This window comes from Astyanax mexicanus, chromosome 16 (genome assembly GCF_023375975.1).
Source record: "Astyanax mexicanus isolate ESR-SI-001 chromosome 16, AstMex3_surface, whole genome shotgun sequence".
In the NCBI taxonomy this organism is placed as follows: domain Eukaryota; kingdom Metazoa; phylum Chordata; class Actinopteri; order Characiformes; family Acestrorhamphidae; genus Astyanax; species Astyanax mexicanus.
In genome coordinates, this window is record NC_064423.1 from 272,501 (window position 1) to 410,000 (window position 137,500).

At 40.2% G+C, this 137,500-nt stretch overlaps 3 protein-coding genes and 3 long non-coding RNA genes across 7 annotated transcripts; 3 read left to right on the forward strand and 3 right to left on the reverse strand.

The window, feature by feature from the left end:
• The first annotated feature begins 15,237 nt into the window (after nt 1–15,237).
• LOC125782165 (uncharacterized) lies at nt 15,238–16,360 on the forward strand. 2 transcript variants are annotated; one of them, XR_007424713.1, is made up of 5 exons: nt 15,238–15,248; nt 15,292–15,334; nt 15,719–15,761; nt 15,974–16,058; nt 16,102–16,360. It is a non-coding gene; the product is annotated as an uncharacterized LOC125782165 (long non-coding RNA). The 2 variants fall into 2 exon arrangements; XR_007424712.1 differs by lacking the exon at nt 15,238–15,248 and having other exon boundaries at nt 15,273–15,334.
• A 43,036-nt stretch (nt 16,361–59,396) lies between these two features.
• On the reverse strand, nt 59,397–74,188 carry e2f8 (E2F transcription factor 8). Its single transcript, XM_007237260.4, has 14 exons — nt 73,803–74,188; nt 72,404–72,494; nt 71,304–71,555; nt 70,503–70,659; nt 68,065–68,361; nt 67,788–67,943; nt 67,142–67,279; nt 65,459–65,671; nt 64,654–64,723; nt 63,909–64,374; nt 62,744–63,034; nt 62,418–62,532; nt 61,288–61,592; nt 59,397–60,280 (listed from the first exon to the last, which is right to left on the reverse strand). The coding sequence occupies exons 2-14, from the start codon at nt 72,485–72,487 to the stop codon at nt 60,128–60,130; spliced, it is 2,697 nt and encodes an 898-aa protein (XP_007237322.3). The 5' UTR covers nt 72,488–72,494; nt 73,803–74,188; the 3' UTR covers nt 59,397–60,127.
• Nucleotides 74,189–75,128: 940 nt separating this feature from the next.
• On the forward strand, nt 75,129–94,731 carry csrp3 (cysteine and glycine-rich protein 3 (cardiac LIM protein)). Its single transcript, XM_049465453.1, has 7 exons — nt 75,129–75,234; nt 75,499–75,605; nt 77,443–77,574; nt 82,538–82,706; nt 82,798–82,927; nt 92,815–92,908; nt 94,588–94,731. The coding sequence occupies exons 3-7, from the start codon at nt 77,463–77,465 to the stop codon at nt 94,656–94,658; spliced, it is 576 nt and encodes a 191-aa protein (XP_049321410.1). The 5' UTR covers nt 75,129–75,234; nt 75,499–75,605; nt 77,443–77,462; the 3' UTR covers nt 94,659–94,731.
• On the reverse strand, nt 86,000–91,072 carry LOC125782196 (uncharacterized). Its single transcript, XR_007424788.1, has 2 exons — nt 90,832–91,072; nt 86,000–86,510 (listed from the first exon to the last, which is right to left on the reverse strand). It is a non-coding gene; the product is annotated as an uncharacterized LOC125782196 (long non-coding RNA).
• Nucleotides 94,732–95,844: 1,113 nt separating the features above from the next.
• On the reverse strand, nt 95,845–115,443 carry zdhhc13 (zinc finger DHHC-type palmitoyltransferase 13). Its single transcript, XM_049465454.1, has 17 exons — nt 115,268–115,443; nt 113,234–113,445; nt 111,802–111,924; nt 110,570–110,647; nt 110,329–110,473; nt 108,200–108,264; nt 107,906–108,068; nt 107,620–107,745; nt 106,279–106,412; nt 105,790–105,892; nt 105,403–105,525; nt 103,681–103,743; nt 103,463–103,556; nt 101,391–101,474; nt 101,109–101,263; nt 98,178–98,275; nt 95,845–97,343 (listed from the first exon to the last, which is right to left on the reverse strand). The coding sequence occupies exons 1-17, from the start codon at nt 115,289–115,291 to the stop codon at nt 97,199–97,201; spliced, it is 1,935 nt and encodes a 644-aa protein (XP_049321411.1). The 5' UTR covers nt 115,292–115,443; the 3' UTR covers nt 95,845–97,198.
• Nucleotides 115,444–120,241: 4,798 nt separating this feature from the next.
• Nucleotides 120,242–121,057, forward strand: LOC125782290 (uncharacterized). The gene is made up of 2 exons (XR_007424910.1): nt 120,242–120,537; nt 120,642–121,057. It is a non-coding gene; the product is annotated as an uncharacterized LOC125782290 (long non-coding RNA).
• Nucleotides 121,058–137,500: the final 16,443 nt, after the last annotated feature.

The following is a 137,500-nucleotide window of genomic DNA, read 5'->3' on the forward strand; positions in this document are numbered from 1 at the left end:
TGGGTGGAGCTATAGTGCTGTAGGATAAATGGGTGGAGCTATAGTGCTGTAGGCTGAATGGGTGGAGCTATAGTGCTGTAGGCTGAATGGGTGGAGCTATAGTGCTGTAGGCTGAATGGGTGGAGCTATAGTGCTGTAGGCTGAATGGGTGGAGCTATAGTGCTGTAGGCTGAATGGGTGGAGCTATAGTGCTGTAGGCTGAATGGGTGGAGCTATAGTTGGGCCCAAATATTTTATTGTGAAAACATTTTTTAAACCACATTTATTTTCCAAAATAATGAAGATCTGGATGATCCGTTTAGAGAGGTGTTTTTGTGTGTAGTTTTACAAAGATACAATAAAATTCTCTCTGTAAAGAATCAAACAGATACCAAACATCAAACATCAACGTCTGAACCCGTCACCTGAACCTGTGCTCAGAGATCAATTCTGATACGTATCAGTTTTACTGAACTGTTCTTTTAAAGGCAGGTACTGGGAGCTGTTAATTAGTGCTAATTGGACAGAGGTTGATCTGTTCGTTTACAGTCAGACTGTGACCCTTCTATAACCTCACTTCACTGCAGCCTGAGCCCAGATCAGCATTTCAGCAACACTGTCAGAGTGCAGACACTCAGAGAGAGAGAGAGAGAGAGAGAGAAAGAGAGAGAGAGAGAGAGAGAGAGGGGGGAAACACACACCCCAACATCTGTCACAGCACAGTTACCCATAGCAACCACGCTGCCGGCAACAAACGTCTCCTCAGCAGGTAGTGAAACAGAGAGAGAAGGAGAGAGAGACTGGAAGAGAAAAGTAATTTTTACTGAAAAAGAGGGAACGAGAGGTAGAGAAAAAGAAAAAGAGAGAGAGAGTTGGGTGAGTGAGGCACAGCTTCAAAGGCAGGAATAAGAAATGAAAGAATAAAAGAGTTTCTTTTGTGCTGACGGTTCTTTCTCCCAAACTCAGTGACGGGAAACAGAGACACTGCTGTGTGTGTGTGTGTGTGTGTGTGTGTGTGTGTGTGTGTGTGTGTGTGTGTGTGTTTACCCAGCACAGATAAAATGCTCCTCACACACTATATAGAGGATTACCATGGGAGATGACTGAACACACACACGCTGTTTAAACCTGCCCAGTCTCATTCAGAACAGCTCACAGTGAAGGAGAATAGAAGCAGACAGCTGAACAGCTCACAGAAACTTATTACAATAAATGGTACAATGGGGAAAATATAATATAACGTGCATCCTCTTGTGTTGCAGAGTTTCACACTGTTTAACAATACATTTTCTGAAACACAAGATCAGCAATATAACCTTCTCTGTAAAGCACATGTTCATTTTATACAGTTTTTTGTGTGGTTGGTGGGCTTCTGCCATGTCTGCACTGATGCACTGATTAATTGTACTGGTTAAATAATTAGTTAAATAACACATTGTTGTGTTATGGCCTTGTGGCCAAAAAAAATCCTGTCTACCCTGTCTTCTTAAGGTAACCACGCCCCTTTCACATCAATATATTTTGACATCAGTAACTTTTCAACCTTTAAACTGTTTTATCTTCAAAAGAATTGAAGACACTTACTGTATGTTGAAAGAAAACGTGACTAAGCTGGAGAAATATGATTTCTGTGTAGTCTGATGTCTTATAAATATGATTAATAGTACAATTCAAAATTTCATTTTTAAGTAATTTTATGAAAGTTTTAAGGCACAGTATTCTGATAATGACTGTATAAAAAATGCTGCCTGATGGCTGTTCTACCAGAGTTTTGAGAATATTTGGATTCTGAATGTATAATTAAAATGATATGGTTCTGTTTCACTTAGAGAGGTCCAGTGGGCTAAGGTCTGCCACTATGATCAGGAGATCGCTGGTTCAAATCCCGTTCATGTAGCCCATCAGCTGCTGGAGCCCTGAGAGGGCACAATAGGCCTTGCTCTCTCTGGGTGGGTACAGTAGATGGTGTTACCTCCCCACATCAATCCAAATGGTGATGTTGATCAGCACAAGGCAGGGGTGATAGTGAAAAAAAATCCTGAGCCTGAACTTTTTTTTCCTGTTCCAACAGGGTGAGGAAGGGGGGGGGGGGGGTTGTTGGGGAGGGACAACAGACTGCATATGTGACGTAACATAGGCATAAATGTTGACACATTATTCAAACATTTAATAGTCTGTGTATAACCTTATTGTCAAGTGACACATTTTAGATAACGTTTTCATTTTCATATTTACATTTTCTCCACTCTTGTAAAAAAAAGTGCACTTTTATTTTTTTTTTTCTACTGAGAGCTCTTCTTAAGATGGTGTCCTTGTGTAAAATAATGTAACTTTATGTTTCATAGAGATTTTTATAAACGTCAGGACATGTGGTCTTACTGTGAACTACAAATGAACAGAAGTCACATTACAGCAGTGTTTCTCAACCCTGATCCTGCATATTCTACTGCATATTAACACTGTTCTGCATATTCTACTGCATATTAACACTGTTCTGCATATTCTTCTGCATATTAACACTGTTCTGCAGATATTCTTATGATTTTAGCCGATCTGATTCAGGAGTTTAGGGTTAAGCAGTTTATCAGAGCTGTGTGTGGATGAAACTGGTGAAACCGGTGAAACTGCTCACTTACAAGAAGCTGCAGTTCCTCATCCAACCACTAGTGGGAGCTGCAGCAGCACAAGCCCCCGCTGTCTTTACTCAGTCACAGCTACAGCCCAGCCACGGGCTACAGAGCTCAGCTCAGCCAGTCTGGAGCGTTTTTTTTTTACACGTTTTTTTTAAGTTCATCTGTGTAGGAAAAGGTTTTAAAAACGGATAATACAGCTCTCTACAGTTCACCTTTCAGCCAAAGCAGCTAACAGCAGCAGTTGTCACGGAGGCACTGCTCGGATTACATTATAAACAGGTCAGTTAGCGCGCTGCTAACCTCAGGATGTTTATAACTACGGAGTTTAGTGGACACACCACGGCTGCAAGGTTAGACTGTTGAAGGCTACTGAAGACTATTAAAGGCTATTGGAGGTTATTGAAAGGGTTATTGGAGCAGAAATCAGTAAAGGCTGGTTAGATAAGTGATTCACCTCCTCGTACTTTGCTGCGGTGAAACTGCGACTAGTGCTGTCACAGTGATGTTTATTTAACGTCATTAAAACTGATTTTGTCAGGTATTGTCTTATAAATATTTACACAGAACTTATATCTCTCCTAAAAAGCGTTTATTTTGGTCAGTAACATTCATGTTTATTTACTAGCAGCGTAAATTACCAGTGTTTGCTTTGGTGTGGATGTAATTAGGGGAATCTGTACCAGCCAGGTTTGCCAGGCACCTGTGTGGCATTAATGTGGCATTTGGCCCCGCCCAAGATCGGTATCGGCGATCGGCCCATCGTGGTGAAAGACGACCGGCGATCGGAATCGGCCCCAAAAACACTGATCGGTTCAGGAGGTGTAAAAAAGGAGGTGAATTTTGGCAGTGCATCTGCGATTCTTTTGCTCTCTGCCCGTTTCTTTCGTTTAGCACAACCACTTTCATAACTCCGCTTCATTTTCACTGTGACAGCTGTCACTCTAGGTGAAAATCAAGATCAGGTGAAAATCTAGGTGAAATGATTGTGGAATTGTGGAAAACACAATTTTAGTTCAGTGATCAGGGTTAAGAAACTGCTTTAAACTACAAACATAAAGTACTGTACTAAAATCTGACTATCCACTACATCTGGCTTCTAGCTAATTAGCTATATTCATTTTCTCCTGTAATCCTAAACTAATAACGACAGTGAAATATGTGAAATAGTGATTAGCTGATCAGGTACAGGGCAAGTTGAACATTACATATATAGTTTATTTATTTTCTAAAACCTTGACTCCCTATCAAGCTAACTCACTAACACAGCTGCAGTTTATTAATCACAGTGGGTTTAATCTGTGTGCTGATACAAGAAGTGTATTTTTAACCAGCTATCAGAAACATATCATCACAGTTTACGTGTTTAGCCTACCGTTATCTTTTTTTGAGAAAAATCTCCGTATATCCAGATCTGTTTTTAAATCAATCAAGCTGATTGGCTGTTTCTACTGAGAGGCGGGACTTAATACCTGAACCGGCTCTATTTATTTATTTATTTATTTTATTTATATATATATTTTTTTTTTATAGAGCCACGCTACGCCGGATTTCCGGCGCGGCGCCGGAACGCTATCACCCCTGACAAGGTGTCTGTGAGCTGATGTTTCAGAATCAAGTAGGCTGTGATGCTTCTTGGCAATGCTGCATCAGCACCTTTTCAGAAAAGGTATGTGCTAGTCTTCACCCTCCTGGTGTGTTGGGGCATTACTAGTGATAGGAGGAGTCCTAATGAGTGGGTTGGGTATTTGGCCTTGTGAATTGAGGAGAAAATTGAATAAAAATGTAATAAATTTATTTTCAAAAAATGTATAGTGGGATCCCTTACCAGTACAAACCTCCTCTCACACACACTGTTATTTCAGGCTTATTTCTCATTAGCGTTGACCTTAGAAATGCTACACAGGGTGAGCTGGCCCAGCTGTGTATCCGCCAGCTACGATAACACAGCCTCCATAAGCTACTAACCACCCCGCCGGGCAAATCACCAGCCCCAGCCAAATGACCACGCTCCAGCCAAATTACTGCCCACAGCCTGCCAAATTACTGCACTGCTGCCAAACAGCTAACAACCAGCCTGCCCGATCACACAGCCACGCCAAACCCCAACACACCAGCACACAAGCCACACACACACACACACACACACCAGCCTGACCTGCCATTCTTCAACGTTACAGATCATAAACATCAAGAGTTTAACCTCTAGACAGTTCTCACACACTGCCTCTGATTTCTAGAGGTAAATAGACTCTAATTTACAGAATCACTACAGATCTGAATCAGAAGGTCCCTATTTGATTTGATATTGATTTATTCAGAAATATTCAGTTACAGTTACAAGTTTTATTCGGATAGGAAAGAAATTTATATATATATATATAAAAATATATAAATTTATATATATACTAAAGCTGTAATTGTAGAAGTAACACTCCACCTACCATTATTAAACATATTACTGTTTTCATGAAAAATAACCTATGACATGTTTCATTATTATTTAACGTGTCCTTAACACAAAAACATACTTTCAGCTGTGATTTTCACACACTTTCACACAACTTTAGTGTCAGAAAAGACTGCTTAAGTTATTTTACAAAATGTTTAGATTTCTTTTCTTTTCTCGGAAAATGTCTCAGAATGTCGCTGCACTGAATTTAAAATGGAAAAGAAAACAGAAAAATGCAAACTTCTTCACTAGTTACTGTATTTTTCGGACTATAAGGTGCACTGTATTATAAGGCGTATTAAGCGACACTAGTGAGGATGTCTATATAAAAGTGAGCACGGGTGTCACCATGAAGCTGAGGGAAGCTTCTAAGTTAACAAAACTGTAATCCTTAAAAAAATTATTTCAAAGTCAAACAAGTGCTGGATGTTAATCTACACCAGAGAATGTAAAAAAGATGGAGGTCGTGTCTCCATTCACATTCATTTAATGAAAATGAAGCCAAAATCTTCCTCCATGTTGGCGATCCTGAAACCCGAGTCTGCGCAGTAGAGACCAGAGGAGGGAGAAAGACTGAAGAGAGACAGCCTACTCATTCAAATAACCCCGCCCCTGAGGGTTGGCTCGAGGTCACAGGCTGCAGAGCGGAGCGGAGCTGACGGTCTGTTATTGGTCCTGCCCATAACCAGCCCTTTTACAATAACCACACCTTCACCTAGAGCTGAATAACGTTTTAAAAAACGAATTCTGTGTGGATATAAAAATTTTACAATATAAGCAGAGGTTACACTAGCTGCTGCATTTAAATAAAGGAGGTAGAATTACAGTATATTAGAAAAAAAGGTGATTGATAGTTGTCTGTTTTGCCATTAAAACCTATGGGGATGGGTGGAGTTACACAGCTTTCTGAAACCGAACAGCAGGGGGCGCCCGACCTGTGGTGGCTTCACTTTTGAGAGATGATGCTCTGTCCAGCTATACACAGTCTATGATCTACACAGATTTCTCTCCTCTCCATTTATTTGGGTGAGTAAAGCACGTCTGTTTGTTAACAATGAGCTTAGATTTTCAATATGTTGTCTAAGGGTGAGTTTTCAGTGAAGTTTCTCCAGCACTAAGGCTGGGTGCAGCAGCATTCATTTAAGTTTAATTTAGTTTTAAACCCTGCACCAAATACCCATAAACAACAAATATTTCATTTTAGATCCAGAACTGAACTACTATTGTTGTAGAGAGATAAAACAAAACAGAGATCTGAGATCTGAAACTCATCTTCTTCTAATTAGGCCTCTCTTTGCCAGCCATACAGAACATCATCCACCCGCTGCTAATCCAGCCCCAGTGCATGCTGGGTGCTGACCCGGTGTGTGTACGCTGGGCTAGACTCCCGGGTAGCCTGATCCAGATTACAGCTGTAATTCTTGGTTTGCCCATCTCTGCCACTGATCTTTTAATCCAGCCGGACGCCTTCCAGACCAGCCAGCAGCACCAGCCCACACACACCCGCGCCATCCACACACACACACACACACACACACACACACACACAGTCTTCCCTGTTACTGTAATATTACACATCACTTCAGCTACACCAACAAATATAAAATATTCAACTAACCATTAAACGAGAATGCTTTATTTACATATGTAAATGTGAACAATGCATTTACACTACTACACTTATAGTACGAACACAAAATATAAATACTGCATATAAGCCCTTCAGTTCTACCCCTTAATGTAAACAAAGGTCAATTCTACAGCGAGAAGTTGAGATGAAAATCAGTGACAAAAAATGGGCCAAATATCTGACAGTGTATGCTTGCCTTTATGGATACAAATGTAATGGTGCGGTGCCACCAGATACTATAGAGAGATACTATAGATACTATAGATACTATAGATACTATAGAGACAGTATACTATACTATACTACACTATACAATATATACTATACTATATATACTATATGTACTATACTAAAGATAGATAATAAAGATACTATAGATACTATAGAGAGATACTATAGATACTATAGATACTACTGATATATACTATAGATACTAAAGTTAGACACTATAGAGACAGTAGCGAAATATTACGACTGCCAGACGGTCACAACAAAGAAGAAACTTCCTCCTCCTTCATAAAAGACACAATGAAGGGTAAGTTAAGTAAAGCACTAAGTAAACGAAACTGTAATTCTTTTAAAAAATCTTTTTAATTCAAACAAGTGCTGGATGTTAATCTTTACAGATTTATCTCCTGATAACTGTTTACTTTGGTGAGTAAAGTGCTTCCATTTATTCACTGTAAGCTTAGATTTACAGATTTCCACAAAGGCTGCAGCATTATTATTAGCGGCAGCGCTATGCCCGGTAACACTATGCCACCCAACAGCTTCACCTAGGGTTTTCCGGTAAGTCAGGGCAAAATTAGCTAGCAGTTTGTCCCACGTAGCTTGTTTTAACACGGTAAACACACAGTCTACAGTCTGATATACTCACCTCTGACCGACGAAAGAGCTAGCGCTTAGAAAAAACTATCGGTTAGTAAAAAATAGGGTACTACTAAATGTGAACACTTTATTTGCACGGTTAAATACGAATGCTTCAGTTAAACCACAGAAAGCAAGTCTATGAGAGATTACTGGACAGCAATAATGTTAATGTAACAGCATTAAAATCACTATCACAGACACACCTGTAGAACAAGTTTTAAACAGGAACACACCCAAACACACACCTCTGAACAGACATCTGTCTATATGTGCATTAACACTATAACACTTTTAGTCTGATCTCAACAGAAAGCTAATTAAACAGAGTCGGCACACTTAAATGAGGCACTCAAGGAAGGTTTGGGAATTTGACTGTGTGAGTGTGTGTGTGTGTGTGTGTGTGTGTGTGTGAGTGTGAGTGTGAGTGTGTGTGTGTGTGTGTGAGTGAGGGAGTGTGTGTGTGTGGGTGTGTGTGTGTGTGTGTGTGTGTGTGTGAGTGTGTGTGTGTGTGAGTGTTTAAAGATCTAAAAATAAATGAACAGTCACGATCTGCATAATCAGAAAAGTATTTAAATAGTGTTTAACACAATCAGTGTGACTGTTTAATAATGCAATACAATTAAAAGTACTAATTACAGTCATTTAAATATTCATTAAATATGCTAATATTACTGATAATGGTAATTACTGGCACACGCCAGCAAAACTGAGCGTTTCTGACAGCGTGAGTGTGTGTGTGTCCACACTCCCCTTCTCTAAAGACTGCTGGAGGACTGTGTGTGTGTGTGTATGTGTGTGTGTGTGTGTGTGTGTGTGTGTGTGTGTGTGTGTGTGGTACAATGATGGAATATCAAGTCAAAGTAGGTGGGCTCCAAACTTTGGCTTCCGGAATGTTCCACTAAGCTCTGGTGTGTTGGAGCAGATCTGCTCTGAGCTCCAGAGAAACAGACGGAATAACCCAAACCAACTTCAATCGGGTCATAATGATTTGGGCTGTTCTGACTGGACAGTTATTCTCTAGATTATATAGAATAATGAGATAAGGAGGTCGTGGTCTGAGTGCTCAGCATGTATAGTGTTCAGCAGTTCAGAGCTTCATGACTTTAGCTGTAAAACTCACTGAGGGGCTGCTGATCATGTGCTGATCAGTTTACAGTAAAAAGCAGTTTAATTACGTTAAAACAGAGAAGGGCTTAATATATAAACAATATTTGATTGGTTTGTGATATATACTGCAATATTTAAAAATACAGCAACGTACAACATATTTGATATTAAGTCAATAATCCAACATTAATAACATAAACTGTGTATTAATAATTGGAGGAGAAAAATGATCAGTACACCTTATAATCCATTGCTCCTTATGTATGAATTCTACCAGTCAGATTGTTAGAGAAGTTTGGTTCTCCATGAGTATTAGCATCAGCTGCTAACCGCACTAAGCGCTATCCCTTTCACAGTTCAGAGGTGAGTATTAACAGCTTGTAGCCTGCTGCTAACCCTGGCTAGCACTGCTGAAGCAGCATTAGCATTACCTACTAACCATGCTAAGCGCTAGCTCTTTCGCGGTTCACCCAAACTAACAGTTTTTAGGAGAGAAATCTGTGCAGATTAATTATCCAGTGTTCATTTGACTTTGAAAGAATATCATTTAAGAATTACAGTTTTGTTTAATTAGCTTAGCTTTACAGGTCCTGCTGAATTAGAAGGAAAAAATGGTGACACCCCGTTCCTTACTAGTGTTGCTTAATGCGCCTTATAATCCAGTGCGCCCTACAATGGAAAAAATACGGTACTTAGTGTTGTGACGTGCCTGTCCCCTGATTGGGTGTTAGGGGGTGGGGCTACAGACCTAATCAATATATGCACCTGAGTAGGTGTGCTGTAGAGGCCTTTCTTTTGTTCTGTTGTTTGCTGCAGGCAGCTCAGTTTTCTGGGCCTGCTTGCTTTGGTTCTGTTTGGCTTTATGCTTTAGTTGTTTTTTGTTGATACGTAGATTTTCTTTGGCCGCCTTTTTGTTTATAAATGTCTGGACATGAACCTTTTTTCTAATTTCTTCATTAAATGTATATTTTTTGCCATTTAAACACTGTGTGTCCTCCATTTATTCGTCCCGGCCTAGAGCCAGTCGTGACAGTGAAACATTGAACTCAGAAAAGACTCTACACCCATTTCAGTATGAACTACACAGTACCGGTGCAGCCCGGTCCAGAGTGTGTGTGTGTGTTCGTGTCTATATGTGTGTTTAAAAGGTTAACTATACACAAAAGCACGTCAGAATTTCCTTATAAGGCCCACAGACAGAGCTAAACACACACACACACACTTTATGAGGCTTAGGTTTGAGTCTCAGTCAAATTCAAGACATATATATCTCTCTCAACAGGAGTTACACAGCATGTGTGGCACACACACACACACACTCTCTCTCTCTTGCACACAGTGAGAGGTGCCCTAACACTGTTAGAAACAGTGACGTGTGTTTACTAAAACTCCAAACTTCCAAACACACACTAAATCTGTGTGTGCTAACAGGCATTGTGGATGACCTTGAGGGTTTTATGGTTCTGTAGATGAAGAAGACTGATTTCCATGAACTTATAAAAACTATCATGTTTATTATACCTGTAAGAAAACCTGTGGAAATGTTAAAATTATTTAAAGGAACAGTTCAGTCAAAAATTGGGTAATCATGGTTGATCTCTGACACCACATTTCATCAATCAGCCAATCCTGGTATTTCATTCATCTTTAGTTTACAATGGGAGATGGGGATGGAGGATGGAGGAATGTCAAATACCCACACACCTTGAGAAATAGGACATCATGTGCGTCTGCACTCACTATTAGACCTCACTCCAACTTGCCATGAGCACACTGACCAAGTGTTCAAACTCACTCACAAGATAACACCTCACAACTTGTACAGTTACCTTCCCTGCAGTAACACTTCATGATCTATTTACATACTGCTGTCCAATGAGTCTGTGTTTGTGTGTGTGTGTGTGTGTGTGTGTGTGTGTAATCAGAATGGCTCTTTGTTGTTTATGCTAATGTCTTTCATAAGTTTCAGATGTTTAGTGTGCATCATTTTTTTAGAATGTTTTTGGGGATGCAGCTGTAATGTGTGTGTGTGTGTGTGTGTGTGAAAGAGATGGTAAGTGCCACCCTCCAACATCTACATTTCCTGAGGTTAGCCACCTGCCCTCTGTCTACAGCTGAGCCCACCACACACGCACACACACACACACTTACATGCCTCCAGGGATGGGATTAGCGCCACATCACTGAAGAGAGAGATTGCCATACACTCACTCGCTTTTCCTTTCTCTCTCTCTGTCCCTCACACACACACACACACACACACACAAAGCGGCTAGTCACAGAGAACGAAAAATCGGACTTGTTTACATGACAAGAGGGAGAGAGAAAAAGAGAGAAAGGGAGAGAAAAAAGAGAGAGAGGAGGAGATTACATTACATTAGTGATGGTGATTGACAGCATATGGTTTGTTATGTATATGACATTATGTAAATGTGTTCAGTGGTCCGATGTGATGCGTGACCACTTTAACAAAGCTGGAGTCAGAGTCGTATGCAAATCACCACAGACTAACCTCAGTCTCAATCTGGAACCCTGTCCCGTATCAGAGATTACACACACCTACGCACCGTCCAGGAAACCCGCTTACCTCTTATAAAGGCCATTCAAACACACACACACACACACACACACACACACACACGCACACACGCACGCACGCACACACGCACACACGCACACACACACACCCGCACACACATTATTTATTCCAAAGCCTCGGCCTTATCTCAGCCTCTCCGGCATGGCCCGATGAGTCCCTGGAGATTTTACAGGCCCAGATTCAATCTGTCTGAGCAGAGCAGCCACTCACTGCTTTTTGTGTCCGACTGCACAGGAACAGAGCTGCTGCCCCGCCTGCGCAGCTGAGAGTCAGCGCTAGCTGCTGCCCCTAAAGCAGCAGAAACTACTGTATTTTTCGCACTTAAAATCCTTTAATTTTCCCAAATTAGCCGCTAACTGTGCTAAGTGCTAGCTATTTTGCCAATCAGAGGTGAGTATATCAGACCGTAGCCTGCACGTTTACCGTGTTAAATCGGTAACAAACTGCTAGGTAATATTGTCCTGGCTTACCAGAACACTCTGTGGGGCGGCATTTACACACTGATTAAGCTGCTAATGCTAATGCTAACGTTGCTGTGCTCAGCCTTATTTGAAAAACTGAAATCTAAGCTTAATGTAAATAATCCGAAATGCTTTACCCACCCAAAGAAACATTTTTCAGAAGAAAAATCTGTGTAGATTAACATCCAGCACTCGTTTGACTAAAGAATTTCAGTTTTGTTTACTTAACCAGCCCCCAGGGACGAGACCTGCTGAATTAGAAGCAAAACATGTCAACACTTCTGTTCCTTACTAATGCCGCATAAGGTGCCTTATGTATGTAAATAGACCAGAAAAGACGTTCATTGATAGTGTCCCTTATAATCTGGTGCGCCCTATAATGCGAAAAAAAATACAATAGCTGAAATCATATATAACAATAAACTTCAGATTTTAAACACAGGTAATGAGACATGGCCTGTTTAGGGTTTGTGAATAAGCTAATGTAACTTTTGAACTAATGTAGCTAATGAGCTAATATAGGTAATGAGCTAATATAGGTAATGAGCTAATATAGGTAATGAGCTAATGTAGCTAATTTGCTAATGTAGATAACAGTTACTGAATGCACCCATCTAAATCATCCACTTTCCTAAAACTGCAGTTAGCGTCTTATTCAGTTCAACCTTAGCTGGGGCTGTAGTTACATTCTGGCGGCTGAGGCTTTATTTAAACATGTAAATGGACGGGGCTAAACTGTGGTAGGCAGAATAGGCCTTTAGGCTCTCAAGTGTAGTCAACGTTTGCTTTTGGGTTTGTGTGTCACAAAGACTATAAGAATCCTATATATAAAATAAATAAAGCACATTCTTTATCTATTTATTTATTTTCTATTTTTTTTTCTAATAATTCATGGTCAAGGTACATTTGATCTATTTGCAAAACCTCTGCCCTCACACAGGACCTGCAGAACACATTATCCACAGGAAATCCCAAAGAGATTAAAGGAGATACTGAAATGTCAGATACAGTGATGTGGTGATAAAGGTTAAAGGATGGAGAGGAGATGGATGCTATGACCATTTCAGCTTCTCTGGACTGACCTTTAGTTTAGAGATAAATCTGCACCATTCATGAGCCTAAACACACAATAGCAGTGCAGACTCAGCTGATTCAATAAATCAATGTGCTAAGAGAGGATTAAAGGGGCCAAATCATACATTATTTTATTCTTTACACACATTTTACACCAACCTCCCCTTATCCCTAAGAGCTTAACACCTTTAAGCCTGATATATTAATATAAATACGTTTTTTTTGTTCTGTGTAGAACCTCCTTTATTAAGTGCGTTCTGCTAGAAAACATTGCTTAAAACTTTAAATCACATGAATTTAAAACAGGCTGTTTTTGTAGATCAGTGATCTTTATGGTGTGGTTTATTCAGAGTAACACTGAGGAGTAAAACTCATCTTTCCCATTGGCCCCTGGCAGCATCTGTTTGCATACTGGATGTGTCCTCCTGTCACTGACACTCATCATCAGTGAGTAGTCGTTCCCCGGCCCTGCCTTCTCTTAGGTATAGATGTATGTTTTATGTTATGACTGGGTGCCTGCTCTCAGTGTTGAAGAGCAAGTAAACCCTTTCTTTAATAATGAGAAGGAAATTTGTGTTGATTAGGTATCAGATACACTAACCACTCATGCACCAATACAGAATTATACAGAGTCAGAACCTGTTATTTATCTATGTTTTGGAAGTTAAAGCTCTTACATGATGTTTATTTTGACTGTTCACGCAATATTTTTAATGTGACCCAAATCTGACATCTGCCTGAGCAGTAAAAACTGCCCAGCCAAGAATGCTAGTTTGTGTACTTGGTTTTTAAGGCGTTTTTTCATTTGACACTGCAACACTGTCCTAGGCCATTTCATTAGAAACACTCTGCTGAGAGACTTTTATTATTACTATGTTGTCACTGATGCTCTCACTCACTGCTGATGTCCATTTCCCATCTACTCATACTCAACTCTCTCTGCTTGATGTAAAAGTTTCACAAATTCTGATCTGGATGTTCAGTTGCACTGCCAATAATCAGAATGTATTGGATTTCATATTGAAGTTGCCCAAATCAGAAATAAAAACGTCAGTGTTTTTTATCATTCAAAATGACACACGAACCACACATCGGTGTCCCATATCAAATCTGGGCCACTTTTTCTCCTGCGTAAAAGCAACATTTCTGTCTATTAAACTCAAACGTAAATAAATTAAACATACACCATTAGTTACTACAACATACATACCTATTCCACTTTTCTCAGTTTTAATTATAAGCGTTTGCATTTTTAAGTAAGATCAGCTCATTGGATTAACAGTGTGTATGTGGACCAAAACAGCCAAGAGGTGAATGAGAGAGAATATTCCAGGATATGAGCTCTTTACCAGATGGTGAGCATGACTGCAGATAAACCTTCCACTTATCATCACCTTTCACTCTGTTGTGGCATCTACACACACACACGCACACACACGCACACACGCACACACACACACACACACACACACACACACACACACAGACACACAGAAACACATTGCTGGCTCCGGGAGAGGGCATAAGTACTAAGGCCCTGAGGAGCGTTATAAAGGAGAAGCTAGAGTCACTTGATTTCATCTCATCTCTACCATTATTTCTTTTTCCCCCTCTCTCTCTCTCTGTCTGTTTGCCTCTCTTTCTATCTGTCTGGCTGGCTGATAGTGGGTGTAGGTGAATTATGGGAGTTGTAGTGAGGGTCTGATAGTGGGTGTAGGTGAATTATGGGAGTTGTAGTGAGGGTCTGATAGTGGGTGCAGGTGAATTATGGGAGTTGTAGTGAGGGTCTGATAGTGTGTGCAGGTGAATTATGGGAGTTGTAGTGAGGGTCTGATAGTGTGTGCAGGTGAATTATGGGAGTTGTAGTGAGGGTCTGATAGTGGGTGTAGGTGAATTATGGGAGTTGTAGTGAGGGTCTGATAGTGGGTGCAGGTGAATTATGGGAGGTGTAGTGAGGGCCTGAGAGTGGGTACAGGTGAATTATGGGAGTGGTAGTGAGGGTCTGATAGTGGGTGCAGGTGAATTATGGGAGTTGTAGTGAGGGTCTGATAGTGGGTGTAGGTGAATTATGGGAGTTGTAGTGAGGGTCTGATAGTGTGTGCAGGTGAATTATGGGAGTTGTAGTGAGGGTCTGATAGTGGGTGTAGGTGAATTATGGGAGTTGTAGTGAGGGTCTGATAGTGGGTGCAGGCGAATTATGGGAGTTGTAGTGAGGGTCTGATAGTGGGTGCAGGTGAATTATGGGAGGTGTAGTGAAGGCTGATAGTGGGTGCAGGTGAATTATGGGAGTTGTAGTGAGGGGCTGATAGTGGGTGCAGGTGAATTATGGGAGTTGTAGTGAAGGCTGATAGTGGGTGTAGGTGAATTATGGGAGTTGTAGTGAGGGGCTGATAGTGGGTGTAGGTGAATTATGGGAGTTATAGTGAGGGTCTGATAGTGGGTGCAGGTGAATTATGGGAGTTGTAGTGAGGGGCTGATAGTGGGTGTAGGTGAATTATGGGAGTTGTAGTGAGGGTCTGATAGTGGGTGCAGGTGAATTATGGGAGTTGTAGTAAGGGCTGATAGTGGGTGCAGGTGAATTATGGGAGTTGTAGTGAGGGTCTGATAGTGGGTGTAGGTGAATTATGGGAGTTGTAGTGAGGGTCTGATAGTGGGTGCAGTTGAATTATGGGAGTTGTAGTGAGGGTCTGATAGTGGGTGCAATTGAAATATGGGAGTTATAGTGAGGGGCTGATCGTGGGTGCAGGTGAATTATGGGAGTTGTAGTGAAGGCTGATAGTGGGTGTAGGTGAATTATGGGAGTTGTAGTGAGGGTCTGATAGTGGGTACAGGTGAATTATGGGAGTTGTAGTGAGGGCCGATAGTGGGTGCAGGTGAATTATGGGAGTTGTAGTGAGGGTCTGATAGTGTGTGCAGGTGAATTATGGGAGTTGTAGTGAGGGTCTGATAGTGGGTGCAGGTGAATTATGGGAGTTGTAGTGAGGGTCTGATAGTGTGTGCAGGTGAATTATGGGAGTTGTAGTGAGGGCTGATAGTGGGTGCAGGTGAATTATGGGAATTGTAGTGAGGGCTGATAGTGGGTGCAGGTGAATTATGGGAGTTGTAGTGAAGGCTGATAGTGGGTGTAGGTGAATTATGGGAGTTGTAGTGAGGGTCTGATAGTGGGTACAGGTGAATTATGGGAGTTGTAGTGAGGGCCGATAGTGGGTGCAGGTGAATTATGGGAGTTGTAGTGAGGGTCTGATAGTGGGTGCAGGTGAATTATGGGAGTTGTAGTGAGGGTCTGATAGTGTGTGCAGGTGAATTATGGGAGTTGTAGTGAGGGTCTGATAGTGGGTGCAGGTGAATTATGGGAGTTGTAGTGAGGGTCTGATAGTGTGTGCAGGTGAATTATGGGAGTTGTAGTGAGGGCTGATAGTGGGTGCAGGTGAACTATGGGAATTGTAGTGAGGGCTGATAGTGGGTGCAGGTGAATTATGGGAGTTGGAGTGAGGGCTGATAGTGTGTGCAGGTGAATTATGGGAGTTGTAGTGAGGGCTGATAGTGGGTGCAGGTGAATTATGGGAATTGTAGTGAGGGCTGATAGTGGGTGCAGGTGAATTATGGGAATTATGGGAATTATGAGCGCAGTGTGCAGTGCATTGAATAATTATATATGATTGGTTATAATATAATTATAAAACAAGATTGTTACCAATGTTCTATATAGTTTGTCTCACTTAGCAACAGTAACTATGGAGGAACACAATAGTGGGTAGGCATTGGGGAGGCGAACTGAACTGAGGTGAATGCATCTCATTCATATCAATAAAGATCTGCTGAGGTCCAAGCCGTGCCTTTACACAAACACACACACACACGCTCGCGCAAACGCTCATAAATGAATTCAGCATTAATAGACAGACGTGCTCTGGATGGGTGAGATGCTTTTTTTCTGAACACAGCGAGAACAGTGTGTGTGTGTGTGATGAGAAAGAGAATGACAGATGTGTAGGTGTGTGTGTGTCTGTGTGTGTAAGTGTGCAGCAGGAGCTTCTACACCTGCAGATAGGAAATGAGAATGACTGAAAATACCATCTATCACTCTCTATACCCTTTTCTCTCTCTCTCTCTCTCTCTCTCTCTCTCTTTTTCTATACTTTTTTACTACCTCTACTTTCACTTTTATTCTATCCCTCCGTGTTTTTATGTAGGTGTGCAGTTAAGTTAATGAATTAGTGGATATATTTCCAATACCTATTAGCCACATTAGCCATGTGTGTGTGTGTGTGTGTGTGTACTGATGTGGCGATATCTGGGTCATTAACTCCTTAATGTGAGACTCTTGAAGCATTAAAGTGTGTGTGTGTAACTTTAGCCAAGGACAACTAACACATTTAGTCAGCACACACACACACACACGCACACACGCACACACGCACACACGCACACACACACACACACCCTTGGGATGCTCCATGTTTCTGTAATTAAAGCCGCTCTGCTCCCTCATCACACAGCGCTGCTATAATAACAGCAGCAGAAACAGAACATGCTAAACATAAAACAATCACACACACACACACACATACACACACACACACACACACACATACACACACACACACATAATAAGACTCACATCATACATAGTCATCTAATCTCTTTAGTTTAATATCCTCCAAGGTACGGATGTGTGCTCATGTCTAATCAAAATGCAGTGCATAGCATCACACACACACACATACACACCCGCACACATTTACACACCCACACACACACATTTACACACAAACACACACAAACACACTCTTGCTCTAAGCAAAACAGAACACAGTGTTACATTTCTTCACAATCACTTGAAGAACACCACTTTAAAAGCAGATTGTCTGGAGGTGAGGTACTGCACATTTAATCACACCCCCCCCAAACACACACACACATTGCCTGAATATGTCTGGGAGTGTGTAAAGAGTGTGGAGTGTGTAGGGAGTGTGTAAAGTGTGTATAAAGAGTGTGTAAAGAGTGTGTAAAGAGTGTGTAGGAGTGTGTAGGGAGTGTGTAGGGAGTGTGTAAATAGTGTGTAAAGAGTGTCTAAGGAGTGTGTGTACAGTGGTATAAAAGTTTAGTTGGTGGCTGATGATGGAGGGCAGAATGAAACATTAAATATTCTTTTTCTTTAGCGTAATTATGTCTTTTATTTTCTATTTGCCATAATGCTGTGTATGTTTTTATTTAGCACACCCACTAATCTTATATTATAATCTATTTTCAGTACTGATGTGTGTTTACTGATCCCTCTCCATAAACAGCCTCTGCACAGATTACTCTCCCAGTTGCTGGAGTCGCATACGCTGCAGGATAATAGAGTTATACATATTTAATAAAGTCATTCTCAAATCATCTTTGCGTGTCACGTATGAAACGTTCATTAGTCCTAATGTGAGGGAAATAAGCGTGAGCGCAATACACAAAAATCTATTAAGCTGTTACAGCAGTTTAGAGTGTGTGTGTGTATGTGTGTGTGTGTGTGTGTGTGTGGTTGCGTTTGGAAAGCCAATCTATTAGAATACTTTTGGATTACACATATATTCCCCACACATTCAGTCTACATTAGCTTAGTCCTTTTAAGTTTTATGTAAATACTCAAGAGTATTAAGTGTTTTCTTGCTTCTACATATCTGGCGTTGGGGTTTGTTTTTTTCACAAAGGGCTAGGTTTTTGTTATATTTACTTTGGTTATATTTGTCTGATACTAAAGTTTTTGATAATCTGAAAAATGCAAGTATGACAAAAATGCAAAGCAAAAGAAATCTTTAAGGAAGGGGGAGGAGCACTGAACGTCTCTCCCAGGTCAGGATTTCTCTTCTCCTTTTAAAGAGTGTGCCCCTGGTGGCCAATCATGGTCCTGCAACTAAAAACTAAACACACAAACAGCACAGACGGCACACAAGAAAAAAGATACAACCAGGGGTCATAAGAGGACAAATATTTTTCACACCACTGTATACCTGCCGATGCCGATATACAGATCTGTAACACACTGAAAGACTATACACCACGGTATAGCTTTATAGCTTCTAAACTAATAAAAATAAATACAATTAGCTTTAATCAATTCATCTTAAAGTAGCATGGTCAGCGTCGGCCAACTGTAGTAGTGCATCCATGACCATTTCCAGCATACAATAAAAACATCAGCTTGTATCGGTTTGAAAAATATCGGCCAATTAACGATTATAAAAAGGAACATTTATCAGCCGATACTGATACTTTAAATCTGAATCTGATGTTAATTTGTAATAAATTATGTGCTAAACTCTGAGTTTGGGGGTGAGAGCAGCTGATGAGCTGATGCATGTTTATGGTGGTTATTTTATTGGGTGGTTCTGTTGGAACACATTCTCTCATCAAACGGTTAAAACCGTAAACACATTAGCGCCCACGCTCGCCGGCGGTCTGATCTCCTGTATGAAGTTGTGCTGCTGTGTGTGCTGAGCTTTCACTGAGGGTTCCCTCCATCATCAATCTCCAACACTACACCTGCTATCTGATTGGATGGTGCTCAGGCATGCCTCACAAAATGGGCCGCTCTGATTGGCTGAGGTGGCGTTCTTTGCTGGAAGACGGCGTGGACGCGGTGGCTGACCCCTTGGAACGACCGGTGTGATAAATGAGTTTGGAAATACAGAGCTCCCAGCCCCCACAGTGCCTGCAGCAGCAGCAGCAGCAGAAACAGCAGCAGTGTAAACGAATGGGGGGTGGAGGTGGGGGGCATTGTTGGTGGTGGGTGCGAGTGTGCTGCTTCTGCAGATGCCAGATCAAATTGGCTGAACAGAGGAGCAGCTCTGAGATAAAATCTAATCTAGGTAAAAATCTTTACCAGTAGAATAAACGCAGTTGATTCACACTGGTTTAGAGGTGCTACAAGCCTTATGATGATAAGTTATGAAAACACTAGATGTCACTAACATAGCTACAAAATAGAAGCTGAACAGAAGCAGTAGCTTCACAGATAAATATAATAAGAACATAACAAGACAAAAAACATATTTAGATAGGGCCTAAAGGAGGTCAATAATAATGGAAATAATGGGATAGAGGAGTGAAGGAGGGAAAGAAGGAAATGAGGTGAGAAGTAGTTCATTTGTTAGAGGTGTTAGGAGAGTAAGAGCTCTTTGAAGAGCTCAGTCTTCAGGAGTTTATTAAAGATAGTGAGAGATTCTCCTGATCTGGTAGTGGAAGGTAGTTAGTTAGAGGTGTTAGGAGAGTAAGTGCTCTTTGAAGAGCTCAGTCTTCAGGAGTTTATTAAAGATAGTGAGAGATTCTCCTGATCTGGTAGTGGAAGGTAGTTAGTTAGAGGTGTTAGGAGAGTAAGTGCTCTTTGAAGAGCTCTGTCTTCAGGAGTTTATTAAAGATAGTGAGAGATTCTCCTGATCTGGTAGTAGAAGGTAGTTAGTTAGAGGTGTTAGGAGAGTAAGTGCTCTTTGAAGAGCTCTGTCTTCAGGAGTTTATTAAAGATAGTGAGAGATTCTCCTGATCTGGTAGTAGAAGGTAGTTAGTTAGAGGTGTTAGGAGAGTAAGAGCTCTTTGAAGAGCTCTTTTTTTAGGAGTTTATTAAAGATGCGAGCATCAACTGGTAGCCAGTGGAGCTCTATGAGCAGTGGGGGGACGTGTGCCCATTTTGGTTGGTTGAAGACCAGACGTGCTGCTGCATTCTGGATCATTTGGAGTGGTTTTACTACGCAGGCCGGGAGGCCAGTTAGCAGGGCATTGCAGTAGTCGAGGTGTGAGATGACGACTGCTTCTAGCAGGAGTTGGGTGGCCTGTTGCATCAGAAACGGTGGAATTTTTCTGATGTTATAAAGCACGAAGCGGCAGGATCGAGCAACTGAGGCCACATGGTGCGTGAAGGAGAGCTGGTCATCAACCAGAACACCCAGGTTCCTAGCAACCTTTGTCGGGGAGAGAGAGAGAGAGTCGATGGTTATGGTGAAGTTGTGTTGGACAGACTGTTTTGCTGGTATAAACAGAAGTTCAGTCTTGGAAAGGTTTGGTTAAAGGTGGTGTTTCTTTATCCATGTGGATTAAAGGGTCATCATGCGGGAATGACAGACAGAGCTGGGTGTAATAAGCAAACTAGCTCCAATCAAACTACTGGTAGCTCTAATAAACAACAATAGAGTCCTAAAATCTAGTACAAGAAATACTGTTCAATTTAATAAATAATTAGTGGTCTAATATCTTCAGATATTATCCCAAACTACATGGATGTGATGTTAGCGTTAACTAGCTACTTTATTATAATAAAACAATAACAACACAACATAAGCATACCATTATAAAGGAAAGCAAAATAAGCAGAAATAATATAAAATAAAGGCGACTACCAGCTCAGCTTTCACAACAGAATACCGTAAACATGGCCCATAAACATTAACTCAAACACAACTACACCAGTGAAGTCTATATATACACACACACACACACACGAGAAACTGAAGCTACCTAAAAGTAGCATGTAGAACCATCATGAATCTTCAAGGATAGAGACTGAAAGAAGGTAGAGCTGCACACGCTAATGTTCATAACAGTGAATGGTAGATCTGGTCACATCAGGTCATGTGAATGAAGATGTTCAGTGACTGTCAGTTACTGTTAGCATCATTAGCATTACTCATTGTCCCTTTAAGAATCTACAAAGAACCAGGAGCACCTTGGAGGTAGGGGTGTGGCACGAGATCTCGCGAGATTAAAATGGACGATATTTCTCGTCAAGCTTAAACCTGTCTCGCGGGGCAAAAAAACAGTTTAGTGTGGAGTTTTTAAGAGGGATCTGGCAACCCAGTAGTGATAGCGATAGATTATGATGGCTGAGCAGTGAGAGCAGCTCTCAGCAGAAGAGGAAAATTCAGGTATTTGTATAGAAGATGCTTCTGCTACTTTTAAGTTGTAGGTCTGGCTGCATTTTGGCTCCAGTGGAAACAATAAACGCTAACAGAGTGACCAACAAGATACAAACCATATATAAATACTGTAAGTAAATCCTACACGTGACTGTTTCATAGAGAGCTGTACTAATCCCTTAACTCTGTACTGTATTTAAAAACATGTTCTGTCTCTGTTTCACTTCAAGCATAGTCTTAATATGACTGGTTATGGTTCTGCATAGCCAAGCCAGTTTTCATTTTTTACTTTTTTCTTTAAAATTTTATTTTTAAATCTCGTCTCGTCTCGTTCTCGTGAACCCAGTATCGTATCTCGTCTCGTCTCGTAATATTAGTGTCCTGTCAAACCCCTACTTGGAGGTGATGTCTGATGAGGTCACTTTCCAGTCATTTCTAAAGAATGGGAGAGTTGCTGCTGGAGCACCCGAGCATCAGAAATACAGATGATGCTGCACTGCTGCTGTAAGCCCACATGTGGTGTCTCAGCTTCTCTATTTTCTCTATCTAACACACACACACACACACACACACACACACACAGCAGTGGAAGAGTGGGTGGAAATCCCATTGACTCTTCTAATGCCTGAACCTCCACAGTAAAAGTGAGGTGCAGAGGGGGTCCTGCTGAACATCCACACACCTGAAGGTATCATCACAGTTCAACCTACTGCAATTCAGCTATAATCATAAAAACTAACAAATGGGCACCAGTTAGCATGATGCCATTCGCCTTCTATAGCCACAGTATGGAAACACACAGACCAGTCACGATGTGTCCCAACTGAGCGTGAAACTGGCTGGAGCTATTCAGTGAAGAGTTCAGACTCAAAATCTTTATTTCTTCTCTCTTTTCCTTTTTGTAAAACAGAAATAAACAAGGGAAAAATATTAGTTTCTAAACCTGAGCAAATATACACTGGTTCAGTCTAACATTACTGAGAGCTACTACAATATTTACTAATGTAACTAATCTCACATACATGTGCACACACAGCTCTATCTAAACCTTTTCAGAGAGCTAGTTACCTTCATGTAAACACACTAGCATAGATGCTAATACAGTTAGCTTAGCTTTCAAAAATTTTACAACTTGTTTGGTCTATCAAACTAACTAAAACAAGATATATTCAACTCAAAAAGACAATGTAACTAAAAAAACATCAAAATTAGCAACTTACAGGCATATGTGGGCCAAGAATTCACAGAGAGAAAACAATGACTGACTGCACTGATGAATGGTCAGTTAACATCTAAAACAACTAAGTTTCATTGAGGCTATGCTGTTACTAACTAAGCAACTAGGGAGCATTAAAACCGTGTAAACTGCCTCAAGTTTCTTATTTAAAGCTTTACCAGCACACATAACATTAACACCTCCTGCCTAATATTGCATATATTTAAGGTGTGGACCCCAGAATCTTTTGAATCCATGTGCAACAGATGCTTCATGCCTTTAAGCATCAGTTGAACAGGTGATGTGGTTCACTGTTCACTGTTTACCTGCAGTGAGAGAGGTTAGCTGTTATACCGTTGGTAGGAAAGTTCAGGTTCAGCTGAGAGAGTGAGGACAAAAGGATGAGGCTTCATTCCCAACAGGAGGATGAACAGACATCCTGAACATTTCAGAACAGAACGAGAGATTTGAGTAGCTTCCACATTTAGTTGTTTACATCAGACAGATATGCAAATATGCAAAGTGATAAGAATAATGGCTACTCACTCATTCAGTTCACACCTAGCCTGGTCTAGTGCACAGACACAGATTACAGACCATATCGTACACCCTGCGCAAGGCGTGTTTCAATGCTTGTTGCTATCTTACACCACACCAACAGTCTATTTTCATACATACCACCTGCGTTGTTTAAATAGCAGCAGAGTCTGTGAATATATCTACATTGAGAGTGGTCTAAAAATGTGGTGTGTTCAGGTAAATTCCTGGTGCATTTCTATCTTGGCAATAGAAAACACAGGTGCGCCACTGACTGAAAACATCCTAGACACATATCAACATTTAGATGTTCATTGCTATTTTGGCTTCAAATTTTGAACAAAGGTGCATGCCCAACATGCGTAGACCCCCGCTTGTTGCAAACACATGGACACAAAGCAAACTGTCATCTTACATTTCTTTTGAGCTCTTCAAGCCACACAAGGCTTACTGTTCTCATTCTAATGACAGAAAAGACACAGTGACATACCCTAAGAGCCAATTTATACTTCTGTGTGAAATATACGCCCTAGCCTACACATATACAGCGAGAGTGCGCTACACAGTGGACCATGTTTATACTTCTGCGTGCGTGTATCAGCGGCTCTGTGTCGCTGTGCAGTTTAACACTGCAAAGGTGTGAATATCTGTATTTTAAAGTTTTGACATGATGGAGTGTTCTCATGATGCTTTGAGGTTTGTTTTAGATTTGTATTTAGACAGAAATAAGGGTGGTTTAGTAGTAGGTTTGTTAAGTGTTGTCATGTTGTATTGTTAATACTGTAAGAGACTGTTTGATGAGGTTTGGTTGGCTGGATTTTTGTGGTAGATGGAATCAAAGCTGGGACTAAGCTTTAGGGGGCGTGTCAATTGGAGTCAGAACAGCCTGTTCTTTAGTAAAAGAGATGAGTGTTGATGGATTTAAATAACCTGTAACATTACCTGAGTTAATGTTTTGGCTGTTGCTTGTAACCTGAATGATTGGGAAATTAATTCTGTTCTTAAAATCTAAAGATAAATGATGATAATGGAGCTCTGGTATAATCAAGTGTATTACAGCACACTTCTGTCATCTATATTATTAATTAGATCTCTTCATTCTTTCAGTGTTTGAATGCAGGAAAAAGGGAGGGGTGTGATTCTACAGAATGTGAGTTTTGTCTGTGTCTGTGTGTATCTGTGTGTATACATGCATATGTGTGTGAGACATTCTGCTAAGGTGGAAAAGAGAGAGAGGAGATAGAGAAGGGTGCATCTAACCTGCTGTTTGTGGAGGGAGGTAAAGATACTATCATTATCTTATCTCTAACACACACACACACACACTAGTGAAGAGTAATGTAATTCTACTCACAAATCTCTCCTCCCTGTGTTTAGAGAGCAGCCATTCACAGGCAATAAATTAACATGACTTTACATGCAATTTACAGCCCCTCCCCCTCAGCCATAAACACAAGCACTCTGATTCTGTCTGAGCAGCTCCTGACCCCACCTGTCTATCCCTCTCTTTCTCTCAGTGTCTCTCTATCTGTCCACTCCCTCTATGTCTCTCTTTCTTTCTCTATATGTCTCTCTCTCTCTCATTATCTCTCTCTCTCTCTCTCTCTCTCTCTCTCTCTCTATGAATGTCTCAGGCAGAATGTCTCTCTTTCTCTCTCTCTCTGTTTCTCCCTGTCTTTCTGTCTCCCTCTCTCACTCTTTTCCCTATGTCTCTCTCTCTCTCTCTCTATGTCTCCCTCTCTCTCAATTGCTCACTGTCTCTCACTCTATGTCTCCATCTCTCCCTGTCTGTCTTGCTTTCTCTGTCTCTCTCTCTATCACTCTCTTTCACTTTCTTGCTCTCCATCATACACACACACACACACACACACACACACGGCTGAGCTGATGCCCTCTGTCACGATTAATAATTGATCAGTGGAGCAGGCAGGCTCTGATGTCTATCGATCCCCACCATTATCCCTTCGTTATGGTATTGATCTGGTCCTCACGGGTGATGGACTGCAGATGGGAGGGGCTTAGCACTGTCACTCAAAAACTAACAGAAAACAGAAAACACCATGTTCCTCTTCTGAAAGCTCAGCCTGCAACCCCCAGTACTGAGCTGAGGAGCAGTGGAAGTGTGTTCTCTGAAATGATGGAGCTCCATGCTTGAGGCGAGGTGAGGTGGTGATCATCCAACAAACTGACCTCACTAACCTGATCTCTTGTTGCTGAATGCAATTACATTCTCACAGCAATGTTTTAATACATCTAGTAGAAAGTCTTCCCAGTACAGTAGAGACAGTTACTCCAACAAAAGCAGGATATATTTAATGCCTGATTTTAGAATAAACAATAACTATAGAATCCCATTGGCCTCCTAGCTACAGTGTAGCAATAAATGCAGCATTAATGTCACTACATTTATAAAACAATGTTTTTATATATTACTGAAGCTAAATAAGAAACTTTTTTTTTTAATTCCAAGTATTTTCAGGTTTGAAGGAAACTAAAACACTGGAGTGACCGACTGAACATCCCACTGTTTTACAGTGTGTGTGTCTTTGTGTGTGTGTGTGTGTTTGTTGGTGTGTATCAGGTTCCTAGGCTTTCTCTCCCTCCTCCTCTCACTGTGGAGTGTGTCCTCCAGTGGGTCGTTACTAAAGGCTAAGATTACAGGAAGACCCTCCTGCTCACAAAACCACCACTCTGAGGAAACAGCAAGATCAGAACCGGACACTCCACTGAGACACGGAGGAGACATGGAGGAGACACGGAGGAGACATGGAGGAGACATGGAGGAGACACAGAGGAGACACAGAGGAGACGAGGAGGAGTCACTTCAGTTTTGCCCTGTTATTTAAATACAGCATAACATTTTAATATATACTAAATGTAAAATCCCCAAATCTGCTTTAATTATTAACCTCATTAATCTTATTCTTATCTTTCTGATTCTACTCCACACAGATAATATATATATATATATATATATATATATATATATATATATATATATATATATATATATATATATATATAACAGAACAGCGGGAGCAGCTTCACCACACAGCAGAGAAAGGATCACATGCCCTGCTGAATGAAGATCTGTAGATAATGAATAAATCAGAACTACATCCATTACAAAATGAAAGCATAAGATGTATCAGGTTCTGCAAATTGATTATACCATGGATGATTAAATAAATTAAATCCTATCAAACCTGAGATCACAGCAATTACAAATTCATTACTGAAGCAGCAGCTCCCAGCCTGGCACTGTTCTGCAGCAAGTTCCTCACAGCACCATTTAAGCATTATATTATATACAGAGAAGGGTTATTTACTGATCAGATCTTTGATGCATCAGGAGACATTTTTGTTATTTTCTCTCAGGTTTTATTTAGAGATTCCCGGTTAAATTTACCCGGTTATTTACAGTTAAAGTTCAACTCTGTCTAACAGACTATGCTTCTTGATTTTGCTTCACTCTCAGCATGCTCTGCAGTCACCATTATACTTTTTTGATGTGATATGTATGTGTGTGTGTTTTGTGTTTGTAGGTAAATGGGATTTAGTTGTGGTGATTCCTCTGATGCAGTGTTATTTACTCTCTTTGTGTTGTTGGGTTGCATGGTGGATAAGGGTCTCCTACAAGAGTTATTGTGTTATTATGGGAGAACCACTGCTTTTTGGGCAGTGTTCGATTGTCTCTCTTGTTTTTTTCGGTGGTATAGCTCACATTTTATAATGTTTTATAGATTCTCTGGTTTATAGTTTCAGGTGAAATTCAGAAAATATACAAAAATAAATTCAAACAAACTTAAAATAAATTAGTTAACAATTTTGAGAGTTGTTTTACCCTGTGGGGTAAAATGTGTTATCACTGATGAGAGTTACATAGAGTTTAATATACGACTCCATACGGTGTTGAATTAACTCTAACATTTTAACTCTTGTGGTAGAGTTATTAAAACACTATAGTAAGAGGGACATATAGATATGTTATCTAATGTGATACTTCATTGAGATCTACACTAAAGAAGAGACACATGAGATAATAGAGCTCTTTATCTCAGGAGACACGTTTCAGCAGCTTAAGACTTACTGTTAACTTGACTTCATGTTAAAAACTCCTTTCCCTTTCCATCTCATTGTTTTCTAGGCAAAACTACAGAGATTTTAAGGAGATCTCGTTTTTGATTTTTCATTTGTGGGGGTACCCACAAAAAAACCTTATAGCAGTCTTTTCCACTTTTAGCCGAGTGGAAGGAGGCTCAGAAGCTTGAAGACCAGAACCAACCGGTTTCGAGACAGCTTCTTCCCACAGGCGGCCAGGCTGTGGAACAGCCAGTAGAACAGTGTTTTGCCGAACCCACCCCACTGACTGACACCCATACAAACTCTGCACCCTGCACTTTACTTTACACTGCATCTATCAGACTTTCCCATATTATACAGCATTCTGCACCCTGGACTCCATACTCAACTCATTCCTTACCTGCACTTACTCTTAGTTATTCTGTCACCTACTGGACTATTTCCTCACTTCCACACACACTCTAGATATCTGCATATCTACATCTGTGCAATATTTGTTCTGTGCAATAGTTGTCTATAGTTTAAGTTATTATGTGTATAGTTATTGAGTATACTGTGTATATTGTTTACTCTGTAAAGGTATCTGTATATCTATTTTATATCATATTTAATTTTATTATTCTTATTGTAAATATTATTCTTTGCACATTGGTGGGAATCTGCACCCAAGTTTTTCACTCACATGTACACCTGTGCTCTGTGACCTGATGATAAAAATCTTAAATATAATCTTAATCTTTTCTTTATAGTGAGGGTGAAAAAAATCACCTGAAACTTTTAGTTTTGTAATGTTTTAATAATTGTTCAAGCTGTACATTCAGTTAATTATATAATAAAATAATTATGTACTTTCTATAATTAATTAAATAATTGTGCAAATACTCTGAAACAACGACTGTCTGAAGATGCAGTAATACCCTGAGCAGGATCAATAGTGCAGAAATGTGGATATTGATTAACTAGTGGTCGTGTTTGCTTAGGATCGCTATGGTGACCTGAAATAAATCTGCATTAGTGTCGTAACCGTGGAAACCAAAGTCACTAAGCAACAACCCAAAATACAGCAGCTGAATAAACGACGTAGTAAAAGGTATATTCTGATTGGCTCTTGTGGTAAATACATTAAAACATGTGCTCCTTTCATCAAATGTATCGATAACATTTCCCTCGTTTCATACGATCTTCTATTCACATGATGGGTCTACAACATTTACAAGATTCCTGTTCAAACCTGGTATCAGTCAGAGTGTGTTTGCCATTACTGTCAATGTGTTTTAGGTTGTGTCAATTAATTTAAAAAAATCTGATTAATCACAACAGAATTCTGAGATTAATCACAGTTAATCTTAATTTAGCTTTTTACAATAGGTATTAAAATGTATCACATCAAATCAAATTTATTTGTATAGCGCTTCTTACAACTAATGTTGTTAAAAAGCAGCTTTATAGAAACATGATCACAGGACAAAGAATCAGGCAAAACATTAAACGTAAAAAATACAGAATACAGAACCCCCAAAGAAAGAATCAGTGATAGAATAGCAAAATTAACCTTTTAGACGCTGCAGCCATTACAATAGATATCAATCATGTATTTTTTTATGTTTTGTTGTACATAACACTATTTGAGAGCTGTTTTCCATCAGAATAGACCATTAACCAGCCAATAAACAAGTTTATAAACCAAAGAAACAGTAACTTTGCCCCGCCCACTGCACTGAAAAAAATAGTAGTACTAAAGCAATTGAGACAAAGTTTACTAATTTATTGTGATCCTATGATCATATTTTTACTGTTTTTGATACAATAGATCATACTATCCTTTTAGAAAGATTAGAGAACATGGTCGGTGTAACCGGAACTGCATTATCATGGTTCAAATCATACTTAACCGATCGTTATCAGTTACTGAGGATAAATGATATGTCTTCCACAAACCAACGCTCTCCATCCAAAAACTGATAGAGACCAACCCCAAGCGACTTGCAGCTGTAATTACAGCAAAAGGTGGAGTTACGCCCCACTTTTCAGTTTTTTTATTTCTAAAAAAAGTTACAAATATCCAATAAATTTCGTTCCACTTCACGATTGTGTCCCACTTGTTGATTCTTCTCAAAAAAATTACAATTTCACATCTTTATGTTTGAAGTCTGAAATGCGGCAAAAGGTTAAAAAGTTCAAGGGGAACGAACTTTTGCAAGGCACTGTAAATCATCAGACTCAATGCTAAATCTGTCCGACTTCTCCATCCCACCTGGTTCAGCAGTTATTATAGATTCAGATCTAGCATTCGATAAACACATATCTAATGTTACTAGAAAAAGCTTTTCTACTCTACATAATATTGCCAAGCTAAGAAATGCCCTATTCCTGCATGACACAGAAAAATTAGTACATGCCTTCATTACCTCAAGGCTAGATTATTGTAATGTGCTACTGTCAGGATGTTCCTGCAGTAACTTAAATAAACTTCAGCTAGTTCAAAATGCTGCAGCCAGGGTCCTTACTAAAACTAGAAAATTTGACCATATTAGTCCAGTACTATCAGCACTGCACTGGCTTCCAGTCAAATTCCGCATAGACTATAAAATTCTCCTGTTAACGTATAAAGCCCTACACGGGCTCGCTCCTGAGTATTTACAAGACCTCGTCTCCTGTTATGAACCACCACGATTACTTAGATCTCAGGGTGCTGGTTTCTCAGTAGTTCCTAAAATTCAGAGGAGCTCTGCAGGAGGAAGAGCTTTCTCTTATAAAGCGCCTCAACTCTGGAATAATCTCCCCGAATATGTTCGGGACTCAGACACAGTCTCAATCTTTAAGTCTAGACTAAAGAGTTTAGTTTAGCCTTTGGTAATTAATGTTTTTCTCTTTAGATAGACCTTAGACTGTCCACCTGTCTTACCCGATACCGATGGATGTTGGACCCCCAGGCTCTCATGTCCTCTGTCCGGCCAGACTGATGGAAGTTCTGAAGTCAGCTCTTTTCCATCACCCACCACAGATCAGCTGCTCATCATCCATCTTACTCTCCACTACTGATTACATCCAAGCTTACATGTACTCTAACTGCTTCCATTAGTGGCACTGCTATACTCTCTCCTGTGTGGATGTATAAAGACTTTTTAAAATTAATTTAAAAGCCATTTGACCAGTGGTAGGATGCCCCCCCCCCCTCCCCTCCCGAGGTTTCTTCCTCCTCCTGCAGCTCTGAGGGAGTTTTTCACGTGGGGTTCTGTATTCTGTATTTTCTATGTTTTATGTTTTGCCTGATTCTTTTTCCTGTGATCATGTTTCTGTAAAGCTGCTTTGTGACATCAGTTGTAAAAAGCGCTATACAAATAAATTTGATTTAATTTGATTTGTTTAGGGATGGTTTATGGAATAAAAAGGTCAATATGAAATGTAAAACATTACATACAGGCTTCCACTTCAATTTAAATAAAAAAATATTGAATATTTAAGTTAATTACTTTTATTTTCTATATAGATTTTACAGTAGAATATCAGTCATCTTTTCTGCATTACAGACAGAATTCTTTTTTTTCCTCATCACTGAAGATAATTCTGGTCTGAAAAGGTTAAATAATATTTAAATTATTGGCGTCAACTGCTTAAACAACAATTGTATTAGTAACAAAAATATTCTGTAATTTAATTATGATTTTTAATCTTTTTGGTTTATAAATTCACACAGACAGAGTAGCGTCTCTTCTGCCCACTGGAGCATCTCTGCAGATGTCAATGATACCTATTAAGAGGGAGGCGGGGCCAGATTAACGAGGAAACAGTGGAGAGACAGTGAAGGGTGTGTGACGCTGGCAGGAGGTTACTGGGGATAATTGGTCCTTTGAGTGAGTGTGTGTGTGTGTGTGTGTGTGTGTGTGTGTGTGTGTGTGTGTGTGTGTGTGTGTGTGTGTGTGTGATCCCCCAGCTGTCTTCACTTCTATCACATTATTTATACTGCATTACTGAGTGGAGAACTGAGGGTATGCTGGGTGAATCTCACTCTGTTTCAGCTACAGCAGCAGCTTCAGCACTACACTACACTATATATATATACACCAGTGCTGAGCGGTGTGACCATATCACAGTATTTATTAAGGTTCTGACAGTTTTACAATATATCACAGTACTTTTATTATTTACTTATTTTTTATGCTTTGCATGACTGGGCTTTAATATAGGTTTGTGAGTTACTGTCCTGTTAGGAGTGCATATAAAAACACTAAGGCTTTAAATTAAGGCTTTGATTGGTATAGGTTTCACTTTGTCCCACAAAATTACACAATATATGAAGAAATCAGACTTTGTTAGCAGAAAAACAGCTGAAGAGTGTAAACAATAGACAATAAAAAGAGATACGCCAACAACTTTAAAACTTTAAATTATTTTAAATAGTTCCAAAATACTACAAATGTTTAAGGATTCAAAAGAGATATTTCTCAAAAACTCTATTGCACAAGTAAGACACAAGTTTAATATCAATTTACAATATGTCATTCTTGAAGCCAGCAGAGGCACAGACACAATTCCCTTCTTCCTCCAGTTAAAAGTAAATTTAGTTCAGTGTGCATTAAAATTATCCTTCAAATACAGTATTAATATATTTAAAAGGGTCTCTTTCTGAGTGGATATTTGTGGATATTTGCTGTTTGCTATTATTTTTCTATGTTATTTGGATAAAAACACTCATACACAATCACAAACACACCTTAAACCTGCTGAAAATGTGGAGATGCTTTTTACTCCAGTGCCAAAATGAGTGACAAATAAAGCAGAAAGTGAAAAAGAAAACAGCTCTGGAGATTTATGATCACCTGGACACAAATCAATGTTTATAATTGTCTATAGAATTAAGTGAAAAACAGCATGTGCCCTAAATTGAGCTAGTTTTACATTAACCTCTTAACTTATAAAGACATATCTTATCAACACTATATTACAGTCTCAGCTAAACTTTTTTTTAAATTCTTTTTCTATTTTACTCAGGTAAAAACACTCATACAGTCATGAGCAGCAGCAGGAGCTCCTCAGATAAAGTGCTGTTCTCATTTCTCTCCAGGCAGGATGGAGCGCGATGAGCGCTAGCCTCCACAGAGCTGAGCTTCCAGTGTGCTTGTTATGCTAGCGTGCCTAGCGTTAGCTATTGAGCTGTATCTGTAAATAATGCATACAGGTTTTAATTTCCCCTCCCACTCTACACTCCCACTCAGCACTAATATACACTAATGTAAATAACAAATAATAAAAAGGCTATACTCCGGCAATATGCATGGTGGTAACACATCTTAAATCTGCTGAAAATGTGGAGTTGTTTTTTATTCCAGTGTCAACATGAGTGAAAAATAAAGCAGAAAGTGGAAAAGAAAACAGCTCTGAAGATTTATGATCACCTGGACACAAATGATCGATGTTTAATCCTCTATAGAAGAGATCCATATCGGATTTTCACGTAATGGGAAAAACAGCATGTATCCATTTTCCATCTGGACTGAGCAGTGGCCCCAGTACAGCATCATCACTCACAAACAGACAACCTCCACCAGCTCCACATACTGCGGCTGCACCGATACACCGCCCGCCTGATATTTATCAGTACCTGAGGATGTTTGTTAGAGGCCGTTACAGGTGCATAAATTTGGTTACTTCAACAGAAAAATTACTTCAATATTTAATAGATTCTTCTTTTGCAGGAATAACATCCACTAAATGCTTTCTACACTGAGGAACCCTGATAGTTCCAGTAAGCCAGGGTGATATTAGCTAGCGTTTTGTCTCATGTAGCTTGTTTTAACAGCAGTGCTACACGGGGTTAACAGCAGGCTACATGTCGATAATACCTCTAAACGGCAAAAGAACTGATGCTTAGGAAGGTTAACTAATGCTAATACTGCTGGAGAACTAAACTGAAACTCCTGTATAACTCTGTACTTCAGCAGAGTGGATTTACTGATCCTTAATTCCTGACTGGTGAAAGTCATAAAGAAGGAGCACTGGATTATAAGGAGCTCTGATGATTTTAGGTCTGGTAGCCTTGATGTGTGAAAAATGCGGTATGTTAATTTCTAATTAAAAAGGCTTTTTAACTCTCAGACCTGTGTGTTTAAAGAGGAGGATCAGTTTAAAATGCTCTGCAGCGTTTGTTCTTGAACAGTGTGGTGATGAAGCATTCTCCTCACGTCCTCGCTCTTCATTTACAATTCCAGGCTGTTCAGCTTTATTACACTCTTATACAGCAGCTATAACGCCGCCGCGGCCGCGCCTCGCCTGCTCGTGACTCCTGGAGTGTAAAATTGAATTCTGATGGTTTTCTCTGGGCGGAGTGTCGGCGGGAGGCGGAGGAGAGGAGGATGAATGGACAGACTGAGAGGAAGAGCAGAAGAGGAGCGTCCCTGCTCTGTTCTGAGCACTGCTGATAAGAGATGCTGTGTCCTGCAGGACGGGGTGGATGAGGAGAGCATGGTGCAGGTCTGCAGCCTCAGCAGGGAGAAGGCCGTGCTGTTCATATGTTTATTTATATATTTAAACACGGGCATCAGAGGTGCATCATACTGTATTACACAATTATATCACAACTAAGTGACAAATAAAAAACTCTTTATTGTGATGATAGCTTTATTCTTGAAAGCAGTACATTTTGTCATGTGTTGTTTCTAGTTTATATTGTTTGCAATATTCATGCTAGATTTCTTTGTTACATTTTTTTTATTGTTAATTTTTTTGTTTATCATACTTTTATTATTTTATACATAATCAGAGTCTTGAACAGTTACTGTTTATGAAATAAATGATTGTATTATCATTTTAAGGTTATATCGTCCATGGCAGCAAACAAAGTGATTCTTTACTGCTACAGAAAAACGTATAAACAAAACTTCAGCAAAATCAGCATTTTAAATACTTGAATATTAATATTTATTTAAATCTGATTTGTAACTATGTTTTTTGTTTTTAACTTGTAAGGTGGTGGAGTTTCCTACCGGAAAAAAGTACATCTCAAAATAACCAATTACAGATATCAAATTACACTTGACTTAAACCTCAAAAATATCTACATTTAGTTCAGAGATGAAACATCTACTAGATGTAGATGTAAATGTATTTTTTGTCAACAACAAATTTCACCATTACATTTTAGACCTGCCGAAAATATAAGAAGTATGCCATTAAATATTCCATGTTTATCAAAAGAAGGACATTTTAATTTGAACAGACAAAATGCAGATATAAAAAATGTATGTTAGGTTTTAAAACAGCCTGAAAAAAGCAGCATGGCAGTGTGGAGGAATCAGGGCTTCGTTACAGTTCACACCGTCTAGACCTGTGAAATTATTCCGCTCAGGCTGGAGGTGATAATTGAAATCGTTCACAGTTCCCAGCGGCCGGCGGCGTTCCTCCCTCCCAGCTCCAGGAGAACGTCCTCACCCTGTTCTACCATTAAAGCTCCACTCAGGGGAACGCACTCCATCAGCACCCTGTCCTCCTAATGAATATGCGACATGATCACACAACAACGAGTCAGGAGAGTGATCAGTAGTGAATAATCAACTTCAAACCTGTGGAACCTCAACAAGAAAACAAGAAAACAACATTTAAAACCGAATAAACACAGAAAAACCTGCACCAGAAAAACAGCTTCTGCTCGACAATAACAACCCACTACTCATCACACTACTCATCACACTACTCATCACACTACTCATCACACTACTCATCACACTACTCATCACACTACTGTTCACACTACTGCACACACTGCTGCTCGCACTACTGATCGCACTACTGATCACACTACTGCACACACTACTGATCACACTACTGCACACACTACTGATCACACTACTCATCACACTACTGCACACACTACTGATCACACTACTGATCACACTGCTGATCACACTACTGCTGCTCATACTGCTGATCACACTGCTGATCACACTACTTATCACACTACTTATCACACTGATGCGCACACTGTAAACACTACCGCACACATGGCTGATTACAATACTGCACACTACTGATCACACTGTAAACACTACTGCTCACACTACTGCTCACACTACTGATCACACTACTGCACACACTACTGATCACTCTACTGATCACACTACTGCACACACTACTGATCACACTACTGATCACACTACTGGTCACACTACTGCACACACTACTGATCACTCTACTGCTCACTCTACTGCTCACTCTACTGCTCACACTACTGCACACACTACTGATCACTCTACTGCTCACACTACTGCTCACACTACTGCACACACTACTGATCACTCTACTGCACACACTACTGCACACACTACTCATCACGCTACTGCACACACTACTGATCACGCTACTGCACACACTACTGATCACACTACTGATCACACTACTGATCATACTGTTGATCACACTACTGCTCACACTACTGATCATACTGCTGATCACACTACTGCACACACTACTGCACACACTACTGCACACACTACTGATCACACTACTGATCACACTACTGATCATACTGTTGATCACACTACTGCTCACACTACTGATCATACTGCTGATCACACTACTGCTCACACTACTGCTCACACTACTGCACACACTGCTGCTCACACTACTGATCACACTACTGATCACACTACTGCACACACTGCTGCTCACACTACTGATCACACTACTGATCACACTACTGCACACACTACTGCACACACTACTGCACACACTACTCATCACACTACTGCACACACTACTGATCACACTACTGATCACGCTACTGCACACACTACTGATCACACTACTGCTGATCACACTGCTGATCACACTGCTGATCATACTGCTGATCATACTGCTGATCACACTACTGCACACACTGCTGATCACACTGCTGCTCACACTACTGATCACACTGTAAACACTACTGCACACACTACTGATCACACTACTGATCACACTACTGATCACACTACTGATCACACTGCTGCTCACACTACTGATCACACTACTGATCACACTGCTGATCACACTGCTGATCACACTGCTGATCACACTGCTGATCATACTGCTGATCACACTGCTGATCACACTACTGCTCACACTACTCATCACACTACTGCACACACTACTGATCACACTACTGATCACGCTACTGCACACACTACTGATCACACTACTGCTCACACTGCTGATCACACTGCTGATCACACTGCTGATCACACTGCTGATCACACTGCTGATCACACTGCTGATCATACTGCTGATCACACTACTGCACACACTGCTGATCACACTGCTGCTCATACTGCTGATCACACTACTTATCACACTGATGTGCACACTGTAAACACTACTGCACACATGGCTGATTACAATACTGCACACTACTGATCACACTGTAAACACTACTGCTCACACTACTGCTCACACTACTGATCACACTACTGCTCACACTACTGATCACGCTACTGCACACGCTACTGCACACACTACTGCACACACTACTGCACACACTACTGATCACACTACTGATCACACTACTGATCACACTACTGATCATACTGCTGATCACACTACTGCACACACTACTGCTCACACTGCTGATCACACTGCTGATCACACTGTAAACACTACTGCACACACTACTGCACACACTACTGCACACACTACTGATCACACTACTGATCACACTACTGATCACACTACTGATCACACTGCTGATCATACTGCTGATCACACTACTGCACACACTACTGATCACACTACTGATCACACTACTGATCACACTACTGATCACACTACTGCACACACTACTGATCACTCTACTGATCACACTACTGCACACACTACTGATCACACTACTGATCACACTACTGGTCACACTACTGCACACACTACTGATCACTCTACTGCTCACTCTACTGCTCACTCTACTGCTCACACTACTGCACACACTACTGATCACTCTACTGCTCACACTACTGCTCACACTACTGCACACACTACTGATCACTCTACTGCACACACTACTGCACACACTACTCATCACGCTACTGCACACACTACTGATCACGCTACTGCACACACTACTGATCATACTGCTGATCACACTACTGCACACACTACTGCACACACTACTGCACACACTACTGATCACACTACTGATCACACTACTGATCATACTGCTGATCACACTACTGCTCACACTACTGATCATACTGCTGATCACACTACTGCACACACTACTGCACACACTACTGCACACACTGCTGATCACTCTACTGCTCACACTACTGCTCACACTACTGCACACACTGCTGCTCACACTACTGATCACACTACTGATCACACTACTGCACACACTGCTGCTCACACTACTGATCACACTACTGATCACACTACTGCACACACTACTGCACACACTACTGCACACACTACTCATCACACTACTGCACACACTACTGATCACACTACTGATCACGCTACTGCACACACTACTGATCACACTACTGCTGATCACACTGCTGATCACACTGCTGATCATACTGCTGATCATACTGCTGATCACACTACTGCACACACTGCTGATCACACTGCTGCTCACACTACTGATCACACTGTAAACACTACTGCACACACTACTGATCACACTACTGATCACACTACTGATCACACTGCTGCTCACACTGCTGCTCACACTACTGATCACACTACTGATCACACTACTGATCACACTGCTGATCACACTGCTGATCACACTGCTGATCATACTGCTGATCACACTGCTGATCACACTACTGCTCACACTACTCATCACACTACTGCACACACTACTGATCACACTACTGATCACGCTACTGCACACACTACTGATCACACTACTGCTCACACTGCTGATCACACTGCTGATCACACTGCTGATCACACTGCTGATCACACTGCTGATCACACTGCTGATCATACTGCTGATCACACTACTGCACACACTGCTGATCACACTGCTGCTCATACTGCTGATCACACTGTAAACACTACTGCACACACTACTGATCACACTACTGATCACACTACTGATCACACTGCTGCTCACACTACTGATCACACTACTGATCACACTGCTGATCACACTGCTGATCACACTGCTGATCACACTACTTATCACACTGATGTGCACACTGTAAACACTACTGCACACATGGCTGATTACAATACTGCACACTACTGATCACACTGTAAACACTACTGCTCACACTACTGCTCACACTACTGATCACACTACTGCTCACACTACTGCACACGCTACTGCACACACTACTGCACACACTACTGCACACACTACTGATCACACTACTGATCACACTACTGATCATACTGCTGATCACACTACTGCACACACTACTGCTCACACTGCTGATCACACTGCTGATCACACTGTAAACACTACTGCACACACTACTGCACACACTACTGCACACACTACTGCACACACTACTGATCACACTACTGATCACACTACTGATCACACTACTGATCACACTACTGATCACACTGCTGATCACACTGCTGATCATACTGCTGATCACACTACTGCACACACTACTGATCACACTACTGATCACACTACTGATCACACTACTGATCATACTGCTGCTCACACTACTGATCGCACTACTGCACACACTGCTGATCACACTGTAAACACTACTGCACACACGGCTGATTACAATACTGATCACACTACTGCACACACTACTGCACACACTGCTGCTCACACTACTGCTCACACTGCTGCTCACACTGCTGATCACACTGCTGATCACACTACTGCACACACTACTGATCACACTGTAAACACTACTGCACACACTGCTGCTCACACTACTGCTCACACTACTGCTCACACTGCTGATCACACTGCTGATCACACTGCTGATCACACTGCTGATCACACTGCTGATCACACTGCTGATCACACTACTGATCACACTACTGATCCAACACGAATCAGAATGTTATTTATTTAATCCTTTTTGTATTGTTAGTCAAACTAACAGACTTCTCATCCAATAGAAGAGCTTGTTCAGCTGATTCTTCAGGAGGATTTGGGGCTCTAGAAAGAAAAATTATGGAGGATTTCAGCAGTTGTTTAGTGTCCACAAGGAGTGGGAGATATTTTTGCAATTACAGGTTTGGTGATACAAAAAAGCAACAAAAAAATATTGTATTAATATTAGTTTAAAGTTTCAAACAGTAAGTTTTTTTTAAGCAACAGTAATTTACCAACATGATATTTTATTTAAAAAAATAATGATAATGTGAAAAAAATATGTAACATAAAAATTGAATGTAGCAAAAAATAAATGAATCTCTAACAATATTAAAGTGAAGAATATTTAGTGCATGCCCTTAATACGCTTAAAGCGTCACAGTAAATAGTAGACTACTGTCATGACTGGCACTGAAGGCACTCCAACCTCTCCCACACTATCTCCCTCTACCTGCAATCTCCAGCACCACACACTGACCCTCACGATAACATGACACTGCACACAGCACCACCAGAAAGTCTTTCACCGGAATACTGGTTTCACCTGTTCATCCCAGTATAAACAGATCATCACCACAAACACAATGCGTTTATATCTTGCCTGTGTTTTGTTTCGTGTACGACCCTGTTTCCGGCCTGCCCTCTGATATATCCTGACCCTTGTACTGTTACTCGTTCATGGTATGTCTGCTCTCTCTTGCTGATGTTCACTGGTTTTGACCCTGCTTTACTGGTTTATCCCTACATACTGCCCCTTTTGACAATACACCTATTTTTTTGTATCTGTGTGTGTCTGAGTTTTGCCGAGCTATGACAACTACTGAAATCAGAATATTGCTGTTATCACCATATGGATTTTTTATCACAATATTACTGTCACAATATGTTGTGAATAATATGATATGGCACAGCCCTCAAACACATCTAACTTTCACTGCAAAGTGCTTTAAAGAACCATCAAGTAACCTGTGGGGAACCTTTAAAACCCCTAATATCTGAGTTAGTACGACCTTCACTCAAAAAGAGCATAAAAAGACCACAACATGAGGACACACACACACACACACACACACTCTCTCTCTCTCTCCACAGGACCAGGCTTTTACACACCTGCTCACACACACCCTCCCCGCCCCAGTCAGGACTGGACTACATCCTGACCACTGACCCCAGAACAGAACGACGACCCCAGAAAACAGGATCTGAGAGAACACAGTCCTGCTGCACCCAGCAACGTCCCGACCCAACCCGTCCTGAACCAGTGGGGTTACTTTACAGTGTGAGGGTAGAATGAGGTAGAGTGAGGGTAGAATGAGAGTAGAATGAGATAAAATGAGGGTAGAATGATGGTAAAATGAGATAGTATGAGGGTAGAATGACGTAGAATGAGGGTAAAGTGAGATAGAAAAAGAATGAGGGAAGAGTGAGGGTAGAGTGATGTAAAATGAGATAGAATGAGGGTAAAATGAGATAGAATGAGGGTAGAGTGAGGTTAGAGTGAGGTAGAATGACTGTAAAGTGAGGTAAAGTAAGGATAAAATAAGACATAATGAGGGTAGAGTGAGATAGAATGAGACAGAAAGAGGGTGAAGTGAAGTAGAATGAGATTTGTGTAATTGAAATATTTCTAAATGAATCAGAAATCAAAGTGAATCTGTGAATCTTCTGAATCAGTTCTGTGAATCAGTAGTAAAACGCAGCCCTACTAAAGATGCTGTTCTAGATTTCCACAGTCTTGTGGTTCCAAATTAGATCATCCATTTGTAGAGTCCTTAGGCAAGTAGGGTTTAATTTAAAAGCCAGTGGAGACCTACTGACATGCTGCAGAGATCACCATCCAACCAGGCCTGGCCACCTGTCCCTCCGTCTAACCCTGCACACCCCAGCAAGTGGGGGGCTGGCAGATGGCATTTGGGGGCTTGGAGATTCAGAGGCTGGTGGGACAATGTCTCTGGCTTCCCCCACTAAACCCACTACTCAATCAGCAACGCCTGACTGAACCCAACGCCTGAAAGACTGAGGCCAGGAGACGCTCAGAACTCAGTTCAGTGTTCAGCACCAGACTTACAGCCTAAACTCTGAAGGAATAGTGAGTCTAGAGGAGAACCTCCATAACAGTATAGGCAGAACGAATGAACGCTCTTCAACCTCTCCACATGTGTGAGGAAGATCCACAGAGAGGAACTGAGAGTCAAGAAGAGACCCTCTGAGACTACATTCACACGCGCTATTCAGTCACAGACAGCCTTTTCTTTGAAGCTCCTGCTCGTCTTATAGCAGTGTACTACAGCAGCATTAGGCCCTTTTATTAGAAACACAGAGCTGTTTCTAGTCCTTCCAACATCATTAAAAGCCCTGTTACCACATTATCCCTCCAATGGAACACTTATGCACAGCTGACATGCATTTTAATGTCTACACACATCCAGTTTTGTCTTTTTTCTTCTTCTTTACATAAAATTCCACAGATCAGATCAATATCAGATTTCAGTACCACATACTGAAGGCCCAAATCAACATTAAATATGTCAGATTCTGTGTGTTTTTTGTTGTTCACACAACCACAAAAATGACACATCTAAGTCAAATACGATATAAAATATAATAAAAGACCCTATTTGGGTCAATTTTACCTGAACTGAGCTTAACAATCCCTGCTGGAGTGAACTGGGTGTAACCAGGGTATCTCCAGGACTATGGTGATTCAGTAGCAGGACTGTGAGGTATCAGTGAAGAAGACTCTGGGCAATAAAGCCTTCACCACGTTGCTCTGAAAGCAGGAGTAAAACCTGATTGAGTATATAACTAGCTACTTTATGATCCACAGTCCACAGCAGTAACTACTTCAGACTGCATTTACTCTGAATACAATACAACAAGGAACCATTTAATATCAACTCACCAGAAATTCTAACACAAATGTGGAAGAAACCAACTCTTGAAATTGGGTGTGGCACAATAAAATTATTTAAAAAATAAAAGATACAATAAATTTCCTTTACATTTCAGTTTCAGCATCCTCCTTTAACCTTACATGCAGCTTTTATATTAAACACAGTGTGAACAAAATATGAAAATAAGATAAAAGAGTTTTTTTACAGAAGGAAATGTATATCTACTGAAATTATCTCTGCAGCTTCTATATACAAAAACGTACATTATCTCCATTGTCCCATTTTGAAAATCACATTTAAACAGTAATTCCTTTAACCAAAATAATTTGATTAACCCCCCAGCCCTAATCAACATTGATGATTATATTGACTAATTGTCGCAGCCATACTGCCTGTGTGGAACAGTAACATCCGGCTGCTCGACTCTCCTGGCTCAATTAAAGAGCCCATGCTGCCTACAAACATCACAGGTTTACTGAACATGGAGCTGTTAGTAATGAAAGAAGGTGGTCTGGTTCCAACAATCCTCTAGTCTTTACCATCATGGCCAGGTGTGTGTGTGTGTGTGTGTGTACTTCATTTGCTGGAACAAGTCCAATCCAAAGTGGCTCCACCCATCAGTATATATTTGGGTGAAGCTGAATTGACGTCTTACACTGACTGACTGTAAAGGATTTCAGTCTCAGTTCTTTTTTACTGTTCCATCAATAGACCTAAACTGGAACACATCAAAAGAACCAGTCACTAGCAAGAGTATTAAAATCAGCTAAATATTGATCCTGAGCAGAGGATGATCACAGAACAGACGTCCACTGCCACAGGAAGCACAATCTAATTGACCTTCTCCAGTGTCTTAAAAGGGAGGCAGGGTTTTTAAGCGCAGATGCTGAAGCCTTTATGTGCTGAAATCCAATATTCACTCATGATCTTTATGACCTCGGCCATATGTCCACAGAGGGACAGCACTGCGGGCCGGGACAACATCAGCAACATTACAGCAGAACAGTAGTACACTACACCACAAATCTTCCAGTGATAAATCACACTGATAGTGTTCTATTTTCACAGTCAACTAAAGGTGTTCACTAATAAACTTCTTACTGATCTCACTGATGTCTATGCATGTATTGGATATGTAACATTTCTATTTATAGATGCTCATTCTAACATTGTAACAAGCAACACATGATCAGAAAACATACAGTGTGGGAAAAAAATGTTTAGTCAGTCACTAATTGTGCAAGTCCTCCCACTTAAAAAGATGAGGGAGGCCTGTAATTGACATCATAGGTAGACCTCAACTATGAGAGAAAGAATTAGAAAAAACAAGCAAGATTTCTGGCTGTTACAGAGCTGTAACTTCTTCTTTAAGAAGTTTCTTCTCTGTCCTCCACTCATTACCTGTATTAATGGCACCTGTTTGACCTCGTTATCTGTATAAAAGACACCTGAACACAATCTCAAACAGTCACACTCCAAACTACACTATGGTGAAGACCAAAGAGCTGTGGAACAACACCACAAACAGAATTGTAGACCTGCACCAGGCTGGGAGACTGAATCTTCAATACGCAAGCAGCTCGGTGTGAAGAAATCTACTGTGGGAGCAGAAAATGGAAGACCTACAAGACCACTGCTAATCTCCCTCCATCAGGGGCTCCACACAAGATCTCAGCTCGAGGGGTCAAAATGATCACAAAATCCCAGAACCACATGGGGGGACCTAGTGAATGACCTGCAGAAAGCTGATACCAACGCTACAAAGGCTACTATCAGAAACACACTTCGCCGCCAGGGACTCAGATCTTGCAGTGACCTCCGGACGTGTCCCCCTGCTTAAGCCAGTACAGATCTGGGTGTGTCTGAAGTTTGCTAGAGAGCATTTGGATGTTCTGGAAGAGTATTGGAGGAGTGTCATATGATCAGATGAAACCAAAGTAGAACTGTTTGGTACAAACACAACTCATTGTGTTTGGAGGAGAGTGAATGCTGCTGAGTTGCATCCAAAGAACACCATCCCAACTGTGAAGTATGGGGGTGGCAACATCATGCTTTGAGGCTGTTTATCTGCAAAGGGACTATTACAACTCGTCTGTGTACATAAAAGAATGAATAGGGCTGTTTATTGTGAGATTTTGAGTGCAAACCTACTTCCATTAGCAAGTGCGTTAAAGATAAAACGTGGCTGGGTCTTTCAGCATGACGATGATCCCAAGCCACTGCCAGGACTGCAACCAAGCATTGGCTTTGTAAAAAGAATTTCAGGATCCTGGAGCGGCCTAGCCAGTTTCAAGATCTCAACCCCATAAAAAACCTTTGGAGGTAGTTGGGCCAAAATACCAGTAACGGTGTGTGCCAACCTTGTAAAGTCTTACAGAAAACATTCAACCTCTGTCACTGCCAACAAAGGATATATAACAAAGTATTGAGATGAACTTTTGTTATTGACCAAATACTTATTTTCCACCCTTATATGCAAATAAATTCTTAAAAAATGAGACAATGTGATTTTCTGATTTTTTTTTCTCATTTTGTCTCTTATAGTTGAGGTCTACCTATAATGTCAGTTACAGGCCTCTCTCATCTTTTTAGGTGGGAGCACAATTGGTGACTGACTAAATAATTTTTCCTCCACTGTAAGACACACATCCCTCACATTTTTATTCTGATTAAATACAGTTAAAATAAGTGTCCTGAATGAGCTTAATACAGCACCTCCAACAAGAGCATCCAGCTTTTATACAGCAGTAAAAACCTGTTAGCTCACAGAAAGCTCTGATTCTACACTCACACCAGAACATTCACACCAGTAAACCAGCATTCAACCAGCACAAATCCATATATACTCCCAGTAAAGAGAACCCACTAAAACCCAGCCAGACTAAAACATACAACTTGTTTCTGAAGCAATTCAATTAATCATTTTAGTGTGAATGTGAGCATATTTATTTATGGAGATCATGATTCGCTAAATAGCTAATTTTAGAGAATATAATATTTAATGTTGTAATATTATATTATAATAATATTAGAATTAATCATAACAGATTTGATGCAAAGATTATGCAGATGAAACTCAAAAATCAGAATAGAAAATAGAAAAATCAAAATACAGTTTATAGACTGAACACACACACACACACACACACACACACACACACACACGTGCACACACACACACTGCAAGGACCTTTAATGCAGTAATCTGATCACAGGGTAGTAGAGAGTATAAGATCAAACAACACACTCCTCATTAGTTAGCCTTTAGCTCTCTCTCTCACACACACACACACACACACACACACGAGACAGCCTGTTCAATTTAATGAGGGAAATATCTTTAAGGCGGATGTCTGGGACATCACAACCAAACCGTTTGATTTTAGAATTACTGTCACACTCTCTCTCTATCTCTATCTTTCTCTCTCTCTCCCCCTCACACACTCACACTTATACACACACTCTCTCTCTCTCTCTCTCTCTCTCTCTATCTTTCTCTCTCTCTCTCTCTCTCCCCCCCTCACACACTCACACTTATACACACACACTCTCTCTCTCTCTCTATCTATCTTTCTCTCTCTCTCTCCCTCACACACTCACATTTATACACTCTCTCTCTCTCTCTCTCTCTCTCTCTCTCTCTCTATCTTTCTCTCTCTCTCCCTCACACACTCACACTTATACACACACACTCTCTCTCTCTCTCTCTCCCTCACACTCTCTATCTCTATCTTTCTCTCTCTCTCTCTCTCTCTCTCTCTCTCTCACACACACACACACACACACACGAGACAGCCTGTTCAATTTAATGAGGGAAATATCTTTAAGGCGGATGTCTGGGACATCACAACCAAACCGTTTGATTTTAGAATTACTGTCACACTCTCTCTCTATCTCTATCTTTCTCTCTCTCTCCCCCTCACACACTCACACTTATACACACACTCTCTCTCTCTCTCTCTCTCTCTCTCTATCTTTCTCTCTCTCTCTCTCTCTCCCCCCCTCACACACTCACACTTATACACACACACTCTCTCTCTATCTCTATCTTTCTCTCTCTCTCCCCCTCACACACTCACACTTATACACACACACTCTCTCTCTCTCTCTCTATCTTTCTCTCTCTCTCTCTCTCTCTCCCCCTCACACACTCACATTTATACACACACACTCTCTCTCTCTCTCTCCCTCACACTCTCTATCTCTATCTTTCTCTCTCTCTCTCTCTCTCTCTCTCTCTCTCCCTCACACTCTCTATCTCTATCTTTCTCTCTCTCTCTCTCTCTCTCTCTCTCTCTCTCTCACACACACTCACACTTATACACACACACTCTCTCTCTCTCTCTCTCTCTCTATCTTTCTCTCTCTCTCTCCCTCACACACTCACACTTATACACACACTCTCTCTCTCTCTATCTCTATATTTCTCTCTCTCTCTCTCTCTCCCCCTCACACACTCACACTTATACACACACACTCTCTCTCTCTCTCTCTCTCCCTCACACACTCACACTTATACACTCTCTCTCTCTCAAACACTCTCGTTCACTGCTTTTCTTTTGCTCTGCTCTCCAGCTCGTCCCAAACCCCCTGGGTTGAGTTTCTATGTCAGGTGTTTGTGTGGTCAAACACTTTTTTGTCTACTACCCAACTGCATGTCTTTAATATTAATCTACAGTGTAGTAAATAATACAAATAAGAACATATATTAATGAGAATGTGTGTCCTACCTTTTGACTGGTACTGTATATATCAATATATTTCTGTCTCTTTCTCTCTATCTGTCTCTCTATCTACCTCTCTCTTTCTCAAACAAACACTCTCTCTCTCTCAGCCCTGATTAAACTGACCACTGAAAAGAGTGCACAGGGTTAGAGACCAGGCTGGAAATTAGAACAGCAGCTGCATTATCTGTTTCTCTATTAATATTCATCCTCCAGTGGAATCCCCAAGTGCTCAATTTAGCACACCTGAGCATATCAATAATTCAGCAGAGGGAAGCACGCATTAGGCGTCGCATCTGCAAGAGTGTCCACCAGGCCTGCTCTTCTCTCAGAGTGTCTTCAGGAATGATTCAGAACCCTGATTATAATTATCCAAAATAATTAAAATAATTAATAACATAGGCACTATTGGATAAAATAACATTTAGTGTGAGTATTCCTGATCTGAGGGGTAGTGGTGTCTCAGAGCACTGGGTTACTGAGGACCCTCACTGATCCCCTGGGAGCCACAGCAATGGCTGCTCACTGCACCAGGCATGAGTACACTGTGTGTTTACTCCTGTGTGTAATAATGATGGAGTGTGACATAGTTTCTGCATAGCAGCTGTTTTTTGTACTTTTTGCTTATAGAATTGAAAGGTGGCAAATGTTGTGTATCATCCTAAAGTCCTTATAGGCAAGACAGGTAGTTGTTTATTCGTGCGGGACAAGCCTCCTATCTGTTTAAATGGGGAAAAAACAAAATACTGGAAACAAATGTTGAATTACTATTTTAATAACATACTTTACATCACTGATAAAATCTGATGAAAATGGTATGAATAGGTTTTCCTGTTTAGCTCAATAAGGCACAAAAATATGAATTTTCTTCTTGTTATGTGCTTGCACAGATCTCCACACCAACACAATGACCATTCTCCACTTTCGGCATAACCAGCAAGCAGATTGGCTCTTTATGTAGAAGGGTGGGATTTTATCTGTAAAAAAACGCTAGGTTGATAGTTACGAGAACTTCCATTTATAGTTGAGTCACTGACTGGTTTCCTTAATATTAACGTATTTTAATTTTTTATATTTAAAATAAAACTCTTTTGGAAGTCCTGACTGTTCACCATGGACCACTCCACTGTGAGTAGCATGGGTCTAACTCTACAGAATATGTCCAATTCCTCCCATGACCCAGAAATCATACAGCTCCTCTAGGCCACTCCAGGGTGAAACAAGCCTTACATCAAAAGGCCAGCCCAGCAGACTGAGAGCACCTTCAGCATTAAATCAGAAAGAGTCTCAGAAAGAGAAAAGAGCAGAGCGGAGAGGAAAAAAAGGGCTTAAAGGAACAACCCAGCCAATTAGTTCTGCTCTCCAGAGCACAACGTACCCGCTACTCTGAGCAAAATCTGATCAGATTCAAACTGCCGAATTTATTTTGCCTCCATTGAGATCTGCAGAACAGCAGCTCATTCTCATTCTATCAGACAGGCCTGACTTACAGTTCTACTGTAAAAACATCTGTCGGTTTAGACATACAGAGCACACAGCAGTGCTGTTGTTTTTTCATATTTGCTCTGCAGCAAACAGTAAACAGTAAGGTGGATAGACTGCAGATGCAGAAGAGAATGATATAATGGGTATTTAGAAGATCAATAAGCTCTTTACAGTTGTGGTGCATGTGTTAAAGCTGAATATATTTATCTTACTTACAAAATAAAACCTACCACAACAAGATGATTATTGTGTTGATTTTATTAGCAGAACCAGCAAACAGGCCTTTTATTAAATGGAATAATGTGTTTTAAAAACACATCAGACATACATAACAAAAGTTCTGTAACATTACCTATTAATGTTATTACAGTTTTTTGGGTCTGATGTGTTTTTTGAGGTTCAGATGTCTCAATTAATTCAACACCACTCTATAAGAGAGTGTTTCAAACACACTCTGTATCATTCTGTTAAGTAAGACCTTATGGTTCTGATTCTAGGAGGAATCAAAGTGTATTTAGATTTTATATTGCACTATTGTTCTATATTGCATTATTGTCTTGTGTCTCTTGTCTCACATATGTCTATATCTGTGATCTTGTTTTATTGTACATGTAGTGTCTCTCATTATATTATTATTTATTACTGTACTTGCTGTAATTTTGGGAAGGAAAGTGACATACTTTCAATACTCTGTATGTCCTGTCACATCACTTTGTGGTGAGCTTTAAGTTCTACAGTAAAAAAAGTGCAACAGATTATAACAGATAATAAGCAGAATAGAAACACCTTTAAAGTTCTGCAACTGCTGTTTTTAAGTCCTGAAGGACCTGGAGACTATTCTATTTGCGTTTCAGCTCTCAGCACACCTGCACCAGTTAATTCCCTCTGACAGGCGGTGATTACTCTGCCCAGGTGTGTTTGCAGCCGAAACAGAAGCAGTAATATGCACTCTCTGCCACCCCTGAGGTTTAGGTGAGTTAATTCTGCAATAAAGAATGTAAATAAGCCTGTTTGAGCTGTGTGTGTGTATCTGTATTATAGGGGGTAAGTTCATTTACAGCAATAAAGCCCAAACTTGCCTCTGCTGTACTGCCAGGAATGACCCACGAATGATAGCCAGACCCCAACCCCTAAACCACCCAATCACCTGCATTCACACTTCACCACAGCACTGCACCTTACCACAGCACTGCACCTCACCACAGAACTGCACCTCACCACAGCACTGCACCTCACCACAGAACTGCACCTCACCACAGAACTGCACCTCACCACAGCACTGCACCTCACCACAGCACTGCACCTCACCACAGAACTGCACCTCACCACAGAACTGCACCTCACCACAGAACTGCACCTCACCACAGCACTGCACCTCACCACAGCACTGCACCTCACCACAGAACTGCACCTCACCACAGAACTGCACCTCACCACAGAACTGCACTTCACCACAGAACTGCACCTCACCACAGCACTGCACCTCGCCACAGCACTGCACCTCGCCACAGAACTGCACCTCGCCACAGAACTGCACCTCACCACAGAACTGCACCTCACCACAGCACTGCACCTCACCACAGCACTGCACCTCACCACAGAACTGCACCTCACCACAGCACTGCACCCGACCACAGCACTGCACCTCACCACAGCACTGCACCTCACCACAGCACTGCACCCGACCACAGCACTGCACCCGACCACAGCACTGCACCTCACCACAGCACTGCACCCGACCACAGCACTGCACCCGACCACAGCACTGCACCTCACCACAGCACTGCACCCGACCACAGCACTGCACCTCACCACAGAACTGCACCTCACCACAGCACTGCACCTCACCACAGCACTGCACCTCACCACAGCACTGCATCTCACCACAGAACTGCACCTCACCACAGAACTGCACCTCACCACAGCACTGCACCTCGCCACAGAACTGCACCTCGCCACAGAACTGCACCTCGCCACAGAACTGCACCTCACCACAGAACTGCACCTCACCACAGCACTGCACCCGACCACAGCACTGCACCCGACCACAGCACTGCACCTCACCACAGCACTGCACCCGACCACAGAACTGCATCTTACCACAGAACTGCACCTCACCACAGCACCTCACCACAGCACTGCATCTTACCACAGAACTGCACCTCACCACAGAACTGCACCTCACCACAGCACTGCATCTCACCACAGCACTGCACCCGACCACAGCACTGCACCTCACCACAGCACTGCACCCGACCACAGCACTGCACCTCACCACAGCACTGCATCTCACCACAGCACTGCACCCGACCACAGAACTGCACCCGACCACAGCACTGCACCCGACCACAGCACTGCATCTCACCACAGCACTGCATCTCACCACAGCACTGCACCCGACCACAGCACTGCACCCGACCACAGCACTGCATCTCACCACAGCACTGCACCCGACCACAGCACTGCACCTCACCACAGCACTGCACCCGACCACAGCACTGCACCCGACCACAGCACTGCACCCGACCACAGCACTGCACCCGACCACAGCACTGCATCTCACCACAGCACTGCACCCGACCACAGCACTGCATCTCACCACAGCACTGCATCTCACCACAGCACTGCACCCGACCACAGCACTGCACCCGACCACAGCACTGCATCTCACCACAGCACTGCACCCGACCACAGCACTGCACCTCACCACAGCACTGCACCTGACCACAGCACTGCACCCGACCACAGCACTGCACCTGACCACAACACAACTGCCAATAACTAGGTTAACAAAATAAATAATTTTCATTTACTGGATGATAAGTTATGTAAATATTGACAGGTCTATCTCAATACTTTTTATTGTGTTATCACTTTGCCTGGATGGTCTATTATAGATGCTTACACAGAGGCTTACTTAACATTCAACTGAATATATAGATAGATAGATAGAATATATAGAACCCTAACCCTACACCTAACCCTAACAATAAATAAAACCTTAAACCTTACCCAAAACTTATCCTAAACCTTAAACCCTTCAACCAAACCTTTAAATGTTAAGATCAGAGTTGGATGTAGAGTTATATTCAAAAGAGAATCATTTACTTTTAATTTGGCCTTTAGTTGCATTTAACAGACATTAAGTTGAGTGTTGGTTGAATGTTAGTTCAGGAAATACACAGTGGACCATCCAAGTACCCTGGTTTCTAGTTAGTTATTAGTTTCTATCTAGCTAGGCCAGACATATACATACATAAAACATGTCATGAACAATGTCTCATTTTATTTGTAGCTGTTTAATCTTTGATCAGAGTGTATATAGATCTGAGACTTTTAAGAAGATCAAGAGCTGACCATCGCTCTGAGTCAAGTCGACTCTTACCTTCTTTTGATCTTCCAAACCGTGGACCACCTGCTTCCTCTTCTGCTGCTGAGGTGCCGGTGCTTCTGCTCCTGACTCGGACATCTTCCCAAAAACCTTCCTGTAGCATCCACAGCCTGTCAGATACACAAATCCAAACCGAAGCAGCCTCTCAGTCTGTCCAGAGTTCCACAATTCCAACACTCCAATCCACCACAGTCAGGTCCCTCTGTTCCTGCCTGTCACTCGTCCATCAGAGCGGCCCGCTCAGCTCATCCCCGCGGCCCAGGCCATGTCCAGTCACTCATCCAGCAGGTGAGGTCTGAGGTCTCGCTGTGCTTCTGGTCTGAGGCTGAAGCCCAGAGTGTTTGGTTTGAGGTGGGCTTCGGGAGCAGGGGGAGGGTCCAGAGGGTCCACCGGTCCAGCTGTCCACATTTCATAGCTGCACTTTTTTTAGGAATCCAGCCTGGAGCTAGAGCCCATTATTCCACTGGGTGTTCTGAACTGGCCCAACAACATATTTCCACACATTAACAGCTCCAGGAGTCTCTGGGAATCCTCAGAATACGTCAGAACCAGAGCGTTATTCCAGGACTGATCCCTTTCTGACTGCAAACATAAAGCCAGCAGTTAGCTCACACTGCACCTCTACCTGTCTGCAGACCAGGGGTCAACTCCACCAGTCTGCAGACCAGGAGTCAACTCTACCGGTCTGCAGACCAGGGGTCAACTCTACCGGTCTGCAGACCAGGGGTCAACTCTACCGGTCTGCAGACCAGGGGTCAACTCTACCGGTCTGCAGACCAGGGGTCAACTCCACCAGTCTGCAGACCAGGGGTCACCTCAACCGGTCTGCAGACCAGGGGTCAACTCTACCGGTCTGCAGACCAGGGGTCAACTCTACCGGTCTGCAGACCAGGGGTCAACTCTACCGGTCTGCAGACCTGGGGTCAACATACTGTGATAGAAACATCAATTTTGGCCAATTGTTTGTGGCATTCATGTTGTTCATATCAATTATCGTACTGAAATTTTATTGACCGAAATTATACAAGAAATATATTATGATATAAATTTTGTCCATGTTGTTCAGCCCTAGTAACACTACCCAAACATTTTTGGTTTTATGCAGAACCAATTACAGAAGATTCATAAGATAATGCATGTGTGTGTGAGTGTGTTTTGCAGCAGGTTCAGGTGCATGTTAAAGAGAAAAGCAGGTTATTTGTTATTTGGCTATTTCTCTGTTCGACAACAAATAGTGTTGCAGTATTTATATAGTCACATTTGCAAACGTTCACTGCTCTGACTGGCTGCTGTTTATTAAACTGTAATCTATTTGAAACTCATAGGAGACAGAAACACTCTGTGCAACTTTCGTGTGAACGGGCACACTCTAAAAATGGACCTGCACAGGTAACCAGAAAAAAGCTTGGACCTACTAGACCACTCGGTTTTAGAATGAATAAATTTGGCATTGCAGGGATGGCTGCAGAAACTCGTTGATTTTATTCCTTAAAACAGTTAGTGCTCTCTACTGCTTTCATATTTAAAGCAAAAATCTTAAGGACTTCTGCTTATCAAAAGATAAGCGAGAAAGTTTAGACCCTTACACAAGATAGTAGCAAACACAATATTTAAAACAGCTGATTATGTAGATCAGATCTGTTACTGGCAGCAGCAGGTTCTGCCGGATGCTGCTTCACTCTTTAAGGTGGAACAGAGAATTTCAGCGAGAAGCAACTTATCTCTGCTGAGAGACAGAGAGAGAGAGAGAGAGAGAGAGAGCGGGATTGAGGGTCTTACCGGGCTGCTCGAGCTGCTCGGGCTGTCTAGGATGGTCCTGCATCCTCCGGTGCGGCTTTTTAATGTGTGTGCTTGTGTGTGTGTGTGTGTGTGTGTGTGTGTGTGTGTGTGTGTATGTGTGCGCACGGCTGTGCGCGCGTGCATGCGCTAAAGCTGCAACGGTTTTGCTGCGCAGGGAGTGTATCTGTGTGTGTGTGTGTGTGTGTGTGATAGAGTGCGCGCGCGCGTGTGTGTTTGGGTCGGTTCGGTTCACTCCCAGCTCCCCTCTCCTCCGCTGCATTACGTCATGGCCCCGCACCCGCCAGTGTCCGCGCCGACAGGAGTCTCTAAGACAACCGGATGGAACCCGGGCGCGTGGCGCCACCTAGCGGCGCGAAGTGTAAGTGACGCGTTTATAAGAGCAAAAGTGTAGAATCTACGTTCTATGGAGTTAAATCAGTGTCACCAGAGCCTGAAATAAAAAACATGATTCTTAAAAATAAAAGGTGTGTAATCTGGTGTTCTTGAAAAATGTACCTTCAAATATTTCGATATTAAAAATTCAGGTATTGAAATTTAAGTTTAGAACAGTTTTAAAATAATAGATAGCCATAATTTCAGCGAAATAAAAAAATTCAGGTCGAAAAAAATCAGGTTGTAAAAATTCAGGTCGAAAAATTCAAGGAAACATCCGGGGTACACAAAATGACCAATCAGGCGCAAATCTAATCGAGCTCACAGCTGACCAATCACAAAACAGCTCTGAAGCCTGTGGGAGCAGCGTCTTTTATCTCTGTGGAGAAGCCCCGTGGAAGCTGACAGGGGATCACAGCTGCTACAGTCATAAGTAACACTCTTCCTTATGTTTATAAAAACTAGTGTTTATTGTTGAATTGGTTGCTTGTTCATAAATGGAAGTGGCTCAGAGCAGGAAATTACGTTAGGTTAGGTGAGGTTAAGTTAGATAAGCTTAGCTTAGTTTAGTTTAGTTTAGGTTAGGTGAGGTGATGTGAGATTAGTTAGTCCAGCCCAGAGACTTAAAAAGATGGACGCCGTGTCGCCGTTCACATTTATTCAATAAAAATGAAGCATAAGCTGTGACCGAAATGGCTCCCTACTCCCTCATTACTGTTGCGCTATTTTGGAAGACACTATGTAGTTCACTAAGTAGTGGTAAAACAGGAGTGAATTCGGACACGCCCTCATCAACTGAGCTCTGAATTAAAGTTAGTGAAGCTCTGAGCTGATCATGAAGTCATTAATCTCTCGGACTGTTATATTTACACAGTTTAACAGATAATCCTCACATTATTGAACTACAAGAGGAAAACCTGAAATTAACAGCGTGCAGCGGCTCGCACTGTTGCCAGATTGGGTGGTTTCATGCCAAATCTCGAACTTTGTCGAGTTGTGTCTGAAATTCTCTGGAGGAAACGCGATTTGACGATGTGATTTGACGGGTGAACAAAACTACCACGTGTTAGGAGTTTGGAAATTGAACTCATCAGTGTTGTAGTTAGATATCTAACCTGGCAGAGACAGAGCTTTTAGTCCTGCTGATGGAAAATTGAAGCTGTGTTTATGTTCGTTATTATATATATAAGTACTGATTTCTTTCATTGCTTGCAAGATTATTTTTATGTACTGTATTTACATTTTTTATTTCGTGTGTCCAATGATACAAGGCACAAAACACATCATACAAACATTTTTGTAATTAGTGATATTTAAGATATTTAAGGTATTTTATTTAATATCATGTTAGAATAAACCCTGTAATGTTGTTGATATGATGAACACCAGCTGTTTGGGTGGTTTTATTTTGGCGGACTTGAAACATGTTTTACCCAGTGAATTGGTTGTATCTGAATCCCAGTGTAACAATCTGGCAACCTTAATGGCTCGCTGTCCGCTGCGTTTCTTCGGCGGTCTGTTGCTTAGTATCAAGACCTGCAATGCATTTTGGGACACATTTAGCTCGCTTAGTAAGCAGCAATGTTTACTATAAATCATGATGCATTATGGGAGTTTTTAGTGCCCTCAAAATCACAATCGAATCCCTCCTTATGATTTTGACACTCAAAGAAAAATGGCTGACATACTCATTTTTAGTGCCCTAACTAGTAAATAAGGAGCCATTTCGGTCACAACCAAAATCTTCCTCCATGTTGGCGATCCTGAAACCCGAGTCTGCGCAGTAGAGACCAGAGGAGGGAGAAAGACTGTGGAGAGACTGTGCCTCCACAGCTTCCAGCGAAGTTGAGCGAAGTTGAGCGCACTTTCGCGAGCTTTCGATCTGGCATACTTTCTGCGGCTTTGCTTTGCCTGTCTCGTATGCTCTACACAACTGCAGGTGGTGCTGTGACATTAATAAAGTATCTAATTAATAAAAAACTATCAACCATCGCGCTCTGCCTAGACAAGCTCGGGTATGTATCTCTCAATGAAGAATCATAAAGGTGACAGTACCGCTGCTCAGCGAGCCTCCCTTCGAAATGTTTGTTTTCTTGGCACGCCTTTGTTTTAACGACCAATCACAGGCGTTGTTGCGTTGTGTCTTTGGCCGTGGAGTTCGCCCAGCTTCCATATGCACGACACGGCTGTTCGTTTTCTCCGCAATTACATCACACTGTTCGCTGAAGCCACGCGATCGTCGTCTCTGCATGAAGTATGCGGAGGCCTTAAGTCACAGGCTGACGGTCTGTTATTGGTCCTGCCCATACAGTCATTGGTCCCAGAACATTTAAAAACAAGTTCTGTGGGGATATAAAAATTTAACAATATAAGCAGAGGTTAAAACTAACTGCTGCATTTAAATAATGGAGGTAGAATTACAGTATATTAGAAAAAAAGGTGATTGAAAGTTGTCTGTTTTGCCATTGAAACCTATGGGGGTGGGTGGGGTTACACAGCTTTCTGAAACCGAACAGCAGGGGGCGCCCGACCTGTGGTGGCTTCACTTTTGAGAGACCATGCTCTGTCCAGATATACACAGTCTATGGTTTAGCCTAGTTTAGGTTCGGTGAGGTAAGAGTATGGCTGCGTCCAGAAACTTTTGCTACTCCTCCTCTCCTACTCCCCCTTTCCTACTCCTCCTCTCCTACCCGGAAGAAGGTGGAGGAATCGAGGAGGAGGAGGAATGGAGGGAAGGAGCTGTAATTGGGGAAATGGGACAGCTGATCCTTTTTAGATAGGATGTTGACTACCGATGAGCCAATCACAACGCTCACTTTCAGCACATGACTGATACTGCGCAGCCAATCACAGCTTCTGGATAGAGCTCCGCATACAAAAATAAAAACGAGAGATCAATAAACACAATTCCAAATTCTAGAGATCATAACTATGACAAGCATATTAAGTTTCAAAGTACATCCTGATTTGCTATTGATGAAGGTTGCATATGTAAATATTTAATTATTATTATAGTGAAATGTGATTTCATTGAATGTAATAAAACAAAAAACCAATTAAAAAATAATAAATATAATAATAAATATTATATTTTCCACACATGGTGAAATGTGTGTATATGTACAACAACATGTTACATATAGGGTCATTAATATAGTTTCACTGAACATACAGCTTATCTAAACTATAAATTATATTACTGCTTGACTGGCTGTTTAATTAGATAAGGAATTAATATGCTTATGACGTATATTTGTTCGTTGCCTTCTTCATTCCCGCGTGCTCTGTGGGCGTGGATGCAGTGATGTCATTTGAAAATCCCTAAAAGTTTTCCGGAGTAGGATGCTCTGATGTACTCTCCGTTGGAAGCCTATTCGAGACGGATTTTAAGCAGCTTCTTTCGTCTCCTACGGTATTCAGACAGGCGGCAAGATGGCGTCACCGTTTCCGAGTCACGGAGGAGGATCGGTAGGAAAAAGGAGACACTTTTGGGGTTTCTGGAAGCAGCCTATATTATGTGGTAGGCCCCTGCGGTTAGGGGCGTGACCACTGTGACCCGGAAGGAGGAAGCACACAGAGATACACAGACACGGGGAGTAAATGAACTTATACCTTTATTTGGCTTTTAACGCTCTCCACCACACCCAAAAACAAACTTAAATCATACTGCAGCCCAGTGGGGCTGTAGAATCTGTAGAATTACTCAGTTTTTTCTTAAAGTTGAAAACATAAGTCCGCACGGCCTCAGCCCTCAGCCCCCCCCCCCCACCCCCGTGAAAGTCTCCTCAAATGAGGGCTGAGGCTGAGTATGTATGCCTGTCCCAGCTGGCGGCTCAATCAGTCCTCATGCGAGCCAGCTGAGACAGACATGGCTTTGCGCACTGGCGTGGGGCGGACCCACAACTCCCCCGCCTCCTCACGCCACAATTAGCTTAGCTTAGTTTATGTGAGGTTAGGTAGCTTTGAGCATTGAGACTGGATGACTGGAAAATAAACAGTGAGTAAATGAGCTATTTCATGGATATGTAGAGCATCCTGTTTTCTCATTAGTTTAGTATTTACTGACAAAACCAGTTTAGTTCTGTTTTAAACTAGTTAGTTAGATATCTTGTGTATGTAACTACCAAGGTTAGTGCATCATGCTATTGCCAGATTTCCCATTTTACCCGCTGGCGTTGACTCACTGTTATATTTAGAATTTAGAAATGTGTATATAAATATCTAAATTCCTGAACAGTCTGGCAGGTAATTCTGGTCAGTGCAGTTTAATCAGTTTAGATGTGTTTGGCCTAAAATAAAGTAGTAGTGATTGGATCTCTTCCTAACTGGTCCCTACCTTTCATAATACTTAATCACAAAACTAAATCAGTTCTGATTGGATGTCCTCCCTGCCAAACGTTTTCGTCTCGTTTTATTCGTTGACAAACATGTAAAAAATCTTAATTTCATCTTTTTTTATGCTGCTTTTATTTAGTTATTGTCTCGTTTTCGTCTTGAAAAAAAGGTTTGTTGATGAAAACTATGACGAAAATTATTCAGCAACGAAATTAACACTGCACAAGTAGCTCATCCACTTGCAGGTAGTGCAGCTCATCCAGGATGGCACATCAATGCGAGCTGTGGCAAGAAGGTTTGCTGTGTCTGTCAGCGTAGTGTCCAGAGACTGGAGGCGCTACCAGGAGACAGACCAGTACAGCAGGAGACGTGGAGGAGGCTGTAGAAGTGCAACAACCCAGCAGCAGGACTGCTACCTTCTCTTTTGTGCGAGGAGGAACAGGAGGAGCACTGCAAGAGCCCTGCAAAATCACCTCCAGCAGGCCACTAATGTGCACAAGTCTGGTATGAGGACCCGACGTCCACAGATGGGGGTTGTGCTCAGAGCCCAACACCGCACAGGGCGATTGGCATTTGCCAGAGAACACCAGGATTGGCAAATTCGCCACTGGTGACAGACGTGACAGAGTCTGGAGACGCCGTGGAGAACGTTCTGCTGCTGCAACATCCTCCAGCATCCTTCATGTGGCTCAGAACTTTGCAAACCCTCTGACTGTGGTCCAGAGCTTTATAAACCCTCTACTGTGACCCAGGACGTAAAGCCAAACTGAATGTGTTAATGAAATAATTCCTATACCCAAAAACTATCCAACAGAAACAATTAACACACTTAAAAATCATAAAAAGGTTTTAATTAATAATTGACTCCATATAATGATCAATTATTATTTTTTAAATGATTAGCAATATTTAATGCACATTCATAACTCTTTGCATACAGTCCCAGTTTCATGGGATATAGACACAAACAAACAATATACACAGCTGTAAGACCACTACAGTTTATTAATCCTCTTTAATACTTTATTACCCCACACTGTTCTCTCCTATCAACATATAGCACAGCACCATAATCATGGCAGGGTAATATTTTAGGGTACGTGTAGCACCAGTGTCGAGATGACCTCTTTTTCCTGACGTTTTTATACATTTGGTACAAAATCCCTGAAATACTGGAACTGAAACATAAAGCACACTTTTTACTCTTGTACAGAGTTCTTGTACAGCATTTTGTCTTTTTTACAAAGCTAACCCATAACACAGTGTGCTAGTGGACCAAATGATAAGTCAAGTCTTTTGGATTACAGTGTTCTGTGCGGTGGGCTTTGAGGCTCAGAGTAAACCCAGTTGATCATGTCTGGTTAAACAGCACCAGTCTTAAAGTCCAAACATGCCGTGAAAACACCAGAACTGTAGAGGCATAAAGATAAAGCAGAACCTACAGTACCAACCAAATAATTAAACACACACACACACACACACACAGGCTCAGGTAAAAGTTAGTGGATTTGCAGCAGATACACCGCGTAATGTGGCGCCCCAATATGAGACTGGAATATCCTAAGAGTCCTCTGAGCTGACCTCCAGCTTCCTCTGGGGGATGTAGAGGGTTTTTGGGGCTGTGGGTGTGGTGATGGTGGGCAGTGAGGAGACTGGGGTGTGGAAGAAAGTGTGCTGAAGAGCAGGACGGCCTTTGGGTGTGGTCAGGAGCGGCTGAATGGGGGGAAAAACACATTTATTAAACTCATATTTTATTATTATATTATTATTACATTACAATCGGTTATAAACTAAAGACATTTATGAACTAACCACTGCAACTAAGAGGATGCCATTATATTGCAAAAAATGGACACAATAAAAAACTCCATATTGGGATAAAAGTGATATTCTTGAAAGCAGTCTATTTTGTATTTGTTTTGCAATCTACGGTATTTACATTTAACTGTTTGTTTGCAGTTTTTATGCAAATATAAGTGCATTTATAAACATGCTGCAGTTGTGTTAAGGTAGATATTTTTTGTTCAGATATTTTTTAAAAATGTAAATCAAAACTGTGAGTAAAAAGCTTACATTTATTTACAGTAAGTTTAAATTTTCAGATTTCCACTAAGAATGGGTGCAGCAGCATTAGCATTAGCGGCTAACCGTCAGTGCTAGCTGCGTTTAGTGGCTAATGCCTCCCGGCAGCGCTACACTGAGGAACCCTGAGTGTTCCGGGAAGCCAGGGTGATCAGCTAGTTAACTATAAACCGGGTTAGCTGCAGACTACAGGGTGATAATACTCACCTCTAAACGGCAAAAGATTAGCGGCTAATGCTAATGCTGCTCCGGATTCAGTGCTGGAGAAACTGATTTTAAGTGTTTTTCTACTCAAAGTACGAAACTTATGAAAGTAGTTATACTTAATAAAACGATACTCCCTTTTTTTGCAGAAGTATATTATTATTATATTATATTATTATAATAGATAACATTATCATATAAATATTCTGAAATATATCATTATTTTAGGGCCATATCACTCACCCCTAAATGCAACTAAATCTGTTTTACGCTAACTTTTATTTAAAGGTAGGACAGTTACTTTTTATAGGAAAATTATTCCTATAATTAGTTTGATTAACTCTTGAATCTGCATTACGTGAACATTATAAAGTGCTTTGTTAAATGAAACATCGCCCCCTGCGCTTCCTGTAGAATAATTCCAGTCTGCTCACCTGCTGCAGGCTGATGAAGGTGACGGGCTGGCCGTGTAGAGCTCCATGCTGCAGTGTCCCTGCTGGAGAAACTGGCTTAACGAATATCATCCCGGGGGGAGCGGCAGGGCCGGGGGGCTCCAGACTCACTCCACAGGGAGCGTGGGTTGGTGTGGGTGTGGAGGGACTGGGAATCAGGCCCAGGTTCTGCAGGGTGAAGTTGAGGATGGAGGGGCTTGGGGTGGGAGAAAAAGGGGAGAGGGGAGGTACACGGGGCAAATGGAGACCAGTGGGGGTAAACTCCTGAGGAGGGGGAGGTCTAGAGCCTGAAAAACAAAGAAAAATAAACACATATTTTATCTCTGTTACAGTTTTTAAGGATATATTTTGTCTTTGCAGTTTTATGAAAACCGTGCATTTCTAAAATGAGACAAAGTTAAAACTGTTCTTAAGGTTATGAATGTAAGGCAATGTAATTTCAAAACATTTTAAGGATGTTTAAATGTTATAAACTAAAATGTGCATTGGGGTGGGCAATATTATATTGTATAACATATATCACAATGTGATACAGAAATATCATGATATTAAAAATCCATATAGTGATAATAGAGCTGTTCTGTCTTAAAAGTAGTCTATTATTTACTGTGAAGCTTTAGGTGTATTTATTGTATAATTGTTTTAGTTTGCAGTTTATATGCATGCACTAAATATTCTGCAATATTATTTGCTGCATTATATTATTTTATGCTATATTATTTATTTTGCCACATTATGATTATACTGTTATACTATTATACTATATTCCTGAAATGAATTAATTATTGTTCTGTTTTCCTATATCGCCAAGTATATCGTTATCGCATAAATACACTGAAATATCGTGATATTATTTTAGAGCCATATCGCCCACCCCTAATGTGCATTTCAAGTGCACATGGTTTGTGTTGGTATAGCACCCAAATTTCTCTCTTGGGTCAATAAATTACACCACAAACATTCCGAGTTATCTGAACCTGTGCTTCCCAAACTAGTCTTTATGGACCATCTTTAGAGCCACTCATTTTAAATTTAAACATAAGTGATTCTAAAGTACTAAACAGAGTGTTTCATACTTTTAAACAATATATCAGTTCCTCTGCACTCAGTACCTGCAGTTGGCGTGTGGTAGATGTTGTATGTGGGTGTGGAGGTTTTTGGAGCTTCGCTGGAGCTGAGCAGAGGAGGCTGAGGGATAGGAATCAAGTAACCTGTGGGTAATAAAGTCTGAAACATACAGTATAATTACAACAAGGATCATCAACATCCAGACAAATAAATGGTGCAAAAATGTCTAACATCACTATACAGCCTAGAAAAAGTCTTTAATTTAACTACAGTTCTTGTTTAACTGTAAGGAATGTATTAATATTCTAACAAATGTCACAAAATGGAAAGTGACTGCATGTTAAATTTGTGGTGTAAAAGTTTGCTCTACCTCTGAGTGTGTGAGTCCAGGCTGTATCTCTGGTCCGTTGGGGGTAATTTTCTGTGTGTGTCTGGATGGTGTTGGAGTCAGTGTCGTCTCTCTGCTCTCGGCCTGCAGTTTCTCTTCCTTCTCCAAAAAGTTCTCCAGGCTCTGGTCCAGAGGGGCAGAACGTGGTTCAGGGGGTTTGGTGAACTCGGGGTCCAGGTGCAGCGCTCTCGAGGAGGGTCGGCTGGACTTCAGCGCCCCCCGTCGAGCCTTCAGACGAGCCTTCAGAATCTCACCCAGCTTTGGGGAACTGCTCTGTAGACAGAACATCAGACAGAGAGAAATGATTAGATTTCACCTGAAAAATACGAAATCTGCATTTACATTACAGTAAACTTTTATTATTGATCATTTTATTGGGTTTTTTTATTTTATGTTTATATTTATATTTTATTTTATCTGAAATATAATCAAGAGGAAGATGGATGATCACAATTAATTTTTGCACCAGAAGTGTAAAGCATACAGTTATCCAAAAGCAGTGTGTAAGAAAAGGTATCCAAAAGTGTGTAAGACTGGTGGAGGAGAACATGCCAAGATCCAAGGTGCATGAAAACTGCATTAAAAACTACATTAAAAACATGGTTGGATGGATGATCACAAGCCATCAAACCAAGATGAATTCCTTGAATTTTTGCACCAGGAGTAAAGCAGCATAAAGTTACCCAAAAGCAGTGTGTAAGACTGGTGGAGGAGAACATCATGCCAAAATGCATAACAAAAATCTGATTAAAAAACCAACATTCATCATTGTCATCCACCTGCAAAACATTTTAAGATGCTAAATAAATATAAATAGCAATTATCTACTGTAAAGCTTCAAGGATTTATTTTATGATTGTTCATATTTGCAGTTTATAGGCATGCACTAAATAAATCTGCAGAATTAAGTTTTACACATTATATTATTATAATTATAATATTATTAAGTCTTGATAAAGTACAAGCGTCTTGGCAAGTAACTGTTTTTTTTTTTTTCAAAATGTTTCTGCTAAAATATTGCTATCCAATAAATACCCTGAAATATCATGATATAATTTCAGGGTATATCGTCCACCCCTGACAGTCAGGTCCTGTTTCGATGTGGCGTCTCCATTAAAGATTATTACGCAGTCAGTTTTGAGCTCACCTCAGCACGTTTGATCTTGGACGGACTTCCCTCCGGCGCTGGTTCTGCACATGCCCGTTTCAGAGAAGGGCTGGCACAGTCGTGACCCTGAGCCGCCTGACCCGCTGGAGCTGCAGCTGGCGACACTTTGTGGCTGGGTCCCCCTGGGCTTTCAAAGGTCATGGAGCGCACAACCAGGCTTGTGGGAGGCGGTCTGAGCGAGGGGTGTGGCCTGGCAGGGGCGTGGTGAACATAGAGGGCATAGGACCGGCCCACCTGGGGCTGGGGCAGCAGTACAGGTATAACTGAGGAGCAGGGAGAGGGCAGGTATGAGACTGCCCCTGCTGGCAGCACAGGAAAATGCACCCCTGGTGGGCAGGCGGGTCTGGATTCTCCGGGTGCAGCTGTAGAAGCTCCAGCAGATGTGAACAAAGTGTCCTCACAAACGTCTACAGCGTCTTCTGGGTTTGGTGTTTGAGGAATATTCCTACAATCAGATAATTCAGTTAGACAGCGTAGAGAATATTAACATTCATGCTCTTCTCATTAATTCATTTTAAAAAAGCTTAACCTTATGTTTTAAAAAAATAATAATAGTGCTCCTGCTACCAGCTAATATTAACTGAACAAACTAACCCAGTCCTGCTCTTCTAATACACACCAGCTAACTGAGTCTTCTAAACACAGTATTAAAGTCTAAATATTACTTCACCTAATAGAAAATCTTTTAGAAATGTACTGAAAGAAACAGGGAAGCTGTCCTTACACAGTCTGCTTATCCAGTTGCATTTTACAGATCGCTGCCAGGTGAGCCAGCCCTCCACTTACTGCTTCACCTAAAAAACACCAAGAACAAACGTTATTTACACTTAGAACATTAGCACCAGGTCCGGGCGCTGGCATGAACACTGTGGTTGATAAGGGTCTCAACCGCTAGATTAGAATTTGATTGGCCTTTTGACCCTCTCTTTATTTCAACATATATCAGTTAAACAGACAATACACATATTAATTTAAATACCAGTAAAGTAAGTTTGTGACCTGCTGCTCCTTTATTTATATACTTTCTTATATAAAAGTTAATTGCTTTTATGGTGTAAATCTGCTGACTTTATTATTTAGAGCAGGGGAGTCCAAGCTTTTTTTGTTGGGGGCCAGAAGGAGAAATCTACATGAAGTCACGGGCCACAGACTCTGTAATAAAACATATAATGAAATATACCACTTTAAATAATACATTTTCCTGATTACTTTCATTTACACTCCATTTTACTTGACTTACTATCTTTATCTTTGGCAGTGTTGTGTAAACTAAGATTTTTCAAATTAATGTTTCATTTCATGATGTCTCTTAATATTAAACTCCTTAATTACAGCAACTTTTAGACTCTTTGCCCCGTTTTTGCCACTAGAAATGCGCGCTCTCTCTGCTTTTAGACTCTTTGGCCCGTTTCCGACACCTAGCGTCCAAACTTTGAATCTCACATGATAAAAACCTGCTTAACAGCGGGCCAACTTTTATTCTATTTCTAATATAGTATAAATGAGGTCGAGGGAAAGCATGAACTCACTGGTCATTTTGATGGGGCTGGTGGGGGCGGAGTTTATCTTGCGGCGGTCGTCTTGGATGCTCTTGGCCAGTTTGACGAGCGAGTGGTGGCGGGTGAAGCCCCGCTTGGTTCCGGGGGAGCAGAAGAGGTTTTTAGTGCAGTTATCCAGCGAGGAGCGGGACTCCAGCGGCCGAGAGGATAAAGAGCTCGCTGTTACTGTAGCAATCTCCACATCTGTCAGACAAACACATTTCATTTGACATTTTTAAATGTTACATTTATTTGTGTTTCTCTATTTATTTTCTAATCTTTACATTTTTCAGATTCTTAAACAAACTTTAATATTAGACAAAATAACCTGAATAATTATAAAAAGCACATTTTAAATGATGATTTAATTTATTAAGGCAAAAAACTATTCAACCCAATCTAGCCCTGTGATACATTAAATGTGATTAATCCCACTTTTTGGAAAACTGAGTTCACTAAATCTCACTACTAACCACAACGAGACCTGATTACTACCAGACCTGTAGAATCAAGAAATCACTAAAATAGAACCTGTCTGACAACATGAAGCAGATAAAAGATCTCAAAAAGCAGCACATTATTATTATTATACCCCATCTGAAGAAATTCACAAACAAAGTCATTGATCATCTATCAGTCATCTGGCGTAAAACGATCACATCATTTCAGAAAAAAGAACATCATATTGAATGTAAAACATGGTGGTGGTAGTGGGCCTGGACTCGCTGTAATAGATGGAACCAAGAATTCTCCTGATACCAGACAATCCTGAAGTGCTTTTTATATTTACTAAAGTAATCTTTGTCTGATTTGGGGACAAATACTTTTACACGCCATTGTATATACTGCTATAAGATCACCAGTTGTTTAGATGATCTTTCAGAATAAATGGTGAGAAACAAACAGAAATGTGTGTGCTAGACATTGAGGTGACCATTACAACACATTAACACAAAAAGTTACATAATAGAGAACATCTTTTTGGGTAAGAGCTTTTGTGAAGATGATTAAGAACTTTGTCACGTCTGGTGCTGAAAGTGCTCCAGTTTCTCCCACACTCAGATCTAACGATGGTTCTCAGTCTAAAAACTACACTACCCAGAGCGCACCACCCGCTGACATCACACACACACCCGATCACATGCTTCCTCCCGGAAGTCCTGAGTATTAATCACTGGCACTATAAAAGAGCTTCCCTCACACACACCTGTACCGAGTATTGTTGGTTTATCCTCATTACAAAGCGTTATTATTCTCTATCTCTGTTTTTTCGTGTATGACTTTGTTCTGTTTTTTTTTTGATGCAGATTTTTGCCTGCTCCCTTCTGTTTGTATTTACCGGGTTTGACCTGGACTGTTTATCGTTTTTGCCTTTTTGTCTGCCTCTGCTGCTGGCCTTCCCGTGTATGATTCTCTGGACTGTTCACGTTTATGGTATGGTTTTGTCTACGTGGTTCCTGTTTTCCAGTAATTTACTCCTGTATCACCCAATCCTTTAATAAACACTCAAATCTGTATCTGCGAGTGTCTGAGTCCTGTCCCCACTGTCCCCAAACTTTAACAGTATCTATATACCCACATCACACATACACTTCTTATACAATAAGCATGTAAGGTCACAAGTTTAACACATCTGCCCTTTAATATATGATACCACTAAGTCAGTGCACTGACCCTGTGGTGAAGGGAGATCCTCTGGGCCGGTCCATTTGAACGCTGGTTTCCTCCCTCGATCCTCCGTCACGTGCACCTTCTTAATCAGCTCCAGGCTGCTCAGGACATTAGCGATGTCGTACAGTCGACGGATCTTCGCTAAAATCCCACAGAAGAGAAAGTTACAACACGATGAATCCAGACACTCTTAATATACATTTGTTAAACACAACAATTACAAGCAGACAGTGTGTTCAGTAGGGGTGGGAACGTATCAGTATTATATAATAAACCGCATTACATTGATACGTTGATCAAATATCTATATTTATTTTTTAAAAAACAGGAGCTCCAAACCTCCAAAAGACTCCTAATCCTCAAATTAGTCTAAAGCAGAACCTGTTTGTTACTCCACATGGTGGTGCTATGATTAAAAGAGCAGGGTAAACCTGCAGTGAAGAATATTGTTTGTAAAATTCTGTCAAACTGACATCAATAAATCCATAATTCCTGATATTTAATTATTTAGGAGTATTTTATCCTCTTCAGTAACACACATGCTGTGAAGTAGAGAATTGTGTTGTGATATATTGAGTATCCTGATTCCCACCCCTAGTGCTCAGTGGATGATCAGATATTTATTAGGACACTTGAAAGCCATACTCACTTTTAAACTTGCTTTTGTCCTGGTCCACCACCTGGTCTTCTCCAATCAGGATTTTTGCTGCAATCTCCAGACTGACCACCCGAGGACTGGACACCAGGAACAACATCACAAACTTCTGACTCATCACCCGCAGTGATTTATCCTTCCGGCTGCCGGCTGCAGGAGGGAGAGGACTGTCAGCATATCCAACTCAATGACCCTCACCCACTATCATCATCTTCATCATCATCATCATGAGCTCCAGCAGTGCAGATATTCACATGCTTCACACACTGACCTGTTTTGGCGTCCCCTGCGGTTTCAGAGATGAAGCTCAGCTCCTTCTGTCCCTCTGCCTCCTCCTCGTTCTCCTTCTCCTCTCCGTCCAGCTCAAACTCCTGATCCAGGTTCTTCTGTTTGAGCTGCAGCATCTGCTGACCGTACCGGTTCTCCTCGCCAGCCCGCCACAGGGCCGCCAGCGTCTGCGCCAGCTTTGCCCGCCCGTGCCACGTGTATCTGTTCTTGGCCAGCCGGCTGACCATGTGCAGACTCTCCAGAACATTCATGATGTCGTAGATACGACGGCGCTCCACACCTAGGTGACAATAACGCATTTATTACAATTAAACTTTCTACAGTTTTGTAGTTTGAAATAATTTTTATTATGTTCATATGTTTATTTTGCCGTGTAGATTGAGCCAATTACAGCACATGCTCTCCATTCCCCAGCCTGTTATTGGATAAACTTATTATTAACAGTTAACCCCAGTATCATAACCACTTATTGACACAACATTTATATACTGTCACAGTTGGTTTAAATATCATAGTTTTACAGTGATGAAAGCTCAATAAACTGAAAACAGAAACAATAAATTGTGGACCTTATGCACACTTTAGCCATTCTTTTCTTTTGAAAACTAAATTAGTCTTTAAGACTGCACTTTTACAAACAGTTCAATCGTCAGATAGGTAGATAGGTTTGGTAGAGCATTTTGCCTAAATTGGAAGCCATATGTACTAATAAAACGACCATATTTACTAGGGGTGGGAATCTTTTACTATCTCACGATTCGATTCGATTCCGATTTTGGGGGCCACGATTCGATTCAAAATCGATTTTTGATTCAAAACGATTTGATTTATAAAAATTTATTGAAAACTTATTGAAAAAAAAGCCTCCAAAATATACACTGGTCCTGGAGAAGGTAATGTGTTACAAAAACAATAAAATGTGCAGGAATGTGGGTCCTCAGTGACAGAGGAATCACTGGGATATCACAATGACGTTAATGAACAATAAATAAATAATAAATAACACTGCTTTATTACCAGGCTACTAGCGGTGGTGTGTAGGTGACGCTGCTGGGCTGATGTGATGATAGCAGTGGAGCGCTAAAGTTCAGGAGCAGCTGCTGATTAACTAGTTAATTTTAGGCCGTTGTATTTCTTCAGAAAGGGGGCAGGAGGTGGAGAAATTAATTCATATTGTCCATTCCTTAATTCCTCTGTGATGAGGAGCTGAAATTAGCTCTGATTAGCTTATTGTTATTTTTCCGTTCCGCCTTAAATGCTGCAGCCCGCTGCCACCTGTAGCGTTATTTAAGGTGGAACTGGAAAGTTAGCTAGTTAGCTAGCTAACAGAAACTGAAACTAACTACTAGCGATCTTTTTTATGCTTGTTATGAAGCATTCTGCCATAAAACATTAAAACTACACGTTAATCTAAGGTAATATAGTGCTTGTTCTGCCATCTTACCGGTGATTCTCATACACCTACGCTCTGTGTGGGTCTGACGGTAAGTTCAAACTGCAGCGGCCACGGTCGCTTTGGGCAGTGGGAGGCGGAGCGAAAAACGCTTCGTGCCGCTGCAGTGTGAACTTACCGTGAGGGGTAGGGCCAAGGGAAGAAATGGGATTGGACCTTAGAATCGATTTTGGGACATTTTAAATCGATTCTGAATCGTAGTAAATGAGAATCAAGATTCTTATGTGAATCGATTTTTTGGCACACCTCTAATATTTACAGACTATAAAGTGCAATGTAGTCACACTATCAATGAACGTCTATTTTCAAGCAGAAGGCTTAAAAAAATTAAGTAACAATAGTAAGGAACAAGAGTTCCGCCATGTTTCCCTTCCAACGTAAACAAAACTTTAATTCTTAGAGAAAAAAAAACAACAAAAAAAATGCGCTGGATGTTGGGTGAGTAAAGCGCTTCCGTTTATTTACAATATTTTCAACAGCAGGGTTAGCAGCAGCGCTTAGCGCTAGTAAATGCCGCCTGACAGCGCTACACTGAGGAACACCGAGTGTTCCGGTAACCCAGGGCACTCTTAGCTAGCGGTTTGTTCCATGGAGCTTGTTTTAACACAGTAAACACGCAGACTACAGTCCGATACTACCCTATGAACAGTGAAAGAGCTAGCGCGGCTGTTAGCCGCTAATGCTAATACTGCTCCAGCCTTAGTGCTGGAGAATAACTTCACTGAAACTCCTGTATAACTCTGTACTTCAGCATAGTGGCTTTACTTACTCCTTCCCTGAACCCAACTGGTAGAATTTATACACAAGGCGCACTGTTTAGGGTTTTAGGATTTCAAGGATATTAAGTACGCCTAATGCGAATAATATGGTAATTAAATTGTTACAACCCTTTAATTTATCCATGTTTCTGTGTTACACCCACGCAATAATATCACGAGCTGTGTCTGTTCTTTATGCTGGATAGTTACTTAGTTCAGTAGCGACGTCGTCCAGGCAGATGTCGTTGTTGATGGCTGGATTCGGGTAGTCTGGGTATCGAGCCAGAAACTTGTGGCAAAGCAAACCGAGACTCTTCTCCTTCCGGCTGAGATGCAGCTTCTCTGATTCCTCACCCAGCTCGGGCTCCTGTGTGGACAAAATACACACCTTTAACATCCACACCCAAAATAAAACGCAGTGTCAGGGAGACATTATCATATCCTCTCTTTACCTGTTACACAGGCTGGATTCTAGAGTTAAGCTAAAGTCTAAACCAGGGGTTCAGAGTTTACTGAACTTTTACTTTACTAAACTTATATATGAATATATTTGACTAACAATGAGACAATAAATACCAGAGTAATAAATAAAGTTATTTAGCTTTTGTAAAACGTGACCTAAAACAAGGTCACAAATGATTTAAAGAGTTGAAATAGAGCTACTATACATTACTCATCTTATGCGTTACTTCTCTTATGATCTTTAATGTGCCACACGGCGCTGAAGATGCAAAACTGTGGCAGAATTGTAATTGTGTAGGAAATATAGTCATATAAAAATAAAGTTTAGTTTAGTAAAAGTGAACTTCAGCAAAGATTTTAATATAAAATATAGGCTGGGGAGTTTCGATGGGATCATGAAGTGTTTAGAATCCTAAAAAAGGGGTCTCACAGTAAAGAAAGATTAACAACCTCTAATCTAAACAAAGACATCCTGCCCTGTGAAATACCCTCCAGGACTAAGTTTAATAAACAAGGCTTTAGAAGACAGGTTAGAAATGGTTGAAGTACCTGAGAAGAGCATTCTGTTTCGTCTGCCTTTATGTTGTCTGCACTTCTTTCCTTCTCACGGTTACGTATCTCGGGGCTAGCCGCACTGATCAGCATCTTTAGATTAGAAGTAGGGGTCCAGGGCTCCCCTGTAGGAGCGTCCGGGCCTTTAGTGGGCGTTGTTAGGGGACCCATTATTTTCAGATTTTCCAGAGGGGCAGATTTCCCCGAGGTTTTCCCGGGTGTCTGCGGTTCCACAAACACACCCGTTTTCTGTAAATAATGAAGCCAGAGTTCGGTTGTTAGTGCACAATAACAATAACGGAATTTTTAATGCAGACTGGCTGGTTTATACAATAAAAAGTAAGGGCAGGGCTGCATACTGTAGGCTAAAATGAAGATAACAATCAGATAACTAAACATTTAGCTCAATATTAAATAACTGCCTGAACTATTATCAAATAGAAATATATCTTTAATCAGGGGTTGATATTTCACAGTTATCCCATTATATAAAATAAACAGTCAGAACAATTCTGTTACTATAAATTAAAACTTGGTATGTTTAATGTTTCAAGTAAGTATGAAGGAGACTTTATTGCCATGTACATCACATGCGGAACATGGGGTGGAACAAAATTGCTTTCTCAAGGTCCGGTTTTCCCACAACAGAGCAGTTATTATGAAGAATATAATAAAATATAATAAAGAAAAGCAAATATGAAGTAAAGAATAAATTAGAAAAATAGTTTTTAAAAAGTGTGTACCATTATTACTTTTTTCCCATTTAATATAGTAAAGAACAAATGAGTTTTGACTAAATTGTATTTTTTTTTTCTTTTCTGGAATAATTTTCAGGAACAGTTAAATCATTTATTTTCTTTAGATTTTCTATTTTTTCCTCTTTTGCAGAATATTAACCTGATAATTATTACACTGACCCACGAATGATGGAGATGTTACATAAAAGTACACAATATTTATCTAAAGAGTGTGGATTTACAAAAGTGATGATTTTTGACTAAGGGAATGTTCTTTCCTTCCACAAACTCTGAATATAATTCTCTTCACACACAGTCACTATACACAGCCATTAGCAGCTCATCAGCTCATTTACTGACCTTCTCATTAGCTGCTGCTGATTTGTTGGGGCTCGTTTGGGGGAGCTGGGTTAAGTGCTGGCCGTTTAGTAAGGTGCTGGACATTTTCCACCTACGTGTGTTGAGAAAGAAGAATTGATCGTTAGGAAAAATACTAGTATTAATCACTTATAACTAACATATCAGTGCCATTATTAGCAAATCTGAGATTTTAAATAGAACAGGGAAGATAACTGTATGAGTTATCTAGGTTACAAACAAGAAATACCTTTTTTTTACAGCGTTATATAACCTGGGAGAAAGCATCGTGCACCCCTATGAGAACTGAATTAGTTCAGGTTTATTAAAATCTTATATAAAACTGTTTGTATTTTTCGTAAATCAAAGTTATTTTGATTTCAAATGACCGGGAGCCGACTGGCGCTAACTGACACCCGATCCGACGAATCACGCAGCAGCACTACGCGGATGCACACGCCCTTCCACTACAATCAGCCAATTGCTGACAGGGCACGGACACGTGAGCCCGCCCCCCGCGAAGAAGCCAGCCAATAGGTGCGCGACAAAGGGCGGGTTTTCGGACAGTCGCGCGCAGGCTCTCACCTTTTTAAAATCTTGGCGCGGAATTTCGCAATCGGAACGGAAGAAGATATTAGCGGCTAAAAACAGCATAAAACAACTAAACTAAAGCATATATTGGCGCAGATTAGATTGTACTGCTAATAAACTCGATATTTAACAAGAAATAAGCGCTTAAACTGTATTAATTTGTACAAAAACTAGTGGTTTGGAGCCTCGCAGAGCGCAGGACACCAGAAACACAGCAGCTCAAAACCAGGATAATAAATACCTGCAGATAAGTTCCGTACAGATCTAAAGTTACTTAACTAACTGCTGAGCTAGTCAACTAAAACTCTACTAAATATAACATAGCTTACGTAACTTACACTGCGGTATGTTTATTATTAACCAGGTATAAATATCGAAACGAACTGCTAGCGTTAACCTAGCTGAGTTTTTATTAAACACAGAGAGGCGGTAACTTTTATAATGTTAAAATAGCTTTAAAACGCTGGATCCTACAGCAACAGCCAGCAAGTTCACTGATAAACTAGTTATTACTGAGTAGTGAAGCTAGCTAACGCTATCTAGGTTAGCTAGTAAGTAGTTAACGTAGTTGTTTAACGTTACTCCGCAAATGTAATCTAACCCAGCTAGTTAGCTAGCTTTACGTAGTTAGGTTAAATAAAACTTTGTGTTCATTCTGTGTTACACAGATAGCTTAAATAGCCTTACTAGCTAACTAATTATAAGTTACTCCCTTCTGTAAAAGCATTCATAGGCTAGCTATGGGTGACTATAAAGCTCTTTAGTATGTTTTATATATAAACTAGCTCGCTAGCTTATTAGGTTAACATACCTGAGTCAGCAGTAGACTGTACAGGAGAAACGGTCCGACCAGAATGCAGGAAAGAAGGCAAATTAATCCATAAGAACGGCAGATAGATTCCACCTCTTGTAGATTTAGCTCAAATAATTTAGTGCAAGAATATCTCCGCAGATTCCACACAGGTAACTCAACCTACAGTATGTTAGATCAGTCCTCCAGCTGTGCTTCTCTGTACAGCGCTACAGTAAAGCTGGCTGTAAATAAATACGGATTTCTCCAGTTTTAGTGATTTTCCAGCGCGCTGAGGGTCCTGGTTCGGTTTTCCCGGGTATATGAAGGTCCTGGTTCGATTTTCCCGGGTATATGAAGGTCCTGGTTCGGTTTTCCCGGGTGTCTGTGTATATGTGCGCGCTCCTTTGCCCGCGTCCCGCTCTGAATTTGCCGGGCAGATCTGACCCGCCCATAACTCCGCCCACACCCCGCCCCCACACACGTACACGTACACCCAGAGGATAAAAGTACATATTTACTAAGTACATAAAGTTCTGAACAGGGTCGAGTGTTGTGTCCAGTTATGTCACATATCGATATGTGCTTCTTTTAATGCTTCCTCATGTTTTTAATGAATGTTAGTTATTATGCATACATTGTAAGTTAATTACATTTCTTTTTTGTGATATCAGTTACTTTGCACAATAATTTAACATTTCTTTGATAAAACAGGTTTATATTTACTCTACTATTATTTATTTTTTTATTGACCAAAATTATTGATTTGAAAATTAGCTGGAAAAAGACATTTCTACTAAATGAACAGCATTAAAGTTCAACACAGACAACACTGAGTTAGCAGCTCAGAACCTAATGCTGGTTTTAACAGCAGACAACTAGTAATACATACACATAATATATCATCTACACGTTTACATAAGGTAGCTTAGGGAATGGCTACACACAGCGTCAGAAACTGTGGTACACGCCCAGTTTGTATAAACATGGTGGCAGAACAGAAGTTGAATCAACTGAAGCTGCCACTGGCAACAGAATACATTCAGTTATTATAAAATAATTCAACTCATGTGAGTTATTGTGAATACATATGTGGCTGCGAATGTTTACCAAACTCAAAGTAGTTGAGCAATGTTTGTAAATATAAGTATGATATGACATAACACAGACTTACTTCATTTGAGCTCAAACAAACTGTGGGTTTATAGTGTAATAGTTAACTATATATCCTTTTAGGGTGTCGTCATTTTTTCTGTTTTCATAAAGTACAGTGCATCTTTAATCCAGTGTGTGGGAGCAGGAGCATTTTTCCCCCAATGCATCAAAATGAGCCACCTCGTTACACAAATTAAAATGCTACCAATGTGGATTTTTTTGTGTTTAGATAGAATGAAAGTAGCTGGAAGAACTCCTAACACTGTGAGGACTGGAGAGAGATCAATGTGCACTTGCAGTAAGTATAAAAGGGATATAAATATTGAGCTCTACCAGGATTTGTAATAAATAATTCCAGAACATATTAGAATGATATACAAATTGGGCGGGGCCTGATGGTATCTGTCACCATTGTAAATATTGAGATTTTTAATGTAATCTAAAGTAAAAATTGCTGTATGAGTAAAGGCTTCAGTACAGATGAGAGATATAACTGAGTATATTTTAGGAAGATGGCCTAATCTGTGTGTGTGTGTGTGTGTGTGTGTGTGTGTGCGTTCAGTGCTCTGAAAGATGAACATATATAAGAGAGGTCCCTGAGAGCCAGAGGCAGACAGAGAGCCAGGCCGAGCCTCTAGGGTGATTCTGGACCTCCTGTTCCGCTGGTCTGTAAGTACTGTAGTCACTGTTTGTGTAAATTTGACTGATTACTTTGATGTTTTAACAGTAAAGTTTATAAAATATAACATTAGTTGCTTAATTTCTCTCTTAGTTAGATTGTATTTGCCTATTTAGTACCATTGTATTTGGTACCTCTTTACACATGTATTCCTATTACTGTTTGTAGTCACTTTTTGATTGATTGACTGGAATTTTAAACAGATAAGAGTTATGTTTTAAATGTGAATAGCTTTAATTGCATTTACACTTAACTGTAATTAACCCTTTCAGACTCTGCATCCATTACAATCCATTACCCTCCATTTATGTTTTGTTGCACATAACACTATTTGAGAGCTGTTGTGCAACAGAATAGACCATGAACCAATAAAACAGTAAACCAATAAACCAATGAAATAGTAGCCTGGTAGTACTAGAGCCATTAAAGCAAAGTAGCTGCTAATTTAAATGGTTACTAATAATCATGTTTTATTTTTTACTGTTTAGGGATGGTTTATGAAACAAAATAGTTAATATGAAATACCAAATATTACACAATAGGATTTATTTGCTGTATAGATTTTATAGTAGAATATTAAATACTTATTTTCTGTGCACTACAGACAAAAACAGCATTCATACATTTTTACATCACTGGAGATAATTCAGGTCTGAAACCGTTCATATATTAAATAATACCAATAATATTATTGAATGTAATAATATGGATAGTTTAACTCTTAAGAGGTAAATTGTTCAATAGGTGATGATGACTGAAGCTCTAATCACCATCACACTCACTCAAACTCAGATATACTGAAACAGAGGCCAGATCTGTGAGTGTGTGTGTGTGTGTGTGTGTTTTTATCAGCAGTAGCTTCATTGAAGGAACTATTTCTGGATGATTATCAGCACATTCCACAGTGTTGAGGCAGAGAGCAGAAACTCTGACTCACAGTAACAACATAATATATATTTATATTTACAAGACAGCTAATGTCTTGTATTATATCAATCCATGAGTTAACAGTGGATTTCTGAGCTTTATTGATCCTGTCAGTACTGCATTCTAGGCAGGATATTTAATAAAAAATATTAGGTGAGCCATCAGTAATCTTTAGTAGAGTAGAAAAATGATAGATCATCATTTAACAGCAGTAAACAGGGATACGAATCGAGTGTGATTGCATTGATGATGGTAGAGTCTGACCACTGCACAAAGCAGCGCTTCTCCATCCAGCACATCCCAAAGATTCTCAATGAGGTTAAGATCTGGACTCTGTGGTGAACTCTCTCTCAATCCATGTGTGATAAATGATGATCTCCTGCTCCCTGAACCCTGAACTCTTTCACAATTCCAGCTGTATAAATCCTGATATTATCATCTTGGAATATGCTCGTGTTCATCAGGGAAGATAAAATCCATTGATGGAATAACCTGGTCTATATTCAGTATATTCAGGTAGAGTCAGCTGACCTCATTCTTTCAGCACATACTGTTACTGAACTCCAAATGGAGACTTTTTTTGGCCAGGCTCTGTTTTCATTTTACTGTTCTTGTGATGTTACCAAAAGGTTGTTGTAAATCAATTAGGATTAATTATCATAAATTAGGATTAATTCTCATTAAATGATAACGTTGTAGGTGTAGCTTATAGTTTATCATTATTTAAAACTGATTTAAAGTGATAAGATGAATAAATAAATACACTTCATTCATAATGTCTTACACCACATTTCACAAAGAAGTTCATGTAAATAAATCCTGCAGAGGATTATTTTTTTATGTTAATGCATACAGTGCTGTTATCTGAGGATGCTTTTATTTCTGTTCTGATTCCTGTAGATCTAGTCCCTGATCCGAGGATGCCGAACTGGGGCGGGGGTGCTAAGTGTGCAGCCTGTGAGAAAACCGTGTACCACGCTGAGGAAATCCAGTGTAATGGGCGGAGCTTCCACAAACCCTGCTTCATCTGCAGTGAGACACGAGTTCACCTTTTTATACAAGCTGTGATCCTACAAAATCCTGCATAGTCAGAGCTAGGAGTGGGAATCACAGGATATCTCAAGATACGATATTATCACAATACATTTCCCATCATAACGATGATATCACTATACTGTGTTTCTGTGATACTCAAATATTACACTTAAATATTACAGTACAATTCTCTACAATATTCCGTCTTACTGAATAAAATACTCCTACTGGATAAAATACTCCTAAATAATTAAATTCCAGGAATTATGGATTTATTGGTGTCAGTTTTTACAGAACTTGATAACGAATATGACACAATGCACAACAAAGTGCAGAGCTTAGCTTGCTCACATCTCTTTAACACACACACACACACAAACACACTCACACTGACCGCAACTGTTCCATGTCTAGGTATTGTTATTATTATTATTATTATTATTATTATTATTATTATTATTATTTAAACAAAAATACATTACTGCAAAAAAAACTCTTTATTTAAAACCAAAAATTATTAATACAAACTCTCACAGGATAAAGGAGAAAGAAGAGGAAGTCGGGCTGATGTGGAGAAGTTTATCTGCTTACAGTTAACACTAATTTAAATTCACTGCCTAGCAAAATAAAAAGCTCATCACCTGAATTTAACTAAGCAAATAGTCAAGAGTCTCCTATTGAATAATTACCGGTACTGCATGAGTGATTATGTTTCAGCTGGCAACAAGTTATTTAACCCCAAACTGATGCCGTGAGTAGCTTCTCATTTGGTAAACAACCATGTAAAAAGACTCATCCTGTTGTCATGGAAAAGATGGTATCTTGTTTTAGAAGGACCAAATTATTGAAGTCAAGCAGAGAAAACATTTAAGGAGATTGCTGCAACTAAAATATGGTTAAGAATTGTACAATATTTTATTACAAAGTGGAAGGAGAGTTGGGAAGAGATGTGGTGGAAAAAATTCTTGAATGATTGTTATTGGCGATCACTTAAACGTTTGATGAAATATATGTTATGATGATATGTCTGATATGTTTAATAGTGAAAGTAAGAGCAGGGCACGAGTTATGGGCAATTTGTAGGGGGGTCTAACCCTCTGATTAACAAGTAACCCCCCCTTGCAGCCTCAATCTTTTGTATGTACAGAACTTCATGTTGAACAGATATTAATATTGCCTATATGGACAGCAATTTAAAATCTGAGTTGGTAGATTTAATGCGGTTGAAAATTTGGGTGCAGCTACCCTTTGTGCTGGTGGGCCTAAGAAAAAAAGTTACGACCAGCTGCAACCAGTGCAAAAAAATATTCTAGACTCCACACTAGCACCTGCACTACTCATGTCACGTAGCTGCTATCTGTTGCTTCAGGTCACATAAATTCACTCACCTTAAATGCTGCTAAGGCGACACACACACAAAGAGTTTCAGGCTGAAGGTTTTTTTTAGAGATGTTTGAACCTAACATCTGATAAACAATAAGTAAGATTTCAGGTGTAGTTTCATTTGGACTGTTTGTAATTTCTGCACAAAAAAAGCAGAAATGTATAAAACTTTTAATGCACTTTACTACTTACACCTCACAGCTTTTTAAGGTGGAATTGGAATTGTTAACATGAAACAAAAAACTTGCCGTGAATCAGTACACACTGATTTATAACCTTAAACATAACATTTTTTTTGTTTGTTTGTTTGTTTGTAAAATTAAATTTTCAGGGCATGAAAACTACTGACAGACTTAGATTTTTGTCTGGCATTGGTCTTTAATGTAACATGTACAGGTATTGATTGTGTATGGTAGCAACCAATAGCATTGCTTGTGTTTTTGTGGGATTGATTAGCTGTTGAATTTGCTGTATAATATATTGTTTATGACAATAAACTTCAGCTTCAGTTTGCTAGAGATCATAAGGATTAGAGAGCATAAGAAATGGAAGAAGGATCTTGTGAAGGTCTGATGAGTCCAGACTGACCCTGTTTCAGAGTGATGGAGCATTAGGGTAAAAAGAGAGGCGGCTAAAGTGATGCACCCATCACGCCTAGTGCTCACCATACAATATTGGAATATGTGTGATATTTGTGTTTGGCCAGGCCGTATACTGGTATATTGATCATTTATTTGTAAGTAAAGGTTTCAGCTGCTGTCTGTGTAAATGTTGCGGTGGGGACTGACAGCCAAGAGGGTAAATGGGACTGTTGGGAACATCATACAACACTAAATCCCCTGCAGTTATGTTTGCTGTTCTTTGCTGTGGAGCATTTGGCACTGTGGGATTCAGTCGCTCAGCTGCCCTTAATCCCATCCAGCCCAAAATTAGCCACAGAAGCTAGCATAAAGTTCCCTGGCTAAGAGCAGGACAGCTGCAGGACACAGTGAGGTCATGTTTAAACTCCAGCATCTTCTGTCTGATACCAGCAGAGAGAGTCACTGTCCAGGTTAAATTAATTCCGGGTCAAATTAAACGTTCAGTTAAAGCACAAGTTCCAAAGGAATAAAAGGTAACGTACTCAATCAGAGAAGACACAACTAATAGGTGCAGCTTTACTCTGTGCACTGTGCTCCTCAGCTAACAGAGCAAGCTGTTGTTCCCAGTCTCTTCCGCTGTGTTATTATATCACAGTTGGCTGTGGAATATTTAGTAGTGAACAAATATTTCAGGACTGGACTTGTTGTTGAACAGGTGCTGCCTCCTATCACTGTACCACAGTTCTGGAGTTCACTGAGCTCCTGAGAGCCTGAGACCCATTCTTACATTAATGATTGCAGAAGCAGTCCCAGCATGCCTAGCTGCTGCTTTTATTATTATACACCTGTGATCATAGAAGTAATTAGAACCTGTGTTTAGAGTTTTAGATGGGTGAGAGAATATTTTGGTGTTATAGTGTATCTCTGTCTCTTGTTTACCACTTTACCATCAAAAGAGGATCTTAGTAATGATGTTCTTACTCTCCTGTGTTGTGCGTCTCAATATACCCCTGATAATTTGTTTGAAACCCTTAGCTGTGCCCAAACATTTAAAGGCCAGTGTATTTGTATGTAAATAAACAGCAGGTTTCAGCTGTTGACTATGTGATCGGTGTGGAGGGGACTGACAACTGAGAGTAACACAGGACCACTGGGAGCGCTACGCTATGTTAAATCCCCTGCAGTTAGCTTCCATTCAGGGCCCTGTAGCCATGGAGCATTTGGCACTGTGGGACTCGGTCTCTCAGCAGTACCAATCCCATCCAGCCCAAAATTAGCCTCAGAAGCTAGCCTTAAGTTCTCTGGCTGAGAGCAGGACAGCTGCAGGACACAGTAAGGTTATGTTTAAACTCCAGCATCTTCTGTCTGATACCATCAGAGAGAGTCACTGTCCGCCTGAGAGGATCATCTCTCACAAAGGCCAAAGGTCACTTTATAAAAAAAAAGGAGCACTGAATTATTTTGACAAAAAATTAAATCCCACCACTTTCTTCTCCATATTTTACTTCAAAAGGTAGTTAATCAGTTAAGACAAGTCTGAACTTCTGTATTCTGATTTTTCAGTAGTAGTTTTATTGACCTTTTTTCATTCTAAACATAATTTTATTTATTAATTCATTCATTTCACTCAGCGTTACGTTCAAGCGTTCACTTACACTAATGTATGTCTTGTCCCAGTAAATGGAACAATAAACGTTTTACAAATAAACTAAAATAAAAACTTTAATGCAAATATTAATATATCCCTTTTAACATGTTAGCAGGCTATTTAAAAAACACAAACCACAGTTCTTTGCCAGGTGTGTTTCTCAAAAAAATATAAATGTAATATGTAATAATAATAATATTCCATATGTAAAATATAAACACAGAATATATATAACAGCACTCTGAATTACAAAAAAAATGTATGCTTCACAACAACAAAAAAAATCACACTAAAGGTGTATTTTAACTAAGATATATTGTCTAAATAAAATATATTTGGTAGTGTAAATATCCCTATAATGCATGAAGTCCATTTTAGTGGTCATTCATGTGGTTAATTGTAATTTATAGCTAACAGAATATAAATATTTGTACAACACAACAATAATATTGCTCTTCAGATTCTTCTTCTTTTTTGTGCTCAGCAGTTCTTTACCTACAGAGATGTGTTTGTGGATTAGCTGATGGACATTCTGACCTTCTGTCAGCCAGTTTGGTTCATCATGTGGTTTGTTGCATTTGAAGATATTGGCCATATGGTGGCACAATGCAGGGTTGTTTGTTAGCATCCTCTTAAATGGCTTTCACACATTAAAAACAGTAAAACTGATGCACACAGTAAATAATGACTTTTAAATAGCTGTGCACTGAAAGGGTTAAACTGCAGCTATGAAATTACTGTTGCTTACAAGTATGAGGCTAATCTAGATAACAAGTAATCAAAGCTTATAGTTTACCACATAGGCGTTAATGTTAATGTTAATGTCTAAATCATCACACTCTTCTTTGGTAGAGTTGTTTGGAAGTTTAGTAATCTCTAATAGATGTGCTTATATTGTGCAAATTCAGTGGTAAATTTGTCTTTATATGTTACGTAATTAAACTACATACAGTGACATGTCAAAACTCACCAACAGCACAGAGCAGTGGGTGATGATTTTTGTGAATGGTGACAGCTGGTGAGACTTGTCCGTGTGAACAGAAAAGCTACTGGGAGGAATAGAAGTCAGGAGCATATCCCACAGTTCAGTGCTGCTTTCTCTAGCTTCTACATGACACTGTCAAAGTCATGGGACGTGATAGCACTTCCTGTCCCATGACATGTGGCATGTCAGTGTATATACGGCCAGTAGAGTATACTGTATGTGAATTTACTGATAAGTGATAAAATGTCTTTGCTATTGTCTTCCTCTGAGTTAGTGTTTTACGAGTATTGTTCTGATAGTGATGATATTATTTAAAATGAATATTACTGATTATTATTAATGTTGAGTTTCTCGTGTTTGTAGTGACTTGTAGGAAAGGCCTGGACAGCACCACCGTCGCAGCTCACGAGTCAGAAATCTACTGTAAATCCTGCTACGGCAAGAAATACGGACCGAAGGGGTACGGGTACGGTCAGGGTGCCGGGGCTCTGAGCTCAGACCCTGTGGATACCCAACACCTCCAGCCTGCTGAGTCAGTGCAGTACACACTCAGCACATCTCTATAAACAAATAAAGTCTCAGCAATTACCTGATTAACACCTGATTATATTTCCTCCTTTCAGTCCTCAAGCTCCCCGTCCCTCCAGTGACTCTAATCCCAGTAAATTTTCTCAGAAGTTCGGCAGCACTGATCGCTGCCCGCGATGCTCCAAGGCCGTTTATGCTGCAGAGAAGATCATGGGGGCAGGAAAGGTAAACCAGCTCCATCTCTAAAACACATTACTCTTATTCATTAAACTAAACTGTTTCTGATAGAGGTCATATATATATATATATATATATTACGAATAATTATTTTTTCTTTTGTTTAAAGCATGCTATACTAACAGCAGTGAGTCTGGATTAGGTAGGGGAGAGTGGGGTGATTTGTGCCAGTTTTTACTTAAAGTGACTTTTAAGTGAGACCATGACAGTAATGCTTCCAACTATTATATGAACATATATTTCAGGATGTGGTGCATCACTGGAAACAGTCACTTTGGATCTGAAATATAGTATTTAACAAAAATACCGCTTTTTGGTCTCGTAGCATAACTTGCCCCCAGTGCGGGTTAAGTTGTGCCTTTAAAGAGAATACATTTGGGGTAAATTGTGCCATTGATTACTGAAGTAAAACAGTATATTTAGATCTCAGGAACTGTAGTGCTATATAAAAGCTCGGCAAATTCAATACAAAAATAATTTACAACATCAAAGGCCAATTTGAACACACCAAAAGGTAATTTTTTAAAAACAAGCCCTAGCAAAGATTAAAGGTTTATTAGCATAATTAGCATACCTCTTAATTTGTCCCTTATTGAGCCATTGCAGTTAACATTCACATTTGCATAAGTTATACGCTTTAAATAAATAAAGAATAAAGAATAAATATAATTAATATAAAAATAAATATACAAAAAAATGTATATCCTAATAATTTGTTATTAATGGATTTCCTATTAACATTTCTTTTCGATTTACTTTTATTTATTTATTATTATTTATTATAGTCTGTATTACGATCTAAATGATCTTTATTATATAATCTCCCACGTTACCAAAGTACAATCGATATATGGTATCTGGAGAATGCTGAGACACCGTGACATCATTGCTGGACAGCCCCTTCATTATCATACAAGGACGAGGAAAAACAGAAATAAATAAATACAGAAATAAATGAATACAGAAATAAAATGACGGAAAAAAATTAATGCAGAAATAAATAGTTATGTAAATAATAAACAAATTTAGAAAAATTTAACAATGTTAATTGAAAAACCCATAAATAACAACTTATTATGATATTTATTTTTATGTATATGTATTTATTTTGATATAATAATTAGAATAATTCTTTACTGTTTTAGTCACCATAACACTTTTATTGAATGATTTACATACATTTTTATTTATTTATTTATTTTTAATTTTGGCAGTTTTGGTCCTCCATAGAGCAGTTCCTGGGGAAATAATTATTAATGCTATTACTATTACTTTTTCTTAATAAATGCACACTTAACCAACCTACTTTTCCCTCTCTGATCCAGCTGGCAGGGATATCAATGTTATTTCTTTGTGCATACTCAAACTTTTAGGTCTAAAATTAAGAATGTCACATAGTTTTAGTGATAAAATGTAAAAATACAATGTACAATTACAAGAAATAAATATGTTCATAAGTGAGGGTGAGTTGTACCTTTGACACAAATTACCCCAACCCCACTATTTTGGAAAAAATGCATCAAATTAGTGCTGGACGATATGGCCAACATTTATATCACGATATATTCCATAATTTCGGTCGATACGATATAATTTCGATATCGACATAAATATTTTGAAGGCCTAAGAAAAACTTGAGTCTTTAAAGCCTCCTTTCACAAAAACTATATAATACTTTAGAAATAAAAAATGGTCAAAACCGGTCATAAACCAATGATCACTTTTAATCACTTATAGCAAAATAAAAACATGACATCTCTGTCAAACACAAGCCTATAACCTATATACAGTACAAGCCAAAGGTTTGGACACACCTTCTTATTCAATGCGTCATGAAATGAAAGAGTCATTAAAATAAAGAAAACGCATTGAATAAGAAGGTATGTCCAAACGTTTGGCCTGTACTGTACATATTACCAATATAAATAACTTTACATTTACAACAGAGGCAAAGCTTCTTATTCTTCCGTAAACAAATTTAACAGATCAAAACAAAAGTGCTTCAACCAGGATAAGGAAAAAAAGCCTTTATATACATAAAAGGAACATGATATCACAGTCAAATAAGCAAACCTGTAGGCTTTTATAACTATAAATAACTTAGATATAACATAAACTACAAAAGTGTTTCAGCCAGAATAAAGAAATTTAGGAGATTCTAAAAGGAGATTTTAGATGCTGACCGGAGCGCGGCCGAGTTTCAGCGTGAGAGATTTCAGTGCGAGTTTCAGCGCGAGAGGTTTTAGATGCTGACCGGAGCGCGGCCGAGTTTCAGCGCGAGAGATTTTAGATGCTGACCGGACCGCGGCCGAGCTTCAGCGCGAGTTTCAGCGCGAGAGGTTTTAGATGCTGACCGGAGCGCGGCCGAGTTTCAGCGCGAGAGATTTTAGATGCTGACCGGACCGCGGCCGAGCTTCAGCGCGAGAGATTTCAGCGCGAGAGGTTTTAGATGCTGACCGGAGCGCGGCCGAGTTTCAGCGCGAGAGATTTTAGATGCTGACCGGAGCGCGGCCGAGTTTCAGCGCGAGAGATTTTAGATGCTGACCGGACCGCGGCCGAGCTTCAGCGCGAGTTTCAGCGCGAGAGGTTTTAGATGCTGACCGGAGCGCGGCCGAGTTTCAGCGCGAGAGATTTTAGATGCTGACCGGACCGCGGCCGAGCTTCAGCGCGAGAGATTTCAGCGCGAGAGGTTTTAGATGCTGACCGGAGCGCTGACCGGAGCGCGGCCGAGTTTCAGCGCGAGAGATTTTAGATGCTGACCGGAGCGCGGCCGAGCTTCAGCGCGAGAGATTTCAGCGCGAGAGGTTTTAGATGCTGACCGGAGCGCGGCCGAGTTTCAGCGCGAGAGATTTTAGATGCTGACCGGACCGCGGCCGAGCTTCAGCGCGAGAGATTTCAGCACGAGAGATTTTCAGCGCGAGAGATTTTAGGGGCCGAACGGAGCGCGGCTGAGCCGTGTTTCTGTAAATAATACATATCGATATGACACAAAAATGATATCACCGTTATTGAAACATTTCTTATCGCGATAAATACCGTTATCGAATTATTGTCCAGGCCTACATCAAATCAAATCAAATCAAATCAAATTTATTTGTATAGCGCTTTTTACAACAGGTGTTGGCACAAAGCAGCTTTACAGAAACATGATTACAGGACAAAGAATCAGGCAAAACATTAAACATAGAATATACATAATACAGAACCCCCAGTGAGCGCGGAGGCAAGGAAAAACTCCCTCAGAGCTGCAGGAGGAGGAAGAAACCTTGGGAGGACCAAGACTCACATTTGAGGGGGGACCATCCTACCACTGGTCAAACGGCTTTTAAATTAAAATTTAAAAAGTCTTTTATACATCCATATAGGTTTTATGTACTCAGGAGTGTAATAGCGCCACTAATGGCTTGGATGTAATCAGTAGTGGAGAATAAGATGGATGATGAGCAGCTGATCTGTGGTGGTGGTGGAGAAGAGCTGACTTCAGAAACTTCCATCAGTCTGGCTGGACAGGAGACGCGAGAGCCTGAGGGTCCAACATCGGTATCGGGTCAGACAGGTGGGCAGTCAGTAACTCGGAGGAAAGCAGAGAGATGGAATTAGTTTTTACTGGATTTATGCAAAACTGAGAATATTAAAACATTATCAGAGTGTGGCAAATGACTCCGGCAGAACTGAATAAAACAGCCTAACTAAAGGCAGAGAGCCAGAAGGTAACATAGACATGGAGGCTCCCTGAAACACTGGCATCCACCCACTCCACCGTCCACAAACCTGAGTGACCGTGTGCAGTGGGAGAACAACAGCACCAGCATCTCAGTTTACCACAATTTCCTCTGTCCATGAACCCCTGAATCTGCAGCCTTATCTAAAGGGAAAAACATTAATTACCAAAAGCTAAACTAAACAATTAAGTTTTTAGTCTAGACTTAAAGATTGAGACTGTGTCTGAGTCCCGAACATATTCGGGGAGATTATTCCAGAGTTGAGGCGCTTTATAAGAGAAAGCTCTTCCTCCTGCAGAGCTCCTCTGAATTTTAGGCACTACTAATAAACCAGCACCCTGAGATCTGAGTAATCGCGGTGGTTCATAACAGGAGATGAGGTCTTGTAAATACTCAGGAGCGAGTCCGTGTAGGGCTTTATACGTTAACAGGAGAATTTTATAGTCTATGCGGAATTTGACTGGAAGCCAGTGCAGTGCTGATAGTACTGGACTAATATGGTCAAATTTTCTAGTTTTAGTAAGGACCCTGGCTGCAGCATTTTGAACTAGCTGAAGTTTATTTAAGTTACTGCCGGAACATCCAGACAGTAGCGCATTACAATAATCTAGCCTTGAGGTAATGAAGGCATGTACTAATTTTTCTGCGTCATGCAGTGATAGGGCATTTCTTAGCTTGGCGATGTTACGGAGGTGTAGGAAAGCTGTTCTAGTAACATTAGATATGTGTTTATCGAATGCTAGATCTGAATCTATGATAACTCCAAGGTTTTTAGCTGCTGAACCAGGGGTGGCTGAGAAGTCAGCCAGATTTAGCATTAAGTCTGATAATTTATTTCTAGCAGCTTTGGGGCCTAATAGGAGAACTTCTGTTTTATCACTATTTAATAGGAGGAAGTTGTGCGACATCCATGATTTTACATCTTCTACACAATCCTCGATTTTCTTTAATCTCACTCTGTCATCAGGTTTGGCTGATATGAAGAGCTGCGTGTCATCCGCATAACAATGAAAATTCACATTGTGTTTTCTAATAACTTTGCCCAGTGGGAGCATATATAATGTAAATAATAACGGTCCTAATATAGAGCCTTGTGGAATTCCATATCTTACCTTGGTATAACCGGAAGACATATCATTTATCCTCACAAACTGATAGCGATCGGTTAAGTACGATTTAAACCATGCTAAGGCAGTTCCGGTTACACCGACCATGTTCTCTAGTCTTTCTAAAAGGATAGTATGATCTATTGTATCAAAGGCTGCACTCAGATCCAGAAGTACCAGTAGGGAAACACAGCCTTGGTCGGCGGCTATAAGTAGATCGTTTGTTATTCTAACTAAAGCTGTCTCAGTGCTATGATAAGGCCTAAATCCAGATTGAAATTTTTCATAGATCTGGTTTCTTTGCAGGTAAGAGCAAAGTTGTTGGGCTACAGCTTTTTCTAAAATCTTAGAAATAAAGGGTAAGTTTGAAATAGGTCTATAGTTAGACAGTACACTAGGATCAAGATTTGGTTTCTTGATCAGAGGTTTAATTACAGCTGTTTTAAAGGCTTTGGGTACATGGCCCAGGGTGAGCGATGAGTTTACTATCATTAACAGAGGTTTAATTATATCTGGCAGTACCTGCTTTAATAATTTTGTGGGAACAGCATCAAGTGTGCAGGTTGTGCTGTTTGAAGAGGAGATAATTTTCTCTAGTTCTAGCTGTGGAAGTGGGTTAAAGACTTCCAACCTAACTTCAGTAACAGGGTTTTGTTCTAGATCAGCCAGACCAGATGACAGAGAGGATGTAATATTTATCTGTTTAATTTTATCCCGAATGTTTTCAATTTTACTATTGAAGAAGTCCATAAAATCGTTGCTGGTGTAAATGGCTGGAATCTGAGGTTCAGTACCTGCCTGGTTTTTAGTTAATTTGGAAATAACACTAAAGAGAACTCTAGGATTATTTTTATTTATCTCGATCTGTGAGGCCAGATATGCTGAGCGGGCTTTATTAAGTTCTTTTCTATATTTAACAAGACTGTCTTTCCACGCAGAGTGAAACACTTCCAGTTTAGTTGATCGATATTTACGCTCTAAATTTCGTACTAACTGCTTTAAGGTACGAGTTTGATCATTGTACCACGGTGCGAGCTTTTTCTGTCTCTCTATTTTGTGTTTAAGGGGAGCTACAACATCTAAGGTAGAGCGAAAGGTATTTTCTAAACCTTCGGTTAGTTTGTCTAGTTCTACTGGGTCTATAGGAGAATACATTAGAGTTGATAAGTCTGGAAGCTTACCTGTAAATTGTTGGGCTGTAAAAGGCGTAATTGAACGTTTTACAGAGTAGCTAGGGGATGTACATATTTTATGACTAAGATGTAATTTAAATGAAATAAGGTAATGATCTGAAATTGCGGAGGTTTGAGAACGAATATTCGGGTTATCTATGCTCACACCCAGGGTCAAAACTAAATCCAGAGTATGATTACAGTAATGAGTAGGTCCTGTTATATTTTGAATAATACCAACTGAGTCTAAAATCGATGTGAATGCTTTTTTTAATGGATCATCCAATTTTTCGAAATGAATGTTGAAGTCTCCAACTATAATCACTTTATCATTACTTACTGCTAAGTCTGTGACAAGATCACTAAATTCTTTTAAAAATTCTAAATAGGGCCCTGGTGGTCTGTAGATGTTAATTAAAGAAAATGCATTCTTTTTTGTAACTGGATTAATTATACTGGTGTAAAGAAGCTCAAAAGAAGTAAAATTTTCATAGTGTTTCTGATTGCTAACTAAGGTACTTTGGAAAAATATGCAGACCCCACCTCCTCTACCGGACAATCTCGGATTGTGTATATAATTATAGCCTGCAGGGGTGGCTTCATTTAATGCTACATATTCATTTGGCCTAATCCAGGTTTCTGTCAGACACAGAACATCGAATTTCTGATCAGTTATCATTTCATTCACCAGAACTGCTTTTGAATTCAGAGATCTAATATTAAGTAAACCAATCTTTAGGCTTGAAATGTTAGTACTACAGTCTGGATATGATTGTTTAATATAAGTTAAGTTATTTAGATTTACTGTTTTAGTTTTTTGATGTTTTTGTTTGACTCGGGGGACAGACACAGTCTGAATACATTGGTATCTAGGTAACGTCTCTTTGCAGCTCGCAGACGGTCGGTTAAGCCTCTCTGTCTGCGGCCTGGTCCCGGCTCTGGATTGTCAGCAGCTTCTAATACTACTCTGCCGACTAACTAAAAGACTATGAGCTATGCTGCATGAAAGTAAGGCAGCACCCTCCCGCGTGGGGTGGACACCATCCCTACCTAAAAGACCAGGCTTGCCCTCAAAGTGTAGCCAGTTATCTATAAAGCCCACATGATTTTCTGCACACCACTTGGACATCCAGCAGTTCAGCGAAGAAAGCCTGCTGTAAGCTTCATCACCACGCCTCATTGGGATGGGGCCAGAGCAGATTACCTCCTCGGACAGCGTCTGGGCCTGTTTAATCACCTCTTTAATATTAGCCTTAGTTATTTCAGACTGCCGCAGACGAATATCATTGGCCCCTACATGAATTACTACCCTCGAATATCTCCTATTCCCTAACCTGAGGTTGCCACTAATGTCCGGTGCTCTGGCTCCCGGTAAACAAGTAACTGTTGCCGCTGGTGCCCCTAAAGGAGTAGCTAATTTCACGTGTCGGACGATGGAGTCTCCTATCACCAGAGTACCTTTAACAGGCTCCTCAGTTGGTGCTTCACTGAGCGGGGCAAACCTGTTTGACACGTGAACTGGGGGAGCGTGGTGTTTAGGTGGGCTGGCTGTGGCCTTTGCGGTAGCATTAGCCTTAGCCTTTCGACTATGCCGCCGAGACGTTACCCATTCGCCCCGCTGTGAGGGCTCTAAGGCCGGAGTCGAGGGGGTACTAACTCTCCCTGAGACACCCGGGGCTGCTAACAGTGAATCCTGCTGTCTATCCCTTATTAAACCCCGGACGTGCAGCTCTAACTTATTCACCTTATCCACCAAGGAGCTAACTATCTCACACTTAGTACAAATACCACTATTGTTACCAGTATCGGTGGATAAGGGATCTAAGCTATACATGCCACACTCTAAACAGGTGTAAACCTGAGCAGAAGCCATGGAGAAAAAGAGCACTCACCTTGTTTCAGTTGAAATTAGAAACTTACACAAACAAACTGCAGCAGCAAACAGCTAATCCAGCAAACCTGAGGAAAAAGTCTATAAAAGTAGACTGAGAGTGGATTAATAGGTGTGTAGAGCAAAGAGGAAGCAGACTAAAAGTGGATTAGTAAGTGTGAAGAGAGTAAAAGAGAAGAAAACAGAGAAAAGTGTAGAAGCTGAAGATTAAAGCAAGCTTTCAGCAGCAGAGCAGCACAGCAGCCAGTCATCCAGTCATCCAGCCAGTCATCATCCAGTAGTTTTGGGTTCTAACATCATGCTAGCTGTATAGACTCATAGTGTAGCTTTACCAAAGCACTAAAAACAGTGTGAAACGTTTCCAAACTTGTCTATAACTGTTCAGACACAACAAATAAAACCCATTGATCATAGATATTTTACTTTGAAAGGCTCTATTTTTGCAGGATGAGTAAAATGGCTGACTTTTTAAAAATGTCTGGTCACAATTTCTTCTGTGGTTCCCTAGAAACAGGGGGTGGCACAACTTCCCCACTGCCACAAATCACCCTACTTTCCCCCACACATATTATATGACTTCCCAGCTAATTAGAGAACATTATAAGAACGTTTAGCAATAGCTTTGGTTATGGGAAGGTTAGCCCATAATGTTACAGAAATAATATTCCACGAACAATCTGCATCACAATGTTACTAAAACGTTTCTCACATAGCAGTTAATTCCACTGTATATGGTAATACGTGTTGAAGATTGTATGGTTTTAAGTTCGAGTTAATTTGATATTTGCTATGTGTACTGCTCTGTGTAATTCTGAGTAATTTCTGATATATTTTGTTTCTACCTGTAAGAGGTATGATATAATCCAGCCATATTTGAATCACACAAGTTTTGTAATCTAGCCTTCTATTTAATCAGACAAAAATGCTAACAGTCAAAAGTTTGGACATACCTAATTTTAGCATTTTTCATTACTTTAGGTTATTTCTGTGACTATTGTGTTTTTTTCTTTCATTAACCGAGGGGTACCAACAGTTTTGTCCACGTGTGTATGGCACATCATTGATTTCTTTTTAAGTGTTCCACCCCTGCCCTTTAAAAACCATTCTGGTTCACAATCTGGTTATGGTAATCTGCAGCAGATTAAAATATGGACATTTTTATATATATAATATATTGTATAAAATGTGTACATTAATAATAATAATAATAATAATAAAAATAATAATAATTATAATGATAGATTCCAGTCCTAGTTTTTTTTAAAGCACTTTCTGGCTGTATGCCATCATACATCACTGCAATGTTCAATAAAAATAACACAATCAAAAATCTGGTTTATCTTTTTATCTATTTCTCTGCTGTTGCTATTTGACTTTGTATCATTTATATTACTTTTATAATAAGCTTACATTATATTTCTACTATTGCGCTTAACTATTTAATTTACATTTATATCTTATATTATAATGATATTATATTATATTTTCTTATATTTTTTTTTTTTTAATTTTACTTCTCTTTGTTTTAATCATGTATGTTTTATTCATGCTTTATTCTTATTTTATTTTTATTTAAAATTCCTTGTTGTTCTTTTACATATTTTTTTGAATCAATCATGCTTTACTCTTATTTTAGTTTTTATTTTCCATTTTTACTGTTATTCTTTTACATGTTTTTTTTTTATTTTTATTTTTATATGACTTCTCTGTGTATTTTCTAGTTTGTAAAGCACTTTGAATGACCGCTGTGTATGAAAGGTGCTATATAAATAAACTTGCCTTGCCTTGCCTTGCCTTGCCTATAATGGTCAAGCCAAAAAAGTGTTTTTTATCAAAGGAACAAAACTTTTTATGACATATAATATAAGTATAATCCAGTACCCTATTTTAGAACAACTAAGACTAAATATAAAAGAGGAGACGAGGAAATGTTGGATATTACAATCCACCTCTGATTTGGGGTTTATCTGTGTTTATATTGCAGCCGTGGCATAAGACGTGTTTCCGGTGTCTGCTGTGTGGGAAGAGCCTGGAGTCTACAACAGTGACTGATAAAGATGGAGAGCTCTACTGTAAAGGTACAGAATTAATACAGCTAAGATACATGTTTTTACTTGTTTAATATTCTAGGGTTTCGTATGACATTTTAACATACAGTGGTATAAAAATTGGGGCACCCCTGATATTTCTCATGATTTTCAGATCAGCAATTTCAGTTAAATATATCATATAGCAGCCGAACACAGTGATATTTGACAAGTGAAATTAAGTTTATAGGATTTACAGAAAGTGTGTATAATAAAACAATAATTCTTTAAACTAAATTAAGCAGGTGTATAAATTTGGGCATCCCAAAAAAAATGACATCAATATTAAGTAGATCCTCCTTTTGCAGAAATAACAGCCTCTAAACTCTTCCTATAGCTTCCAGTGAGAGTCTGGCTTCTGGTTGAAGGTATTTTGGATCATTCTTCTTTACAAATCATCTCCAGTTCAGTCAGGTTTGACGGTTTCTGATCATGAACAGCCCCCTTTAAATCACACCACAGATTTTCAGTTATATTCAGGTCTGGGGACTGAGATGATCTGAGATGATGATTCCAGAATGTTGTACTTGTTCCTCTGCATGAAAGCTTTAGTAGATTTAGAGCAGTGTGTTTGGTGTTTAAAGTTTGGGGTCGTTGTCTTGTTGAAGTATCCAGCCCCGGCGCTTTCACTTCAACTTTCTCACTGGTTCTTAAACATTGTTCTCAATAATCTGCTGATATTGACTGGAATCCATGTGACCCTCAACTTTAACAAGATCCCCAGTACCTGCACTGACCACACCCCCACAGCATGATGGACCAACACCAGATTTTACTGTGGGGAGCAGAAAAGTGTTTGTCTTGAAATGCTGTGTTCTTTTTCCTACATGCATAAATAAACGCCCTCCGAATTACTCAGTTGAAGCTGGCTTGTTTAATGTGCTTTAGCATACCTCCAATGACTCTGTTTGTGGCGTGTGCTCAGAAAAGGCTTCTTCTACATTACTCTCCCATATATTCTCTCCTTGTGTAAAGTGCGCTGAATAGCTGAACGATGCACAGTGACTCCATCTGCAGCAGGATGATGATGTAGGTTTTTGGAGCTGATCTGTGATCAGATCTGGTTCACTATGTCTGTTCTCACCATCCTTCTCCTCTGCTTATCTGAGATTTGTCTTGTTCTGCTACTTCAGGTCTTAACTAGAACTGTGTCTGTGGTTCTTCCATTTCCTCTCTCTGTTCCTCATAGTAGAAACTGCAGCTGAAATCTCTGAGATTTGAGCTTTTTATATATCTTTCCTCTAAACCGTGATGTTGAACAGTCTTTGTTTTCAGGTCATTGCAGAGAATCTTGGAAATTCGGTGTAATTTTATTAAACACATTAACTGATCTGCTGTTAATCCCATCACTCTTCTACACTCTACCGGAGCGCTTCTCTCTCTTACACACACACAGCTGATGAAATCACTGGAGGGGCTGTGATTGAGCGTAAGTGTGTGTGTGTGTGTGTGTGTGTGTGTGTGTGTGAGAGAGTGGTGTAAAAAGCTTTAGTATTAGCATTACTGTAGCAGTGCAGAGCCAGTGAGGATCAGAGCAGATCTAATCACAGTTAATACACACATCAGACCAGCTTTAATCAGACAAGACACACATCTACTGTCATCTAGCTGACTGTCATGATCTGAAGCATGGCTGAGACTTCACCGCTGTTCTTTATCCTCTTTTTCAGTCTGCTATGCCAAAAACTTTGGACCCAAGGGGCGTGGCCTGGGAAACATGGGTGTGGTTGAAGGACAATGACCAGATTTGATCTGCTGTCCATTAAATAAACAGACGCTTGTGTGGAAAGATGACATTAAACTACTTGTTTGTTTGTGCTTTGGTATTGTGACTTCATTTCAAGATGGCAGCACCATTAAAACTTTTAAGCTTTTAATAGTGTAAATAAATTAATCAAAGTTATAGAGGCAAAATTGAATTATATTTATAGTAGTGGGGAAACTCCAGCAAATTCTGATTTTCTGTGTGTCTATTGGTCAGTTTCAAACAAAATGGAATCTACCAATTACGTATGCGAGGAAATAGCATCTGAGTGTGTGAGAGTATAAGAGAATTAATGCATATTTTAGCATTAATAAACTATAATTCTAAACCTAACATTTCCAACTGTGTTAATATTGCACTGCAAAAAAAACTAAATCTTAGCAAGTGAAATTTTCTAAATTTAAGGCAATAAATCTTATTTTTTCCTCTGATAAGACTTTTTGTCTAAGCATTGTTTAAGTGTTTTTTTGCTTAATATACATATATTTGTCCTAATTTGCATATATTTTGTCTAGTTTTTGCCAATTAATTTTTTGTAGTGTGCTAAATAATATCTCTGATATACTATTAGGTGTGAATTACAGCAGTTGTGGTCAAACTAGATAACACGATTAATTTAACTTTAAAAGAGTTTGAAAACACACTAAAAGAGTTAGTTAACATGGTAAGGTTGACAGCACTATTAATAACTGAATACTACACTGCCTGACCAAAAAAAACTCCACCTGGATTTAACTAAGCACATTCCATAATCACAATGTCAGGATTCATGATGCTGGAATTGTGAAAGAGTTCAGGGTTCAGGGAGCATGAGATCATCATTTTCACACATGGATTCACACACAGAGTCCAGATCTTAACCTCATTGAGAATCTTTGGGATGTGCTGGATGGAGAAGAGCTGCTTTGTGCAGTGGTCAGACTCTACCATCATCAATGCTGCTGCAAGATCTTGGTGAAAAATGAATAAATACATGCAATAAATCTTGTGATGCTGCAGAAGCTTATTAAAACAATGCCACAGTGAATGCATACTGCAATCAAAGCTAAAGACGGTTCAACCAAGTATTAGAGTGCGTGACCTTTTTTTTTGCTGGTGACTTTTATTTTTTGGCCAGGCAGTGAATTTCATGTTTCTCAGAATGAATGACTCTACAAACAAGTAATAAAAACAGTTGGTTTTATTCCAAGAATAAATGTGAATCATAGCATAAATCTGTTTTCCTGTTTGTGAAATAACAGCATAAACAAGTGAGAAAAATCTCTGTCAGAATTCACAGACCAATGCATTCTGGAAAATGCATTTCACAGCATGTTTCTGCGTTTATCTGAATAATTAAAAAATAATACAAAATACAGATTGTCCAATAGAAATATTCCCTTCATTTTCTTCTGCTCGGTTTGAGTTCAGCTTTAAGCTATCTGGCTGAGAAATCCTGCAGTGTGAGGCCTGAGAGCTGCAGTCAGACTGGAGCTGAGAATAAAGGATCACTGCCCACCAGTGACCGCTATGGAAAATTAAGTCTTTACTGGAGTGTCAACAAGTACAATTTTAATTGAGGCAAATTATATGTAAATTTGTGTTCAGTTCAAAACAAAACATTTGTCCATCATAAAAAGTAAAACAACTGTTTCAATAGGAATGTCTAGTGGATGGACAAATGTCCTGAAAACTTTGATATATTGAAAATATATTAAAATTGATACTGAAATCAGTATATTACTGTAAAAATCAGTGAGCTCAGTGAACAGCTTTAAAGAGAGGCCAAACCTTATTTTAAAGAGCAAATCACATGAATTTTAGACGCAGAAACTCTGCATCTGGAAGCTGTAATTAAAAAAAAAATAAAAAAGGCTCCAGTTTGGGATCTGCTTCAGTTTGCAGGCAGTGGTTTATTTCCATATATAAAAATCAAAGGGCTCGATATAAAAAAGCACTTGCAGAGTTATTTATATTTATATACACATAAAAACTCAACTGTTTAAACACTTACAAAATATTTCTGATCAAAATATAGCAGTATATCATATATCTATGCACACTGTTTACATATATTTATCTTTAGAAACAATCGTATTCGTACGTACAGTCGTATGTGAATGTATGTGCATCCCTGGTGAAATGACATGTTAATAATATGGTGTAAATAAATCCTCTGAAGGAAATACGATTGAATACGATATTTACCATTTTCTCCACATTTTACACATTAATCTGTGAACTTGTGTCTCTGTAGAGAATTGTACTGTATTTGAATTTATTACACATAATTTAACCAGAGGTGCCTAATTGTCTGCATTAGACGTGTGTGTGTGTGTGTATAGTTGTTTTATGAGAGTGTTTATAAGGCAAAAATGAACTTCATTACTATTTCTGAGTGTTTAGGCAGGTGATGCATTTCCTTATGTATTCCTCACAGGCGGAGGACGATTAGGAAAGCACCAATCAGATCCAGGCGTTTCTCCACTGCACTGAAAGGCTACTGAGGGTAAAGCAGGTCAGAGGTCAGTGGGTGGTCAGACAGGGTCCATGTTGTTGAACATTGGGTGGTCTCGGTTCAGGCCCATTGGGAACTCCTGCGTCCAGTCCAGCACCATCGGCTTACACAGACCACAGCACCGCAGCTGGAAGAAGTTCACCAGGTTCTTCAGAACCCCACGGCTTTCAGAGAGAGAGAGAAACATTATTTTTAAAAAGTTATTGTTGTTATTTTTGATGCTGTATACATCTTTTTTTATAATTTTATTTCTAGTTTTTCCCATTTTCTCCCCAATTACCCAACCCAATCATTAGGACTCCCCCTATCACTAGTAATACCCCAACACACCAGGAGGGTGAAGACTAACACATGCTTCCTCTGATACATGTGAAGTCAGACTCCGCTTCTTTTTGAGCTGCTGATGCTGTAGCATTACGCTCGGAGGAAAGCACAGTGACTCGGTTCTGATACATCAGCTCACAGACGCCCTGTGCTGTGGATATCACCCTAGGAGTGATGTGGGGAGAGAGCGCCATCTACCCACCCGGAGGGAGCAGGGCCAATTTTGCTCCCTCTGAGCGCCGGCAGCTTGATGGTAAAGCTGCATGAGCGGGGGTTCAAACCTGTGACCTCCTGCTCATAGTTTTCTTATCTATTTAATTGTTATTTCTTTCGTTTTACGATTACTAGTAATCCTGTAAATTACTTAAAGTTTTCAGCTTAATTCTAAAACAACTTCATTTTATTTATTTTTTCTTTTTTTTTCTTTATCTCTTTACCCCCTCTTTACCCAATCTTTATCTTATTATATCACCATTTTCAGTATACTGTCGTATAAATGAGTCTTTTTGAATCTTTTGGAAACTTAATTTCAGCTGTTTGTGACAGAACACTATACTGAACAGAGAGAGCTGTGCACTAAGGGTCTAATCACATATGTGGACTGGGCATGGTCCAGCTGCAGAGTTAAAGATATGATACACAATATGTATCAGTAGAGGGTAAAGTGTTCTTACTTGAACGGGTTCTGTCTGAGAGAGAACGTCTGAGGCATGTTCCTCTGACTGCGCATTAAAGTCCCTCGCTCAGCGGTCGTCAGTCCCAGAAAAGCCACCTGTAGAAGAGAAAGGTACTAAAATAAAAACAAAGCTATGCAACAGCTGTCAACTTACTGTAAAACGATGTACCAGGTAAGAATGCATAAACTTGTCAATTTATGTTAAATAGCAATAATAACAATCATAGGACAATAATAAAAATACAACAACAATAATAGTATTTAAAAAACAAACACAAAAATCTCCCACACACTAAATGTCTCAAATTTTTATTTGAACAAATAATTTTCTAGGATCTTTACTGCAAATTGAGAGTCAGCTGTTCAACGTTCAACTGTATTGATTATCTGTAGAAGCTTGTACTGTAGATTAGTAAACTACTGCTTTACCCTGAGCTCACACTGCATGTGTCTCGTGTCCCAGGTTCAGAGGAATTGTCTGGCTGTATATTCTGTGTATTCAGTCTGAGACATTAATTAACATAAACTAATATAAGAGTAACTGCATAATAATCATAAGTCACTGCAGCTCAGTACACACTGTTATTTGGTTAACTGTAAGAAATATCAACACGTCATAAGCAAAGCAATCAGACAAATATTTTATATTTTATGTATTTGATATGTTTTGATCTGCTGCCAATACCACTAAGAACAGCTGGAATTGCGTCTGCAATTCTTAAGGACAACTAATAGATTTTATTTTTTTCTAAAATCTATAAAATACTTTAATCCTTTAACTAAGTTACCTACATAATCATTTACATGGACAGCATTTTTTCTTCTTTATGCTCTTTGACTGAGGCAACCATGTTGTTTTTTGCAGTAGTAAAGGGGTGATTTAATAAACATTTTTTTTTTTCACAGAGAATCCTTGCAATCCACTGCAATCCATTCATTTTCCCAAAAGTTGTCAATGCACTTTATAATCCGGTGTGCCTCAAGTACAAATTTGAAAGGATTGGTTGTAGATCAGAGTTATACAGAAGATTCAGTTCTTCAGCACCAAGACTGGAGCAGTATTAGCATTAGCTGCTAACCACGCAAAGTGCTAGCTCTTTTGCTGTTCAGAGGAGAGTATATCTGACTGTAGCCTGCTGCTAACCCCAGATAGAACTTCTGGAGCAGCATTAGCATTAGCCGCTAAGCATTAGGTCTTTCGCTGTTCAGAGGCGAGCATTATTGGACTGTAGCCTGCATGTTTACCGTGTTAAAACAGGCTTTGCTGTCTGAAAACACCCTGGCTTACCAGAAAATTCAGGGTTCTTCAGTGTAGGGCTATAGGGCGGCATTTACTAGTGCTAATCGCAGCTAGCACTAGCAGCTCTTGTTTGACCCAGCAGCGAGACCTGCTGAATTAAAAGAAAACTGGTTGGATGTGTCGTATAATCCAGTGCAATAAATCCAGTATCTTTTACGCACACCTGGATTAATTTAACGAGTTTTTAACCCACTCCTGGTACCAGTTAAACCAGCAGGTGAAGCTGGCTAGCACACGCAAACCCAGAGGTTTTTGAGCCTGCTTCATTTTACAGCTCACAGTGGGCAGCTCAATGTTTGGTGATGATTGTGATCGTTATCTGGTGATATCTGGCTAAAACAGTCCATGCGAACATTTAAATGATTTTGGAAGTAAATCAAATCCAAATCCAATACTTAAGATGCCGCCCACATATCCCACAGGTCAGTGCAGCGTTCTTTAGCTTCCATGAGAAATGCCACTAGTACTTGTTCCATGACTTTTGGCATATAAGCATATGAATGAAACAGAACTTAAAATGCTTAATTTAGTTCCCTAGATCTTTAGAGCAATAATAAGCCCAGTGTGAGAAGTTTAATGGACACAAAATCACTGTATTGGTTCTGGTTTTTCAGAATCAGGCTGTATCACTGGAGAGTCGGGGTGTAACGGTACATGCATGCTTTACGAACCGTCGCGCTACAGAGGTCACAGTTCGGTTCACGCAAACGCACGCAGAACACGTGGTACACAGGCAGTCTATAGGAGACTTGTGGAACCAATGACTGTAACCCGGAAAGTGTAGCTGTAGCACTGTTGCTATTAACAACTCACTACTGACAGCCCATAGCCTGCCCTGAAGTTTAGCTCTGAGCACACGGGCGAATGGAAACAGGCATGCTCTGGAGCTCGAATCATCTCTCACTCGCGCTGATTTGTGCTGTTTCTCTTTCTCTCTCGCTCACTTCCTCTCTTTCTCTGTCTGTGTCCCTCTCTCTCTCTCTCTTTTGCTGACTTGCGTACTCTCTCTCTGTCTGTCTCTCTTTCTTTCTCTCTTTCACTCTCTCGCTCTCTCCATCTCTGTCTCTCTCTCACTTGCTTGCGCTCTCTCTTTTACGCTGAATTTTAACAGTCTAAAGCTGATATTTCTTAAAAAGAACTCAAACACTAAAATGGATCCAGTAATATGCTTAGGAAACATTATTTGTAGTTTAGTCAGTTGATTAATCTGTTGATTTTGTTCTTAATAAAGCTCCACAATCAGGCTTACTGTTTGTTCCAACAAGATCCAAAAGATGGAGTCTCTCATGATGAGAGTAGGAGAGAAATCTGGTTTCAAGCATTTAATAAACAAGCTTAAGCCCTGTTACAACATCCCATACCAAAAACAAAACATGGTTATAATGAAGATTCAGTGTTATTATGAAGTTAATAAAGGTGAGGCTATACAGAATGCCCCGCCTCTTTATTTTTTCCACCAACCGTAACAAAAACGTACAATCCGTGGGGTTTGGTTCCAAGGTGTGAACCGAACCGAACCGTTTTCTGTACCGTTACACCTCTAATGCAGAGCTAATGCCTGCACCCAGAGTGAGTTATATTATCAGAACTCGACAGAGCAAAAGCTCTGATCTGTTGAGGGGATCTGACCTGGTATATCTGGTGTATGAGCAGAATGGAGGCCCAGGCGGTGTGGAAAAATGCCAGGCAGAAAATGTAGAGCACCCAGGGAGAGCATCCAACCAGCCCAGTCACAAACCCCCACAGACTCAGCTCTGAAACCGCCGCGCAGTGATTCATCCAGTCTGGAGACACACACACACACACAAATGATATTAATGAAAATATTAATGATATTTACCATTTAGAACTGCTAAAGACAGAGAAACATGAGAACAATGCTGGATCTGATGAGCAGCAGCTCAGACTTACACTTTAAACTGCCATAAAACATCCAGATCCCCAGCAGGTTCAGAGTTATCAGGAACATGACGAAGAAATGATGATTCCTGGCACCTGGGGAGTGACAAAAGTGCAAAATGTGAATTGTTCTACCGTATCTGGACTTGTAGCCAGACAACTAGGCTTAGATACGTTAGTGAACGTTAGCTAACAGGCTAAACACCACAGCACAGAAGGTGTACCAGCTAACTTATTCTCAAAACACTCTCATTCAGAAGATAAAGCTTTATGTCTAAAAGCACACATTTATCACACCTGCACTGTTCGGTCTGGTGTAAAAACAACGGCAACAAGACCCACGAGAGGAGCAGAGTGCGAATTATACAATGATATTTGGGGGGGTATTTCTTCAGGGTGTAAATGGTAACCAGTACAATGAAGGCGCTGCTTCATTAAACTGAAGTCTTACAAATGTCTTGCTTCCTTACTGTAATATCTACAGCATGTAAAAGATAAATTCATTACATCAGATAATGTAGCACATATATACCACACAATAACCTTTATAATCATAAATAATATATTATACAGCAAAATCCACAGTTAATCCTGCAAAAACACACACAATGCTATTGGCTGCTATCTTTCATAAGATTTCTCGCCATTACATTTTAATTCATATTCTACAGCATCTCTCCCACAGGAATCATTTTTTATTTAATTCTAAATAAATAGAAAATAACAATGTATCTGAAAATCCCTGTAGATAAATAAGGATTTTGTCCCATCTCATCCACATATTTTGACACTGGGACTACAAAATTAAATGTTAAAGGGATATGTAGGAATGCATTTATATAGCTTGGCTAATGCATTTTAAAAAGCTTGGCTATTGTTAATTTATTAAAGTAGCCTAATAAAAAGGTTTAAACTACTGTTAGTCTTACTTTAAAAATTGTAACACACCAGTTTACTGTAAAACTAATAATCTGAATAACTAATTCTTCACTCTTGTTCACATTTACCTTCCACCTTAAAACACATTTCCATTCCACCTTAACAGTTTCCCTGCATTAAAACTAAATTTCTCTTTGTTAAAACACAGTTTCCTCTTTAGACTGTAGTTAGTAGATGATAAAGTGTTTTAAGAGTTTTACACATTTCTGCTTACGGTGCAGAAATCACAAACAGTCCATATAAAACAGAATGTGGATTTCCATTTGAATGTTCTGTTCCACCTTAAAAGCTCTGAAAATAGTATCTATAGCCTGAAGCCTGAGTGCCGCCACAGCAGCGTTTAAAGCGGAATGATAAATTAGTAGCATTTAAGGTAGCAAATTCATGTGAGTTATTTATGTAAAGAAAAGTGTGTTTAAAGTGGATATTTAGGAAAGCTAAGTAGATAGCAGCTACCTACACGTAATGCAAACTCGAGCAGCATGTGTACCTTAACTTAGACACAAACCACCTGACCAATAATGAGCCAGCAGGTATACGGGAGAAATGATTATTAATATGGAATGGTATGATCCACTTTAGAGGGGCTTGAAATCATATCACAATATTATTCCAGTCATAGATACTGCGCTGTTTTTGTAGTATTTAACATTATATGTAAGAAATATATTTAAAAGGTTTTGACCCTCCCAAACTATTGTTTTTACCCCTTTAGGGGAGGTTGAAGTCCTCCCCCCACCTCGTAATTCGCACCATCGAGAGGAGGTAGTCTTGGCCCGGTCCCAAACTGACCTCAGGTGGCTGTTCAGGTGCAGTTTAATCTGATTTAATATCCCGATAATCACTACAGCTAGTAACCAATGCCATCTCTGCCGCTCTATCCCATCTCACACTGCTGATGGCTGCAATCAACACCACTTTGGATCACGTGGCACTTGTGGGAGGAGCTCTTGAGGAAATGTCTGCGTGTTTGTTCTGGATATTTGTAAAAAGAACGTTAACTAATCTGTGCCTGCACTGATTCAGTTGAAGCACAGAAGTTAAAATCACTGTTTTTCGTGGAGCTTCATAAGTGTCTGCACGGAGCTTCATAAGTGTGAAAATGAGAAACAAACAGCAACAGGGAGAAAGAGGAGGAGAGTTACCGACGCAGCCGTTAATCCAGACAGAGTGATGGTCCTGTTTGGCAACACAGGTATTGCAGATAAAGCAGTGCTGTGCTCTCATTGGCTTCTTCATCTACACACACACACACACAAACACAATTAGTCATTATGTAAACACAGCATTAGTCTGGGTACACTGTGTGAGGTTGTGTGTGTGTGCGGTTGTGTGTATTTGTGTAGCAGTGTCAGTAGCGTACCATACATGATGTGCAGAAAATTCTGGGGTCCAGACAACCTGCTTCAGCCAGAACCACCACGTTCTACAAGAAAAACAACTAAATTAATCAACCAGAAACACACTGCAATACTATACTTCCCACAACAGACAGGAAACATCAGAAGTGTGGTGCTGACCAATATGTATGTATATGACCAAACACAATATGCAGTATCTCCCAAAAATGAGTAAACCCTCAAATTTCTGCAAGTATTTCATATACATTTAAATGGGACTTTGAAATTAAACTATTGAAGTGAAACTTGGATATAACTGTAGTCAGTGTACAGCCTGTATAACAGTGTAAATTTGCAAAATGACTCAACACACATCCATCAATTAATATTTATGAACGAATGGCACCTCGTGGCAAGAAAACTCTGAGGATGTAAGAAACAGGATTGCTGCTCTCCACAAAGATGGTCTAGAGCAGAGGTTGGCAATTTCTTTTGGCCGTGGCCCATATTTTTTTAAGCCATTACATGGCGGGACACACAAAAAAACTGTTTTTGGAAAAGGAAGCAGGTAAATGCAAGAAGAAATGGAAAAATAAATAAATAAATAAACACACCACTCCTCACGCGGGATCGAACCTGTGTCGTCAAGATTGCAGTCCAATACACTACTGCTGCCCCGGCAGGTGAATTGGGACACAGTTGAGAAAAAAGACCTTATAATGGGCAGAAAAATAAGAAAGGACAGAAACCAAAGTCACGGCGAGTGCAACAGAGAGAGACAGGGAAGGCGTGTTAATTAAAGCTCACCAGAGAAGCATTTTATTTATGTATTTATTTTCATTATTGTTCATTAAAGTTCAAACATCCTCACTGGCCAGATGTTTCACGCTTGCTGCCTATTGCCGACCCCTGGCCTGGACTATAAGAAATGATCCTTTTCTGAAGCTGATGCTCAAAAAAACAGCAAACAGTTTGCTGTAGACAAGCTGTACAAGAACATGGATTACTGGAACTTGTACTGTGGTCTAACAAGGTCAAGATTAACTTGTTTGGTGTCCAGTATGTGTGGTGGCTCCCTGGTGAGGAGAACCAAGACAACTGTGCCTTGATTACAGTCAAGCTTTGTGGTGGTAGCATCATGGTCTGCCAGCATTCGGGAGCTAAGTTCCAACACGTGCTGAGACGTTCTGAAGCAGAGCATGATCCCCTACCTCCAGGAACTAAGCTGCAGGGCAGTTTTACAAACTTAATAATGACCCCAAACACGCCTCCAAGAAGACTAAACCCTAAAATCTGTGGGGCATTTTTAAATGAAAGTCTCAAACAGAGGATTCCAGTGGCAACCTGTGAAGATCTAGTGAACTCTATGTCTGAGAAAGTTAATGCAGTGCTGGTAAATAATGGTAGCAAACAAAAATATTGACCCCTGAGACACAATGTGCCCATTTTCAGTCGGTTTAGACATTAATGGCTGTGTGTTGAGTTATTTTAAGGGCACAACAAATTTACAACAAAAGTAATACAGGCTGTACACTGACTACTTTACAATGTATTTAAATTTGACATTTTTAGGATAATGTATACTGGCTATATTTTAGCTCTAATGGCTAACGCTATGTGATTATGTAAGTGCTTTGGGTGTTTTCTTGCTTATTGTCTGAATATGAGAAAATGAAACTCGATCTTAGTGCTCATGACTCAGAGACGAGTCAGGCTAATAAATTGCTGACTGTGGAGAGCCGTACCTTCTTCTTCTCCTCCTCTGTGGCTCTGATGAGGCCAGGATCCGTCCGACACGCTCTAAGATAATAATACAGCAGTGCTGTTCCAGTCAGTGTAAACAGAACCTGCACTGTAGCACTGGGACCATGTTAAGACTGGAGTTAAGGACATTAACACATACACACAATGTATATAACTATACAGGTAAGACCTTACATAAGCGGACAGTGACATGATGTCAGCTGTTCTGGTTGTGTACTACATGCTGTTCTTACAATTAAACAATAATTACAGATCTGCATTAATCCTTTGATCTATTATTTTATATATAAAATAATAATTAATTAGTCTAGAGACTTTAACCACTATGTAAAATATAAATTAAACACTGTTACACACCAATAAAGGATATCAGGTAAAAACCAGAAGTACCATGTGATTAGCATCCAGAATACAGATGCAAGGAGAGCTGTGGAGGGAATCAGAGCCTGCACTGCTGCATTTGCCCACTGCCTAAACACACACACACACACACACACATTTTTTTTCTTACAGACATGGTGAAGATCATTGACTGTCTTTAGTCCATTAACAGACACAATACAACAAATCTTAAAAAACAAAAGTATAACTATATTTTGGACAAAACAATTATAGTACACTTATAAATCATTAAAAAACAAAAAAAAAATCTATGCTCAATCATCACCTGAACCTGAAGCACTCATACAGCATTACAGTTCATGCAGTGACTTCTTGTGGTATAACACATGAATTACTGAACTACTGATGAGGATTAACTGTGTTTTATATCAGTGAACACATTGGACCTCACTGTTACCAAAAGCAGGCACTCAGTGTCTGTGTGTGTGCAAGTGTGTGCACGTGTGTGTGTGTACCTGCAGGTCAGGTTGATAACAGCAAGGACGCATGCCAGCAGCACACCCTTCAGTAGCCACGACTCAGAGTTCATATCCAGGATGGCTCCAACAGCCCACACCACAGATACACTGAACACACACTGCAGGCACACCTGAGAGAAACACACACTGATCAAATCACACAAACTGAGACAATAAAAACAACTGATTAAAGAACAGAGATTAGAAGATCAGAGAAAAGAAACATCAGACATCACAGTGACACAGATCATGAAGAAGCTGTGTAGACCCACTACACAGCTTCTTCAGCCTGCTGCCATCAGGTAGGAGACTGAGGAGTCTCGGGGCAAGGACCAGCAGACTGAGGGACAAACCCATCCATCAGGCTGTGAGGATGCTGAACTCTCTTCTGCTCTACCCCCCATCCCAATCCTGCCCCCAGCACACACTCACTCAGCACCCTAACCCTAACCTGAAACTGTACTACTTCACACACAGTACTGGAACTTTTCAAAACGGACATGCACTACACATACCTGCACTACTGCTATACTCGCACTGCATTACTCATTTTAACTCCCCATAAAACTGTGAACTTTAAGAACGTTATGCACTAATTCACTTTACCAGCCTTAAGCTATTATTATACCATTTGCACTACTGTTTATACGGGTTCTGTTTATACTTGTACTGTCATTCCATCTTAATCACCCCCATCACTATTGCACTATTGTCTTCTGTCTCACGTATGTCTACTGTGTCCTTGTTGTATTGTACATATAATGTCCCCCATTCTTTTATATTATATATCTATTTTTCTGTACTTGCTGTAAAATTGGGAAGGAGAGTAACATAATTTCAATTCTCTGTATGTCCTGTACATATGCAGTATTCACAATAAAACTACTTGACTTGACAGTGTGATGAGCACAGGGATTTCTCTTTACATAATCCACACTGACATGCCAAAAATCACTGGGTGAAACTAGTATGCAGTACCCACGAAAGGTCTTTGAGAAGATTTTAGAGTTTGTAACATATTTGTGACAAAAATGACTGAGTTCTACACAACCAACATTCCTCAATGAAAGACTGGAATGGATTTGCATATTTCTTCCTCTACAGACAATTATATTAAACCATTAAAATATTCTGGAGGAGTATGTACAGGGTAAGAGTACAAGTCCAAGCTAAACCCCCATATCACAAAAAGAGCTGATAAAAACACATGAACAAGAGATTATTTGGTAAACCTGTGTTGAGCAGACTGTTCTAATATGGTCACAGTATGCAGTGTGTGAATGTGAGCGTGTATGTGTGATATCTGTAAGTGGTGTGTGTGTGTGTGTGTGTGTGTACCCGGTATTTGCTGAGCACTCTCAGGCAGGGTGAGTTGGATTTGACGCGCTCTTTCTGCACCACGTTCAGCATGTGGATCAGCAGGGGACTGTGCACCTGGTGAGCAAGGTCTATCGGTGTGTGACCCTGTAAACACATTTTTACAATTATTAGTGGCAGCGGCAACTGTAACCAATCAGAACGTTTGATCCATTATTGATCTTTCTGTGCTGTTATTACTGATGACTATGTTTTGTGATAAGCAGCAGTTGAATAAGCAGTGTTAGCAGTGTGAGTATTAACTGACGTTGGTGTTCTGCAGGTCCACGCTTGCTCCCGCCTCCAGTAGAATGTGCACCGCGTCCACATTTCCCGCCAACACAGCGCAGTGCAGAGGGGAGTTCCTGTTTATCTTGTCCACTGCATTCACTGATGCATTACACTTCAGCAGGAAGTTAGTGGGCTCTGGCCTGTTGTGCGCACACACACACACACACACACACACACACACACACACACTTCAGTTGTTCATATGTATTTAATCACAGTAAACTAAACTTTTTCTGCCATTTTATTAAGTGAACAGAGCCGTCTGCTTTACCCAATGATTTTCTGAGCAGCCAGCATCAAAGAGGTCTGTCCGTTCGTGTCCGGTAAGTCCACCTCCTACAACATACACAGAAAACTCAGCTTACTGAGAATTTATACTGAATTATTTTATGAAATCATAAACATTGTGAAACAACTCTAATAATGTGATCAGACGATTCTGAGTTCTATTTAAAATCCAGTTGCATTGTTTGAACATCAGAGGTGGGAATCTCACTAGTTCAGGCCGCTGGGGATGTAAGCAAAGGGGCCGTGGAAATGTCAATCATTTTGCCTGAAACAATCACACAACTGCTTTTGATGTCAGTCAATTTTATTAAGCCAATCCGAAACCAGAGCCTGCTGCCAATTAATTGTAGGATCTGATTGCTCTTGGTTTATGGGAGCTAAAGCCAAAGCATTTGCATTGAGCCCGCCTCCCCTCCCGAGGGACTTTTGTTACTGGAGGGATGCTGTGGGCTGTTCCCAATGTCTACATCCTAAGCACAGAAGCCCTGCTACAGTCATGGAGCAAATTTTAGCCATAATCCATAAGAAATGACATATCCTCAAAACTCAAAAAACAAAAATTACGCAATACTAGAACAATACTAGCCCACCAATTTCAGAATTCCTTAATATCTCTCCTTCAGACAAAATTATATAAAAAATATATAGGCTTTTATTCAAATTAGACCAAACAGTCAACCAATACAAAATGGGAAGAAGATATCTTAATTACTCCCAATGCTGATTTCTGGAGAAACATTATGGAAAACACATTCACTAACAATACTTTACTCAACCTTATACGATATACAGTCATTCACAGGGTACACTACACTAAGCAAAAGTCATATAAAATGTGACTAGTAGATTCAGAAATCTATGGTACTGCCCACCAATCAAACACTTCTGCAGCTTGTTATTAACTCGGCTAACTCCACTATTTAAACAGCCAATCTCTCCATCCCCATCACTCTTCCTGCTTGGCTACACATCGACCACAAACCTAAACCAGGAGGAAAGCAGAGCACTTTTGGTGGCGCTAACCATCGGCAAAAAAACTATTCTAACAAACTGGAAATCAAGAAAAAAAATCTTCATCAGTCAATAGAAAAAAAAAAATCATCTCTCAAAAACAGAACTCATGAACACATAAAAACCTGGTCAGCATTAAACAACCTCCTACATCAGTGACTCCATCAGTCTTTAACAGATAACCTACACACATCCATTATATATCTATAACCATATCATCCATATATCACAGCTACCCGAATGTTCCTACACACACACATGCACACACAACACAGTTAACATTTAAGACGTTTAGCTATTTTTATTTATTTATTCATTTTTTTGTTATTCTGTTTGTTATTATGGTAGGGATGGAGAAATGGAAAAATATAAGAAGCCATCCTAGAATAATATTTTTTTTTCTTTCAAGGGTACAACAACTTCTTTTGTGTTTTTTTTCTCTCTTCTCTTCTCCTCTATTTTTATTTTCTATTTGGTTTGTTTTGTATATCTACACATCGTTATGTCCTCCTTCTGTACAGTGACATCAGCTACCAGAATTTTGTATTAATATGAATAACGTCTTAATGGTTCTCCGAAGAAGGGGGGGGGGGATGTGTGGCGGGCAAAAAAAAAAACTCACAAGCCAAAAGGAACGACAAGTTTCAAATAATGTAGTGGAGTAAAATGTAAGATACTTGAATTTGAAATGAAGTTCAATTAATGTAAAGAGTAACCAAAAAACTGATATACTTTATCAAAAATAAAAAAACAGTATCCCAGCCAACAGTAATGGATTACTTTTTCTTTGCTACTGTCCACCACTGTTTAGCTTACACATCTTGATCCTTTTACATTTTAAAAAGTAATTAATTGAACTTAACAGAACAGTAGTTAGTTTAGGTTTAAAACTTAACTTAACTAAATAATAAAGAAACTTATATTTAAACAAAGTGTATTTTGCATTGTTTATACACTTAAGAATATTGTGAAAAAATTAAATCATGAACCGAATTGTGATTAAAACGCTTTATTCCAACCCTAGTGCTCTTATTCTTCATGTACCCTCTGTGTGTGTGTGTATATATATGTGTGTGTGTGTGTGTGCGCGCGTGTGTTTACCTGTCCTTTGGCCATCATGTATGCAGCTATAGGCATGTGCTGGAAGAGGACAGCGAGATGCAGGCCCCGGTAACCCTCTCCATCAGGCAGTGAAGGGTCAGCCCCATAACGCATCAGCTGGATCACCATCTGCAGATGACCCTGTCTACACCCACAAACCAGACAACTCAATTTCTATACAATAAACAACTGCCTAAACAAAATCTAAACAGTGTTAAAATGACTTTATATCCATACTGACCTTATAGCCCAGTGGAGGGGGGTGGAGTTCAGGTCTCCACCTAGCTGATCTATAACTGCACCTTTAGCAATGTAATACCTGCAGAGAAAAACACACTCTGGAGACTTCAACATATCACATGGTGAGCTGTAGGCATCCAACAAAGAGTGATGCACCAAAATAACCATTCGTCCAAAACTAAAGCTACAACATTAAACATTAGTCTGAAGACTGAGAGCCAAATATTGAACACGGTTCTTCAATAATTTTTCACTTTTTCACTATTGTATGAAATAAATAACATTACTATTCGAGTCCTGTACAGCTCGTTTGTTTTGTCTGGAAAACAGCAAGTTTGTCAAGAAGACGTGAACTAATACTGAGCATGATAAGTGATGCTGAATGTTTATTTCATTTAATTTTGTGAGCAGAGCTTAAAAATATCCTAAACCTTTTAAACCTGTGTTTGTCAGCCCTCGCTCCTCTCTGACCACTGCCAGCAGCACTGATGGGAGTCATAATGGACATAATGGAGATTAAGCACTGCATTATTACTTTATTACTCTATTTTTCGCACTATAAGGTGCACTTAAAATTCTTTAATTTTCTATTTTTCGTGTCTTGTGTATGAATTCTACCAGTCGGGTATTAAGGAGCAGTAAAGCCACTCCACTGCAGTACAGAGTTATACAGGAGTTTCAGTAAGGTTTCTCTAGAACCGAGGCTGGAGCAGTATTAGCATTAGCCGCATTAGCTCTTTTGCCGTTTGGATGTATGTATATCGACTGTAGCCTGCATGTTTACCGTGGTAAATCAGTGCTAAAGCTACATGGGACAAACCGCTAGCTAAACACTCAGTGTTCCTCAGTGTAGCGCAATGCTGAACATATTAAAAATCTAAACTTACTTTAAATAAAGCGCTTTACTCAGGAAAGTTAACAAGTTTTCTTTTCAGGAAATAAATCTGTGTATTTATCTTATAGTCAGTAAAACACGGTAGTCATATTGTAAATGTTTAGTATAAACTATTGAGCCTTTTCACTTTCCAGCCAAACAGTGAGATTCGTTTTTTCCCAATTTTTGGACAAAAATGCATGACTAACAGGCTGACACAACAAAACAACAACTATTCAATAACTCCAGGACCGTGTACTAATTAAGGAGATATAGCAAAGCTACAGTCATATCAAGCTGTAATCAATGAATACCAGACAGAAAGACAGAGAGACAGAGAGACAGGCAGACAGACTTACTTTACAAGATCTGCTCTGTTATTGATAGCTGCCCAGTGCAGAAGAGTAACGTTCTCTTTATCCGGCTGTCGGACATCATATCCAGCTTCAATCAGCTCTTTACAACGGTCCAGCGCTCCAAACCTACACACACACACACACACACACACACAATATTATTATTAAGCAATACAAAGCTTAAGCATATATATATGCCCAATTATCCTGTAGTGTCATTAAAACACAAAGTATCCTGATTTCACCAGCAGAATGACCAGCTCAATTTAGAAACAGTATATGATCCATGAACCCATTCTAATGAATGAAACTATTTAAAAGACTAAGGATTTCAATAACAGGGTTTAATAAGAACCACTGCATATCATTAAAAACACATAAATCCTCTCTAATGAACTACAGAACTGGAGGAACAGGGATAAACTGAACCATTACCCCATCCATACATCCATCCCTCCATCCATCCACCCCCACACACTCTTAGTTGCTGAGTCACTGAGACACACCCTAATGTCCTAAACACTGCACCTCACCCCCAGCCAGAGCTCGGGAGGTGGACGGATCAGAGTTTAAAGATAACACCGACACCACCCTCTCATAAACCACAAACATCAAAACTAAAAAACTTTTTCACAGAACTGTGTTTAGGACCGGGCAATAAAATAATACCAAAATATTTTTCAATAACGATAGTATGAATATATCACTGTAACAAAATAAATATTTATGCTTCATTGCATTTATTGTGTTTTACTGCATTTCATTGACAGAATTTTTTTAAATGTTTGTCTATTTTATATACATTAACTTCCCAAGACTAATCCTGTTTTCCATTATTTATCATATAAATGTTACACAGACTTTATTGAAAAGCTCTGTTTAACTAACGTTTCACTTTTCACCGCATGGGTTTATATGGGCAGATTTTACCCTTATAGGAAAGTCTCAGTGATTCATCTTTATAATCAATATAACCCTGACATGGTTAAAACCTAGCACAGGCTGTTTAACAGTGTTGCAATCTTTCTTTATGTCGTTAAGTGTTAACCACACACACACACACACACACTACAGGAAGTGTGTGCAGTGATAAGTGAACAGGTCAGACAGGAAATGCAGCTTCAACCTCCACTACTCATTAATTCCACACATACCTAAAGCCATGCCGGCTCTCCCCTGGACCTCAGACTTTATGAGCGGGCAATAAAAATATATATAGCGGTATACTGTGAACCGTTTATGCATTGATGGTTTTCTCAACATGCCTAAAAAAGTACACTGTCTATGAAAGAAGAAAATTTATCACAATCCCAAAAAAATGGCCTTGAATGTATCAGAAATATTTTAAAAGTAATGATATTAACTACAGCACACTCAATTATTCAGTGTTTTTACACTGTTCTGAAACCACTGCACCCCTACAGGTTGATCTTACTGTGTTGCCTTGATGATGTCCCAGCTGCTGCTGTCATCAGCGTGGGAGTATTTGGTGGGCTGCTGTGTGGGGTCCCGCATCGCCTCACTCCTCTGGACAAACTGCCCGTGAAAACCGGGCATGAACCCGTGCCCCATGCCCCCCGGCCCGTGGCTGTGGGAGTGCCCGCCATGCCCATGGCAACCATCATTCATGTGCCCGTGAGAGTGACCCTGCAGAGGAGAACACTCAAAATGAACAGGGTGCTCATATTACTACTCCTACTTCTACTAAATAGTATTATTATTTTTTAAGATTACTATTTAAAGTTTTATATAGCACTTTTCACACAATCAAACATTGCTGTTACACAATATAAATTAATACAGTAAAAACAACCAACACGTATTAGACTACCACATAGACCCTAAAGAAGTGAAAAAATGTTAAATATTACTGCAGACATGCAACTGACTTTATCTCTCACAGTGATCTTGTGCACACACTGCTGACATGCAGGCTTTATCACATCATCTTTAAGTTTTTGTTAACTGTTTTACCATATAGCACAGTGTGAGGTGGGTTTTAGTACAAATGAAAAACATAAAACAATACTAATAATTTGGGAAATATTTTTGCCGTACAGCATCTGACATATATTTCTGTGATTTTATTGATAATCTTTTGTCATTTAAAATATATTTATGCCCAAAAATCTTTTTAAAGATGGTGAAAAAATTTCTCAGCCTGCAGAAAGTGTACACATAGATAGTTCCACACTAAACCCACTCTGATAAAGTCTCTAAATGCAGGTAACTGTATACACTGTCCTAAATAGACAATAGATTACTATGTATTACTATGTGCAGTAAATCCTTATTTATTATTGCTCTGGTGCCACTTATTTACTATTTATTTCCTGTTAATTAGTGATGAATATCACTCGATATTGCTTACCCTGATCCCTCTTTATTATTTATTTATTTTATTTTTTCAATATTTTTTTGTTCTCTTGTAGATTTCTACAGCTCTGGAAAAAGTTAAGAGAAACTTCAGTTTCTGAATTAAGTAATAAAGTATATTAAACTGAAAAATATGGTCATTAAAGCCTATATTTGCAGAAAATGAGAAATGGCTAAAATAACAATAATGCAGAACTTTTAGACCTTAAATAATGCAAAGAAATATTTATAAATATTTATAAAGAGTTAAGAAATCAATATTTGGTGGAATAATGCTCGTTTTTAATCACAGTTTTTCATGCATCTTGGCATCATGTTCTCCTCCACCAGTCTTACACACTGCTTTTGGATAACTTTATGCTGCTTTACTCCTGGTGCAAAAATTCAAGCAGTTCAGTTTGGTGGTTTGTGATCATCCATCTTCCTCTTGATTATATTCCAAAGGTTTTCAATTTGGTAAAATCAAATAAACTCATCATTTTGGGAGATGATTAAAAGCTTATTCTTTGTTTTTTTTTTTTTACACAAATCAATCCCATGTATTATCTTATTAATACATGAAGCTAAAATTCATCGTTCCACCTTAAATGGTGCAGCAGTAACAGTCCAGTCACAGGTAGCATGAAGGAATGTAGGAACTGCTGCACCTTTTAAGGTGGAACGGAGAATTCTGAGAAGAAACATATGGAATTAGGAGCTTGTTGATCATTTTTGTCGTTTTTTTTATCTTAAAATACGAACACCTTAAAACGTTATATATTTAGCTGTTCTGTCTTTGTGAATAAATAAATAAATCACTGAATTCAATGATTAAATCTGACGTTTCCTTTACAAAATGCTCACATGTGAAGCTATTAGCTTAGCGAAGCATCGTGTCAGTAACATTACACACCATTTAAACACAAAACAAACCCATATATTACTATATTCGCTTCAGTTACCAGCCACACATTATAACTCAGAGTGAATACAGTCTCTCTGTATCTCAGTGTGAAGAAGAAACAGCAGTTACATGTTATTATTACATTTAGCATTAGCTCAGCAGCTAACAGCTCTCAGTAGTGTTAATGATATTAAATAAGAGCAGACTCACCCCCTCACCCTTCTCCCACTCCATCTGATCACTGTCACAATATTAATCACTCAAACCTGCAGTCTGAATATAATAATCTACTGCTGATAATTATTCACTATTTAATCCCAAAACTCGCTGCTGCACTTTCACTCCATTCACCGCTTCCTGGAGCTGCAAACATACAGACCCCGCTGATTGGGTGATTTCTGCCTACGTCACTGTGGGCGGAGATTATTGTTGGCCACTTTATTAGAAACACCTACAGTACTTAGTGCTTACACCCTCTGGCCACTTTATTAGAAACACCTACAGTACTTAGTGCTTACACCCTCTGGCCACTTTATTAGAAACACCTACAGTACTTAGTGCTTACACCCTCTGGCCACTTTATTAGAAACACCTACAGTACTTAGTGCTTACACCCTCTGGCCACTTTATTAGAAACACCTACAGTACTTAGTGCTTACACCCTCTGGCCACTTTATTAGAAACACCTACAGTACTTAGTGCTTACACCCTCTGGCCACTTTATTAGAAACACCTACAGTACTTAGTGCCTACACTCTCTGGCCACTTTATTAGAAACACCTACAGTACTTAGTGCTTACACCCTCTGGCCACTTTATTAGAAACACCTACAGTACTTAGTGCCTACACTCTCTGGCCACTTTATTAGAAACACCTACAGTACTTAGTGCTTACACCCTCTGGCCACTTTATTAGAAACACCTACAGTACTTAGTGCTTACACTCTCTGGCCACTTTATTAGAAACACCTACAGTACTTAGTGCCTACACTCTCTGGCCACTTTATTAGAAACACCTACAGTACTTAGTGCTTACACCCTCTGGCCACTTTATTAGAAACACCTACAGTACTTAGTGCTTACACCCTCTGGCCACTTTATTAGAAACACCTACAGTACTTAGTGCTTACACCCTCTGGCCACTTTATTAGAAACACCTACAGTACTTAGTGCTTACACCCTCTGGCCACTTTATTAGAAACACCTACAGTACTTAGTGCTTACACCCTCTGGCCACTTTATTAGAAACACCTACAGTACTTAGTGCTTACACCCTCTGGCCACTTTACTAGAAACACCTAGAGTACTTAGTGTTTACACTCTCTGGCCACTTTATTGGAAACATTTGCTGCTGCGTGTGTACACGTGTAGTGTGTCTAATCTCTCCATATACCAAAATATAATCTGTAACTGTTTCTAGTCCACAGTAGTGTATATTCCTGGATCAATATTAGTGTGATGAGAATTATATATTTATTTTAGTCTTTAGCTCCTTTTAAACTAGAATGTAAGTTTAAATTTAAAAAGAAAAACATATGTTTTATCATTTACACTCAACCTGTAAACTTCATTTTTGAGCTAAAAATTATTAAGTTTTTTGAAAATGTATTCAGATTTAGAGCATTAATTGAATTTATTGTGACACACTGCTCTTCTTAAATGAAAGTATCTGCATATGTTTCTGTTCATTATCAGTATTGGTGATATTGGCTCTGTATTTATCAGATCAGTATCGATCAGCGCAGTTTCTCCCATCACTCTGACTGCAGCTGAATCCGGGCGGTTAGAGACTGAAGTGAAGAATCTCCTCCGGAGCTCGAGCTGGTTTTTATTGACTGAAGAGCGCGGAGAGGTTTCACCTCCTGCCCCCAGCGCTGCTGAGAGAAACTGATCCAAACACAAAATCAATTCTCTGGATTTATTTTACTCAGCCTGATTTAGAGCTGCGGTGTCAGTAGATCACCGCTGAGAGGCGGTGTGACACTAATAACCAGCTCCGCGCACTGGATCCATAACTGCAGCGATCGATTATCGAGCTCGCGCAGCCCGAGCAGCGCTCTGATCAATCACACACAGGCATGTGTGTCTGATGTAGCATCACAGAGGAAGAGAAAATAATCTGATGCAATAGATGCAGGATTAAGAATGGTAGTTCCCTTTTTTAACCTTTACAACAATTCACTTTGGCTTTTGTACCATAGAAACTGCAAGTTTCATTTTAATTTAATATGTACAAAGTTTAAATGTAGTCTGAAATGTGTTTTTAAACATATATGTCTTTTATTTTTAATTAAATGTCTTTACAACAACTCCTGTTATGTGTCTGTATACAGTACCAGTCAAAAGGTTCGACACATCCTATCTTTAAGTCTTTCAGTGTTTTTTTTTTCTTTTTACGATTTGTCACATTGTAAATGTAATATTGAAGACTTTATTAAAGTTATACAGAAACACATGCATAATTAATCTGTAAACAAAAAGTGTTTAACAAACCAGAATGTTTTATACTTTACATTCTTAGTTTCTTATTTATCTTTGAGTTCAGATCTGCACACTGTTGGTATTTTAATTTTCCTTCACGCTGTGAAGCTCCAGCTCATCCCAATTAAATAACCTAAAATCTCCATCTCAGTTCATCAGGTTTAGATCAGGGGATTAATGTGGAGAAATAACACTTTTACTGTTTACTACATAATTCCATATGTGTCCCTCAACCGTTTTCATGTCTTTAATATTAATCTACAATGTAGAAAATAAATGAAATAAAGAAACACATTAAATGACAGGGTATGTTGATTACTAATATAATATAATATATTATAATATGTTTTTTTATAGAACAATGGCAGGTTACATTATTTAAAAAAGACCAACATCCTGGACAGAGGGAAAGAAGCAGCTACTGCACAACCTCAGGTCCTGATATTTTATACGGGAAGAGTTTAAACTAAAAAGAATAAACTGATACCACACATTAAGACTACTTTCACAATAAGAAAATAAAAAAGCAACAACACGCATATAATGTTTACAGTCTTTTCCACAAACAAAAGTGTAACTGTTATTAACCAAAAAAATTGTGCAAAATTGTGGTTATACCATAACTTTTTGTTAAGTGTACCTGTCCTCATGCCTGCTGAACCATCTATGCTAAGTAAAAGCAAATAATGGCCGTACCTGTAAATAGAGCCCCTCTGAGCAAAAAATAATGCTGTTAGTTCTGCTGTAGTTCAGTCTGCTGTTAAATCAGTAGTTGAGCTTGCATATCAAATTTAAAATTTCATTTTTAAAATGCAATGTGCAAAAAATAAAAAGAGAGTGTTGGAATTAACAGCAGCAACCAAATAACTTCATACTCCTGCTGAGTGTGTGTTAGTGAATAGATGGAGAGAATGAGTGAGTGTGTGTGCGTGTGTGTGTGTGTGTGTGTGTGTGTGTGTGTGTGTGTGTGAGTGTGTGTGAGGGGGTTGAGTGAGTGGTTCGACCTTGGCCTGATCCAGACTACTGTCTGTTTCCTCTCTTTCATCTTCCCTCGCTCCATCACTCCTCCCGCCTGCCTCCCTCTCTTCAGTCACTGCTCCTACACTCCTCCATTGTGTTTATCTCTCTCTCTCTCTGCCAGTCTGTGGGGAGTTCAAGCAGCAGTACAGTGTATTTAACCCTTTAGCTGTGTTAACACTCTTACAGCACTCTTACACAAGGGTTCTTCAGAGGTTCAGAGATCCAGTGCTTTTATAGTACAGGTTTAAGAACCATCTGAACTGCTGTGAAGTTCTTTCTCTGGTTAACCCGCCGGGTTCTAACCATTGAGAAGCATCAGGGGCGGATTTGGAAGTTCTGGGGCCCTAAGCTATGTTTTTTTCCGGGGGCCCTGATCACCTGATTAAATGGATTCTTTTGTATAGCAAGATGCAATATTCATACACCTTTTACAAGGTAAAATTCAAGCACTTCTCAAGCACTTTCAAGGCCCATTTTTAAGTTTTTCCAGCACCTTTCAGCTGGGGTAAATTAATGATAACAGTAATCTCAAAACTGTGATTAAGCGATAATCAATATATCACAAAACTATTCTCCACACTTCACAGCGACTATGCTAAGTAAGTAAATAGCAGGAATTATGGATTTATTGGTGTCAGTTTCACAAAATTTGAATGTTCTTCACCGCATGTTTACCCTATTCATTTGATTGAGCAGTTACTGTATGTCAAATATGGGGATGAGTTGAGAGCATTTATACATACATATACTCAACATTATTTATTTGTTTTTGTCACACTGCAAGAGACAGTGTTATGTTTATGTAAACACATCCAGAATTGTGTTTGGTAATAGCAGAAGAAGATTAAATTAAAGCAAAATAAGTTTTAGGATTCTAAATGTATCACCTATCTGTAGAGTATCCAACTTGATTGGGTCAATAATGAAACTATGACACAAAAGTTCACTAGGCAAATAACCAGCAATCATTTTTTACTGAAAATTACAGATTGGCTCGTTTCCTGGCGCTTGCTGCTGCTTTTCTTTCTTTTTTGGGCACCGCTGGAATAAGACCTTTTCATGGTTGTGCCAAAACTACCTTAGTCTACCTCGCCTAGCTTAACTTGCATGTACGGTGTCTCTTTGGGGTCAAACAAAAAAAGCAATAATGCATTTCATTTTTTTTCTCGTTTTTTTTTTTGTCAACCTTTTGGCCAGCAGCAATTGCGTGGTCGTAAAATCCGCCCCTGAGAAGCATAGATAGTTACTGTGGGCGTGTCCTCAGCTGATCAAGGGTTCTAGCAGCACTAAAGTAAAATCGAATTCAGCTCATCCAGCTTTTGATTAAGGATATGAATTTGCAGATTTAATTTCACCCACAAAACATGCAATCACTGTCCAGTGAAAAACAAGTATCTCTAGCAGCTTTACAAGATAGTGATACAACTATCTGAATATTCAATGAAAGTCAATGTAAAAAGATCATGTAGAAAAACTAAAAGCAACAAAAATGTAGATACTTGTTTTTAGTTGACTCCACTGAGTACATAGAAAATAATGCAACAACCACGGAACCTGACTGAGGATAAATGTACAGCCACGGACAGGGGTAAACAGGTACAAGGGGACAATTTATACAAATGGACAAGGACAGGTAACTTGCTCATATAGCCTACAACACTACATCCAGGCAATCAACTGTGGTATGGCTGGAGGATTGTTTTTATTTCGCAATGGTTATCATCTGATTAATGTTCCATGTGTCAATAATAGGACACTAATATAACATTAGTGAGAGCCTAAATGCTTGGCAGGTCACTAAGACCTTAGTGAATTGGGACGCGGCCAGTGTAAGTGGAATGCAGGTAAGAAGTGGGTCTGGTGCAGAGGGGGAAGATAAAGGGGGACGCACCCAGGTGAGCTCACCTCCACTTTGGGCAAAACAAAGAGGGCGCCGTATTGTTTGGCGTGGCATGGTCGCTGCTGGAAGAACTTGACTCGGTAGGTGGGATATGCATATGTGAAATTAGTTTTTATTGTTTGCTAATACAATAAGGCTGAAGTTTATAGAATATGTCGGTATGCTATTTTAATTGTTTTTTTAGCGTATGTGTACTGCTGGGAGCCACTAGCCCGGAGGCAAGCTGAAGAGTGCGTCTGTGTTGCTGAATTATCGGTAGGTCGCTGGTTTTATTACTCGTATCTGCCGGTTATTGACGGGAGTGAAGTACTGTTCATCTGGTAAGAGCTCATTTTTTAGTTATGTGTAACTGTATTTGGTCTCTTTAGCCTAGGTTGGTCTGTGTGGTGGCGATTAGCTGTGGTTGCTACCTGGGGCCGGCTTAACGTAGCCTGTATATCCGTTGGGTAGGTGTTATAATGAAGTTTTTACTTCATTGTTATTTATTGGGGCTCTAGTTACGGTATGTGGGGGTTAATGGTGTGTGCGTGTATTAGTTGGAGCCTACTGAGTGATTTTCTTGTTTTTGGGATACAGTTACGGAGCCGGGGTGCTTCTACTGCCTTGATGCCAACAGTGTTTGGCGTTTGGTATGTGTGTTTGCCTCTATCTGGTGTAACGGCATACAAGTCTAGGTGCAGGGATGTGTATGGGTGCAGCTGTAGTGCTATTATTAAGAAATAACGAGTATATCCTGATTATCTGTGATTGCTGCGTACATATTTAATTATATTATGGTGTTTGATTATATTAGAAGGTTAGCTAAGCAGTTGTGCTGGATATCTTATGTATGTGGACTTGTATGCCTAATTTGCACATGCTCTCAGGGCTATAATGGTGAATTTTACCATTTCATGTTTTGGTTTGTATTTTGTTATTTTGAATGCTATTTTTTGATTTATATATTTTTTTTCTGGAGAGTGGGACCGCAGTCTTGGTGCAAGCGGGCCACTGTTTTCTCCCTCCCTATAAATTATTTTTAAGTTTTATTGTGTAGAGTTTCCCTTTGTTCTTCTGATTCAGATTATAACTAGATAGTGTTGAGCCACTGCTGATTAGATGTTTTTATAGATATCTGTTTTTTTCTTTGTATGAATACTCTGGTCAGATCTGGATGGTTGAACATATTTCTATGTTTTTGTTGTAAAATATTGTAATAACATATCACGGGCCAGTTATTATTTGGAAGTTGTTGTCATTTAAGCATTTGTATTTTTTTGTTTTCTTTTGTTTGTGGTTAAGGAGTGGACCACCCCAGTATTCTGGGTTGTGGAGTTGGTCATATAGTGTTGCTGTGGTGTGTTGTGTTTTTCTTGATACGATTAGAGAGTGTAGTGAGGTGAATTGTGTGCTGTGGTGGTCGTTATTGACTGTGAATTCTGTGGGTTTGGACATTCCTTGACCACACTTTCTTTTGGCCTGTGGTAGTTATAGATGTGTGTCATTCTGATGTAGTAATGTAGTAATTTTTAATGGTAGTGATTAAAGTGTTTCTATTTTTTAAAAAAAATATTTGTCATACAATCTAAATAAAAAAATATATATATATAAATAACTGCAATTGGACATCCTGATTGTGCATATGTAATATTAACTGGCTCAGGTACTCATTTAGTTGAGTGACCTAGTGGGGGTCCCCGTCTATACTATTAGGGGTGGCGTAGTCGTGATAGCTTTGTGTCCAGATGTGCACACTTCTGGTGTGTGTGTAATATCGCACCAGGTCTTAAGCACTATTGGTCACATTTGGCGTAGTCGGCAGGATTTCATGTTTAATTGAGCCTTATGCCAATGTTTTTTTTCTGTGCATGTAATTGGATGTTATTAGGAGTTGTGTTAAGGTGGCTCAATAGTTGTGGTGTAGGTAGAGGGAGGACAGTGGTCTGCAGTTGGATATCAGCGCTGGAGTCATCAGGACTGCCTAGACAGTGTCTGAAGAAACAGCAATTTGTGTGAAACTATCTGGACTATCATAACTACGGTCATTTTTCTATTTAAACTGTGGGTTATTTCATATACTGTGCTTGTTCTCCCAATCTAGTATTTATCCATTTTTCTTTCTTTCCTTCTTTATTTTTTTGGGTTTGTTTTCTTGTTGTATACTTGAAAATGGCTGATGATGTGGCAGAGCAACTAAGGGCTCTTACAGAGATGGTACAACAGCTTCGTACTGAAAATACTAGGCTTAGAGAGGAGATGGCCCAAAGGCCAGTGGCAGCTGGAGTGGCTAGTCCAGTGAGAGAGGGTCCAGCGGCACAGTCTCCTGCTAGAAGTGGTGTTCAGGAGGAACCAGTTGCTGCCAGTGGTGTTATAGAAAGGTTAATATATATGCCACGAGATAGAAAATGCCCTAGATTTTCAGGGGCTGTGTCTAGTGATTTGCTCGTTGTTGAAGATTGGATAGAAGAAGTACGACGTTTTTTGGCATCACGTCCTGGGTCCCGTTCTGAACAAGCCTTGATTGTTTTTGATTTGTTAGATGGCGAAGCGCGTACAGAAGTAAAATTTCATCCTATAATTGAGCGTGATGATCCTGAGAAAATTTTTACTATTCTTACTAGTGTTTATGGGTGTGCTCAGTCCAGCATTAGTCTGCAGAATCAGTTCTTCCAGCGGCGACAGCGTGAAGGGGAGTCTCTAAGAGCGTATTCCCATGCACTACTCTCATTAATGGAGGTAGTTAAGCGTCGTGATTCTTCTTGTTTTACTAATTCTGATTCAGTTCTACGTGACCAATTTATTGAGCATCTTAGAGATGCGGTGTTAAGGAGAGAACTGAGGCGTCAGGTGCGATTAGATCCTGCTCTTACCTTTTTAGCGATCCGTAGTGAAGCAATTCGTTGGGTGGAGGAGGGAGAGTCTGTTACTACTCATCGAGCCCGTGCTCATTCTTTGTGTACTTACACAGCGGCAGTGGAGTGTGGAGCGGGTGCGAATGCTGTCATGGCACAACGTACAGATGAGATGACTGAGCTGAAAGAGGGACTTAGGAGGCAACAATTACAATTAGATGCCATTATGAGACGTTTAGAGTCTCCTCCTGCTGCTGTTCAGCCAAGGGGTGGGTCAGTTCATCGTGGTCCCAAAGGTAGATTTCAGGCAGAGGGTAGAGTGATCTGTTTGAGGTGTAACCTACCTGGACATATTGCCCGGTTTTGTAGAACATCTTTAGAAGGGGGTTCGGAGGCTGGGGCCTCTACTGACCGTGCTGTTAGGCAGCAGGAAAACTAATACCCCCCGGCACAATGGCCCAAGTGTCGGGAGGGGAGGTTGCGGGCTTAAACCAGTCTAATACTGCCCAGTTGATTGGGAACTGTCCCACAGTAGAAATGGTGGTTGGGGGTGTAACCATTACCTGTTTGTTGGACACCGGTTCCATGGTTAGTACTATAACGCAAGATTTCTTTGAGGAACATCTATCTCAGCAGCTACAAACACCTTTGCAATCTTGTTCTTGGCTTCAATTAAAAGCTGCCAATGGCTTAGAGATCCCATATGTCGGGTATGTGGAAGCTGATGTTTGTCTTTTGGGCAAGGTCCTACCTAAAATGGGGATCTTGATTACAAAGAGTGTTCCTGAGGCTCACAGACACCTTTCTAAGAAGGTAATTCCGGGTTTGGTGGGCATGAACATTATAGGTCAGTGCTACCAGGAATTGTTTTTACAGCATGGTCAGGCTCTTTTTAAGGTTCCAAATGTCCAGCAGGCAGGCAAAGTCTGGCAACAGGCGTTGTTTGAGTGTCAGAACTTAGAACACATTTCACAAAGTGGTAGGGTTGGTTTGGTTCGGGTCCAACAGGGTCCTGCAGTCAGGGTGCCTGCAGGTAGTATGGCTTTCATTTCGGCAGCATGCCATGATGGCTTGGGGTTTATTGTTTCTACTGGGTTGCTGGAGCCAGTGTATTTTGTAGATGGCCAGTTACCATGTGATCTTCTTGTCCCTTCTGCTTTGGTGTCAGTGGGCAAGGGGGTTCTACAGGTGCCTGTGGTGAACGTTGGTGATCAAGACAGGTGGCTTCAGCCCAAGACGGTACTGGGAGAATTGCATGTCGTCCAACTCATGTCTACTCCTAAGGAAGTACAGGTTCATAGGGATGACCAGGGTCATGTGGCTACCGTCCAATCTGTGCAAGCAGAAAGGGATTCTAGCATTGATTTCCTCCAACTTTCCTGGCCAGCCTTATCTGCTCAAGATCAGGAGCAGGCTCGGGCTTTGTTGAGGAGGCATCAAAACCTCTTCAGTGAACATGCTGGCGATTTAGGTTGCACCACCTTAGTTCAGCATAGTATTCCTTTATTGGATTCAGTCCCAGTACGGCAGAGGTATCGCCGCCTACCTCCATCTCAATATGATTTGGTCAAGGCTCATATCCAGGAGTTAGTGGAACATCAAGTGGTACGTCCTAGCTCTAGTCCTTATGCATCTCCTATTGTAGTGGTTCAAAAGAAAGACGGGTCCATTCGTCTATGCGTTGATTATCGTCAGCTTAATGCTAAGACTCGCAAGGATGCTTTTCCATTGCCTAGGATTGAAGAGTCTCTTGATGCCTTGAGTGGATCTAAGTGGTTCAGCACATTAGATTTAGCAAGCGGGTATAACCAGGTCCCTGTGTTGGAGAAGGATAAGGAAAAGACTGCTTTCTGTACGCCCTTTGGGTTGTTTGAGTTTAATCGGATGCCCTTCGGGCTCTGTAACGCACCTAGCACTTTCCAGCGCCTAATGGAGCGGATATTTGGAGATCAGAGTTTTCACACACTTTTATTGTATTTGGATGATATTGTTATCTTTTCATCAGACCTTCAACAGCACTTGCAGCGACTAGATATGGTGTTGAGTCGTCTACAACAGCATAACTTAAAGCTCAAGTTGGAGAAATGCCATTTCTTCCAAACTAGGGTGAGCTACCTAGGGCACGTGATTTCTGAATCAGGGGTTGAGACAGACCCTGAAAAGATTAGAGCAGTGGTTGATTGGAAGCGCCCTACTACTGTCAAAGAAGTGAGGTCTTTCTTGGGGTTTGCTTCCTATTACAGGCGGTTTGTGGAGGGGTTTGCTGCGTTGGCCGCACCCCTCCATAAGCTGGTGGGGGCTTTGCAGGGCTCCAAAAAGCAGCCCAGGTCGAAGATGCACAGTATAGTGATTCCACATTGGGATGAGGTGTGTGAAACCAGCTTCCGGGCATTGAAGGACCGGCTGGTGAGGGCTCCCGTACTGGGATTTGCTGATTTCACTCATCCATTTATTGTGGAAATTGATGCTAGCCACACAGGATTAGGAGCAGTGCTGTCCCAAGAGCAGGAGGGAAAGCGGCGTCCTATTGCATTTGCTAGCCGTGGCTTGCGCCCCAGTGAGCGTAATATGTCCAATTACAGCTCCATGAAGCTTGAACTTCTGGCTCTTAAATGGGCTGTGACGGAAAAATTTAGGGAGTATTTGTTGGGCACGCAGTTTACTGTTTACACCGACAATAATCCCCTAAGTTATCTGCAGTCTGCAAAATTGGCAGCAGTGGAACAGCGTTGGGCATCTCAGTTGGCACTGTTTAATTATGAGCTTAAGTATCGGCCCGGTACATCTAATGGGAATGCAGATGCTCTCTCTCGGTTGCCGGCAGACACTGACCAGTCTTTAGTGGGTGTCAGGGGGATCTCAGTTCCTCCAGAGGTTCCTTTGGCTGACAAGGAAACAGCAAGTAGGTCCCAGGTGGTTATCTCTTCCACAGTAGATGCTATTCCATCACGTAGTTCTGTAGATTTACAGATTCTGCAAGCAGCTGACCCTTTGATTGCAGCCTTTAGTGTTTATTGGAGGAGAGGACAGGCACCTACGGCCAGAGAACTAAGAAATGAGAGAGAGGGGGTGAAGGAGTTGGTTCGACAGTGGCAAAGAATTGTGGAAAGACAAGGTGTTTTGTATAGGTCAGTACAGTTGCCTCCAGCTAAACATACTGTTTTCCAGCTGGTATTACCCAAAGCATTGCAGACTGAAGTACTTTTGGCTCTCCATGACCAGCATGGCCATCAGGGGATGGAGCGCACTACGGACCTTGTGAGGCAGCGGTGCTATTGGCCAAAAATGTGGCAGGACATCAAAAAGTGGTGTACGGAGTGTGAACGTTGTTCCATTGCCAAAGCTATGCATCCTAAAGTACGGACCTTTATGGGTAGCCTGTTGGCCACTAGACCATTAGAAATTCTGGCTATGGATTTTACAGTCTTGGAAAGGGCAAGTAATGGGCAGGAAAATGTGCTAGTTCTAACTGATGTGTTTTCAAAGTTTACCCAGGCCTATGCAGTTGCTGATCAAAAGGCTAGTACGGTGGTTCGAGTACTTGTAGAGAAGTGGTTTTATGTGTATGGTGTACCGAAGCGAATCCATTCAGACCAGGGGCGTAGTTTTGAGGGGGAGCTTTTGAAGCATTTGTGTGAGACCTATGGCATTGAGAAAAGCCGTACTACGCCATACCATCCTGAAGGGAATGGACAATGCGAGCGTTTCAATCGAACGCTGCATGATTTGTTGCGTACTTTGCCGCCTGAAAAGAAGCGCAAGTGGCCTCAGCTTTTGCCTCATCTGTTGTTTGCATACAACACAACTATACACCAGTCCACGCAGTACTCCCCCTATGAATTGTTGTTTGGACAAAAACCCCAATTACCAATCGATCGAATGTTGGGAGACATAGGGGAGGGATGTGTGGAGGTTTCAGATCCATCTGATTGGGTGACTCAACATAAAAGACATTTGTCTGAAGTATATGCTAGCACAAGGGAACAGCTAGAGTCAGCAGCTGCTTATCGGCGAAGAGAGCGTGGTACGCCTGTACCAATATTGTCTGCAGGTACTTTGGTTCGTTGTAAAAATCATTTTCAGGGCCGCCACAAGATCCAGGATTTGTGGAGTTCAACTACCTTCCAAGTGGTGAAATGTTTAGATGAGGTGGGGACATTGTACAAGATCAGGCCTGTAGAAGGAGAGGGGTGTTGTAAAACTATGCACAGGTCGGAGTTTAAACCAGTTTCTGATATCGACAAAGGTCAGGTATTGAGGGTTCCTGTGGGCACACCACCCTGTCATAGGACACGAAAGGAGTCAGATGAGGAGAGTACTCCTGAGGGAATGGTGCTTCGTGTGAGGTCTAGGGTGGGGACACAGTCAGGAGCAACTTCAGTTGACCCTCCTTCGGTTCAGCCTCCAGTTCATATGAACTACGATCAAGGGTTCACAGAGAGTGAGAATTTGTGTTCAAGGGGCACAGTGGATGGTAGTGTAGAGGGTCCTGACGAACAGCCTCTATTAGAAGTAAGGCGATCTGTTCGTGGTACGGCCGGACAGCATTCAAACCCGTTCCGCCTTCCTCGCTCAGCGGTAATGAATTCTGTCTTGAGGTCATCTGCACAGGGATGTGCCCCTGGTCTTTTTCGGCCATGGCAACAGCCATAGGGTCAATGTTTGCCTTCACCGGGACGGTGAAAAATTAAAGGGGGGATGAATGTGGTATGGCTGGAGGATTGTTTTTATTTCGCAATGGTTATCATCTGATTAATGTTCCATGTGTCAATAATAGGACACTAATATAACATTAGTGAGAGCCTAAATGCTTGGCAGGTCACTAAGACCTTAGTGAATTGGGACGCGGCCAGTGTAAGTGGAATGCAGGTAAGAAGTGGGTCTGGTGCAGAGGGGGAAGATAAAGGGGGACGCACCCAGGTGAGCTCACCTCCACTTTGGGCAAAACAAAGAGGGCGCCGTATTGTTTGGCGTGGCATGGTCGCTGCTGGAAGAACTTGACTCGGTAGGTGGGATATGCATATGTGAAATTAGTTTTTATTGTTTGCTAATACAATAAGGCTGAAGTTTATAGAATATGTCGGTATGCTATTTTAATTGTTTTTTTAGCGTATGTGTACTGCTGGGAGCCACTAGCCCGGAGGCAAGCTGAAGAGTGCGTCTGTGTTGCTGAATTATCGGTAGGTCGCTGGTTTTATTACTCGTATCTGCCGGTTATTGACGGGAGTGAAGTACTGTTCATCTGGTAAGAGCTCATTTTTTAGTTATGTGTAACTGTATTTGGTCTCTTTAGCCTAGGTTGGTCTGTGTGGTGGCGATTAGCTGTGGTTGCTACCTGGGGCCGGCTTAACGTAGCCTGTATATCCGTTGGGTAGGTGTTATAATGAAGTTTTTACTTCATTGTTATTTATTGGGGCTCTAGTTACGGTATGTGGGGGTTAATGGTGTGTGCGTGTATTAGTTGGAGCCTACTGAGTGATTTTCTTGTTTTTGGGATACAGTTACGGAGCCGGGGTGCTTCTACTGCCTTGATGCCAACAGTGTTTGGCGTTTGGTATGTGTGTTTGCCTCTATCTGGTGTAACGGCATACAAGTCTAGGTGCAGGGATGTGTATGGGTGCAGCTGTAGTGCTATTATTAAGAAATAACGAGTATATCCTGATTATCTGTGATTGCTGCGTACATATTTAATTATATTATGGTGTTTGATTATATTAGAAGGTTAGCTAAGCAGTTGTGCTGGATATCTTATGTATGTGGACTTGTATGCCTAATTTGCACATGCTCTCAGGGCTATAATGGTGAATTTTACCATTTCATGTTTTGGTTTGTATTTTGTTATTTTGAATGCTATTTTTTGATTTATATATTTTTTTTCTGTAGAGTGGGACCGCAGTCTTGGTGCAAGCGGGCCACTGTTTTCTCCCTCCCTATAAATTATTTTTAAGTTTTATTGTGTAGAGTTTCCCTTTGTTCTTCTGATTCAGATTATAACTAGATGGTGTTGAGCCACTGCTGATTAGATGTTTTTATAGATATCTGTTTTTTTCTTTGTATGAATACTCTGGTCAGATCTGGATGGATGTTTTTGTTGTAAAATATTGTAATAACATATCACGGGCCAGTTATTATTTGGAAGTTGTTGTCATTTAAGCATTTGTATTTTTTTGTTTTCTTTTGTTTGTGGTTAAGGAGTGGACCACCCCAGTATTCTGGGTTGTGGAGTTGGTCATATAGTGTTGCTGTGGTGTGTTGTGTTTTTCTTGATACGATTAGAGAGTGTAGTGAGGTGAATTGTGTGCTGTGGTGGTCGTTATTGACTGTGAATTCTGTGGGTTTGGACATTCCTTGACCACACTTTCTTTTGGCCTGTGGTAGTTATAGATGTGTGTCATTCAACCCCGATCTGATGTAGTAATTTTTAATGGTAGTGATTAAAGTGTTTCTATTTTTAAAAAAAAATATTTGTCATACAATCTAAATAAAAAAATATATATATATATATAAATAACTGCAATTGGACATCCTGATTGTGCATATGTAATATTAACTGGCTCAGGTACTCATTTAGTTGAGTGACCTAGTGGGGGTCCCCGTCTATACTATTAGGGGTGGCGTAGTCGTGATAGCTTTGTGTCCAGATGTGCACACTTCTGGTGTGTGTGTAATATCGCACCAGGTCTTAAGCACTATTGGTCACACAACCATCATATAAATATAACTGAATACCCAATGAAAGGTAGGCCTGGTGGGCATCAATACACACTGATGGTGAGTGAGGTTTGGGGTACACCCATTATGCAAATAACTGATTCCAGCAGCCCATAGAAAAACTGTTAGACAGCTCTTCACACATCCATTGCTATTTGAAGTTAGTTCATGTAATTAGGAAACTCTCAGGTCAGCAGGCCCGGTGCAACAAGGAAAGCAAACCTATCAACTGCAAAGGGGCCCAATCTGACCTGGGGCCTCCAGAGAATGCCTAGTTCTGAACTGAAAGTAGCAACAAATTGTAAAAACGCTTCTTTAAATTCTGTGACGGTCTATGCAGGAAAGTACAATGACACTGTAATCTAAATCCCCCTCAAGGGGGCGCTCCCACTAGTTGTTGGCAGCAGTCAGAAAGCCAGGTTTGTGATTCCTGATTCCACACTGCAATATGCTATATTAACAGGATCAAGAAAACACAGGTCTGTGCCATATTCACGTTAAGCCTAACATGCTTAACAAAGGTGGCATAATAATCTACCAAATGGGGTGTGGGAATAACCTACAATAAATATGTGCATCAAATAACCAGACTGGAACATTCATGTCTATTAGTTTCTCTATTTCAACAAATATTCTTAAAAATGTGCATATTTACTATTTTGCTTGGGGCCCAAATTTTTTTGAAACAGCCCTTCATGGGGGGTGTATTTACAGAAATATTCTGTATAAAATGACATCAATTTGTTACTATGTAAAATCCCATAGCAGGTTCCAGCATCACGGTTCCTCACTGCATTAGGGTTAGAGATAGGTTAGATGGAGCACATCAGTATTTACACACACACACACACACACACTCACATATATACACACACACACACACACACACACACACACACACACACTGTGTGAAGCTCATTCATCAAACCATTAATGCATTTGGTATCTTCTGGTATTTCACATTGTCCATCAAAAAGACATCAGCTCCCAGAGGACGTCTCTTTCTTTCTCTCTCTCTCTCTTTCTCTCTCTCTCTCTCTCTCTCTCCCTCCCCCACATAGCCCTTGACTTTCAAAGGTTCCCACATGCCAAAAATTACTATTGACATTTCAATTCAGCAGCATTTTCAGCCCCGCCCGGTTCCTCTCTCTCCACTTGATGACAAACTGGAGAAGAAATTTACATCTGAATGAGGCAAAACCATGCCGCCGCTGGCCCGTCCCGCTCTGCAGCTCCAAACCATAATAGCTACAGCTGAACAGCCACAACCCACACATTACCTTTACACGCCAGAGCATTACAACTGATTAAAATAAAACACATACCTAAAAAAATCCATTAAACACTTTACTAAAAAGATTTGCCTCTACTCTGTAAATGGGTCTAAAAATACACTATATGGACAAATGTATTGGAATAAACCTTTTAGTCTATGTTCAGACTGCCAGTCCTAATCATGTTTGGAATATCTAAAGGGTTTCTAGTTTTTTGACAGCAAAAAAAAAAAAAAACAGATTAAATGTAATTTAGCAGTGATTTGAAATGTTATTACATTACAATTATTTACACACCCAAAGTATTTTTTCCCCAGTACTTTTACTTTAGAATAACAGTGAGAGAGTGAAAGACAGTAAGACACAGTGAGAGTTAGATAGACAACAAGAGACAGTAAGAATCAGACAGTGAGAGACAGTAAGACACAGTGAGAGTGAAAGAGTGAGGCAATGCGATACAATAAGAATCAGTTAGACACAGTTAGAGAGTGAGAAAATGAGACATAAAAGTGATACTGAGAAATAGTAAGACAGTGAGAGATTTTAAGAGATGGAGAGACAATGAGAGACGGTGAGAGTGAGATACAGTAAGATACAATGAGAGATTGTGAGAGACGGAGAGACAGTAAGATATTGTGAGAGTGAGATACAGTGAAAGACAGTGAAAGACAGAGAGAGACAGTGAGAAATTGTGAGAGACAGAGAGACAGAAAGAGTTTTGAGAGTGAGATACAGTAAGAGACAGAGAGACAGTGAGATATTGTGAGAGTGAGATACAGTGAGAGACAGAGAGACAGTGAGATATTGTGAAAGTAAGATACAGTGAGAGACAGAGAGACAGTGAGAGATTGTGAGAGTGAGATACAGTGAGAGACAATGAAAGACAGAGAGACAGTGAGAGATAGTGAGAGACAGAGAGACAGTGAGAGATAGTGAGAGAATGTGAGAGTGAGATACAGTGAGAGACAGAGAGAGACAGAGAGAGAGACAGTGAGAGATTGTGAGAGTGAGATACAGTGAGAGACAAAGAGAGAGACAGTGAGATACAGTAAGAGACAGTGAGAGACAGAGAGATAGTGAGAGACAGAGAGACAGTTAGAGACAGAGAGAGACGGTAAAACAGTGAGTGACAGTTAGAGACAGAGAGAGATTATGAGAGTGAGATACAGTGAGAGACAGTAAGAGACAGAGAGAGAGAGACGGTAAAACAGTGAGAGACAGTGAGAGACAGAGAGACAGTGACAGATGGTAAGACAGTGAGAAAAATGGTGTGAGATGGTGAAACAGTGTGAGCTTCCAGTGTCTGGGTTTAACTCTGCTTTAATACACTGAGGACACACTTGCTTAAGCCTGGCAGCTGCTTTAATAGTAAATTATGGCTACTTCACCCTCAAGTGTGTGTGTGTGTGTGTGTATGTGTGTGTGTGTGTGTGTGTGTGTATGTGTGTGTGCACCTGTGTGTGTGTCATATGTGATTTAGGTCCAGTGGTGGATCAGGCCTTCATGCTCAATTTCATCTTGTGTGTCCATGCACGAGTGTGTGTGTGTGTGTGTGTGTATGTGTGTGTGTGTGTGTGTGTGTGTCCTCTCAGGATCTGTTTCTTACAGCATGCATCTTCATTTCTGAGATTATTCTTGTACAGGTCCGGACACTGATTAAGAAAAATTCCAGCTCTGCTCAGATGAATCTAGGGCCACTGTAAGAGTGAGTCCTATACACTGAACTGTTCCTTATGGCTTTTTATACTAAATTTAAATTAAATTTGCTTTAAATCTGCATCTGATCTAAATCAGTATTGCCTTTTAAAATGCATTTGTTCTAAATATCATAATGGATTATTCCTTCCAAAATCAAGAGTTGTAAGAATAATAAATCTTTTTTTTGTTGGAGCCTCTGCTTCTACTGTTCAGGGTAGACTTTCTCATAATCTTCTTCTTCAACAAAAAATATCTGATATACTGATTTGTTTTAACACAGTTCTTGTTTCCACTGTGTGATGGCTGATTATTCAGATTCCTCCCGAGTCAAGAGGAGAATGGGCGGGGCTTCTGGTCATGGTGAACATAAGGCTTGTGTTGTGTACAGTAGTAAAGTTGTAGTAAAGTGGTATTAGTGAATATAGTAACTGTGTATTGTAGTAGAGAAGTGGGCGGAGCTTGTGTTGTGTACAGTAGTAAAGTTGTAAGTGGTATTAGTGAATATAGTAACTGTGTATTGTAGTAGAGAAGTGGGCGGAGCTTCTTCTGGTCATGGTGAACATAAGGCTTGTGTTTTGTACAGTAGTAAAGTTGTAGTAAAGTGGTATTAGTGAATATAGTAACTCTGTATTGTAGTAGAGAAGTGGGCGGAGCTTCGTCTGGTCATGGTGAACATAAGGCTTGTGTTGTGTACAGTAGTAAAGTTGTAGTAAAGTGGTATTAGTGAATATAGTAACTGTATTGTAGTAGAGAAGTGGGCGGAGCTTCTTCTGGTCATGGTGAACATAAGGCTTGTGTTGTGTACAGTAGTAAAGTTGTAGTAAAGTGGTATTAGTGAATATAGTAACTGTGTATTGTAGTAGAGAAGTGGGCGGAGCTTGTGTTGTGTACAGTAGTAAAGTTGTAAGTGGTATTAGTGAATATAGTAACTGTGTATTGTAGTAGAGAAGTGGGCGGAGCTTCTTCTGGTCATGGTGAACATAAGGCTTGTGTTTTGTACAGTAGTAAAGTTGTAGTAAAGTGGTATTAGTGAATATAGTAACTCTGTATTGTAGTAGAGAAGTGGGCGGAGCTTCGTCTGGTCATGGTGAACATAAGGCTTGTGTTGTGTACAGTAGTAAAGTTGTAGTAAAGTGGTATTAGTGAATATAGTAACTGTATTGTAGTAGAGAAGTGGGCGGAGCTTCTTCTGGTCATGGTGAACATAAGGCTTGTGTTGTGTACAGTAGTAAAGTTGTAGTAAAGTGGTATTAGTGAATATAGTAACTCTGTATTGTAGTAGAGAAGTGGGCGGAGCTTCGTCTGGTCATGGTGAACATAAGGCTTGTGTTGTGTACAGTAGTAAAGTTGTAGTAAAGTGGTATTAGTGAATATAGTAACTGTATTGTAGTAGAGAAGTGGGCGGAGCTTCTTCTGGTCATGGTGAACATAAGGCTTGTGTTGTGTACAGTAGTAAAGTTGTAGTAAAGTGGTATTAGTGAATATAGTAACTCTGTATTGTAGTAGAATCGTGGGCGGGGCTTCGTCTGGTCATGGTGAACATAAGGCTTGTGTTGTGTACAGTAGTAAAGTTGTAGTAAAGTGGTATTAGTGAATATAGTAACTCTGTATTGTAGTAGAGAAGTGGGCGGAGCTTCTGGTCATGGTGAACATAAGGCTTGTGTTGTGTACAGTAGTAAAGTTGTAGTAAAGTGGTATTAGTGAATATAGTAACTCTGTATTGTAGAAAAGTGGATTGTTTAAATGCAGCATGATTCAACCATACTGTGTCTAGTGTGAGTACACCCTTAAATTTCTCACATCCTAACATTTTTAGGGAGGGATGGAAATCTGGAATGCATGAATGGCAGACTGCTGTCTCAGTTCTGCTCCACAGACGCAAAAAAGTAATTTTGTCTCTCAGGCCATAAGACTTTTTTTAAAATCCTCTCAGCAGAGCAAACTCTGTGACACTTTTTCATTCTGGCCACTCTGTTCACTCCGATGGACACACCCTCTGAGATGCCCTATTATAATATTCTTATAGTTTTACTATATTCTGCACTATTATTTATTGCCCACTGTTTACATATTTACAAATTTGCACTGCTAAATTATATAACTGCATTTTTTGCACTGTCTATATGGCTGACATCAGTTATCTTCTTAATATGCACACTGACTGGTGTTCATACTGTGTTCAACTGCCCTTCCTCCATTACACACACACACAAAAAAGACTATCTATCTATCCATTGATCTATCTATCTATCTGGACATATATAGGAATGTTTGGACACACCTTCTTATTAAATACTTTCCTTTGTTTCTTTCTTTAATTATTTTTTTTACATTGTAGATAAAACTAAACAGTTAAGGGACACATATGGAATGTAAACAGTAAACAGTAGGTAAACGGTAAAAAAGTGTTATTCCTCCACATTAATCTCCTGATCTAAACCTGAACTGAGGTGATCCTTCAAGGAACTCCTTCCTTCAAGACGCTGAGAAAACTATTCCAGGTAATTCAAAGTCATGAATACCAATACCAAGCATGTGCAGATCTGTCTTAACAATGAATTTAGAAGAAGCTAAAGCATAAAACATATTCAGGTTTGTTTAACACTTTTTGTGTACAGAATAATTTTGCATGGGTTCATGATGTTTAACTTTAATACAGCCTTTAATATTAAAACAAATTGAATAAGAAGAAGTGTGTCCAAACTTTTGACTGGTACTGTATATGTGAATGTATGATAGTTTTAAATACAGATCATTTTATACTGTAATCAAAAGTCAAACCAAAGTAAATATAAGAATATTAACATTTTACATACTTTAGGGTTATAAATAATAATAATAATAATAATAACAATAATAATAATAATAATAATAATAATATATCTAAAGGGCGCTCCACAGATGAGCCTCATTAGGCTGTAAATGGTCAGTTGTTCCACACTGCTGAAGCACTTTGCTCTGATTGGTGATGGGAGTGTGTTTTTACTGTCAGCAGAGTAAAAGCCCTCCAGCACTCACCACAGAGACGACTCTAATCTTCAGAGTATCTCGTTCAGCCAGCGCTTAAAGCATCCGCTTTCCATTATGAAGCTGCATTAATGCACTGTGGGTCGGCTAATTAGACCAAAGTCAGTCCCCATTACTGGTCAGCCCTTTTGACCAGATGCTTACTTTAATAAAAAGCCAAGTCTGGCACTTTCAGAACCGAGGAGAATCAATAACCAGAAACCATTAAAACAAGCCAGTGGCTCCTGGCAACAGGTCAACACAAACAAGGGACCGACTCTCTCTATCCATTTCTCTCTCTCCCTCCCTCTCTCTCTCTCTCTCTCTCTCTCTCTCTCGCTCTATTCATTTGTCTACCCAAAAAGCCTGAGGACCATCCTTTCAAGGCTCACCTCCTCCACAGTTTGACGGCCCTTTATTTCTTTCTCTCTCTCTCCTTTCAGTTTCTTACCCTGCTATTCTCTCTCTCTCTCTCTCTTGCTCTCTCTCTCTCTGTACTCAGGACAGAGCTGCCCTTGGCAACAAGAGCCAGGGCGGTCTTACATGCATAACGCCTAATAATAAAACACACACACACACACAACCTCCTAATGGTCCTTCTATATTGCATGCTCTCCCTGCCTTTGACTCTGTGTGTTAGTTTTCAGTTCAGTGAGCAGAAGCAGGGAGAAGCTTTTAAAGCCAGAACCTGCAGATCTCCAAAACTCAACCAGCATCCAGACAGAGAGACACACAGCAGTACAGGACAGAGAGACAGACCGCAGTACAGGACAGAGAGACACACAGCAGTACAGGACAGAGAGACACACAGCAGTACAGGACAGAGAGACACACAGCCGTACAGGACAGAGAGACACGCAGCAGTACAGGACAGAGAGACACACAGCAGTACAGGACAGAGAGACACACAGCAGTACAGGACAGAGAGACAGACCGCAGTACAGGACAGAGAGACACACAGCAGTACAGGACAGAGAGACACACAGCAGTACAGGACAGAGAGACACACAGCAGTACAGGACAGAGAGACACACAGCCGTACAGGACAGAGAGACACGCAGCAGTACAGGACAGAGAGACACACAGCAGTACAGGACAGAGAGACACACAGCCGTACAGGACAGAGAGACACGCAGCAGTACAGGACAGAGAGACACACAGCAGTACAGGACAGAGAGACACACAGCAGTACAGGACAGAGAGACAGACCGCAGTACAGGACAGAGAGACACACAGCCGTACAGGACAGAGAGACACGCAGCAGTACAGGACAGAGAGACACACAGCAGTACAGGACAGAGAGACACACAGCAGTACAGGACAGAGAGACAGACCGCAGTACAGGACAGAGAGACACACAGCAGTACAGGACAGAGAGACACACAGCAGTACAGGACAGAGAGACACACAGCCGTACAGGACAGAGAGACACGCAGCAGTACAGGACAGAGAGACACACAGCAGTACAGGACAGAGAGACACACAGCAGTACAGGACAGAGAGACACACAGCAGTACAGGACA

Bases quoted from the DNA above. Each gene is read 5' to 3' on its own strand.
- e2f8 (XM_007237260.4), bottom strand. From the start codon at position 72,487: ATGTCCAGCACCTTACTAAACGGCCAGCACTTAACCCAGCTCCCCCAA. The intron at 64,724-65,458 runs GTGAGTTCATGC...GGTGTTTTTTAG, and splicing joins CAGCCCCATCAAAATGACCA to GTGAAGCAGTAAGTGGAGGG. The intron at 61,593-62,417 runs GTACTGAGTGCA...TTTGTTTTTCAG, and splicing joins CTACCACACGCCAACTGCAG to GCTCTAGACCTCCCCCTCCT.
- csrp3 (XM_049465453.1), top strand. From the start codon at position 77,463: ATGCCGAACTGGGGCGGGGGTGCTAAGTGTGCAGCCTGTGAGAAAACC. The intron at 82,707-82,797 runs GTCAGTGCAGTA...TCCTCCTTTCAG, and splicing joins CAACACCTCCAGCCTGCTGA to TCCTCAAGCTCCCCGTCCCT. The intron at 92,909-94,587 runs GTACAGAATTAA...CCTCTTTTTCAG, and splicing joins TGGAGAGCTCTACTGTAAAG to TCTGCTATGCCAAAAACTTT.
- zdhhc13 (XM_049465454.1), bottom strand. From the start codon at position 115,291: ATGGAGTGGGAGAAGGGTGAGGGG. The intron at 108,265-110,328 runs GTAAACACACGC...TGTATGTTGTAG, and splicing joins ACATGATGGCCAAAGGACAG to GAGGTGGACTTACCGGACAC. The intron at 101,475-103,462 runs GTAACTCTCCTC...GTCACTCCCCAG, and splicing joins CTGGATTAACGGCTGCGTCG to GTGCCAGGAATCATCATTTC.